The sequence below is a fragment of the Xiphophorus maculatus genome, chromosome 18, assembly GCF_002775205.1.
Source record: "Xiphophorus maculatus strain JP 163 A chromosome 18, X_maculatus-5.0-male, whole genome shotgun sequence".
Classification (NCBI taxonomy): Eukaryota; Metazoa; Chordata; class Actinopteri; order Cyprinodontiformes; family Poeciliidae; genus Xiphophorus; species Xiphophorus maculatus.
The window spans coordinates 4,505,756-4,649,934 of record NC_036460.1 but is presented as its reverse complement, the minus strand read 5'-3'; the positions used below and the strand labels follow the sequence as shown (position 1 = coordinate 4,649,934).

At 38.2% G+C, this 144,179-nt stretch overlaps 5 protein-coding genes and 1 pseudogene across 10 annotated transcripts; 4 read left to right on the top strand and 2 right to left on the bottom strand.

Annotated features, from left to right (window-relative positions):
• The first annotated feature begins 27,804 nt into the window (after positions 1-27,804).
• LOC111612023 lies at positions 27,805-34,668 on the top strand (annotated as a pseudogene).
• Positions 34,669-36,191: 1,523 nt separating this feature from the next.
• sae1 (SUMO1 activating enzyme subunit 1) lies at positions 36,192-53,263 on the bottom strand. The gene is made up of 9 exons (XM_005814200.3): positions 53,047-53,263; positions 52,154-52,265; positions 51,636-51,809; positions 46,553-46,698; positions 45,603-45,702; positions 44,760-44,865; positions 38,105-38,249; positions 37,746-37,815; positions 36,192-36,470 (listed from the first exon to the last, which is right to left on the bottom strand). Exons 1-9 carry the CDS (start codon positions 53,136-53,138, stop codon positions 36,378-36,380), a joined length of 1,038 nt encoding a protein of 345 aa, XP_005814257.1. The 5' UTR covers positions 53,139-53,263; the 3' UTR covers positions 36,192-36,377.
• A 1,577-nt stretch (positions 53,264-54,840) lies between these two features.
• On the top strand, positions 54,841-73,435 carry zc3h4 (zinc finger CCCH-type containing 4). 3 transcript variants are annotated; one of them, XM_023351490.1, is made up of 14 exons: positions 54,841-55,148; positions 59,448-59,751; positions 59,832-59,939; positions 60,656-60,854; positions 62,072-62,217; positions 63,541-63,637; positions 63,728-63,864; positions 63,945-64,052; positions 64,693-64,804; positions 66,137-66,246; positions 67,713-68,176; positions 69,231-69,487; positions 69,571-69,798; positions 70,735-73,435. In XM_023351490.1, exons 1-14 carry the CDS (start codon positions 55,069-55,071, stop codon positions 72,285-72,287), a joined length of 3,903 nt encoding a protein of 1,300 aa, XP_023207258.1. In that variant the 5' UTR covers positions 54,841-55,068; the 3' UTR covers positions 72,288-73,435. The 3 variants fall into 3 exon arrangements, with proteins under 3 accessions (XP_023207258.1, XP_023207257.1, XP_023207259.1); XM_023351489.1 differs by having other exon boundaries at positions 69,228-69,487; XM_023351491.1 differs by lacking the exon at positions 54,841-55,148 and adding an exon at positions 55,312-55,960 and having other exon boundaries at positions 69,228-69,487.
• A 17,007-nt stretch (positions 73,436-90,442) lies between these two features.
• On the top strand, positions 90,443-100,406 carry cdc42ep2 (CDC42 effector protein 2). Of its 2 annotated transcripts, XM_023352022.1 has the most exons (3): positions 90,443-90,603; positions 97,031-97,126; positions 99,047-100,406. In XM_023352022.1, the coding sequence occupies exon 3, from the start codon at positions 99,207-99,209 to the stop codon at positions 99,942-99,944; it is 738 nt and encodes a 245-aa protein (XP_023207790.1). In that variant the 5' UTR covers positions 90,443-90,603; positions 97,031-97,126; positions 99,047-99,206; the 3' UTR covers positions 99,945-100,406. The 2 variants fall into 2 exon arrangements, with proteins under 2 accessions (XP_023207790.1, XP_005814258.1); XM_005814201.2 differs by lacking the exon at positions 97,031-97,126.
• A 2,255-nt stretch (positions 100,407-102,661) lies between these two features.
• Positions 102,662-117,593, top strand: ercc2 (ERCC excision repair 2, TFIIH core complex helicase subunit). Of its 2 annotated transcripts, XM_023350845.1 has the most exons (23): positions 102,662-102,801; positions 102,930-103,029; positions 103,959-104,036; positions 104,121-104,183; positions 104,310-104,423; positions 105,157-105,273; positions 106,274-106,390; positions 107,533-107,656; positions 107,729-107,825; positions 108,597-108,730; positions 109,674-109,842; positions 111,133-111,251; positions 111,355-111,424; positions 111,545-111,614; positions 112,749-112,850; positions 112,927-112,990; positions 114,054-114,175; positions 114,251-114,343; positions 114,434-114,506; positions 114,590-114,660; positions 115,094-115,237; positions 115,854-115,997; positions 117,159-117,593. In XM_023350845.1, exons 1-23 carry the CDS (start codon positions 102,797-102,799, stop codon positions 117,249-117,251), a joined length of 2,283 nt encoding a protein of 760 aa, XP_023206613.1. In that variant the 5' UTR covers positions 102,662-102,796; the 3' UTR covers positions 117,252-117,593. The 2 variants fall into 2 exon arrangements, 1 of the variants encoding a protein (XP_023206613.1); XR_002754301.1 differs by lacking the exons at positions 114,590-114,660; positions 115,094-115,237; positions 115,854-115,997; positions 117,159-117,593 and having other exon boundaries at positions 114,054-114,165.
• A 5,285-nt stretch (positions 117,594-122,878) lies between these two features.
• LOC111611929 (scavenger receptor cysteine-rich type 1 protein M130-like) lies at positions 122,879-129,850 on the bottom strand. Of its 2 annotated transcripts, none has more exons than XM_023350939.1 (7): positions 129,333-129,850; positions 127,233-127,442; positions 125,642-125,950; positions 125,266-125,559; positions 124,632-124,961; positions 124,344-124,429; positions 122,879-124,267 (listed from the first exon to the last, which is right to left on the bottom strand). In XM_023350939.1, the coding sequence occupies exons 1-7, from the start codon at positions 129,376-129,378 to the stop codon at positions 124,175-124,177; spliced, it is 1,368 nt and encodes a 455-aa protein (XP_023206707.1). In that variant the 5' UTR covers positions 129,379-129,850; the 3' UTR covers positions 122,879-124,174. The 2 variants fall into 2 exon arrangements, with proteins under 2 accessions (XP_023206707.1, XP_023206709.1); XM_023350941.1 differs by having other exon boundaries at positions 124,344-124,423.
• Positions 129,851-144,179: the final 14,329 nt, after the last annotated feature.

Sequence of the window (144,179 nt, the reverse complement as noted above, 5' to 3'; positions counted from 1 at the left end):
GTATGTGTGGGCGTGTGTGTATGTGTGTGTGTGTGGGGGGGGGAATTAAAAGTCATATTTTCACCAAGTTTTTCATTCATTTAAAAATGTCACAATTTAAACTAAGTATTTACTTAGCCAGCTAAATATTTAGTTTATTAACTAAATAATTAATTAGAGTGCTCCAATACTTAACTTGCAACTCGATTTTTAGTTTACAACCTAAACATTTAGAAAGAAGCTAAATCTATAGCTAGGAGACTAACTACGTACTTAAAAGCTTAATGTTTAGTTAATAAATTAAATAATTGGTTCTCTACCTAAATATAAGTTTGAAGCTTATATTTAGCTTCTAAGCTAAATAATTTGATGGGAGCTAAATATTTATCTCACTAACTAAATATTAAACATTTAGCTCGCTAACTAAATATTTTATTTGAATTTGTGTTATAATATTTAAAATAATTTCTAAATGAACCCGGAGCTAACAAACTAATGTACTAAAATGAAATCTTGGATCTGGGTTATCACGCTTGGTCGTGGCTGATGTGGAGATATTTCATTCTACTGAGCACAGCGGTTCATATCCAGTTAAATGTGTCATTTGGTTGAATTGGGGATTAAATATCTTGTGGTTTGAAGGTTTAAAACAAGCAATGCCATCCTGTCTGCGACATGCATCCGGCTGCGGCTTAAGAAGAAAACATCCGAGTGGCTTAAATTAGCTGAAAAGCAGCTTGTTTTGTTTTTTTATGAAACAGTTGATGAAGATCCAGCATTTTGCTGACACATAGGTGGAGAAAATAAAGCCCGAGAAAACCCAGAGCTGGTGCCACTGCAGAAACGAGACCCACGGTAACAGATCTCATTTACATCCTTATCACAACCACGCAGGTATGGATTACCTGTCGGAGGGTGTGTGTGTGTATAAACCTTATCTGGTGCTGTCATACTGTCTCTCTGCAGCATGGCTGCACTCAGGTTACATTGAATACCCTCTAAAACCAATCACACACTTTGGAGGACAATAAACAATACTGGTGATGCAGTTTGGAACCCAAACCCTGGCAGCTGACTTCATCCCAGGTGGCATCGGTCCAGGGGCGGCCCCGGCAGGCGTTCGGGCCGCAACGGGTCCGCCTCCTGCAGGAAGGGCATCAGAAAAGATTCGGAAAGTACGAAAAGTATTCATGCACCTCTGGAGCTCTGAAGCGTTAAAAAAGTTTATTAGAAAAAACAAAAAAACCACACAAACAAAAATTTTTTTTTTAATGGCGATTTTGACGAAATATAGAATTAAAAAATATTGAAGTACATCAAAACAAATAGATTTGGCCTCAATAATTAGAACTAAATTGTGAAAGTCCATCTCATTTTGCGTTTCCATTACAAAATTTGACGATATTCCTCTAATGTCAAGCAAACACCAAATTTGTAATGTCAGCAGCCCGTTACCTAGCAACCCCAGCAGAACCCAGACTGTTACCTAGCAACCTAAGCTGAGCTCCAGCGGGTTTAGTCAGCTAGTTTTAAAATCTTATGTGCAGTACAATTGCTGCTGGAAAAGGCAAGAGCTGTCACTGCAAAATAATCCCTTAATATTGATTTTAAAAAGTTCCTCTGACAGATAATTTGACTTAAAACCAGATATTTTTCCCATTTTATAAGTGAAATAATCTGCCAGTGGAACTATAACTTTTCGTCAGTATTAAGGAATTATTGACTTAAAAAAACTTATTTGTCTTGCTGTAGAGTTAGTTTAGTCTTGTTTCATTTGCACTGGAAACTAGACCAGAAACACTTTGAAAATGTTGGTTTTTTGCAGTGCTGCTGTTGACTTACCGTCCAGAAACCACTTGCTGCATTCCTGTTGGTTGTGCAGGAGGCTCCACTTCTGCTTTTCAAAGATGTATAGTTGTATAATTACACATCTGTTTGCAGCCATTTTCATGTGCGAGTGTGAACGTTGAGTGCGTGACCAGCAGCAGCTGATTTGGACTTAAAGTGACAGAGACCCTAAAACAGATCATTCTGAAAGGAGCTGGACCTGATCAGAATAAAATCTCAGGGAGCATAACAGGTCATCTTTAATGTTATTTTCCTTTTGTGTTTGATTTTAAAGCACATCTGGTTCCTTACGTAGGATTTTTCCATAATATAAGCAAGCTTACATTGCGCTTTTTCTTTCTTTCTAGATATTATTAAAACTAAATCTATGCTGTTCACAACAACCCAGCATCTACGTTTTTTAAAATAATGTGCAACAAAGCAGTGTTAGTGTATAATTTCTGCCTCAGAGACATAAATATTCATTATCCGGTCGTTGCAACATATCTTCTAGCTTGCAGAAGTGAAAGCTGCAGCAGGATATTTGCCTGGGCATGTACCTGAGAGAGGCTCCGCCCCCTGACACCCAAACAAACCCGGGGGGTTCTGTCTCATGCCCCGCAGCTGAGAGGCGCTACCACAGGACAATAAAGGTCAAAGGTCGGGATGGAAGGGGGGGTTCCAGGTCTGTTTAGGATGCTAATAATATGCAGGGTTCTCGTTGCAATAATTAAGACTGCTGTGACCTGCTGCTCCTTTATTTACACCGAGTTTCACAGCTAAGAGTCTGAGCATCGGCCTCTGCTGGTTTTATGGAGCTGCTCTCCTTAAAACTATGAGTGTTTGATCTCTGACTCCTTTTCATCATTATTACGTAACAGTAAACCTCAGTCATAACCTATAAATATGTGGTGTTTAAATGTATTTTGAGCATCAGTTACTGCGTTAATCATTACACATTTCCAAGAGTTTTTCATGGTTCGGCCATTCCTGGTCCCTGAAAGGTCAATAACCAATATCAGGTCTCAAGGCCATTTCACTGAATGCTATTAGAGGAGATTTTAATAAAATAATAATTATGAGGGAGGAATAACACAAAATTTTTGTTTGACTTTTTAATGTTTTATTTATTTAGTGATCAATTTTTAATTTTATTTATTATTTACTTCTATAACAAAGCTATTTTTTATTGACTTACACATTAGATGCTATAAGTACTCTGTCTTTTTATCTATTTATTTTTTATTTCATTTTGTCTTCAGTAATTAATTTTTAATTTTATTTTTAGTTACTTATTGATTTTTTTTATTATGTACCAAAACAATTTTTAAATGATAACTTAGGCACTAAATGCTACAAACTCTTATCTTACTTTACCTAACAGTTGCGTAACCGTGGCAACGCGGTGTAGTTTTTACACCTTGGGGCAGCTGATTAGCATGGCTAAAGCTCAAATAACACCTGAACTATGACTCCAAATCCAGGAGAAATTGAAAAGGTTTTCTAACCAAACGGCCAGACAGAGATTTAAAGAGGAGCAGCAAAAGCAAAGGAGGTGGATAAGCAGTGCTAGCAACAACCTGACATACTGTGAAATACCGTCTCTGTTGACAATCATGAGATTGTAACATATAAACATCAGTCTTCAGTCAGAGGCTTCTTCAGGTTTGTTGCGAGACTGACTGCTACTGGAGATCCTTGTATATGATGTGAGTTATGACATTTATTTTCCCTTTGGGGAATTTAAATTTAAAACCTCTCAGAATCAGTTTCAAATATTAACTTGTAAAGACAGAATATAGTAATTTAAGGATAAACACGTTTGCAAAGCTGCATCTAAATGATGAAGCACAAGACTTATCGATTAATCTGTATTTATTCTGTGCAAATAATAATGTAAAATCCACATTCATAAATGAAAATGACCAAAACATAGATTAATTTGCCTCTTACTGTCAAAAAAGTGTTGGAATATCTTTGCATAAATCATTAACCAATACAAATCAACACAAGAAGAGCTGATAAACACTTTCAGTGAAGTATTTACTGAAGGCTGACTCATCCTCTCCTCACACACAAACTTTACAGCTGCTGAAAATGTGTGTAAAACTGAGAGGAAATTAGGTTGGTGGAAGAAAGGAGGGGTTTGTTTTCACTGGGGTGTGGGTGGTGTGTGTGCAGGGCTGTGATGAGGAAATACCCCACAACTTTACTCTGGTGGAGAAAAGGAGGAGGGGAAGATTCATAATCAGATTCATAAAGGATCAATTTATTGGCTGCTGACGTACAAGATGAGCAAAAATTTTGAAAATTAAACATTTTCTCCCAGTTTTTTGTTAAAATTGTCTGAGAGAGTGAGAGAAAGAAAAAGAGAGACAGCAGCATCCTGCGTGGGAGCATGTCAGCACTTGTTATGAAGGAGAACCGGAAGTTAGATCACATCACTTCACAATAAAAGTGAAGTGATGTGATAAAACTTTGCTGCTGAGCAATAAATAAATTGGCTTAATTTTGTCTTCAGTCTATAGTTTTTCTCCTTGAATACGGATTAAATTTTGCTTTTATGAGACTTTTTGCCGTTTTTTAACGTTTGAATCCATACCTTTTTGGTTTACAAAATTTTGCTTCAGCATAGCAAAAGTTAAAAAATGTATGTTTAAAAACAGGAACGGAGTTTTCATTCATTTTCTGTTATTTTTATTCAGTCTTTAATAACTGAAACTTACAGTGTGCTATTAGTACATGCTTTAAAAAGTGTTTTATGGCAATTAATTTAAACTTAAATGTCTTTACAGGTTTACAATTTACAGGTTAAACATATAATTAATTACTTATGATGCCAAACTCTACATGTTTAGAAGTAATCAAACAGCAATAAATTGATTAATGAATAAAAACGATTTTTTTTTAGTAGGGGGAAAATACATATTTGAAAGCAACAACATAAACAAATAAATAAATATCCTCATTATAGAATTGCAACTGGTCTTGGTCATAAGTAGACGTAAAAAACAGAAAACAAATAAATTACATTCTATTCAAATCAATTTAATTTCAATTTAGATTCAAACACATAAAGAACAAAAATGAGAGAAAAAAAATCCCCAGTAGAAATTACAGTGAAACATAAAAACAAAAAAAGAAAGGGGGAGGGAAAGAAATCTATACTGTAATTTACATATTTGGAATTGAGTGATAAATAGATAGATAAATAAATAATCAACAATAAATACATGGATTGATAATAAGTAAATAATTAAATAAGCAATTAAACAAACTTATTCAACCATAAAAATTCATTTAGGATTAAAACATTTTATTTAAGACCAGTTTAATCTATTTTTAAAATAAATGATTAGCATTACCTACGTAAAATAAATTTAGAATAAGCAGATAAATCAATAAATAAGTAAATTGGGGTAATTAGTTATTTTATGTGGCCTGATTCCTCTTCGCGCTTCAGTTAGCCTCTGCTAGCTAGCAGTAACTCCTACCTAATAGGCGGAAGTATTTTATTTTGATAGGGTAAAAGTGGAAGCAGCTCGCGGCACCGCCGTTGTTTTCTACTTTGACAGCAGCCTTAAAGCGGTGGAGCGGCAGACCCAAACATCAGACCGACCTCAACGCTGAAAGCGCCGGTTTCTCTCCGCGTCTGGATGGGTCAGCCGACATCCCGGAGCTCCTGACACGGAATGACGACTCGGTTTCCCGCCAGCAGCCTGGACTCTGCTTCCACGTTCTGATCCGAATCCTGGACTGGATCTTTTGGAACATTCAATTCTCTCGAATGCCCACCTTTTCCCCACCGCAACATCCGCAGACCACATCAACACGGATCCCGTTCAGCAAGTAAGTGGCCGGCGGCTGAAGTTGAGACTCTGACAGCGCAACGTTGCGTCATCTCTGCAGCCGCTCGAAGAAAACGCGCCGTCAGCTTAATCTGGTTTAATATTAATCTAATTCTTCTTCTGAATAATCAATCTGGAGATGCAGATATTAAAATCAGGTTCGCTGCTGGTCAGTGCGCTGATGATGCCGTCGCTTTGTCAGACATGCCCAGACATGTCGGGTCAGAAAAGGGACAAAAACTTCTAAATATGCGCCGTTCAAAATAAATATTTACAATTAAACTGCACGTGAAAGTAGTAAATATAAGTATAAGAATAAATATATTCTTCAATAATAAAATAAATGTCATTTTTTTTTTTTTTTAATAAACTGTTTTAGTAAACAAAACATTAATTTTACATTTCATTGCAGTTTTTTCGGCTTCAGAAATAATAAAAATAATTTATGAGTTTTACCCATTTAATCAACCTGTGCGTGCACCCTCGTGCACGTATTTGTTTACAAACACGAGTCTCGTGCTCAGGCAGACGGCGCATCTGCTGCCACCTGGCGGTGAACTGTTGAATTGAGGTTAGCAGGTGACGCTGAACGGAAAATGGGTCTAGAAATAGATAAGTGAATTTTACTCACTTCTAACATATTTATGATACAGTTTTGTTTTTAATCATAATATTAACTTATTTTACAATTTTAACTAACAATTAGGTTGTTTGATGATTTTCTTTTTACTTCTAATTAATGCTCAGCTTTATTTTCATTTCAGTTTGTCCGCTTAATATTTCTCTACTTATATTTAAGCTCTGTATTTTGTTGATTTTTCTCAATTAAATTAATTAATTACATTTTTTAAAGACCATGGACATTGTCGGCTAAATTAGCCTTTGGCTAAATGCCCCGTTGAATTTGGGTTTCATTATTTGTGCATTTTACATGTAATATACCAGATATATGCTATTTATTAACTGCAGATGTGTTTAATACTTTATTCATAGAGAAAAAGTCAAGTAAGTTATTTGTGTAAAATTAAAAAATCAGTTGGTCTGATAAGCTATCCTAAAAAAAACTGTCTGATTCTAATGATAATTGATAGGCTTTGAAAGGAAATTTTGTTTGGCTGAGACTTCATAATCCATTATAGTTATTGTTTTGTTTATTTATTTAAAATGTCATCCAGTTACCAGTATTAAGTGTACTTTAGAAATTAAATTTTTATTGCTTTTTGAGGGGATATACTCGCACTATTATGACTTATCATTATATTAGGTTAAAATGGTCTCAAAACGATAATATTTTCATGCATCAAAATAATTTCTGTGACTATTTATGAGTCAGCAAAATTTGTTATGGTGACAGGCCAATTCTACACAACCAGAGTAGACCAGATAAATATCAACCTGAGTCATCAGTTAGTGTTAGCAGCTGGAGTAAAATGTGCATTTATGTCTTTTCTGGACCATTTAGGCTCCCGTTGAGATGGCCCGAGCAGAAACCATCGAGTCTGCCGGAGAGAATGGAGGCGGACGAAACGGCCCGCTGTCTCTGCACAATACCTGCCGCATGGAGCTACCCCAACCAATCCACAGCCGGCCAGGCCCGCGGACTGAACCCAGCGTCCACAACATCCCCCCCCACAGGGAACCACTACCGGGCCTCTACCTGCCAAACCAGCTGCCTAACCCCCACCCAGAGGGCCACCAGCAGCCGCAGGCTTTATCGCAGACGCCTTCCTGTCGTCTGGAAACCAGCCGGAGAACAGCTAGTAGTGATTCATTGCAAGAAGAACCAGGTAAGAAACTGGTAATTACTCCAAATCACAAAAACCAGGTCTGTCAGGTTTGTTCAGGCTAGAAAAGTGTTTAAAAAAGAGTTGGACGGAACTCAATAAATCAATAACTACTTATATCGCCATAGAAAAGTGATCAATATCAATTGCTAATACGTCTGATAGAACAGGTCTAGGCAGAGGAAAGACATTAGCCGCTCAACTTCTCACAGCTAGCTAAGCTAGGTTGGTGGAATCAACTAAGTCACTGGTTACCTAGCAACAACATGCTGGGTAAGAAGCAGTTTCAAGTTCCCCCGGGCCCCTCCCAACGTTCGTTGCCTAGCAACAACCTGCTGAGTTACTTACAGCAGCAGTTTAAGGTTTGGTGTCATAAAATAAAAACCGACGACATGAAGTGAAAACTAGATAAAATAGGAAACATCACACCACCAGTTATGCTGTATTTCAAATATTTAAAGCAAAAAAAACCTAATCAATAATGATCAATCAACTGAAACAAACACTTGTATTGTGTTACGATTTTCAGCCATATTGTCCAGCCCTAAACAGAACCTAAACCAATAATAGTAATTACATTTGTAACAAGCTGTTGTCATATCTGAAGTATGTGGATTAGTTTTGACTAACAGGAAATCCAGGAAAGCGAAACTGGTTTGAGAGCATGCTGTTTATGCTCGACAGTGGGGATGTGTAGAGTAGTTATGAGCAGTCAGTAGCAGGTATGTTGATATGACTTAAAGTTTTATGATGATATTTTGTAGTTCTATTATAATTAGGCTTGTCGCAATAAATCAATCGCATGATAAATTAAAACAAACTCAATAATTTCCATTTGCATGATTTGTTGTTTTCTCTTTGTTCTCTTTCTACCAAAAAGTGGACGATAAAAGTCTTCAGTCTGCTGTTTTTGTCTTAACTAGCTCTTGTTTTGAAGAACAATCGTTTATAATTCATTTTACTGGTTGTTTCTGTTGTTTTATTTATTTGAGATATTTAAAATGTCTTCCATTTAAATGTGTTAAATGTTCATTAGAATGTGCTCTTGCTTTGTTATTATCCCATTATTACAAATATATTACTTGGAAAGGGTCTCAAAACAACAATATTATCGTTTGTCGCAATAACTCCGGGGGCAATTTATTGTCCAGGAAAATTTGTTATTGTGACAGCCCTAATTATGATAACTATAAAAGTGATGATAAGAACTAATTATTACTTTTTATTTAGATAACTGTATGGCTGTGACTGCATGACACAGCATTCATAATCCGATAAACACAAATAATGGTCTTGAAAAACATTCCCAGTGGTAATACGTTTCACATAAATGTATGACACACATGTTTTCAAATTAGTATTTATTGATACTTTCATTGAACAAACAGTGGAGGAAAATAGTAACGCTGTCAATCTCGTCAATATGGATAGTTTTGGGGTTTTTTAAACGTCCCCAGTAAAATGTATTATAATTATGTCTGATTATGTCTGACTTCTAATGATAGTAGCTGCATTTCATTACAAATGTGCACAAAACTTTGACGATATACGACTAATGGTACAAAAACTAAATTTCTCAACTGCGGTGTTTCTATTGAATAAGAAATGCAATTATAATCACTTGTGAATGAGATTTTTCACGCGATAAATAATTAAAAAGATGCTGCACCATCATTCTCATACCACTTCCTGTCGCCTTCTTCTTTGTGGTTTCCGCCAGTAGTAACATCCTGTTGTTGATCATCTGACTCGTGTTTCCATTGCAGTTTTGCAGAGTAAACCGCTTCAAAACCACCTCATCCTAACGCCAAAACTTTTTCGCTACAAATTATTTTTTTCTAAATTATTTTTCATTAAGCGAATTTATTTTCAAAATGTGAAACTGCACAAATATATGGTCAATGTAAGCGCAGCTATTCTAACATATCTCAGATTAATAGCTTTACTCCCTCCAGAAAGGTTAGTCTCTGAAGTAAAAACGCTGCAAATATTAACTACTCCAAAGAAACCCAAACAACTCTCCCTTTAAGTGTAACCTTTGACCTCACAGCCAAAACTAAATGGTAATAAAAGGTGAACACTGTTATGAAACAGTAGGAAACATCAGGCGTGACTGAAGCAGAGAGGACAGTTTGACTTTTGGACCTCCACCCTAAAGTAAATACGAGCGTTATCAGTTAGCAGGACCGTATCGGTTATGTGGGAGTCGCACTTGAGGCTTAATTTTTGCAGCCAGGGTTTGTTTGGGTTGAAGATGATGATGATGATGAAGTGCAGTTAGTTATCAGAGAACAAACACTGCAAAAACACAAAATCTTACCAAGTATAATTTTTTTGTCTGGTTTCCAGTGAAAATAAAACTTAAAAGTAACTTTTCACCAAATAGGAGCTTGTTCTGAGTCAAAAATTAAAATTAAAAAGTGCAACTTTCACTGGCAGATTATTTCACTTAGAAAATGGGAAAAATGTGAAATAATCTACAAGTGTAGTAAGTACTTTTTCATTAATAATAAGGATTTATTGACTTAAAACCACATCTCCCACATCTTCCTGGAGTTAGTTGTGTTTTATTTTAAGTGTAATATGTATCTGCACTAGAAATTACACTAAAATACTTGGTAAGATTTTGTGTTTTTGCAGTGCACTGAAGTTATTTGTAGCATAAAAGACCCAAAGTTTTGGAGTAAGCATTCATTTTATTACCAAAAGCTAAAATCTCAGAATCACTTCATTGAAACCTTTTTCCATTTTTAGGAACAAAATCTACTCGCAAAATGTCTTTGGGCACAAAAACAAGCACACATTGAAACACTGCAAAAACACAAAATCTAACCAAGTGGTTTTGATTTTCGGTCTAGTTTCTATTGGAAATATCTTAGCACACTTGAAATAAGACTAAACTAATTTATCAGTTACTTTTCAGCAAATAGGAGCTTTTTTTTTTTACTGAGAAAGTACTGGTTAAACTGGCAGATTATTTCACTTAGGACAAGACATTTTTCTCATGTTATAAGTGAAATAATCTGCCAGTGCAATTAGAACGGAGTTGCTAGGTGACGGCCTGGACTTAGACGTGGTTGCCGGGCGACGGCTCAGTGCTCATTGATTATGAAATAAGTGGAATAATCTTCCATGGGAACTAGAACTCTTTCTATCAATGTAAAGGGATTATTTACCTAAAACAAGCTCCTCTGTTGCTGAAAACTTAAGTTTTGTCTTAATTCAAGTGAGCTAAGATATTTGCACTAGAAAGTAGATAAAAATACTTGGTAAGATTTTATGTTTTTGCAGTGCATATTCAGAATGGACAACCGTTACGAAGCTACAGACCAGTTTGGTTTGCATGACAGCATGCGGACTGACGTGTGCAGTTGGTAATTAAAATGTCAATAATGTGAAGGGAGACTCTTATTTGGTTGTGATGGCGAAAGGACGGTTGGTGTTTGGTTGGCTCAGGGCCAGGGTGCAGGGAGAGATTTTTAACAACGTAAACAGAGAGTGAGCACCGCCTCCCTCAGCTGTGGGTCAGCTGTGCAGAGAGGCATGTTCAGACTTGTCCTATGCAACCTGACAGGAATAAAGAAATCTGCTACACTTCCTTGAGCTTCAGCAAGTCAACTAGTCAGACTGCATTTCTCCAAGCAATCAGGCTCAGAAAAGTTGTCAAAGAATACAATAATGGAAGGTATTTTATAATTTGTGTTCAAATGTGTGAGTAAATCTAGTTTACTTTTAAAAAAATAATAATAAAAAAGAAATGTCAAGGATTTTGTTTAAAGAAAGAACAGTATTCTGTTTTTGCTGTTTAGGTAAAGGGAAAATATTTCTACCAATACTTGAATTTGCGTCGCCACACTGCAAAAACACAAAATGTTTCCAAATATTCTTGGTCTAGTTTCTAGTGTAAATATCTTAAAAATAAGACAAAATGTACAAGTAACTTTTCTTAATTCCTCAATGTTGATGAAAAAGTTGCAGTTCCACTGGGAGATTATTTCCTTTACCACATGGGAAAAATGTCTTTAAAAATATACATTTTCATTACTACTTAATCAGCTTAGAGTGATAATGAAACAAAGTTGTCTACCAAAACAGTCTAACAACACTAACAGCTTTAATGCAAATCAATCAGCTGCTAAAGTTAGCATGCTAACACTAATGTTCTCCAATTATTTTTTCAAGTCAAGGCTACGACTGTGCAACATCTGTTTGGTAGCTTAAATCTTCTAAAGTGGCTAACGCTATTAGTCTTCAGATATGTTGATATAAGTTTATGAAGTTTATGTAACTGAATAAAGTGTAACAAGGAATTTAAGGGATTAATCCACATTTATGCGTTAAAATCTGCCGTCAGTTTGATGAAGATGAAATATTATATCAGAAAGTTTTCAACCGGAAACAGGAAAATTATTCTGTTTGTTGCTTCTGATTGGTTCCACATTCTGTTGGTGTTTGATTTATTAGATTAATAGATTTTTAACTGTGTCCACATAATAAAACAAGCAGTCACCCATATATTTTCTTCTCTATTTTTTTTGCATCATTTCGTTTTTTGTCAATGAGCCCCACCCAGCAGACATCCCACCCCTCAAGTGTCTCTTATCTGACTGGTCCGGGGGTCTCTGAGTTCCCTTGTTGCTCCATCAAGCAGTCAGGTTCTTCCTAATCCCCGCCTCTTTTTCTCTAATTCATCCTATCACAGCTCAGCCCCCCTGCGCTCTCCTCCAATCACACGCAGACATCTCCGCGAGTCAGAGTTACCTTGGCAACAAGCCAGGGTTTTCCTGTTTATTTTGGGGTTTTATTTGCCTCTGCTTTCTTTTTTGCTCCTTCTTCGTCTCCCTGGATCGTTCGTAATCTTCCCAACAAAGCAGATGACGTCTTTAAAACAAAAAAACAGGAAGCAAAGGTTGGACAAAGTAAAAAAAAATATGCTGGGGATGGAAATGTGCAGAGAGTATTTAGTTTGGAGCGACTGCTGATCAAAAACAAAAATCTTAAAGAAGCTGGATATGAAAAATACAAATTTTGGAAAATTAAACCTCTAAAGTTGAAACAAGAAGTAAAATTGTATGTTTGGGGTAGGCCTGTCACAATACCAAATTTTAATGACGATTTTTCTGACGATTAATCGGATAAAAAATATTCTGCATATTTTTAATTCAACCACTGAAGCCTTTTTATACAATGTTAGAAATGCATTAGAAGATGCAAATAAACTAGTCAAGTACTTTTCAAAAAAAGAAAATGAACATGTTATTGCCTGAAATGCAGTAACAAAACATTCCTTTAGTGAATTTGAAGCAGGTGAAGCTGAAACACTACTGCTCTGATTGTGTTCTTTAATCAATTGACCTTCTTTTGTCTGTTTTCTCCAGTTAATGATTAATTAGTCACTAAATTCCTTGACAATTATTCCAATAATTGATTAATCACGATTAATCAGATTAGTAATTTCAGCTCTGGATAAATTGTCCAAGAAATTCCTGCAATAAACAATAACATTGTCATTTTGACACCATTTGCGACTCATATAATAAAGATAATGACATAAATGCAGGTGCAGCCTCTCAGAGATAAAACATTTCACACTGGAACTGGAAAACATTTTAAACGCGAAACAAACAAACAAAACAATCAAAACAACAATGATTTAAAAAAAAATGGATTATGAAGTTTCGGTAAACAAAATTGCATTTAAAGAAAATAATAATCATTCAGCTTCGACAGGGAAAACAGGCAAAAGTGGCAGGCAGTGCAAACTCACTACGAAATTATTGTGTTCATTTCATTTTATCCTGTGATTAATTGATTTATTGCTTACGGAAACAGGTTTAGTTTGGGGTCAATAAAAATGCTTAAAATAATAAAACATGGAAAATTTAAAAGAGAAAACATAAGTAAACACTGTTTCATGTGACAGTAAAACCCCCATTATGGTCGTGTTGCTTAAAAATGGTTATCCCTGTAGCATAAAAAACATATGTCCTCTCACAAAACTACATTTCTTCCAACAGGTTTGTTTATGTGACCAGACAAAAGGTTGAGAAACCTGTTAAACACACAAAACAAATGCAACCAAAACACAAAAATACCAGAAGTTAACAAACCAGACTTATTAAGCAGATTAAAAGATTACGCTCCCAAATTCCATGAAGAGGAAAATAAGTCACAGCCAGGCTCCTTAAGAACCGTTTGTGGACATGAATCAGCTGGCGAGCCCCAACAGTCGCACTGTTTTATATCTGCCTCATATTTCAATCCCATTTGCATATACAGTATAATGCAAATCACTAGAAATGTTTTCTTGTAACGATTAATCGGATAAATTGTGATTAATTGATTCTTGAAATCGATTCGTCGTCACAATAATTGATAGAATAAAGTTGTTACTAAAATTGCAGAGCTACTAATACTTCAACTTTGTTTTTTTTAATGAAAAAAGATGACTGACTTATATTTTGTTGTAAAGTTGACTTGAATTCAAAGTCGCAATAAATAGAAGCTGCAAAATATGTCAATCAAGATGGCCACCCTGACATCACCACGGAAACCAAAGGAGTCCTCAGATTTCCAAAAAAAGAAATCTTCATAAAACCAATAATTTGATAAAAGTGATTAATCCCCCAGCTGCATTGTTTCAGTTTATCGCCTACACTTCATGAAGAGTCTTTCCAAATACGGCTGATTGTTCACAGATTCGAACAAAGAAGAGCACCAGGACGCCTCCAGGAGAGGATCCAGGCAGGGTCCTCTCCCCGACCTGCTTCCCCAGAACGAGCACTCATCCTGGGACTCGCCGCCCCAGCAGCTGGACGTCATCAGGGTGGCCAGCCAGCTCCGGATGATTGGGGACCAATTCAACGCCATGATCCTCCACAGAGCGGTAGGTCAACCAAATCCATTTGAACCCAGAATATGAGCGTAAAGTTTCCTTATTGCTCTTGAACGCACCACGGTTCCTTTCATGCAAACAGACATCTAGTTTGTCTCTGCTTGGGTAATAAATAGTGAGTTTGTGTTCTTGTTTCTGTGGAAACTGATTTGTGAGAGTTAATCAATTTATTTTGCTCAGTGTTTTATCTTTTATTCCTTGTTTTGTTCCACAAAGATCCGTGAAAATGCTTGAATTTCAAAAAGGTGTTGTCAAAGTTTAGAAAGTGCTGTGTATTCAAACCACACAGTTTTCTAATGAAAGGAAAATATTACTTACTTACTTACGCCTAATAAAAAAATATCAAATACATTTTTCTCCCATTGTCTGACGTTAAATTAAACTAACCTTTTTTGTTTTAGGTTAGTTAGAATAACCAGTATTATTCTATTTGCTAAGCGTCAGAAAACTTAACAGCATTAGGGATTTTTTTGTAACTTTTTATATTTTGTGTTTAAGCATTTAATTTGAGCAGGAAAGTAATTTACCTTAACATGATTTATTTGAATTGTTTCAATTTTATGAATATTTATTATAAGTAATGACTTATTAATTACCTTCTATTTTAGGACGATACAACTGAAAACTTATCACGATACAAGTGTTTCATATCAGTCGATATCAATAATTATTGATAAATCTTTTGTTTTAAATATCTAAAATATTGTCAAACTGGTGGCGTGATCTTTCCTCTTTTATCCAGTTTTTACTCCACGTTGTTTTTTTTAAACAGTTAGGAGGCGCATGGTTGTCAGTCATTGTCAAACATTAAACTACATATTTTTCTTACTTTTTTCTGGAAAAAAAATATTACAGTATGATGTCCACTCTGCTATAGCTTTTCCTCTGCATTCATACTGATTATTGAATGTTCTACCAGATGTGTTATCCATTGATATCGATTAAGTCTCTATTGTAATATATATTTGTATTGATTTGTTGTTATTTTAAACATCATTATGGTAATTGGTGGATTTCCTTTTGTTAAATTAGTGTTTTGTTTTGGTCTGTAGCAAAACATAAAACTCTGCTATATTTTAGTTTCCTAGAATTCTATCAAAAGACTATTAACAACAGTAATAAATTATAGCACATAATAGCGATTTGAAACTGTCTTTTCGTGGTTATTTTGTATTGTTTTAGTCTCTAAAGTCTTGCTGGAAAAGTTTGACACCTTACAGTGAAAATGCTTGAATAGTTCTGTGGTAAAAGAGTTCAAAACCTGGAAAATCTTCACATTTGCCTTCCTGTTCTACCTGCTTTGCATTCCCTCTTTTTGTCTTCTTTATTTGCATCATTCTCGGTAACTTAATTCTCCTCACAAAACAACAAACAATTAACTTTTGTCACAACAGAAAGCAATTTTAAACAGGTTTTACGGTAAAACTAGAGGCAGTACTGTAGCACTCAGTCACTGCTTTGCCTCCGGCTGCCTGTCTGTTGTTATTTCCTTATCGCTCTCCTCCCTCCCTCCCTTTACTTGCTGTTTTCGATCGCGTGCGGAGTTGCCGCTCGCCCTCCTCCTCCCGCCTTGTGCACATAAACAAAGCTGACGTCACCCTCGCTCGGCTCTCGCTTCACCCGCCGCGCCCGGCTCGTCTCTCTCACTCTGTCTGCTGGGGGAAATAATGAAAACCTGTGTGCAGCTTCTTTTCTTTTTCTTTTTTCTAAATGAGCGGCTTGAAAGAAAAGAAAGGAATCTGTTAGCGGAGCGGTCAAACCTGCTCTGCTCCCATCTCCGAACCCAGGATCAAACTTACCAGTTCATACCCAAACTGGTAAGTTTCATGTCAGTTTGGGTATGAGACTTATTCATTGTTGCTGCAAAGTGCACAGAAACATGTAAACAAACAAAACCATCAGAAGTCCTGCAGTTGTTTTACTGCCCTGTCCCAGATCCCCAACATAAAGTTTCTCAAGAAAAGTCTTGTTGGTTTTCTCAGTAAAGAATTGGAAGCAAATTTTACTTTTTGTGACAAAATGAGCCTAAAGATTAAATTTCAAACTTCGACATAGAGATAAAACTGGTTTCCCTTTCATTTTAGAGTCAATTTCATAAAAGATTTGACTGACTGAATGGAAACTTTAAAGAACTTTTTCAGTGCACTATGTTTAATTGGGTTGTTTTAATCAGTTTAGTAAAGATTTTCTGGTCTATTTTCACTGATTCGAAGTTCAACAACATAAAATGATCAGATATGACCAGCCCTCCACACCAAAGAAATGCAAAAACAGCTGGAGGTCAATTTAAAAACCTGCTGCACAGTCTTTCTTTTTAGGTGACAGCAGTTTTAAAATGGTGGGCACACTTCTGCTAATGCGCCAATAGCGCAGTTAATTTTTCATTTAGCACTAAAAGTAAGAAGTTTGATGATATTTCAGACTTAAATCAAAAGTGTGGGTATTGGTGAAACTCGCCCTGTATTTACTGGGTATCAGGTATATAGCAAGTAAAACGCTGCTTGCGATTATCTCCATGTAACTGCATAAATTTGTATCGGCGTTCTATTTTTCTGCAGTCTAACTTTGCATCTCTCTGTCTCGCAGCACATCGCCCCCCAGTGGCAGGACTGGAGAGAGGTCTGCTGGGGATTAATGAACTTTATCGTCCAATCACTCAGCACTCTCTACCGGCTGACGTAGAGCTGCGATCCGGATCTTTTCCTGCGTTCTGGGCCGAGACGTTCTGTTGTTAATGGGTCGCCAGTTTGTCAATCGCCTCATGGATCAGATCGGCCTGTTAGAACCGGACCTTTCTAGTCAGTCAGCACCGCTGGACTGGACGGATGGACTTCCTGTTTATTTTGTTAAATATATATATATATATATTTGTTTTTGTTCTGTCTCGGGGGGCCAGGTCTTGACGTGGGTCAGACTTTGGTTTTTGTGGTGCTGAGAACATTCACACTGAACAAACACAAAATTCTACTGAGTATTTTCATGTAAATATCTTAGCATACTAACTTAAGCCAAGACTAACTTACAAGTAACTTTTCTACAACATATAGGGACTTATTTTAAGTCAGTAATTCCTCAATATTGATTTTAAAAAGTATTAGTTCCTCTCAGATTATTGATTTGTATCAAGACCAGTGAAACTAGAGCTGGGTTGCTAGGTAACGGAGTAGGCCTGCCTAGGGTTGCTAGGTAACAGCACAGTGCCTGTTGATTGTGAAATAATCTGCCTGTGGAACAAGTACTTTTTCATCAATATTAAGGAATTACTGACTTAAAGCAGGTTTATTAGGTGTGCTAATCTCAATCTCGTAATCTGTTGATGACAATGACAGTAAATCTTATCTTATTTTAGTTAGTTTTGTCTTATTTCAATTTTACTACGATATTTGCAGTAGAAGCTAGACTAAAATACTTGGCAAAATTTTGTGTTTTTGCAGTGTGTTGGAGTAATTTGTAGCACGAAGGATCCAAAAACTTGAAGTATTCATTTACTAAGTTATTCTTAAACAAAGGTTGAAATCTCAGAATAAACCACTATATAGAGACATTTTTCCATTTTTACTAGCAAAATCTACATTCAAAATGTCCTTGATTATAAAAAGATATTCTTCAACCACATGTTTAAAACACAAAATCTTATCAAGTATTTTTGATTATTGTTCTACTTTCTTGTGGAAATATCTTAGCACACAAAACTAACTTACAAGTAATTTTTAGCCAGATGTAGGAGCTTGTTTTAAGTTAATAATTCTTTAGTATTAATTTAAAAAAAATACAAGCTCCATCGGCAGATTTTCATTAATAACATGGGAAAAATATTTTGTCATAAGTAAAACTAGAACTTTTCATATATATTAATATTAAAGAGTCATTGACTTAAAACAAGCTCCTATATCTTGCTGAAAAGTTACTGGTAGGTTTATTTTTGTCCTAACCTGCAAAGAATCCTAACAGTTACTTGTAAGTTAGTTTTGTCTTACTATATTTGCACTAGAAACTTGGTAATATTTTGTGTTTTTGCAGTGCAGCTGTGAAATCAGCCTTCACAAGCATTAAATTTCCCTTTAACTACACTGTTTTTCACTCTGCAACCCATGTTCCCATTCTAAAAATCAAAGAAACTGTGAAAGTGGACGCTGAGGTTGCATTTGCAGGGGATTTTTGGGTGCAAATCCACTTTTGGGCGAAGCACGGACCTGCTTCTCTTCGCCACTTCGACGTGCCTTCCTGCCTCCAGGTTCACCTCCAACACGACAATCAGCGTTGTTTTGAGTCACAGAACCTGAGAGCGATTTGCATTAAATTAAACTGTCCCTCAGTCCTGACTGGCAGGTTGTTTACAGTGTTCGCAGTCCCTCCATTTACTGTAAATAGTTTATTTTGAAGATGAATTTAAGTTATCCAAGAAGCAGATGGAATTTAAGATGACTTGTTCTGGGGTTTTTTTTATTCCCAAGTGGATTTGAGAAGGTATTTAATGAGCAGCAGGAAGAAAATTTGAATTCTTGTAAACATGACCCCACTTTTTTTCTTTTTTCTACTGTGTTATTTTGATTGAAGCAGAAGAGAAAAACATGTAATTTATTTTGGAAAAATCTGTAGCATTTTTATTTGTTTTCTATGATGATGTATTTATTTTTCTACCAACTGAGACTCAAAATGTTTGAGTTGCTGTCGCACACACTGGCGATGGAGAAATCACTTTGATTTGGAAAATTAGTTGCACAAAAACAAAACAATGGGGGGAAAAAAGCTTTGACATTGGGACGTTCTGTGCTTTGAAAGGTACTGAAAAAGAAAAAGAGGTAGAAATCAGGTGTCGCAGCTTTAAAAATGACTGAAAAATAAATCAGGTTTTGCTGTAAATTGGACTTTCCGGTTCTGAACGGGTTAAAAAGTTTCATGTATGTACTGTAGCATACTCCACGTAGCAGATTCACGTTTACTGGAATATTTAAACTTTTAATTCAGGAATAGCCATCGTTTCTCACTCATTTGTTGGGTTTTTTTAGATATGGACCAAGCCTGCTCTTTTCCTGAAATCAGATTTCATCACTAGAGAGAAAAAAAACAGAAAATGAGCACTTCTTGATTTAATACCGTTTATCCAACAGTGGAACAAAGTTGTATTTTGCCGTTTTTCAGCTTTTTTCTATTGTAAAATTTCTACATGGATTTTGTACTTTTTCTTTTTTATACAATAAAGATAAGAGTTTTAAAAAAAATCTTGTTTGGTGTTTTACTTTTAATCAGTTAGGGGGAAGTTTTATATCAAGTTTATTTGTAAAGCACATTTCAGCAAAAATGCAGCTCAAAATGCTTTATATCAAAAAACATAAAACAGTAACCAGTTATGTAAATATTATATTTTGTCAAACGCTGTCATCAAAAATAATCAAATACGTTGCTCAATGTCCCAGTTATTATGAATCAAATCAGCTCTAAATAGGTGGCGTGTTTTAAAGGAACTCTGTGTTTTGGCTGTTTTGCAGTTTTCTGGAAGTTTGTTCCAGATTTGTGGTGCATAGATGCTGAATGCTGCTTCTCCATGTTTGGGTTTTTAGACAGACGTGTTAAGATACTGTATGACTAAAGATAAATGCATAAATGAGTTTCTCTAGATCTTTCTGGGACATTAGTTGTAATCCTGGAAATGTTGTTCAGGTAACAGAAGGCCGACTTTGTAACCATTTTTATATGGCTTTGAATGTTCATGGTTCTTTATAATGTTCTTCATGTTATGTACAATCATCTCAGAGAGTCCAGAGTTGTCCCTAGAGCAGAACCCGCCTTCTGTATCAGGTTTTTGAGCCTTTTTAGTTCCCGGGTCTGATGCTGCTACACCAACAGTTACTGGAAGAAGAGATGACGCTCTGAACAACAGATTTATAGAAGATCTGCAGCATCTTGAGCATCAGTGGTTGGGTGGACGCTTACAGTCTGCGTTGTAGTCCACTTCCTGCTTTTGGAGCAGTCTCTGGTCCGCTTGGCATTCACATATACATTCAATTGAACCAGAGTTCACTTCAACTCAACCAACATCAAGGTTTGTAGGCAGACCAGAGTTAGCTTTTTTGGTCCGATTACACATGCACACCTGCCCAAATGAGCCGGACATTTTGCATCAATGGACTGGAGTTTGATTAGGCTGGTTTAGGGCATTTTAATCCAACTCCAGTCCATTTGTCTAGAAAGTCCAGTAAGTTTGGGGAGGTGTGAATGCGCAATCAAACTCTGATCTGGACCAAACAAGCAAACTCTGCTAGACTAAAAGTCTCTGTCTCGGTTCGGCTGAAGTAAACTCTGGTGTGAACACCAAACGGATTTGAGGCCACTCCAAAAGCAGGACGTGGACTACAGCGCAGGGCATTCTGGGTGAATACAAGCAAAACAAATATGCTAGCCTAGCACATGGGAGTAATGGCTCATGTTCTTCAGCCAAAGACAAAAAAGAAATCCTATAAACGCTAAAATCTGACGCTACTCCATTTTTGTTTACATTTTGTGAAGTTGCGCAGAGTTTTTGTGTTGTTTTCTTCAGTGGTTCTTGGTGCAGCGCCCCCACAGGTGAGGAGGGGAACATGTTGCTCAATTAGTCTGAATTGCTTGTGAGAAAGCGAACCGTAGCAGTTGGAAATTTAACAAATTTTGGTTTTGGTTATTTTTTTGCCAACAGGTGGAAAAACCCCTTTAAAAAATGTATGTAGGGTGCGCCGTGGTGGCGTAGGGGTTAGCGCGACCTGTAGTTGGAGGCCTTCAGTCCTCGACGGGTTCGACTCCCGGACCCGACAACATTTGCCGCATGTCTTCCCCCCTGTCCTTCCCTGTTTCCTGTCAGCCTACTGTCATATAAGGGACACTAGAGCCCACAAAAGAGCCCCTGGAGGGGTAAAAAAAAAAAATGTATGTAGATTTATTGGTGCTCGGTTAGAAAACACACAATCTGGCTCCATGTTTACTGCTCAGAACCAAAACAAGACCTGAAATAAAACTGGAGGAGCGATTAGTCAGTTCGAAGCACCGCTGCTCTTTTCCTGGGATTAGGAAAGGAGATTAATTACAAAATGCCTCTTTAAGCTCATCCTGCCTGCTTAATTACACCCAAACTCTTTTCTGCTAGGAGACAAACTCATTCAGACAACATTAAACTTCAGGTTGCTTTAATTCAACCCAAGTCTCTCTCAGAATAGCTCTCATTCTCTGTTGTTTTTCCAGTTTTTATTTCTTCTGCTGTGAGTTTAATCCAATCAGATGCCCCTGCTGCGTGGTCACTCTCTCTCCCCGCTGCACCCAATCAGGTCGTTGGCTCTGCCTGGGGGAGACGTGTGATTGGCTCATTCTGAAATTTAACTGGGGATTCTGGTTCCCAGAGCTGCCTGTTGACTCAGTAACAGGACCAGTGGATGAATCACAGAGAAGATATAAAAACTGGAGTACACTGTTTACAACCTGAAACAATTACTTTTTTCTAAAAATATTACATCAAGAATTCGTACTTTACTGCGTTTTATAGCCTCAACTGATGAGTGAACACTGTTTGTTTTTAGAGATATATTAAGCTAGTTTTATTAGACAGGAATTGAACTGAACAGGAGCAGAGGTCAACTCTGTCCTCATGTTAACACAGATAACATTAAAAAGCCCCTTTTGTGTGTTTTATCAACCACAGACAAACCTCTGAGATGGAAAGTAAATAACAAAACTTTCCTAAGAGCAAAGCTCTGAGCCAATCAGATGAGCATGAGTAATGGAAAAAACTATCTTAGCTTTTAACCATAAACCTTTATTCTTCTTTCTCAGGTTTAAAATACACGCTGCTTTGTACTGTTTTTGCAATAAAATCAAAAAGGAACAAGTCAAAAGTGTTACAAGTACAGTTAAAAAAAATACATTTTGTGTAAAAGTGTAATATTCCTTACCAGTCATATCAGAAGGTTAAACAGCCATTTTATAAAGATTTACACTGCAAAAACACATTTTACCAAGTGATTTTGATCTAGTTTCTAATGCAAATCTCTTAGTTCACTTGAAATAAGACAAAACTAACAACTGAAGTTGCTGAAAGTAACCTTTCAGCTAGATAAACGTGTATGTTTTATGTAAATAAAAAGTTCTAGCTATGAGTGAAAAAATCTCCAAGTGGAACACAGACATTTTAACTTATAATACGGGTATAATGTAATTTAACGCTTTAATGAGGCAAGTCTCAGCACTGTGGTAACCATGGAAACCGGACTGAATGACATCAAAGCGTCTGGTTAACGGCTTTTTCTACATAGTTCTCATGTGATGTCAAACTGTAACTGACAGTCATTTTGGCAGGCAGTTGCTATGGAATTGCTATGACAACAAGCAAGCCACAAGCTCAGAAAGTGGCTTTCGCCTTGTTCCTATGTAACTAATAAAAAACATACATTACAGCTGTTCCTAAATTACGATTTTTGAGTGATCTACACACCTCTGTGTAATACTAAATTATTAGTACTCAGATTAGCTAATGTAGCTTTTATGTACTAGCTAAGACCGACATGTAGCCTATTTGTTTGTTACTACAAAATATTTTACAATTTTACAACTTGTACTTACTCAAAAAAACAAACAAAAAAAACCCCTTGTACTTACTCTGAACCTTATTATTCACACAAAGAGTTTGTACGTCCTTTACAAATCCGCTTAAACTGTGATTGCATGTATTTCAGGCCGTGTAGCTCCTCCATTTTGTTCAGACTCTGCGTGTTCACTAAGTAGTGAACTATGTCATAGTATGAGATCGGCAGCAGACCACATTGTCTGACATGTTTTCATTATCCGTCTCATACGGTTTGATCCCAACAGCAGCGCTCAATAAACTTTATTTTTTGTTGGCCTGGAAGCCATGGTTCATTATGCTTTGTGCTGCGCTGGCCTACTAAGATGGCGAGGATCACTTCCGGGTCAGACTTGTGGGAACTATGTAATATTTTTGTTGATAGAATGGCCTAAAATTATGAAGTAGCGATTTGTCCAGATTGTTCTTTTTTAATCAATAGTTTGATAACTGCTGGCGGGAAAACACCTGATGAGAGGGACAAGTTTACTATTTGAATCAGATCAGATGCAATGACGAGGCCCGTCACCATTACACCCTTCAAACTATATTAATAATGAGGCTCAGAGGGGGAAAATAGAGAAAACCAGCAGCTTGGACTTTGGTATCAAAAAAAGGTCATGAGATCTACTTTATCCACCTTATTCCGAGCCCCCATGAGGCTTTGCGTGATTTATGGGCGCGACTTCCGCCGCTAACCGGAACCGCCATTTGTTTACATGTTAGCAACTCGCTAACCGGCTTTCCACAGAAGTTTTAGGCTATAAAATATGTGGGAACTCCAGCTATCACAGTTTACATGTAGCAATATTGTTTTACCGCAACCTACAGTTAATGCGGGGAGGGATGGCGACTTGAAGAAATGGCCGCAAATAACCCGCACTAGCATATTTAGCTACTTCACTGACTCAGTCGCTTCTGATGCAGATGCGGGTTTTCTTCCCTTGGCTTTCTATCCACACAATGAAATGAGCACACACGAATCATTTTGGGTTCTCTGTTCAAGTCCAGAATTTCTAGCCAATTTCCTTATCTGTCGGTAGGCGATGCAAATGACAGCAGCTGCGGTCATTTCTCCGCTGATTTGCAGCGACACTCAGCAACAGAGAACCTCGAGGTTCTGGTTGTGACGGACTAAATAAACCCAGATATTTTATTTTGTCTTATAAAAAAAATGTTCCTGGCCCAAACATAATGATAAAGACTCAGATCGTGAACTTTATTATTTTTAAACACAAGTGAAAAATAAAATTCACATTAAGCTAATATAGTAATATAACTAGCTGATATTATGTAGTTCTGGTGTTTTACACTGTCGGCGCTAACGGCAGCTCAGATCTCTGACCAGCTTCTCTTCTCTTTTCTTTATTACTGTCAGTTCTTCAGAGAAACGAGCTGCTAGCAGCGCTGCTAATTGTTACAAAATGTAAGATCTGATCTTGTCGCTCCCCGTGATTAAACTCACAATTACAATCCTCTGTACTGAGCAGCTCTCTGATAGCAGACGGTGTGCAACAAGTTTAACTAAATATTGTATAATAACCGAAAAGAGATGTAACTTCTATCATGAATATAGATAAGCAAAAAATCCCCTACAAATTACAGTGAAATACTGCTACTTCCGGTGGGCGCCGGAAGTAAGACCCATTATCGTTTCCCCAGTAATAAGGTGGACACTGTGTGAAATATTTGTAGATTTTTTCAAAATGGCGGCTTTTCAATAATTTTAAAGCGCAGCATCACTTAGAAAGTTAAGCAATCAACACAATTCTCAAGCAAATGGAAATTATTGCGCTCATTTTCATTTATTATGCGATTAGTTGATTTATTGCGACAGGCAGAACTTTCTTAATGAAGATTGTGGGAAGAATTTCAGTACAGCAGGAAGAGGAGCTTCACCGATTTATATTTTCTTCTAAGCTTTTGTAGATAAATACTTGAAGTTGAGTCATTTTCTCTGTTTCTTATGTTTGGGTATATTGGACCTTCAATTTTTTTTTTGTTTTTAGTCAATGCAACTTTGCATTTTTTTAGTAAATAATGACACTTTAATGCAAAGATGGCACTTTTAATTGACTTTTAGTGTAACTATTAAAGCAACTTTGTATTAAAAGTGTCATTATTTACCGACACTTCATGACAACAGTCATAAACATTGATAAAGACATCTTCGTGTTCATAACAGGCATTATGTCACGTTTATGACGGTGTAATGTCAGTCTTATGCACAACCCTTTAAAAAGTGTTACCGACAAAACTAACTCACAAGTAACTTCTGCAAGATATAGGTCCATTCTTTGAGTCAACGATTTCTTATTGAAAAAGTTCTAGTTCCACTGGTAGATTATTTCACTTATGGGAAAAATGTTTTGTTATAAGTGAAATAATTACTTATAACAAAGTGAACTAGCAGTTTTTCACCAATATTAAGAAATTATTTACTTAAAACATCCTGCTGAAAAGTTTCTAATTAGTTTTGTCTTATTTCAAGTACACTAAATCATTTGTGCTACAAACTAGCACCAGGCTAGCAGCTGGTAAGATACCATGTTTTTGCAGTGTAGTCTTAAAGGTCGAGACAGTGTCCACCTCACTGACTTAAATTGGGAGGGAGCTCCCATTCTGCTTTTAGAATTTCTACTGACCAACCCTTTATTAGATTTAGCTAAGTACTAAGCATTTAAATGCTTAGAGAATATCTGCACAGTGTGATATTGTTGAGGCGCTTATCAAGCTCAAATACATTCACACAATACACTCTCATATTCTCACACAAAGGGCCTTTGTAATTGTAACATCTATAGAAACTCCTCAGACTCCCGTCTCCCAGGAAATAGAAACTTAGTTGATAAAATGACGTAAGACATCAGATGACCACCAGGTGCATCCGTAGTATAGTAAACGAATCTTCCCGTTTTTGATCAGATGCTGTATAGACTCGGTCACAGAAACATCTAGTCTGTAAGGGTAAGCGTCTCCTTTTTTAGCGCTAAAAAAGAATAAAATAAGTAAAGTCTGATTACTTGTACTGGCTGATTTTCTGCTCTGTGTGCGGTACATTTTTGATCCATTTTCAACAATTGGTAGCAGAGGATGGTTTTGTGCTGAGACACGAGCAGAGATTGAACAGGCCGTTCCGGCGCAGCCTGACGGAGGCAGTGTTCTGGTGTTGGGCCCACATAAAAGGTGAGGAAAATTTTCCTTAATAAACACCATAGCATTGTTTCTGTTGGACTGTCTAAATTCCAGAAATCAGCAGTGGATGGTGTTGCATTCTTCTTAAACCTCTGAATTCCAGCTATCGATTGCTGTTATATTGTGTGTTGAGTTGTCTGAACTGGTCAACCATTGTTCGATTGTCAGCTGTTGTTCGTACTGCTTTTGATTTGTTTGTCTAAAGGCTTTCGAGTTATTCATAGGAGTAAAGAAATAAAGATTGATTGATTGATTGATAAGGTTAAAGTTACTTAAAAAACAGTTAATAGTCAAAGTAAAAGGTCGATTGGCTCTGTAGTGAGAACTGGTCGTCTCCGACTTTTCCTGGACGCGGGAAAAGGAAAGACTAGGTTTTGTCGGTTCTATCCTTGGGGAGTGCTGCCCCCTAAAAGAACGCGTTAGCCAATCTGTGACTTGCTCAAAAAACACAAAGGTGTTGAGAGGGGTCCACCATAGGAAAAAAGATAAGAGAATAAGATAAAGGATGATCGCGATCTGTTCCTCTACAGAGAAATAAGTGAAGAAAATAAGTGAAAATAAAAAGAGGACATCATAGGAGCTGAAAAGCGTGGATCCATTTCTGTGTATGTGTCAGCTGTGTGTATGTAAACGTCTGCCGCTGAGCAGACTTTGCGTGTTTAAATGTACTCTCCTTCGTTTATGGCAATGTCTTTTAAAACCATGGTAAACATTCGGGAATTATAATCTGTGGGAAGTTTCTTTATTTCATCTGTGGTCTTTGATTTTCTCGCCGCCGCGCGAGAAAAATCTTTCTGCTGTGTGTAATTTCCTCGCCGCTGTGCGAGCAAAAAAAAAAAAAAAAGGGAGACAGAGGCTCGCCGCAGTGCGAGGCAGTAAAAAAAAGGCAGAAAAGAGGAGAGGTGATCTCTGGGTTTGAATATGGCGCAGGAGGTCGACAGGGAGAAATATGATCCAAAGTGGGGCATCGGGTCATGAATTGCGCTCAGTGAGCAAATAGATGAAGTAATAACTTATCTGGGGGAACATGACGAATTCCAAACGGACGGGGACGGATAAAAAATACAAAATAAATTAAAAGGTCTGGTTGAAATGGGTGGAGGCGATTTGCTAAGCAGACAGCCCCTGGGGAAACATTTGTTGCAGGGAATTAACAATTCTAAAAAACATTTGATAGACACTATGCAAAAAGAAGGAGAAGCAGGAGTTTTCACTAAAAGAAGCTGTAAAACAAACGAGCAGAATGCTGAGAGAGAACTCAGGCAGAGGGAAGAACTTTTGGTTTTCTGGCAGGGACTTTCACATGCATTTGAACACAAAAAACAAAAAGTTGCCACTAGCTCTGAACACACAAACATAAGTACAGACAATTCACTTCCTCCACCATATAGTGGAGACGAAACTCGGCCTTCCCAGGGCATTTATCCCATAGTTAACATTACACAGGGAATCTTAGCAGTCGAGGGGGAGACAGCTACCCCACAAAACGCTCCCGAAGTCCACACTGGGACTGATACCCCGAACTGGACTATATTAGATCAGACCCCGTCCACACCAAATCCCATGGCTTGGTCTCAGTTAAATGACACCTTTGTCAGATCTGCTCAGAGGTTGCAGAACCTGTGTGACAGAGCAGAACAGATGGAGAGAGGAGAGATAAAATCTAACTCAGCCAAAAACGTTCAAATTAAAATGGATGCAAATGGAACGTGGGTTTCAGAGGAGAACCTTACAGATAAAACTGATGAACTGAGAGAGGTCTATCACATCTCGTGCCCTCTAGAGAGCATGCGTGGCTTAGGCCTTCACACAGCAGAAGGACAGCACGCCCTGGTTGGGAGCAACACAGGGGCTTATCCTCTTTTGAAAAACAGTACTGGGGGTCAGAAATATGTTCCTTTTCCTCTAGGTGACAGAGAGGCCATAGTAGATAAACTGCCCAGTATTACAGCTGGTGGGAGTCTTTGGTTGGCAGAGTTAGACCAGCTGACCTCTGGAATGACTCTAGCGCTGGGAGATTTCAGAGCAATAATGAGCAGAGCTATGTCTGGCATGGTTATGAGAGACATAGAGCACGCAGCAGGGACCCAAAAATGTAAGTAATTCTACTCCAGCACATCAATTCATCACACCTTTGGCACGGGAAATAAAAAGGCAGTTTCCACTGGCCACAATCACTCCCATCACCAGGTTTGAATGGGATTACAGCATGGATCCTAAAGAATACATAAATAAAGCTGCAGAAACCTGGCTCGGACAAACTACAATTAATCCAAAAGGCCCACACTCAAACTTAACTGAAATGTTTAGAGAGGCAATCTTGAAAGGTGTTCCTGAACAGGTTGTACAATCTATGAGAAATAATCCAGATTTAACAAGGTGCGAGTACGTTAGATGGGAGAGGCATCTGCTTCATCACTTATTAAAGGCACAAGATGAGTTGAAGAAAAAGCAGTCTGACACTAAGGATTTAGAAATTCAGCTGTTGAAGCTCCAATTGCAGGAAGCAAAACAAAAATTGAATAAGAAGACAGATAAAAAAGAACATGTGATGGTTGTGGCTGTAGGTGCTGCAACCCACACACAAAATGCAACTTCCTGGCAAAACACTAATCAGATTGGGGGAGGACTGGTTCCTCTTTCTGTTTTTTCTGTTTCATATCCTCAAAACAGGTACAGAGTGTTTCCTCGTGGACGGGGAAGGCGTTTGGCCGGTCACGAGGGCGGTGCTCCGTGGAGGGGTCGTGGGGCGCGAACCAGGGGACCACAGGAGGACATATGCTACCGATGTGGATGTGTTGGACACTGGGCAAAACATTGCTGGGCCATACCAAATCACGGGGAACCAGGTATGATCCCCCACAATCCCAATGTTATACCTGGACAGTCTTTTCAGGGGAATAACGAGCCCACACAGAACATCTAGTGACACGCCCCTGGAGACCCACAGCCCAGCATGGGAACTGCAGACCCCATGCTGTCAGCAACACTGGAGGGGAGAGAAACACACTTCCTGGTGGACACAGGTGCTACACACAGCACATTGAACTTTGTTTCTCCCCTCAGTTTGACGTCACAAACTGTATCTTTAACTGGGTTCTCAAGGACAGAACAAAGTCTGCCTTTCACTAAGCCTCTGACCTTCACACTGGGCAATCAGCACCTGCAACATTCTTTTGTCAGCTCGAGCTCTCCCACAACTCCCGTCAATTTGCTAGGAAGAGACTTACTGATAAAACTGGGAGCAACAATTATGTGCTCTGTGAATGGATTAATTGTTTCATTTCCCGATGGCACGTCCCTCCCTTGTGCAAACTTTCACACGGATGGACAATTTCTCATGCAGCCAGTTGTTTCTGAGTATGCAGACATATATTGGGGCCTTTTAACGAACTTACCCTCCAGCCGTCTAATGTCAACGTTTGTGGACTGGAAACCTTGGCTCCTGTGTCTGCGCTCCTACGTCTCTCCTCCGGATCCCCCCCCCCCACGTGACCCTGTTCTACGACAGAGACGTCTCTGAATGGTACCAGGAACCTTTCCTTTCCACTTTGGAGGAAACAACCTGGGAGGTAAAAATCTCAGATATTCATGTAGCTCCAGTTGGTGTAGCTGCTGCTGTCTCTTTCACAGAAACACAGTCAGAATGTTATCAAATATCTGATGAAGCTGTGCCTCACATCTCTCTCTGTTTGCACCCTGAGCACCAAGCAAAAGAATTGGGCCCAATGATGAAACGCTCCCTGGCAGCCACAGATTGGATTGCGACAGCAGTGCCAGGTTTGTCTTTCTCCCCTTCTCTTGACACATATAAGATCAGCTTTTCAGGGTCTGAAACAGTAGAGCTACATCATGAACAGGTGTCCAGACATCACGGTAGGGAAAAATCAGACCACCCTTCAGCAGAACATATGATAACATCTATGCCTGCATCTCTCTGGGCGGAAACGCCTACAGATGTGGGGCTTGTTTGCTGTTCTCCTAATTCATTTCAGGTGGACTCTGAGAGACCCCTCTGGATTCCTCAGTATCCACACAAACCCGCAGCTGAACAGGGCATCGCAGAGACAATAACAGGACTGATTGAGGCTGGAGTGCTTTAACCCTCAAAGTCTGACTGGAACACACCCATTTTGCCAGTGGAGAAAAAGGGTACTGGCAAATACAGAATGGCTCATGACCTGAGAGCAGTAAATGCAGTTCTGAAAACAAAAACTGTGCCAGTTCCTAATCCATGGAGACATATTGCTGCTTTGACTCCTAGCCAGCAGTGGTATAGCTGTATTGATTTGGCAAATGCATTTTTCTGTGTCCCACTAGCTGAAAGCTGCAGGGACTACTTTTCATTCACTTTCAGGGGAGAACAGTGGCATTACACCAGGCTGCCACAAGGTTTTGCCCTGTCTCCAGGGCTGTTTAACCAGGTTTTGAAAGATGTTTTGCAGGATTGCCCCCTTCCACGACACACGACCCTAATTCAGTATGTAGATGACCTTTTGCTGGCCGCACCAACCGCGGAGCTTTGCGTTAAAGCCACCTCCCTGGTTCTGGCTCACCTCCATCAAAAGGTTTTAAGGTCAGTAAACATAAATTGCAGATTGCAAGAAAACAGGTTTCTTTTCTGGGCAGGATAATTTCTGCAGGCACAACTAGCATGTCTCCTTCCCGCAAGCAGTCCATTCTGCAACATCCTAAACCCTCCAGAGTTAAAGACATGCTCTCTTTTCTGGGGTTAACTGGCTACAGCAGGAGCTACATTCCCTCCTACACTGACCTGACCCAGCCGCTTCGAGCCTTGGTTAAAGAACAAGGCATGCGAAATCTGAACAATCCCCTCATTTGGACAACTGAGGCGGAACAAGCTTTTATCTCATTAAAGCAAAACATGGCATTGGCAGCGGAACTCTCCCTCCCAGATTACACCTTGCCGTTTTTTCTTGATGTTTCTGTAACAAAAATGGCTGTTAACGGAGTTTTGTTCCAGAAAAAAGGGGGAGAGAGAAAAGTACTGATGTACTTATCTGTAATGATGGACAATATGGAAAAAAGGCATCCCCCATGTACGCAACATGCAGCTGGGATAGCCAAACTCATACAAAAAACCGCACATATTGTCATGGGACATACACTGCAAGTGTTAACTACACACAGCGTGGTGGCATATGTAAACTCACAGAGTTTCACCATGACGGCGTTGAGACAACAAAGGCTTTCCAAAGTTCTGGAAGCTCCAAACATTTCATTCACTCATGAAGGCATAAATATGGCAGACTGTTTTGCAGACGGAGAACCACACGAGTGTGCAGAGTTGGTGGCAAAGTCAGAAAAGGTAAGACCAGACCTGGAAGCAACTCCCTTGATTGGACCAGAGGTGAGACAGTTCTTCACAGATGGGTGTTGTTACAGACACCAAACACAAGAACTAAGAGCTGGTTTTGCAGTAGTAGAAAGCACAAAAGCAGGCTTTCTCACAAGAAAAGCAGAAAGACTGGAAGGAACAGCATCTGCACAGAGGGCAGAAATAAAAGCAGTGGCGGAAGCGTTAAAGCTCGCACAAGGGTTACAGGCAAACATATACACAGATTCAGCCTATGTGGCGGGAACAGTCCATGTGGAACTTTGCCAATGGATGAGAGGAGGATTTTTGACTGCAAGTGGGCAGCCCATAAAACATGAGCGTGAGATAAAAGAATTGGCAGAAGCACTACTGTTACCAGCAAGAGTAGCAGTCATAAAATGTAAAGGTCATGACCTATCAGACACATTGGTCGCTAAAGGGAACCAGGCAGCCGACAGAGCAGCAAAAGTGGCTGCAGGATACAAAGACTTCATGATGGTGTGTTCCTCGGAGGAGGAATTAAGAGACAAGCTGACTCTGGAAGAGGTGAAAAGATGTCAAAAGGGGGCGTCTCCAGAGGAGAAAAACATGTGGAAACACAGAGGGGCCTCTGAAACAAATGGATGCTGGAGGGGCCCAGACGGCAGGTTAATTCTGCCTCCTGGGAGGAAACAGGAGCTGTTTGAGGAAGCTCATGGGGTTGGACATGTGGGAACTAAACAGATGATGTATAATCTTAAAGACTGGTGGCAACCCCAAATGATCAACATGGTGAAACAGTTTGTAAATAATTGTGAAATGTGTGGACAGGTTAACCCTAAGAAAACTTTGAAGCCACATCAGGGACAGTTTCTTCCACTCACAGGTCCAGGGAAAGAGGTTGTGTTGGATTTCACTGACATGATAAACACGGTGCAAGGCACAAGATATTTGCTGGTTTGTGTTGATGCTTTCACAGGATGGCCTGAAGCGTGGCCAGCAGCGAGAGAAGACAGTAAAACGGTCATAAAATGTCTGATCAACCATTACATCCCCAGGCATGGTTTTCCAGAAAAAATCAGATCAGACAATGGAACACATTTCAGAAACAAGGACCTGCAAACAGTGGAAGCTCATCTTGGTTTGAAACACAAGTTCGGTACGGTTTATCACCCGGAATCCTAAGGCAAAGCAGAACGAATGAATCAAAATTTAAAAACAAAATTGGCTAAAGTTTGTGCACAAACTAAATTAACAGTGACCAAGGCGCTAGAAGGACTTAATGCCCTTAGTAAAACGATGCATGAGCACTCTGGAGTTTCAAACCCCTTGGATAAGTGATTCACTGATCTGTTTGGAAAATATAAAGAAATCATCATCTCTTTGCTCCTTTCTGTGACAACTTTCCTTGCACTCCTGATCACCTGTGGTTGCTGCTGTGTCCCCTGTCTGAGGTCATTGGCGGTGTGGTGCATCACCTCAACCATAGAGAAAGGCAGCAGTAGTGATGGAAATCCACCTGCCTATCAGATGTTATCCCGGAGACGTGAAAGAACCGTGAAATTCCAGATTGCCAGAGTTTAAGGGCAGTACTAGTATCCAGTGACAAAAGAAAATTTTCCTTTACTTTAATGTTCTTTATATAATCCATTGATTTCGCTTTTGTTGTGTTTTTTCTTGCAGAATGAAGTCCAATCCTTTCTGGGTGTGCCTTGGTGTGAGACTGTGGGCGCCTTCCACGATTGTTGGACCGAGTTACAGCCGAAATCCCACACTGAAGCCTTCCAGGCAATGTCGGGGTTTCCCAGCGACCGCGCCGGCTCTACATCTGGACACACGCAGAAACTGATTTGACGTTGATAGGTCTCGCTATAGAGAGGCTGCAGTGATTTGATTTCATTACAATGATTAAAGTTTGATCAGAAAACATTTTTACTTACTTTTAATCCTAGTTTAATCATGCCAGTGTATTTTGAGTGTACTGCCTTTAATCCTGATTTACTTTATTGATTTGATGTTTTACGAATGTGTTCATTGTTCTGTGCCTTTCAATACTCAGAATTCTAAGCTTTTCTTACCATTTCATTAACTTTGCATCCTTTTCGTAGTTCATTAACTTTTACATATTACATAGAAATCTCACCTTTTAGTCTTCTAACAATGTGTTCATTTTTGCATACTACCTAACATTTCACTGCCTTTACAAATAATTTTAACCTAACACTTCACTATAAGTTCCACACACTATCCTAACATTTTGTTCACTTAGCACTTTTGTAGAACTTAACAACTTCGTAACTGTGACTTTTCACCTTGTTTTTAAATACTAACAATAAAACAAACAAAAAAAATATACAAAACCTAACACAAAATTTTAGACTTTACTCTTTTGAGCTCATTACCCTCCTGTGGCATGGCGTTGAACTGAGGTCACTACAGAATGAATATAATGAAAAATCAGACATATGAAGTAATAATGACAACAAAAATGATTAAGACAAAACTCACAAGACTACGGATAACATTTTATTGAAAATAAATATAATAAATAAAACAACAGAAACAGCTGACATAGTCATGCCATGGGTGGTTGACTAACATTTCCCTAAACCCCAACACCCTTCAAAATTTTGTTTCTATTTGTGCATTTCTCCAGATTGTAAGGGGGACATTGTGATTTTTTCCACCGCCTGCTGAGGCCAGGGGTGCCCTGTCCGTTTTTACCCCCAAAATATGTGATGAAATGAAATGAAAAACATTGGTGGAGGATGCGGGAGGACGAAGCCTCAGGGGGAAGTTTTCCGGAAGGGACAGTGTCTACTCGAGGATGTACAGCCCCCCTCTTTTATTCTTTTCGTTATTTTCCATTTTTCTTGTTTTGTGTGGTCTCGTTGAGACCAAAAGGGGGAGCTGTTGAGGCGCTTATCAAGCTCAAATACATTCACACAATACACTCTCATATTCTCACACAAAGGGCCTTTGTAATTGTAACATCTATAGAAACTCCTCAGACTCCCGTCTCCCAGGAAATAGAAACTTAGTTGATAAAATGACGTAAGACATCAGATGACCACCAGGTGCATCCGTAGTATAGTAAACGAATCTTCCCGTTTTTGATCAGATGCTGTATAGACTCGGTCACAGAAACATCTAGTCTGTAAGGGTAAGCGTCTCCTTTTTTAGCGCTAAAAAAGAATAAAATAAGTAAAGTCTGATTACTTGTACTGGCTGATTTTCTGCTCTGTGTGCGGTACATTTTTGATCCATTTTCAACAATATGAATCTAAGTGGTGATCTTCAATTTGTTTTGGAGTAATTTACTCATCTGGTAAACGGCATCCGAGCTATGTCAACATGGCAACACTCAGCGTCCTGGAGTTCATCTGCGACAACATGAGTGTCATTTTTTCCATTCAGGCTCACGTTGTCGGGTCAAAACAGGTTGAACTACCCAGGGGCCAAGGTGGGACCGTGGAGTTGCTTCAGCTCAGACGTCGCCCCACCCTGCAGAACCACGACCATCCACACTCTGCACTGCAAAAACACAAAATCTTAAAGTAATTTTTCTCTAGTTTCTATTGCAAATATCTCAGTACACTTAAAAATAAGACAAAACTGACTGACAAGGACCTTTTCAGCAAGAAATATGAGCTTATTTTAAGTAAATAATTCCTTAATATTTATGGAAAACTGCTAGTTCTTCTGGCAGATTATTTCACTTATAACAGAATATTTTTCCCATAAGTGAAATAATCTGCCAGTGGAACTAGAGTTGAGTTGCTAGGTTACGGGCTGGGCTTGCTAGGTAACGGCGCAGTGGAATATTCTACCAGTTGAACCAGCACTTTTTTTTATCAGTATTAAGGAATTATTTACTGAACACAAACTCCTATATCTTGCTGAAAAATTACTTGTAAGTTAGTTTTGTTTTTTTATCAAGTACACTAAGACATTTGCACAAGAAACTCAACCAAAAATACATGGCAAGATTTTGTTTTTGCAGTGTACCCCCAGTAATTTTGTAAAGTTTCTAGTACAAATATCTTAATACATTTGAAATAAGACAAAGCTAACAAGTAATCTTTCAGCAAGATATAGGATCTTGTCAATAATTCCTTAATATGGATGAAAAATTATGTTCTACTGCAGATTATGTCACTTGAAGACATTTTTCTCATGTTTCATATAAAATAGTCTGCCAATAATACTTTACTTATTTACTTAAAACAAGTTCCTATGTCTTCCTAAAAGTTACTTATGAGTTAGTTTTGCCTTATTTCAAGTGAATTAAGATATTTTCCCTAGAGACTAGATAAAAATATGCAGTAAGAGTTTGTGTTTCTACAGTACTACCAGATTCATTACTGATCAAAAGTGAGACAAAATCTAATGACATAAAAACAAATGCAATCAGAGATTGATTAGCAGTATAACCGCCTTTATCGGTCACTCTGTTTGTTAGTTTCTGCAGCACTTCAACAAAGCTGAGGTCTGAACTTTGACTAGGCCATTGCAATAACATGGCTACTGTGTATCCTCTCAGTCATTCTGGTGTGTCGGTACGAACATGATCCGTTTGGCTTTCTCTAAGAAATGCCGTTGCAATTTATGGTAAAATTGCTCTCCTTTGGTACCGTCCAGAAGTCTTGTGATCAAATTGCAAAAAAAACTTGTTTTATAGAGGTTCTCACAACTACTAACGGTAAAAGTCCAGATTGTATTAAATTAAACAAAAACAACAACAACAACAAAAGGCAAACAGATTTGTTTACATCGTTTTATTAGCAAATGTAAAAAACACAACACCTGTGACAAGAAAAGAAAACTGCTAAACTTATTTTGTGTTTATGGTGTAGCTGACGGTGTCCCAGGTGGGAAAACAGAACCTGGTATGTGGAGCTTGGGTTTGCGTTAACACCATTCCGAGGTCAAAGGTCGACCCGCGTCTTCAGTTCGGTCCAAAGTAGTCGACCATGCCGTTGCCTTTACGACCGTCAAAGAAGAAGAAGTTACGATGAGGAGCGTCTCTTTGGGAAAGAGCCTACAGAGAAAGACGACAGCATAGATTTATTTCTTATTGTTTCGGTTAACTTTTATGAATAGATTGAGAATAAATCTGGATAAAAATCACAAAATGTTCCATGTTTTCCTTTCAAACAAACAGAATGTGAACATGTGGAAAAAGGCAGCTAAACTTCACAGAATTGATGAAGAACATTTCAATAAAAGTCTGATTTATTGGAAGGAAAATATTCAGGGTTGTTTTCTTGATTCTCCGGCTCAGAAGTATTCAATTAGTGAGTGAGAGCAAGAAGCTGAAATTATATGTTTCTGATCCACAAACAACATTCCTGGAGTTATTTATATCGTCTATTAGCCCAATGTTTGATTCCTGATGTGAAGATCAGGATCTAAAGATCTCGGTTTCTGAAATTTTAACAGTTTAAATCATTAAATATTTAATGATTTGGTTAAATTGGTGACAGTTATTCCCTCTGCTTCTGGATGCTGTGCGGCTAGGAGGAATTTTACTTTATTCTCTTAACGCTACAACTTTCTCATAATATGATTATTCTCAAAATTTTTAAAGCTTACAGGAAAATATTACTTGATAATTATGTGTTATTGGAAGATTAATATCTGAACACCAGCTATAAAATCTTCAAAAAATGCAAACATTAAAAAAACAAATAAATAAGCGATGCTAAGCCTGGTGGGGGCACAAGAAAAGTCTGGTGGCCCGCCAGGCTTACAATTCACAGGGGGAAACGCTGTATCATGACTCCTGTAAATTAATTCTTATAATACAATTTCTCATAATATTAAGACTTTATTCTCGTAATATTACAAATAGTTTCTTACAACTATTCTCAAAATATTTAGACTTTCTTATAATTTTCGTGCAACTTTATTTTTGAAATATTCCAACTTTATTCTTGAAATATTCCGGCTTTTTCTCGTAATGTTACGACTTTATTCTTGAATTATTTCGACTAAAAACATACGACTTTATTCTTGAAATATTCCGGCTTTTTCTTGTAATGTTATGACTTTATTCTTGAATTATTTAGACTAAAAACGTATGACTTTATTCTTGCACTATGACTCTGGGCCTAACACTCCATCGTAAAAACAAAAAACTGCAAAGGAACATTAAATCTAATTAACGAAAACACGAGAAATCAACCAAAACATGGAAGATTATAGAAAACTTTACTAGATGTTGCCTGTTTTGGTTTGTGCAGGGCGTTGGTGAGCGTTATTATTATCTTGTGAGGTAAGTACTGAGTGCTTCACCCGAAACATTGTTTCTCACCTTGACCACCTCCTGCCCCAGAACTCCTCCCACGACGGCGCAAACCGGAGACATTTCTGAGAAACAGTAGCTGAGGACAAACAGAGCAGCAATGAGTTCAGGTTGAAGTTCAGGCAGAAAACTGAATTTCCAAATATCCTGTTTTTTCGATTATTTATGTACAACTTTATTCTTGCAATACAACTTTATTCCTGTAATATGTTATAATTTTCTCTTAGTATGGCCCTAACACTCCGCAGTAAAAACAAAAAACAGCAAATGAACATTAATCTGATTCTAACGACGACGTGAGAAATCAACCAGAACATGTCAGACTGTAGAAAACTTTCCTAGATGTTATCCCTGTGAAATGGAACCACCTGATGAAGTCGTCGGCGAGCAGGTCGCCGCTCAGCCCCATGGCCTCCAGAACGTCATCTCTGATCTGCTTCAGCAGCCGGCTGTCCTCTGCACACGCCTTGGGGTCGGGGTCGCGACCTTTGTCTGTGCGAAACTTCAGCAGAACTGTGGATGGACAGAATACATGAAAAGGAAACAAGCAGCGGCTCAGAAACTGGAAACTCAAGTTCCAACCATCTGACTGACTAAAGCAGGGGTGTCCAAGGTAGGGACCCGGGGGCCATTTGTGGCCCTTGCTCTGATTTTATGCGGCCCCCAACTGCAATTAAAAAAATGATACAAATCTGGCCTGTAGATGCAGATGGAGACTTTTAATCTGTAACCAGGGTGGAAATTATTCATGCTATTAGCTTTTGGTATCCCTGCCAATTTTATAATTGTTTTATTAGTTTAACTAAACTTAATTTTTTGGTTTCTTTTTATTTATCTGCTTGTGATGTTGTTTGTTGTGAAGCACTTTGGTCAGCTGAAGCTGTTGTAAATGTTCTATATAAATAAACTTTGACTTGACTTGAATTATTATCAACTGAATTTTCCTACACAGGAAAATGTGACGTACAACACCAAATTGCAAAATTGCAGAATTTGAATTAATGAGTAACAACAGCAATTTAATTTTCCTTTGGGATCGATAAAGTAGTTTTGAATTTGAATTGAACTGAAAGTTTTTGTTTTCTTACAACCGAGTTTTAACGAAAGGTAAAACCAAGTTTATCCAGACTCTTTTACTGGAAGCCAACTTTTGCTGCATCTCAATCAGCTTTTAGTTTTTCTTAAACGTGGCTAAATAAAGCAAACATTTTCAAACAAAGTGACCCAAATCATGTTCTTATTACTGAAAATAAATTTATTCAATCGAGCAAAAGAACTGAAAACTAGACGCTTTTCTTTTAATACAGCAAACCTGCAAAATCTGCTACAGTGTATTAGGGACATTGAAAGAAAGAAAGAAAACCTTTTTTTTTTTCAATTTTCAGATTAATATCAGAAGTTTTCTACAAATAGACTTGGAAATTTCCGAATTTCAAATGTCAAAACTTTTCTTTTGAAAAGGTCCCAGTTTTGTAGAAAATTTCTCCTTTTTTTTTTTTACAACTACAATGGCCCTAAAAATTTCTTTCACGTTTTGGATCCATAATAGACATCGGGCTACTTTATTTACTTGATTTTAGATTTGTTTGTTTTTTGGTTTGGTTTGCCACTACATTCGAGTCTACGAATTTGACCCATGTGACAAAAAATTTGGACAAAGGTAATGTTTTCCAAATAATCTGTTGCTTCGTTGCCATTTGTAATTTCATCGTGCCGTTGAATTATCATTGCGTGGAAATTCGCTGCTGCTCCCTTTGAGAGAGGATAAGAATCTGAATGCGGTTGCACCATCGACCATTTCATCCGATTTGGCCTACGTTTCCCCCACATCAAATTAAAAGCATGCTCCTGCTGAGACAAAGACCCCTGCTGCACAAATTCAGGAAGGAAGTGTTAGTTCATCTTCTGACGGATTAAAAAAAAAAAGAGAAAGAAATCTGAATTGTGCGCTTTATGAGCAATATTTCAGACGGCTCGGTGTGCGCAGACATCAGCACCTCGCCCACATGTTTCCGGCTCGTCCATTAAGTTCAACCACATGAGGATGTGGAGTCCTCCCACGGCCATTTCCACCACACACACACTCACACTCACACACACACACACACACGAGTGGCAATGAATCATTTTCACACCTCTGTTCTGCCCTTTTATGAGAAACTCTACAAGAAGAAAGTTAAAAGTCTGGCACAAATGGCATCATTTTCAGCTTTGACAGGAAATCAAATACAATTTCATAACACAATATAATATCAGCATAAGTGGAAATATGATTGTATCTCTCAGCCCACACGAGCAGTAGTGACACAGATAAAACCGGATCTGAGGACGAAACCTACAACAAAAACAATGGACACCATTTTTTCATCCCGCTGGTTTAATTTACAGCTCAGATCAAATTATTTCAAATTCAAATGAAAGATACTTTATTGATCCCAAAGGGAAATTAAATGTTGTTCTTACTCATTAATTCAAAATTTTCAGAGTTATTGTAGAATTTTAATTTCTACACTGTTTAAAAAAGGAAACTTTCAACATTTGGTCAACTTGGATTAAAGTGGCTGAATACCAGAAAAAAAAAAGATTTTATTTCTTATTCTACGGCTTTGTAAGCTTCTGATGTGACATTATTTGAGTTAAATGGAGCCGAACCACAGGGAAAAGTCAAAACAAAGCAGATAAGATATAACCTAGGACTGGACAATGTGACTATCACAATAAAAGCATTTCATATCAGTCAATGTTGATAATTATTAATACGCTTTTGGTTGTAAATATCTGAAATTGTGTCAAACTGGCAGTGAGACCTTTCCAGGTTTAACTTGACTCCGTTGTTTTTTCTTTTTAAGCAGTTATGAAGTGTAACTGCTGGCGCGGCAGTTACTCTTCAGGCTGTTGCTAGGTAACCGAAAGTGTGTGTGTGTGTGTGTGTGTGGTGGGGGGGCAGAGACTTGAAACTGCTTCTAAAGGCCCCAACATACTCTGGCGCACTTCAGGCCGCGCGGACTGGAAGCGGATGTCCGCCAGACGTTACCGTATACTACTGTAGGTGTCGCACATTAAACTACCTGGTGGAAACAGTGTTCACAACGAACCGGTTTTCATGTGACACCGGGCTGATAAGTTTGAGAATAAGGGTTTCATGAGTTCATGTTGTTTCAAAGTTGACATCAACATCATAACAGTCAACATAAAGCTGTCACGGGGACATGATAGACACGCGAGCGAAAATGCTTAACAGGCTTTAAATATTCATATTGACATGAATGGTGAATTATGCAGAATTATGAGAACAAAAAACAAGACATCATCCCAGACTTCTTTGTCAGCAGCGGAGCAGAGAGGTGGTCCCATAAGTTTTGTTTTTTTTCCTTGAACAACAGCAAGGAAATGATGATCTGGTTTTCTCATTTTCGATTGCTGCACAAATTATTACACTGATCATAATTGTGCTTTTGGAACATAATAAACAGAGCTTATTGAATGGATCCTGATTACAGCTAAAGCCGGCGCAGCCTCCTGCTGCTCCTCTGCCCGCAGTAGGAGGCTGCGCCGGCTCCGGCCAGCGGCTCACTGTCCCTCCCGGATGAACCGACATGTGACTGCCATTCCCTGTCCCGCACTGAGAGGTGAGTTAAGGCTTCCCAGATGGAGAAGAAACAGAGCTAGGCGCCCAAACAGTTCATCAAACTCTCATTAGCATTGTGTGAAATAAAGGAATTTGTCACGAGAGAATTTTAGGTAATCAGTACGCTCGAGTACAAAGACCCAACCGTCTGCGGACAGTACGCCCGAGTATGTGGGGCCTTAACTCAGCAGGGTGTTGCTAAGCAACTAAAGAATAAGTTAGTTGATTTTGCCAACCTAGCTTAGCTAGCTATGAGAGTTTAAGCTGCTAAAGCCTTTGCTCTGCCTACGTCTCCCAGAAATCTGTGCGGTTTTGGATCAAAGTTCTGTGAAATTATAGAATATTCTATCAGATGTAATATCTATTGATATTGATCGCATGTCTATTGCGATTGATAGTGTGATTGACTTGTTGTCCAGCCCCATGTGAACCTCCACAAAACTGGCTAAGTGTTTGGAAATTAAAGTTTATTGATTTCTGATAGAATGCTCTTGTATTAATATGTTATTTTCATTATATTAGTTAAAAATGGTCTCAAAACAATGTTACTGTTTATCGCAATAATGTCTGGGAAAATTTATCGTCCAGCAGAAATTTGTTGTTGTGACAGGCCTACAAGAATGTACCCAAATGAAGTTATTTAACAAAAAAAAATTATAAACAGTAAAAATATTTCTGCAATATAAATACAAATTCTGAACTTTATATCAATAATTTGTTATAAAAAAAGGATTGGAAAAATAGGTTGTGGGTCATTTTATGTTGGTATTAGGATTGGATTGAAATCAAACAACTTCTTTTTTTATTTCTGGTTTAAAAGGAATTTGAATTTTCTCCTCCTGGTCAGCCGATCAGAGACTCTTTAAGCTGCAGGATAGGAAATGAAAATAAACAAAAAAATGTATAAAAAAAGAAAAGAAATCAGACTAATTAAAAAAACAATAAAAAAAGCCAAAAACGCACGCACACACCCAGCCTGCGGTTCAGATCAGCCGACTGTTCCTAGTGAGACAGGAAACAGTTACAACAGAGGAAGAGCCACTTCCTCATTGGTCGCCCAAAACAACAACTGCTTGCTCTAATTATAGAAACAGAGAAGGAATAATAACAGCGCTTCCTGTCTCCCCTCCACTAAATAACAACAACAACTCATGTTTCCACTGCTGAAAACTCTTCTGAGGTGCAGTGATGTGAAAACAGGGCGAGGCGGCAAATGTAGGTGGATTTCATCAAACTTTAGGTGTTAAAACTTTCAATTTAATCCAAAGTGATCCAGACAAAATAATTACCTGAGAGCATAACCCTGGTTTGGATAAGTTAATCTTTTAGTTTAAATCAGTTTTTACATTTAAGACAGAATTTATGGTTAGGCCTGTCACAATAAATTTTGCTGGATGATAAATTGTCCCAGAAATTATCGCAATAAACGATAATATTGTCATTTTGAGACCATTTTCAAGCATCATTAAACTTTTAAATTCTAATCAACATTTAACACTGGAACTGGAAGACATTTTAAATATCCAAAATAAATAAACAAAACAACAGAAATAATAAATAATATGAATTATGACGTCTCTGGAATTTTTAAGTGCAGAATTGAAAAAGGTCAAAGTATTGTGATTATGTAAACATCAGTTAGGTAATGAATATTCAACAGAAGATAACATTTTCATAAAACTTATTAAATTACTGTTTAACAACCAAGTGACTCTGGTTTTCTCCCCCAAACTTTGGCTGTCAACTTTTTTCGTACTAGTAATTATCTGCTGGACGGCAAAAAGCTGCTCGCCAATAATGACTACCATAGCTTTTAGCTGTCACGTTAACATAATGCGTTAAATCCTAAACAAACGCCTAATGTGCCACTAATTGTCAACACTACAACAACTAGATAACAAGGTCAAGAAAAAGTTTAAATTAAGAAAGAAAATAGCAAGGAAGAGGGAAGTAGGTCAGTTATGCTAGCTTGACTATGACAACTTAACATGTAGATGTGCTGTGGAATTCAATGTGTTTCAGATCAGTTACAAAAATTAAATAAACACGATCCACAAACATGAGATTTTGGTTAAAAATGTTTTCTCAGATTAAATTTTTTTATTTTGTGAGTTTTAGTCAACTAAAACTAGGGGTTCGCTAAATTAATATTTTTGATTAGGAAAAAAAAAATAAGAACAAGCATTACGGGGAAAAATGGACCCGAAAGCCTGAGATTATTTCTAAAATGACCATTTCTGGTGAATTATTCTGAGAAGATAGTTTAAATCCAGCTCCAGTTGAGGTTTGCAGTGTTGCAGCGTGGGAGTCAAGCTGCGCTACGCTCCGTGCACATGACTGGCCATGGACGGCCTGAGGTGGAAACTAGCGCGTTGTGCGCAGGGACGCCGCGAGCACCAGGTGACGAGGGGGACAAGAACGAGAAAAACAGGAAGATGAAAGATACAACTCTGTCAAAAACATCCAGAAACTACAAACATGTGGTTATTTATCAGAGCAAACAGTTTTTCTTCTGAGAAACACTGATTCAAATGTGACGGTTTTTTTTTAACAAAGCTGATGATAATCAACAAACTGTCTGGATAAGTCGGAGTGGAACAAAGATTTTGGCATCATGGCTGCTGGAGAGTCACCCACATTTTCAGTTTCAATTTTCGGTACTTTATTAAGACCCTCCTGTTGTCCTTGGTGACATTTAAACTCTTCCTCCTTTACGTATGGATGAATATCAGTTAAGAAAACCCCCATTAATTTCATATTTCACAATGGAAATTGCATTCCTCCATGCATCATATTTTCCACAATATGGGGTCAAGGGGCTGCACAGTGGCGCAGTTGGTAGCACTGTTGCCTTGCAGCAAGAAGGTCCTGGGTTCGATTCCCGGCCGGGGTCTTTCTGCATGGAGTTTGCATGTTCTCCCTGTGCATGTGTGGGTTCTCTCCGGGTACTCCGGCTTCCTCCCACAGTCCAAAAACATGTCAGGTCAATTGGTTTCTCTAAATTCTCCCTAGGTGTGAGTGTGTGTGTGCATGGTTGTTTGTCCTGTATGTCTCTGTGTTGCCCTGCGACAGACTGGCGACCTGTCCAGGGTGTACCCCGCCTCTCGCCCGGAACGTAGCTGGAGATGGGCACCAGCAACCCTCCCGACCCCATTAGGGACAAGGGTGAACAGAAAATGGATGGATGGATGGATGGGGTCAAGGTTCAGGAAAAGAGGAGCTTCACTTAGGTTTTGGGTAAAGAAATTAACCCTGTGCATAGCTGTAATCACTTTACAGTGATTACACTGTAAAGTGTAATCACTGTAATCACTTTAAGCAGCAATAAGGCAAATTACAGGATGTGATTTTAATCTAAAATGTCATAAATATAAGAAATTATATTATATACGTACCGTGAAGCAGGAAGTAGTCAACCGGCGTTCGCTTCAGGCTGGCCTTGGCCTTCTCACTGGTCCAGTCAACCTCCAGTGCCGCCTTCAGCGTGCAGAAACTGGCCGTCTGATTGACGAGCAATAATAAAAAATTATTTTAATGGAATTTTTTTTTAAAAAGTAAGAAAGGTACAAAAATGCCTGAAAAAATCCTAATCAGAGCAGTTTTAGCAAGAAGCACATTGATTACAAGAAGCAATCTCTGGGTAAACCGATGACTGCAAATAAAAACTAAATAAATCAATATTTTACCAAAGAATCCTTTGGCAACTAAAAAATAAAAGTTTAATCTCTTAGCCATGTAAGACTACAGATTTAAATCTGATAACAAGTCTGATATTTTACTCATTGGGATTTTTGTTGACAAACCAGAGAGATGTGTATATAGCTCCCATATTTATATTTATACACAATATCTATATCTCTTGCTATAACCCCTTATAGTCCATACATACATACATAGTCTTGTACATCTGTAAATAAATATTTATATCTCGTAGAGCACTTCTGGATAGATGCAAACTACATCTCGTTGCTTGTACTTGTGACAGTGCAATGACAATAAAGTTCAATTCTATTCTATTTTATTTTCTTTTAGAATTATTGCAATGCATTTGCTTTACCTCAAATAAAAACATCTACATGTAGCAAACAAATCAGATTAAAGCTTTCGTTATTGTCATAAACAGAAAAAACATTGTTTTTGACATAAAAATGTAATTTTTCTAACCAATAAAACATTAAACATGACCACTGTTGAGATGTGATTTGGAAATCAAACATGAATCTGAAGACGTATTGTACCTTTTTCACCATGGTGGTCTCATTCGGGTCGACTTTAGCTTTCTTTGCTTCTGGACCGTCGCTGGAGTCGGAGGACGGCTTCACCACTTTGGGTTTCTCCCTGAAACAAAAACAGTTTCTTCATTTTCAACAGGAAATGGAAGACGACAGCGTTTTAAAAATAAAAGCTTAAAGTTTTTTTGTGTTTGGAAAAAAACAAAAAAGCAGAGAGAAATAAAAACCAACTCTTCACCTGAACTGCTGGACGACAAAATATACAAATACATGTAGCTTAGTGAGGATAAAAAATTTTTTATTGTGAAATATAAAAAGATTCTGAATATTTTTTTAGAAAATAAACATTTTAATCATCGTTAATAATAATAATTATTAGTAATAATAAATACAATCAGTAATTACAGAACATTAATATTAGTATTATTGTTAAAATAATGAAAATAAAATATTAAATCTAGTTAGTATTATTGTTAACAAAAGCAGTAAATATAGTAAATAATATAGAATATAAGTAATATCATTAGTATTGCTGTTAAATATAAAAAAAAGAATGAGTAATATTATTTATATCAGTACTATTAATAATAAAACTTTAGCAATAAATAATGACAAATAATAAGAATAAATAGGAAATATTAAAACTGCCATTTTAGAAAAAGGTAAATTTAGGAAAAATCTAATTATTTTTAAATGAGTAATCAATAAATGTTAGCAAATTTTCCCCATTGGATAAATATTCTGAAAATAAAAAGTTGATTTTTCTAAATTTTGCAGTGTGAGAAAATTCTCCTGAAATGAACTTTTATTTCCAGTGTTTTTAACGCATCGTTACCATCCAGCCAGAATCACCATGTTGTCATAAAATCTTTAACATTTTTCTACAGTCGTACAAGCAGAACCTGTGATTGATGCCGCAGAGCAATCATCACCCAGGTGAGTGCAGGTGAACTCACTCCACATAGTTGTGCTCCTGCCCCAGATTACAGAACGTGTAACCATAGTAACCGTAGACGTCGCCACAGAACACCTTGATGTTGTGCTGAGAGCAGAGCTGGTCGACGCGCACCATCAGGTCTCTGGAGCAACCTGTGAGGCACACCTGGGGAGAAAGGCAGCTGATTGGTCCAGGAAAAATATGAGATTAAAATCCTGAAAACTTCTAGATTATTTTATTTATTATGTATTTTATCCTAATAGTAGGTGTTCAGAATAAAATGTCAATCAGTCCATAAAAAATGTATAAAACTAAATAAATGAATTTATATATATATATATATATATATATATATATATATATATATATATATATATATATATATATATATATATGAAAAGTTTAAAATAAAAAATTTGAGTAAAACATTAAAATAAACATTAAAATTCATAAAAATATACTCAAACAGTTGACAATTAAAATTAAACTAATTTTGACATGTTAGAGTTAAAAGTGAAAACAAAATTTAAACAAGTAAAGCAAAAGCAGGAAATAAATAAAATTTAAAAGTCAAAAAATATAAACGCACAAAAACATATTTGAATAAAGAGTTGATAATTATATAAAAAAATAAATGTAAACATTTTAATAAAAGAAAAACTGTATGAAATAAATCAGAAGCTGAAAATAAAAAATTTAAAAGTAAAAAATAAAAATTCTACCGTTAACATAACTTTATTGGTTTATTGGACTAAACGAAAATGTGTAGTACGCATTAAAACAAAATTTGACAGGTGCAAAAATATGGGCACTTCAACAGAAACATTAATTAATTGACATTAATATTTAGTAGATCCTCCTTTAGCAAAAATAACAGCCTCTAGTCGCTTCCTGTAGCTTTTAATGAGTTCCTGGATTCTGGATGAAGGTATTTTTGACCATTCTTCTTCTTTGCATGCAGGCCCAAAGCATGATGGAACCTCCACCAAATTTTACAGTGGGCAGCAAGTGTTTTTCTTGGAACGCTGCGTTTTTTTGCCATAATGACTTTTTTATGACCAAACAACTCAAGTCTTTGCTTTATCAGTCCACAGGGTCTTATTCCAAAATGTAGCTGGTTTGTCCAAATGTGCTTTTGCAAACCTCAAGCGACTCTGTTTGTGGCGTGCTTGCAGAAAAGGCTTCTGTCGCATCTTGAGCAAAGTGCGCTGAATTGTTGAACGATGCACAGTGACACCATCTGCAGCAAGACGATGCTGCAGCTCTTTGGAGGTGATCTGTGGGTTGTCCTTGACTGCTCTCACCATTCTTCTTCTCTGCCTCTCTGATACTTTTCTTGGCCTGCCACTTCTGGGCTTAACAAGAACTGTCCCTGCGGTCTTCCATTTCCTTACTATGTTCCTCACAGTGGAAACTGACAGTTTAAATCTCTAAGACAACTTTTTGCATCCTTCCCCTAAACAACTATGTTGAACAATCTTTGTTATCAGATCATTTGAGAGATGTTTTGAGGTGCCCATGATGCCACTCTTCAGAGGAGATTCAAACAGGAGAACAACTTGCACCTTAAATACCTTTTCTCATGATTGGATATACCTGGCTATGAAGTTCAAAGCTCAATGAGGTTACCAAACCAATTTTGTGTTTCAGTAAGTCAGTGAAAAGTAGTTAGGAGTACTGTATTCAAATCAATAAAATGACAAGGGCACCCAAATTTTTGCACCTGTCAAATTTCGCTTTAATGCATATTGCACATTTTCTGTTAGTTCAATAAACCTCATTTCAATACTGAAGCATCACTGTGTCCATCAGTTATTAGATATCAAACTGAAATAGCTGTTGCAAAACCCAAATATTTAGAAATGAAAATAGATTAATAGGGGTGCCCAAACTTTTTCATATGACTGTAACTGTTGATAATTAAACAGTTAATTGTCAACTGTTCAGCTGTAAACATTTGATTATTTTTTTTGTATTTTTTATTTAATTAGCAAAATTAATTAACATTAAAATAAACAAAAAATAAAAAAATACAATTAAAGCTGAAAATTACAATTGATAAAAATAAAATGTAAAGGAATACATAAAAACAATGTATGTATACATAAATAAAATGACTTAAAGCAACTTAAATTCTTAAAATGCAACAAATTTATCGTTCCTATGGTCTTGATTTATTCTGGAAACTTCAGGGTTGTGTTTGAAAACTGGATATAATCCGTTTATAGACAAAAAGCAACAGCAAAACACAACTGGTGGCTAAAGGAGGCAGAGCTGGAAACAACTCCTGCAGCAGATTACGATAAATCTAACACAGTTTCACCGCGTGCTGTTGTACATCAAGGCTGGGCTGCTGCGGACTGTAAACAGCTGATAAGAACCATGCTGGTTCTGCAGAACCTGTCGGGTCCAGATAGTCTCTGGTTTAGGAGGTCGGAGGCTTTTCCACTTCAGTCTCGGCAAAAATGGTCTAAAATTATTTGCATTTAACATTAAGTTTATAAAAAAAAAAACAACCACATAGTTATTGTTTATACAACACAAATGAGGCCAGAATTAAAGAAATCTTTGTTCTGACTGCTGACTTCTATACATGTGCAAAACTTGGAATATTTGTGGTCAAAATTAAACTTTTTACTCTTTTGTGCTCAGATTTAATCCCAGTTCTCATTGCTTATGATGTTACGTTACTGTTTTAAAGTAACTAAACATCTAAAGTTACATATGTCACACGGTTTGACATGCTAAGTCAGGGGTGTCCAAAGTGTGGTCCGGGGGCCACTTGTGGCCCTTGGAATAAGTTTGTGTGGCCCCTCACTGCAGTTTGAAAACGGTGCTGGAGCCGATGGAGATGAGATGGACACTTTTTACAATTATTTTAGGGTGATATTTCTATGTTTATATCTTAAATGGAAAATGTACAACACAAATAATTTTTCTTTCATTAACAGATCATAGCATGACGTCATGACACAAACACCCAGCAATTCTTTACTCTAAAGCACACTTTGGCTACACCCAGCAAATGATTTAAAGAAAATTCTTGTTTTTACTGCTGGAAATAAACCAAAACCAATTTATAGACCAAGAAAATTGAAAATAATTGACTCAGATTTAAATAAATGTAAACATTATGGCAACTTTCTGTTGGTTTCGGTAAGCTTGTTTAATTTTTTGTGGTGCGGGTAAAGGATAAAGAATTTACAATAATATAATTTTTGCGTTTCTTAATGGAGAGAAAAAGCTACTTTTGGCATGTAAGGACTTCCATCTTGGGGATTTTGGCCCTCAGTGCAAAAACGTTTGGACACCGCTGTGCTAAGTGAAGGTCAGGAGGAGGAGGCGAGCTTTGGGGAAAAACTGAGGGAGGATGGAAAGAACCTTTCTGATGTTTCATCTGCTTTGTAAAAATAGAAATGAAATAAAAATCAGAGTGGGAGTTCTGTTGATCCCGAAGCAAAGACGGGTGCTGCTGTGGATGATAAAACTGAAACAAACTGTGGCGATGTTCTCTTCAAACCCTAAACTCGTATAAATAAGTTTATTTTTCTGTCTGAATTTTTACCTGTTTGTGAATATTTGTCAACATCCTTCATAGATGTAGAGCAGGGAGAGAAAGAGTAAGTTCTAACATCTATTCTGGTGCTTGAATGTCAAATTCAATCCCAAACACTTTATTGATCCCAAAGGGAAAAGAAATGTTGCTGTCACGCATTAATTCAGTATCTAAACTCTTTGTTCAGAGACAACCGGCCAAGAAAAGAGCAGTGAAAAAGAGGTCACAGAAATCTGAAGAAAAAGCCTCACAGGGTCGTTTTGAGGCTACAGATCGGATTGCTCTTTGCCAGCCACATGGAGACTGAGTGTGTGACCGACTATACAAACTGCTGTGTGTATCATGTTAGCATGTCATACAGCAACAGTCTTATGTCAGAGGCCTCTTCAGATTTGTTGCAACACTGACTGCTACAGGAAATTTTTGCGATAATATTAGTCGTGATATGTGTATTTTCTTGTATCTTTTTTTCATCTATGCTTAGTCCTGTCACAGAAATCAGTTTTGTTGGGGGATAAATTGTCCCAGAAGTTCTTGCGATAAATAATAAAACTGTTGTTTTTAGACCATTTTCAAGTAACATAATGATAATAATGGCTTAATAATCCAAGAAAACATTCTCAAAGTTTAATAAATTTTTAATTATACTGAACATTTAAGACTGGAACTGGAAGACATTTTAAATATCCAAAATAAATAAATAAAACGACAGAAAGAGCAAATAAAATTATTCATCAAGTTTCTGTAAATAAAATTGTCCTCCAATAAAAAAAAAAGACCAAAGCACCAGACTGAAGACTTTTATCATCCAGAGAGAAAAGAGAAAAACGATAAATCATACAAATGGAAAATATTGAGCACATTTTAGTTTATCATTCAATTAATTTATGTTTAGCTCAACTGACTAAATATCACATTAGCATGAGGAACGCAGGTTCTTAACACCTGGAATATGTTGATGAACAATTATTACACTTTAAACAATTCTGTGTAATATGAATACTGCACAAAGGCAATGATGACATATGCATACTATGTATATTGTGCAGTTACATCATTTAATTTCCCTTTTGGAATAAATAAAGTATTTGTGAATTGTTTCACATAAGGCAAAAATGTTTTATGCAGCCAAGTAGAATAAAAATAAACACCAATGATTGATAATTTTGTTGCAACAAAGAAGAGAAAAATACAAGGAATAATTTGATAGTTCTCTGCCTCGTGAGATTTGATAACAATTAAATACAAATGAAATAAAATTGTTACTTGACGTGTTTTCTTTATTTACTGTTTATTTGTGACTTTCTTGCCTGTATTTTAAGTTTAAAATAGAAGAGCTGCACCAGCCTCTGGAGAAAATTATTGCAGGTTCAGGTTTTAATTCACAATATAGACGAACACCAACATCTAGTGGTCAACCTGAGTGCTGCAAGACAAAATCAATCCTCTGGTTGAATTCAGTGTTACCTGTTTTTTGTATTGAAATAACTTTCCACCTTCCCGGTTCATGTCAGACCGACTCCATCCACCTTCTGTTCTCACTCACCGCGTCAAACTGTAGGAAGAAGTCGTCTGGCTTGTCTTCGACTCTGTCCGGGTCGGCGTGCACCTCTACCATCGGGTTGAGGTTCTGGGCTCGCTCCAGGGATGCCTGAGCCCGATTCTGACCCTGAGCCGACACCGGAATCAGAAACTGGGCTCGACACGACTCCTCCGAAACCTGGGAAGATTTGCACACAGACTGCACTTACAGTGGCTTGTTCCGCCAACTTTACAGCTCAATTCAAACTAGAGATTAATTACTTTCCTGAATGACAAAACCAACAGAGGCACTCTGTTCTTTCAAATTTGCATGAAAATTATATTATTTAGTCACTTTTGCTAAGAATTATTTTGCAATCTGCCATCTGGTGGAGGAAAGTAGTACTGCAAATCTAAAGTTATAAACCATAAGAAATGCATTGTACAAAACATTAATAATTGCTAAGAAAAACTTCCAGATTTGCATCATTTTTCTTCTAATGACTCACTGAGAGACTGACTTCAGGGTTAGCGTGTTCGTACCTGTTCGTGATCCAGCAAAGTGAGTCCTTTTACTCCAGCAAGGATGAGGTTTTTAGCCAGTTCAGCTCCAAGACCTCCTACCCCTGCCAGCAGCACCCGGGACCCTCGCAGCCTGTTTCAATAACAAAGAATAAATAAAAACACAATGAATGTCAGGTTACTATAGAACAGAATAGAATAGAACAGAAGTTCTTTATTCATCCCAGCAGGGAAATTACTTCGCAGTTACAGCATAGAGACAAGACACAATAACAACTACCACTGAGTAATAGTTGTAGATAAAATAAAAAATAAAAAAAAATTATAAAATGCTATGAATTGTAAAAATATAAAATGTAATATAAAATTACTGGAAAATATGTTTAATCACTGAATAGAGTGGACAGTTTTAATTTAACAAAATTGTATTATTCACTATAACAAACCTAACAAGCTCAATCAAATAATTGAAAAAAATACAATAAAAAAGTTGAACTTCATTTTAAATAAACTACAACAAAAAATTATTTTGAAAATTAAACAAAATAAATGTGTAAAGAAGTAAAGTCCACTTTGAATCAAGACTCCACTGTTTTTGGGATTATAACATCATTCATAGTAGTATTCAAAAGGGGAGCATACGAAACAGGAAAAAAAATTATGTAAAAAAATTAAATAAGAATTGTTTATCAGATTATATTCATTAAAAACGTTAAAAAAATACAAATTTTCATTAAAAAAAACAGAACTAGAACAGACTCCTAAGTTATTTATTAAACTTACATTAATAAATAATATACCTCTTCTGATAAATTCCTACACAAACAGGCAAGAATCAGTAGCAATAGAAGAAAAGATCAAGAGGAACCTTCCGCTGCTTTGATTAGCCTGCAGAGCTAACTGTGCTAGCTCACCTCTTCTGGGCATCCAGCCCCCACAACCGAATCTGGCGGTCATACTGTGCCGCTTCCTCCTCGCTGATTACCGGGTCCTCTTTCTCGATCATATCAACCGCTCTGGGTCACCGAAAAAGCTAAAATTAAGTTACAAAATCAACTTTTCTGCAGCAATACAAGCGAACGGTTCAAAAGGCTGCGAGTGTCCCGCTGAATGGACGCTCAATTGTGACGTCAGCAGACAGAAACAATGATGTTCTTCTTCCTTTTTTTTCGTAACTGGAAAACCACCTCGGGGTTCGTTGCTGCCACCTTCTGGCTTGAAACAATAACTTCGTTATGTGGCAGCGCTACCTTATTTTTTCTTCCTTTTCTTTCCGCTTACTTCCTTTCTGGAGACGATTTTAGCTCCTAGATTTTACAAACGGCGTATTTAAAGGATTTATTTTAAATTGTATTCTGCTCTAAGTTTTATTTTAGTGATTTTAACCTGTATTTGTTCTAATTTGGCAAGCTCCTTCAATCTGTTCTCGATATTGTTAAAGAAAAGGAATACATCGACAATTACATAATTTATCCCGGTATGCACATTAGTTTAAATTGTTATTTAATACGTATGTCTTTGTTTCTTCTTCGGAATTGAAAGGGATATTTGTCCCTCGGTGTTGTCTTTCAGGAAAAGTCGAAAGACCGTACAGAGTCGAATGACGTATCTTTCTTGCTTTCCTAATGACCCATAAATGTAGTTGCAAACAATAGCATAATGTGAAATAATCGTCGCTTTTTTCTGTTGTCTTTTTATGATTGGGCATCTTATTTCTGTTGTCTTTTTATGATTGGGCATCTTTTTTCATAGACTCTAATGGGCAAGGATCATATCGGTTTTGTGTATTTATACAGACATATACTTAACATAATTTCAGATTTTTATTTGTAATCAGTTGCTTTATTTTAGTGTGGAAGCTGTATGAATAAACGCATCAGAATTGTGGACAGGAACTGGATTTTTGTGTGACTATGTCAGTCAACCAGTTAATCAGTCAATGAATTTAGGAAGAACAACAGTCATGACAAAGAAATTCGTTTAAATATCAATAAAAATTTTAAAATAACTTTAACAATATTATAACCCCCCACAAATTACAAAAGTAACCAAACACTTGAAATAAAATACTTTTTTTATTTGTAACAAATTGTTCAATTTTAATGGGGAATAATAGTGTTCGACTAAAAATAACATAATAAACAGAAACATCGCTTGATTTGTACAAGTGCTCAAATATTGTAATTTTGCATGTTAGATTGTCTTTTTAATTTGTTGCAAATAAAAATAAAGATATCTAGTATCTCATCTTTAATTAGTGTACACGGGCAAATCCAAAATAAATTAATTTAAAATAAAATTATACATACAAAAAGAGTATATACCATATTTTAAAAAATGATTTGAAATATTTTCTTTTCAATATTTTTTATCTGTTTTGAAGAAAACATAATGTGGTTAAGAATATAACCAACTAACATAGAAAATAGACCAAAACGATCCGTGGCCTAGTACTTTTATGTTTATGTTCAATGAAGAATGTTTTTTTTATTTTTGAAACATTTCTGTATCTAAAGACGAAAGTGGCAACAACAATCATTTCAATTTTGGACAAAGAAAACCTCATGTTCTGATAACAATTACAATGCCTGCCTGCGAGTCAAACTCGGGGGTTACTTCACACGCTAAGTTTGTCTTTCGGTAACATCCGTGAATGTGCGTACGTCATTCTCGGAAAACTCCGCCCCTTTCTCTTTGGAGAAGACGGTCGTCCATTTTAAGTGTATCAGTCGTCATTTTACACCGCTACAGTAGGACGGAGAACGTCAGGATTCAATTTCAGCATATTTCTCTTACAACTGTAGTGGAGAATTGCCTACTATGAACTGAATCTCTTCCTAAAACAAAAACAAGTAGATCCTAGTGAAGTGACGCATAAGCCAGTAGAGTCCAGCGTCGAGTTGTAATTTTTTTGCTCCTCAATGTAGCTAGAGGAAATGGCTGTGGAAAGCATGACTGTCCATCCAAACTCCCCAACTACCAACCACGAACACAACAGTCTTCTGACTGACGAAAGGTCGAGTAATTCTACAGTCATATTTAAATGAATTAATTTATTTGTCCTGTGCTTTTACACAAAAGCCCGGGGGTTCTTTTTGTTGTTTTTTTCTGTCAAAGGGATTAAACTCGTCTTTTCTGGAAAACGAGTACAGAGGTAAAGAGAACGGCCATGTTGACACGGCATCGCCTACTGGGAGGCCTAATAGCAACTGGAACAGCGTTATTCCCTCTATTTTATTACAGTATTACAATCAGCGACCAGTCGATTCAAGCGAGCTTGTCAAAAAGGAAAAGACAAGGTCGAAACAGCTGATCATTTATAGTTTTTCACCGTCAAGGTAGTTTTAATTACCTTACAAGTTCGGAAATTGAGCGCTCTCCCATTATTTGGAAAATTTCTCAACGGTTTTTAATTTGTATGCGGAGTTAAAGTCGCCATCGCAGGTAAACAGAGTTGAAAATCTAAAAACTAAAGAACCGACCGTTAGTTTCTCCAGCTGTCGGCCTGGCATTAGCTTAGCAACTGGTGCTAATTGCTAAGCTAACGGCTAATCGGGTTAGACATTTGCAAATTTGCTCAAGTTGCGTTCTCGGCATTATTCATTTGTTGTATCGATAGCAAACACTTTTTTTGACATTTTTTTTTACTTTTATTCGATTAAAATAGGACTATCAAATTATTTATGAAATTCCACACTATACGACATTTTGAAAAGCAACCGCCTCTACAAAAACTGCGCAGTTTCATCCGGGCGTTTTGGTATCTCCGTTTTGGGACGAACGAAAGCCTTTTTAAATTCTTCCAATCGTGCTTCTAAAACCTTAAAGGTAATTTTATTTTTAAAGCTACTTAATTTTTTCACAAATATCGATTGAATGTTATTACAGTCACTAAGGAAATTTGTTACGACTGTGAAGTTAGCTTCTGACTTGGAACTTGGAAAACAAAGGGTTCTTATTTTCATTGTCTTTAGGGTTTGGTACACTAATCAAAAATGTTAAATACCAAAACTGGTTAAGCCTTCTCTGAGCTATTCTATATTTGTATTAAGAACACTTTTTTGTGTTAAAAACTTGCTGGAGGTGGCCTAACCACCAAAGTATAACTCTAACCCCCCTTTTTGTTAACAAACTACGTATTAAATAGTGTCTGTAATTGATGTGTAATATATAAGCCCACATATGATTTGTATAAGTAATTTAGGTTTTACTTTGGAGGTGATTAAAAGTTGTTTATACCCCCTAACAGCAGTGAACCAACCCTTTAATAAAGTTTCTAATCAGAAGCTAACTTCAGTATAGTGTGTTAGCCTAACATGTCCCTTTTATTCACCCATACATCCCCATAAATCTCCCCCAAAAATGTCTGCAAAGCATCCCGGAGTGTTTGAAGTCAAACACTAATGTTCCCTTCTCTAAAAGTGCCCACTTACAATCCCTACCCACCAACCCCACTAGACTAGAGTCCTTAGAAAAGTAGGGAAAACTTATTTTTCTCTGGTTTTTGTGAAGAAAACCCATCACTGTAAGTATCTCCCCATTTTAATCAAGGCTTACATGATTATTACAGGAGCTTTTGAAGTAGCAGGAAAGTGGAGCAAAGCAAAAAGACGTATAAGGAGAATTTAGAGGTTGGTGCAGTGTTTGTTAAAACTTGAAAATCTCTTTCTTCTTGTGCATAGAGTCTAATAAATGACCCATTGAGTAAATATCAGCTTTTTAGTTCTGGATTGGATCGGTTATTGTGAGCTGTTTTTATTATAAGAACATCCAGCAATCTAACATGTTAGATTTCTGAGCTTTGGGAGTTTGGTTGGCATCAGGTGATGTGTGCATAGCACCAGAACTTGCTACTGGTTTGCCCATAGTTGATCCCAGCCATCCCCTTCCTATTCATAAAAACTAGCTCACGTAATGCTACTAAGCCCCTCTGCTGTGACAGGAGACATTACTTTGTGTCTTGTCTTTGTGCCATTAGTGAAACAGTTGAGATCTACTGGTGGAGAAAAAGTTAGCTGGCATTGCTGAAGTAGGAAAGGCTCAGATTTGTAATTATTGAATCAAAATTTACAGAATACACTTTGCATTTTTTTATGTTTTGTGGTTTTAGATGTGCATTATTTTTGGTTTTGAACTGTGTTGAGAAGGCTGAAAACTTGGATTAGTGTAATTTTTAAACCACAACTTTGAATATAACTATTTAGAAGCATAAATTTGCGGTAATGTGTCGGCAGATGAGTGTTTCTGTTTGTTTTGATGGAGAGAATACCCTCTGAATATTAGGGATGTGGTGTGTTTTGCAGAAATGATTGACATTTTGTTCCAAAGTAGATCAACTGAACCACCTGCTGTTTCAGATCTCTGAATTTTACAGCCCTGCTTTGGCTCTTTGTGTGTGTGAAATGTTTAAAATGTATTAATACTCTGTTGCGGAGCTCCAGAAAGGCTTTAATGTGCTTTGTGTTTCTGATCAATAGCTGGTTGAATTCCAGGCTAAACTGAGTTAAAAGGTCAACATTAACGCCACATCAGAAAACCTCAACTGCACCTTAGATGCTGTTTTTTTTTTTTTTTTTTTTACTAGATCGTCCATCTTCCACCATATTTTATTTTTTGTTAATTGTGTAGAGAATTAATACAGAAAATCTTGTCCCAATTTTGAAATTAGGAACAAGAAAATTTTTATTCAGCATTTTGTGGATGTTTGTGACATTTTGAGACCTTTAACATGTCTTTAGTGTTTCTGGCTTCTGTGACGATAAACAATAATACTGTTTTTAGATCATTTTGAAGTAATATAATAATAATGGAATAATAATGCAAGAACATATTCTCAAAGGTCAATAAACTTTTAATTTCTAAAGAACATTTAAAACTAGGACTGGAAGACATTTTAAATATCCACAATAAATAAACAAACCAAACAACCAATAACAATAAAATGTTTTAAATAAAAACCAAACAAAACCTAAATCGTAAATATAATTCTTTATAAAGTCTTTGTAAACATAATTGCCCCTCAAAAAATATTAATCATTCGGCTCCAATAGGAAAAGCATTCAAGATTGCAATTAGGATTTGCTATTATTAAATTCCTTTTAACTCATCATCTGATTAATTGATTTTTTGTGACAGTCAGTAAATCAATTAACCAATAAATTACCTGCACAATACATTTCTTCCGATTTCTTTAACTTTGGAAGATTGGCAATCGGCCAATACTTGCGTGAGAAATCGACTCAGTGACTTTGTCTCTATATTTAGTGAATTTTCAGACAACAAAAGCTGATATCCAACAAAATCAGAATCACTAGGTCAGGTTTCTTAAAGATCAGTGATCGGCCAGAAAACTGCTATCGGTGCACCGTTAGTATGGAACGACCAAAACAAAAACGACCAGAACCTCAGAGAAAAATAGATTGGTTATTGTCAAGGTCAGAGTTACTGATATTTGTGTGAAGTGTGCAAAAGTTTTGAGCCATAGTTTAATAAGATGCTGCTTTAAACCACTGAGTTAGAGCTTATGGCTTGAAAATAAGATCTCCAGTTTATTTCCTAATCTTATTTTTTTCCCCTTTTTTACTTTTCTAAAAAAAGAAATTACAAATGACAAAAAAAGTTCTAAAAGTGTTTTATTTCAGTCCTCCCTTCTGTGAGTTGACAAAGTATTACGAGGCTATGGGAATGTTTAAGAGAATAAATTCATAATATTTGCAGAATGAAGATGTAATTTTACTGGAAGAATGCCTTAAAATTACGAGAAAAAAGTTGTTTTAATGAGAACAAAGCTTGAAAAATTACTACTTTGTTCTCCAAATATTACAACTTTATTCTCATATTACCACAACTATTACTAAAATTGCGACTTTATTTTAATTAAAAAAAAGAATCTTAGCCTGACCTTTATATCTCATCATAGAGTAGACATGAATTCAAAGAACAAATAAATAGAAGATGTAAAAAAAAAACACTCGTCAAACAAGATGGCCACCCTTTGCTCTTTACTATGGAAACCAAAGACGTGCATTGGTAAAAGAAAATCCAGATTTTCCATAAATTAAATCTACAAAAAACAAAAATTAGATTAAAAATTGATTTATCGTCCAGCTATCAGTGTTTGTTGTTTTCTCTTTTTATAAAACAGAGTTTAAACCTTCTACCTAATAAATATCTGGTATTGATTATTAATAATGAATACAAGCCTCTGTACTTGTTTTCCGTCTAATATTTGGGCTCTAAATTTGAAACTTAAGATGGCAGAATAATGAGGTCAGAATGAACAGCAGGAATAAAAGTGATTAATTTTCATGCCCAGGCCTGAAGATGGAGAGCTGGAGGAGGGCGAGTTGGAAGACGATGCAGGGGACATGGAGGAGGAGGAGGCGGGCCAGGACTTGTCTGCAGTGGCGGGACCGGGCGGAGACCGGGGCGAGGACGCCGGCGGCGGCGAAGGAGGAGGAGACGTGGCGGTGGACAGGCCTCGCCGAAGCCGAGATCGCCACCCGAGCAGCGCCTCAGACGACGAGCGCTCCCACCGCCACAAGAGGAAACGGAAGAAGGAGAAGGAACGGGAAAAAGAAAAGAGGAGGTCCAAGAAGAAACGCAAAGCCAAGCATAAAGTGAGTTGACATTCAGCTGCGGAGCTGAATCACCTTCCTTCCTCTCTATTCCTCTAATAACCACTTTCTGCTCCTCACAGCGGCACGCTTCTTCTGATGACGATCACTCAGACTTCAGCGATGACTCTGACTACAGTCCAAGCGAGAAGAGGAAGTACAGAGATTACAGTCCGCAGTACACCTCCTCTGTGAGTTTTAATGTCATTTTAGAGGGGACACATTATGCAAACATCACATTATGCACATTTTGTTCTTCCATTAATGTTTCTGATGCTTATAAAAACACCCAGCCAGTTTTCTGGTAAAAATGTCATGTTTTTGGTGTCTGGACAATGAGCTGTTTCAAAAACATCCGAAATGTAACATTACAAATTAGCGAGCACTGCCTGTTTCCTAGCAACCCCAGTAGAGCTACAGCACGTTACCTAGCAACGCAAACTGAGGTCCAGTACGTATGGTCTTAATTCAAGTATACTAATGTATTTGAACTAGAAATTAGGCAAAAATACTTGGTATTATTATGTGTTTTTGCAGTGTATGCTGTATTCTTGTTGGTTGTGCAGAAGGTTCCACTTTTGCTTGTCCAGAATGTACGGTTGTATAATTGCGCGTCTGTTTGCAGCCATTTTAACTTGTGACTGCAACCGATGAGTTAGGGGGCGTGGTCAGCAGCAACTGATTCGGATTTAAAGTGACAGGACGCCCTAAAACAGCTCAAAATAATTAGAACTGAGCAGACTAAAATCTCACTATCTAAGAATAATTTTGAAAAAATGTAATGAACATGATTTGTATAGACCATATCTTAACCTGTCCAATGAAGTATAATAGTCACCTTTAAAGTTTCTCTGACAGGAGAAAAATGTTTTTGATCCGTGAATTCTTTGTTGTTTTCTGTCCGCAGTCTCATGGCGGCTACGGTGGGCCGAAGAAGGGCGGCTACATGAAGATGGACAAACAGGGCTACAGTGGCTATGATGACTATGAAGACGACATCTACGAGGGAGAGGAGGATGAAGACATGGGCGAGGAAGAGTATGACGACTTCGCAAAGGAGCTCAACCAGTACCGCAAGGCCAAAGAGGGCGGCCGGGGCGGAAGAGGTTCTTTTCCTTATTTCTGATCAAACTTAATGGATAAAATTAGTTAAAAACAATGTGAAATTTATGCTTTTACATTATTAAAGGCAAAGTTTGGATTAGATTAGGGATTAATCAGTTACTGAAATAATTTATTAATTGTTTAATCGTTCGCTGGAGTATACAAACTTTAAAAAAAGGTAGTTTCCTAAAAGAACAACACACTCAGAGCACTAATTACGGCAAAACTATACAAACATATTTCCATCCATTTTCTAACACCCTTGTCCCTAGTGGGGTTAGGAGGGTTGCTGCTGCCTCTCCAGCTACGTTCCGGGCGAAAGGCGGGGTCACCCTGGATGGGTCACCAGTCTGTCGCAGGGCAGCACAGAGACAGACAGGACAAACACCCATGCACACACACACTCACACCTAGGGAGAATTTAGAAAGACCAATTTACCTGGCAGTCATGTTTTTGGACTGTGGGAGTAAGCCGGAGCACCCAGAGAAAACCCACCATGCACAGGGAGAACATGCTAACTGTGCAGAAAGACCCCGGGCCGGGAATCGAGGACCTTCTTGCTGCAAGGCAACAGTGCTACCAACTGCACCACTGTGCAGCCCCACAAACATATATCTAGTTTTTAAATAATGTTTTCCATCTAAGGTAAAGAAAAAACAACCTTTGTCTTCAAATATGTTCAACCAAGAAATCCTTCAGTTTTAACTTCTCCTGGTTCAAATTTTGTTAACCCCGTCTTCCCCCATAAAAAAACAACAACTCCTATTTAGCATCTTTTGCTATCAGTTTTTAATCAGATCATCCCTACATTGTATAAGTCCAGCAGAAAGGGCTGAGCTTTTCATGTAAGCTAAGCTATTTTTTGCTCAGAGGGAGCAAAAAATAGAAGTGTTTTTTCCTCCCTCGCTACAAATGATCAAGTTTTCACTAAAAGAATGCTAAGTTATCGCATTTTAGTCAATACAATGTGTATTTGCATGTTTGATGTATTTTTAATATTGTTTAGAATAAGCTAGAGTGGTTAAGTGAAAAATCTGCCAAATTTTTCAGCAGATTTGAATGTGTCAATTTAAAAAAATTGACACATTAAATTTTTAAAAATTTAATGTGTCAATTTAAAAAAAACAACTGATTACTACATTAATCATCAGAATAATCGATAAATATAAGAAAATCCAAAGAAATTAAACCCTGACTGCTTTTATTTGTCTCCTGCAGGGGGCAGAGGTCGCATGAAGAGCCTGAGAGGACGCGGGGGAATGAGGGGAGGGAGGAGGGGGAGAGGAGGAAGCCGAGGACGGGGCGGACGAGTTGGAAGGATGGGCGGAGACGACGACGGGGACGGATATGGAGAGGACATGGAGGTCAGGGGTCACTGAGCGTCTCTCTCCTACAAGTCCAGCTTATCTTCGCTGTTTATCATTAGTTATGTGACAGAAAAACACAAAGCAGTGGAAGGAAAATAAGAAACGTTTTCAAAATATTAGTCAAAACAAAATCTGAAAAGTGTGGCGTGCATTTGTAATCAATCTAGTTCAGCTCTAGAACTTCACAGAGACTATGCTACAAACCTTTCAGGTTTCCCAGGTATCATCAGGTGGGTGTGGCTCTGGAAGGCCTGACTCTCCCACCTGACCTGTGGATCTCTGCACAGTCCAATAGGCCTCTTTGCTGCTTCTCTGATTAGTCATGAAACGATTAATCATGCTTAATCAGTTATTGAAATAACCGTCAACTAATTTAGCAATCAATTAATCGCTAACTGGAGACTATAGACTCTAAATTGTGTCATTTGTTGAAAGAACAAAACCCTCATAGCCATAATTAAGCACAAATTACATAAAAATTATGTTCATTTTGCATTAAATATTAAAAAAGATCTTCTTTATCTGTAAATATTTTCTACCCAGAACTCCTCATGCTGCAGTTTTAGCTTCACCTGGTGAAAATTCTAGTATCCGATTAGCACGTTTTGCCATCCAGTTATTAATTGGTAAAAACAAACAGACTTTCCCTACACTGTCTGGATGCTAGAAGAATTTTTCAGCTGCAGATTCATCCTTTGCTACAGATGATGAAGCGTTCACTAAAGGAACGCTTTTCTTGCATTTTAGACAGTAAAATGGGTATTTTCTTTCTAAAAAAAAGGAATTAAATTAGTTTTTGCCATTGTCATGCATTTCTAATATTGTATAAATAAAAAACTTAAGTAGTTAAATGAAAAATCTGCAGAATGTGCCAATTTGATCGGCCAGAAAACTAAAATCGGTGCAGCCCATGTTAAAGATTTCAATGATGCAGAATTAGACCTGCCACTATAAAAAGAAAAATTCAGGACGATAAATTGTCCCAGAAGTTAGTATGATAAACGACAATATTGTGATTTGAGGCCATTTTCAATGTAATATAATGGTAATAACATAATGATGCAGGATCAATAAACTTTAAATCTAATGAACATTTAACACTGGACCTGGAAGACAGTTTATTTTAATCCTTCAGTTAACTGGTTATTGCGACAAGCCTTTGCATAATTTTCCTTCTACTTTGTGTTGATTTATCACATACAAATCGGATGAAACACTGGAGTTTGGTGTTGTATTGTGTAAAAGTTTAAGGGTGTGAATACGTTTTTGTGAAGACTGTCGTTGTTGAGATCCAACTTTTAAGTAACTCTTTGTCTTCAGTACGGAGAGGAAGACTATGACAACATGGGGGACGATGATTATGACGACTATTCCAAAGAACTCTGCCACTACAAACGCTCTAAAGACAGAGGCAGAGGTTGGCAGTGTTTTCTTTTCCACCTCATTACTTTGCTGCCTTGGATCTTAGACTGGAAGAATAAATTTTGTTCTGATGTTTCTTGTCCAGGAATGAAAGGAGGCCGCGGTCGAGGCAGAGGGAAAGGAGGAAGAGGAATGATCCGAGGAGCGAAGGGCCGAAGCAGAGGGCGAGGACGAGGTGATATGGGCAACGATGGCGACAACAACTGCGACATGGACAACGGGGTACGTTCACTGATTATTACCAGATCCCACCTTTCAAAGTCTGATGCGGCTAACGAGTTTCTGCTGCTTCCGTGACTCAGGATGGAGGCGACGGTCCAGGACCGGGGAGGAGGCATCACCACGAAAAGCACCAGGATAAGAAAGGAAAAGCCATCTGCAAGTACTACATCGAGGGCAGATGCACCTGGGTACGAGTGTCCTCCGCTTTAAACTATTTATGTAAAACTTCTGGTAAAAACTTCTTAAATCACTGGTTTAAAAATGTTCCAATATTTCAGATTAGATCTGCAGAATGCAACTTTAATAAATAATATTTTTTTTAGGTATTTGTTAAAAATGTCACCATATCACGATAGTATGAGACAGATAATCTGTGAGAAGGTTGATGTCCTCCATCTCCTTCTTGAACTAGTATCGCCATCTGAAGAAAAGCACCAGAAACAACCATTCAGAACCAGGAGGCGGGTCTTAGTGCTGTCAATCAATATACTGCTGCAAAATGTGCAAATAGTGGAGAAACAACTCACGTTACAGGAAAATCTGCTGTTATCAGTGGCCATGCTAACTACCATTAGCATTCACAACAGTGGGCCTGATTGACAACACTAAGTCCCGCCTCCTGGCTCTGATTGGTTGTTTCTAATTACCACTGGGAGAAGGCAGAGGAGTTAGATTTTTTTTCCACAGGTTATCTGTCTCATACCAAACTGTCACAGCATGCTGACAGTTTCAACAGATATGTAAAGAAATATATTTGACATACCTTATATACTTGCAGCTTTAACAGTATTTGTGATGTAACAATACTTACCATTTTCTAACCACCAGGGGGACCACTGCAACTTCAGCCATGACATTGAACTGCCGAAGAAGAAGGAGCTGTGTAAATTCTACATCACTGGATTCTGCGCCCGCGCCGACCACTGTCCCTACATGCATGATATCCTTCACTGGGAACGTTTGAATCTCTTTCTGCTGCTGCAGCCAATCGTGTCTGCTTGTTTGGTTAAGGCTCGACTCGCAGCACTGCTTTTTATTTAAGGGCGTTGCACCTGAGGGGCCTGTGGGTGGTTAAACATCCCACTTTTCCCACAGTTTACCTCAAATAATGTGAGACGTTACATTTTTGCCACCAATCTGAGTTAGCAGTGAGACTGATGTCAGCACAAAATGTATATCTATGTGAACAAACAATAATTAGTATGGAGAGCGTTTAAATCTCACATGCGCTCGCTAATTTTGTTCTGACTTGCTTCACAGTGATTCCTCCAAATGACGCTGTCGCTATGGAAAGCCAAAAGTGACACAAATCGCCACATTTACCACATCTGGGCCTACAGTGTCAGGAGAACGACGGTTTATGAAGTAGGGCACTGCAAAAGCGTTGAAAGTCCCTTCAAAACGTTGCTTTTCACATCGTTGTAAGACTAGCTTCTGAACAGTGAAAGTCTATTCCAGTCATTGAATACTGGAATATTACGCATGGCGCCTTGTAGTGACGTATGGCAGCGTTCAAAACCCTCTTCAATGCCATGAATAACTGCAGTAAATTTCACTATTCAGACAGTAGTCATACAATAATGTAAAAAGCTGAACTTTAAAAGGATTTTTGCAGTATTTTGCTGCATCCTAAGTCATAAGCCAGCGGTTTTAACCTGATCTGATAACCAGATGTGTTATCGAAGCAGAAATTTGTGACACTTTTGGCTTTCCAAAACAACAGAGCCAAGTCATCGTCCAGAGCAATTAGCGAGGAGCTCGTATTTACCATTTGTGTGTGAGAGTTAAACTCTCACACAACTAGTTATGCTTCTAACATAAATATAGTGTAAGGTTAATTATCTTTTTGATTATGAATAATTTGATGCAAAAGTGCTTAATAAGAAAGTAGAATAGGACAGAATTTGGACCAGTTGAAGCTAAAACTGCTGCTTAAGGAATTCTGGGTAGAACAATAAAAAAAAAAATCTTAAATACAGATGTATATTTTTTTGTCTAGTTTCAGCTGAATTACTGCTCTGAACGTGTTCTTTTTGTCAGCAAATGTCCGTTTTTGTGTGTGCTTCCTCCAGTTAACGATTAATCAATGACTAAATTAGTTGACAATAATCTAAATAGTGAATTAATTACAATTTCTCCGACTGATCTACTATGTGACCTGATTACAAGCTGTAATCCCGTCGCTCCCGTCCTCCACGCTTTAAAAAGCCTGGAGTGGTTACGCTGCTCACTTTGTCTTCATGCAGTCGTTTCTCCTTGACTCCAGCTTCACGTGAGTTTCCATGTAAGCTGTTCCACACCACAGGAAACTGTGTGAACGGAGATGAGTGCATGTTCTCCCATGAAGACCTCAACGACGACACCCAGGAGCTGCTCAACAAGGTGGGAACATCCATACCTACATAATACCATAAAACGCCCTACATACCTGCAGGGTTTATTAAGATGTTTTAAGATTCATTTGTTTTACTACGGCTGTCCATCCATTAACAAAACTAATCAGATTAATCGCTATGCCTTCCTTTATAAGTTTGTTTGTAGCAGAAAGCAGGTAATGTCGTCTCCTACTACTCAACAGCAACTAATGGAAATTTACTCCACAACTCAGTAGGGGTTGAACGACTTTATATTTTTTAAGGTCGACTACATCATGATAATAGTCGAGTCGACGTCGACTAGTCGCGGTGACGTCATAGTGACGTCATAGTGACGTAAGCGCAAAACGCTTCACAACTACTTGGAGGCTTTATCAGCTATATTCATGGCAAATATTGAACACCCCTGCCCTCTTCTCCCGCTTTTACTAAGTCTATTAAAAGAGCAATAAACAGATCATTCTTCGTGAGCAGTGGAGAAAAGTCCGTTGCACACAGCCGGTGTTCTGATAATTTTTCTTTTTTTTTCAAACACCGGCTGATGCTGGTGATCTCTGGGCAGCTGCACGTATAAGAGTCAGATTATTACACTGACCACAATGGTGCTTTTGGAACATCACAAACCAAACATACTATGAACGGATCCCGTTTGGTTAATTCAACGAAGCCACCTGCTGCTCCTCCGCCCTATGCGCAGCAGGACGCTCCGCTGACTCGGCAGCGGCTCTCTGCGGGATGAGCCGACATGCAGACGGCGGCAGAGATCGCCTCTATCAGATCCTCAGGGTGAAGCTTGGACTTAGTTTCCAGATGTTGTCAAATAGTATTTTTATAAGAGCGTAAAGCTGCCAGGTTAGAAGCTTCAATGCGCAGGGTGACATTGATCAGTTGGAGGGATATAAAAGCCCGACATCATGCCGCGTTGTCGCACATTACTCCGGTAATCTTTTATTTAGGATTTTTTCGGCACTAGTTTATTTGACAGCAACCTGACTGTAAGGGGGCAGAGAGAGCGGAGCGAGGGAGAGAGGCCTGGGCCCAGCGACGGGAGTCGGACTACCCCGGTCTAAAGTCTCTATATGCAGGGCGCTGCGCTAACCACTGTGCCACACAACGGCCCTATTGCGGTAGCCTATGCTGAAATTGTCAGTTTGTCTTTGGTAAATTATTTACATTTTTATACAATTTGAGCTTTCTGCCGAACTCACCTTTCATTTCCTTGGAAAAATCAGTTTTGTCACGTGATTGTGACAAGTCAACTGGCCCAGAAAAAAGTCATTACAGAGAAAAGAATCGACTAGTCGACTAATTGGTGCAACCCCTACTACACAGGCATACAAGTAGTAGCAAATGTCCTCGTCCAGCTGAGCGACCGGGTTAATTCATGTAAACCTTATATGTGAAGACATATATGTGAAGACGCAGGCATCAGAGTTACTGAGCTGTGGATTTATTTTTGGTGTTTCTGTCCAGATGCTGGCAGAAGATGCTGAGGCTGGAGCCGAGGATGAAAAGGAGGTGGAGGAGCTGAAGAAGCAGGGCATCAACCCTCTTCCCAAACCCCCTCCTGGAGTCGGCCTGCTCCCCACTCCTCCCCGCCCTGTTTCCATGGACGCCAACATGGGGGTTGGTGACTTTGGCGGGCCTCTGGTTGATACCTTTGGGGGTCCTCCTGGATCCAGCCAGGTTCCTCTTGCAGGCAAAGGTCCACCGGTTCCACCGCCCGTCCCCGGACCCAACGTCCCTGTTGGTCCAGTCCACAGTCCTGATGGAAGCCCCTTCCCAGGAGGACCCCCCACCAATCCTGGCTGCCCCTCCCCGCACATGGTGCCCCCGCCCGCTGGTGGGTCAGGGGCCTCGGCCGGGAAGAAGATCCCTTCGCTGTTTGAGATTAAAGTCCAGCCAACTGGACAACTGGCTCAGAAACTGGCTGTCAGGTACGAGACCAGAGACGCTTCAGGAAAAAAACTCTGGCCTGCTTGTTTAAAGGGGCAGTAACATGTAACATCAACTTTTTTAAGCTTTACACCATGTTACAAAGTTTTTCCCTCAACAAAAGCACACCTGGAGAGTTGCTTTGATTCTTTCATGAATGTTTGAGAAATCCAGTAATTACCATGACAACCATTCAGTTGTGTAAAACGCCTGGATGGGCGTAGCCCCGCCTTCGAGAAAAAGGTCCTCCCCCACTCAGCTCCTTCAGACTAGCCAGCAGCAATTAGCAAACACCTGGTGGAACTGCTGAGCTTCTGCTCAGAGCAACACTGGTAAAAATGCTAAAGGGTTAATAGAGGAGCCATGTTGGAATCACTTCCTGAACTAGGATTACGTTCTTAAAGTAACAAGAGGCCCAATTTCAAGTTTTTAAATTACGATGTCATATTTAATATACACAGCATTTTTATAATAACAGATATTAGCATAGTTACTTGATTGTGCTATAAAATGGCATTACCATACATGCGTGAAAAACACAATACTGCCTCTTTAAATGGATATTTACAAGGAATTTAGTCTATGGATTTAATAAGCAAACTCTTTTGATCTATTTGTGTCAGACAATTTTGAAAAAAATGCTTTAGAAACTTGTTATGTCCTGCTATTGGTAGCATTTTTTCCTCATGGCTTTAAAACCGCTCAAAATGGTTTTATTAGTCGTGATGGAAACAATCAGGACTTTACTAGAACTTAACTATTTCAGTGAAGTTCTAGTAAAATCATATTTACAATTTATAATTTTGATAACTTGTATTCAATTATTTATTATAGTTTTTCTAATTTATAAATTATAAGTATATAATTTTGTGCAAAAGGAAATCATAGTTTAATTATTGTACATTGGACATATTTCAACGTGACAAAAACGACCAGATCAGACCCAACTGTTGCTTTTGTTTTATTTTTATCTTTTAATAATACAAAAAATTCTTATTTTTGTCATGAATCCTGGTCTGTACTTGTTGAATCACAATTTCCTGTTTGCATCAGAAGCCAGGCTCCCAGTAGCGGCCCGGCTCAGTCCGCACCCCCAGGACCGCCAGGCGCCCCGGGAGCCGCTCCGCCCCGCTTCCCCGGACCCGCCGGCATGATGTCCCCCGACTCGCAGAACATGGGGCCCGGCGGAGCCCCCATGATGGGAGGGTTCGGCTGCAGTGACGGAGGGGCGGGACCGCCGCCGGGAGGAGGAAACTTCTTCAACGAGTTCTACAATCAGCAGGACGGGATGAAGATGGAGGGAGTGCAGGAGGGTGAGGACGGATTATAGATAAAACCGGGAAGTTATGATTAAAATGCGTTTATAAGCAACGACTTCCTCCTCTTTGCCTCTCAGGCGACAGGTTTCAGAGTTTTCCTGCCATGGACGACAGAGGGGCGCCCGGACCCAGAGACGGTTCTGCTAACGGGGCGCCGGCCGGCCAGGGAGGCATCTCCGTGCCGGACTTCCTGCCTCCTGCCCAGCGGGTTCTGTTCATGAGGATCCAGCAGAAACAGCAGGAGGAGGAGGAGCGCGCTCGCAGGATGGCCGAGGGCGGAGCAGAAAAGTCCAAAGATGTCGAAGGTATTTTAAAATCCATCAGCTCCCCTCAAGGAAATTGTGATCATACGTCAGGTTGTTCTGGGATAGATTGGTAATGCCTCCATTCTCCACCAGGGGGCGTTTGCACTCTGCTCTCATGGCATTAAACTGCAGCATGACAGAAACACAGAAAATTTTTCAAATTTTTCTGTCTCTCCTGTTTTCAAAGGTGTAATAATGACACTTTTTCCAGCACAGAGGGAACCATAAATCTTAATTTCATTGTCTTTAGCAACACAAACAAAATATAACTTTTATTTCCAGCTAGAAAACGTGGATCTCTTTCCTTCCTCCATTGTTTGTTTGTGTTGCTGCTGGTATTACGAGAGGCTCCTCTCCCACAAGAGGAAAGCAACAATTGATCTGTTTACTAAGTAAAAGTCGAAAAGTCAAATTACAATAATAGTAACTCAGTGACTTTAATGCAAAAACACAAAATCTTACTAAGTGTGTTTGATCTCGTTTATAGTGCAAATATGTTATTAAACTTGAAAAAATACAAAATTTACTTACAAGTAACTTTTCAGCCAGATATAGGATCTTGTTTTAAGTCAGTATTTTGTTAATATTGATGAAAAGGTTCGAGCAGGACAACGCCTCGCTGAAAGACGTGTTCAAAGGCTTCGACGCCACGGCGTCGCCTTTCTGCCAGTGAAACCATCTGCCAGGAACTAGTACTTTTATCGATATTATTAATTATTGACCTGTAGCTGTAAAGTTACTTGTAGGTTAGTTTCATGTTAATTGAAGTGTGCTAAGAAATTTGCACTAGAAATTAGACAAAAATTACATGTTTAAATTTTGTTTTTACAGTGTTTGAGGAGTAACTTTAAAGCTGCAGTATGTAATTTGTATAAATTGTTTAAAATAAAAATAAAATGTAATTTTAATGAGTTTAATGTTTTTTTCCTCTTCCAGGCGACTCGGGGAACTGGTACTCCAGTGAGGATGAGGATGGCGGCAGCAGCGTGACCTCCATCTTGAAGACGCTGCGCCAGCAGACTCAGCCGACCCAGAAACCCGACGGCCATCCTGGCGACTCCCGCCTCCAGAAGGCGGCCGCGGCTCGCCCGGCAGACCCCCGTTTGGCCCGGGACCCCCGCCTGGCGCGCGCCGCCGAGTCGGCCCACGCAGCGGATGGCGCCCAGCCGGCGGCGCCGTCATCCCTGGGCCCGCCCACCGACCCGCGGTTAGCCAGGCTGGCAGCCGCCAAGGTGGAACCGGCGCTGGTCTACAAGCCGCCGCCGCTCACCGCCCCGGCGGCCGAGGAGGAGGAGACGGAACGGGTCCTGCGGGACAAGCCGGTGCCGATCCCGTTGGACCCGCTGATGGGCATGGCGCTGAGGGACCCGCGCTCGCAGCTGCAGCAGTTCAGCCACATCAAGAAGGACATCGTCCTGCACATGCCCGCCTTCGCCAAGACCGTCACCTGGTCGCCTGAAGACCTGCTCCCCCTGCCGCCGCCCAAACAGGACCTGCTGCCGCTGCCGCCCGGCATCCCACCCGCCCCCCCGGCGGACCCGCGCCTCACCAGAACCCAGGCCCCCGCCTCCACGCAGCCGCAGGACCCGCCCGCCTCTTCCTCCTCCTCCTCTTCTTCCTCGTCCCTTCCAGACTTTGAGCTGCTGTCTCGCATCCTGAAGACGGTGAACTCCCAGACTTCCTCCCCACCACACGCGCCAACCCCCCCCTTGGCGCTGCTCGCTCAGCCGCCCCCTGCAGACAAACCCGTCGACCCCCGCGTACGCAAGCCTCCGTCCGACCCGCGCCTGCAGCCGCAGAAATCAGCGCTAAAGCAGCCGGAACCGGCTCCATCCGCTCCGACTCCACCTCCAGCCGCTCCGTCCACTTCCTCCCCGCCGGGCATCGCGCCCTATGACCCCCGCCTGCTGTCTGCTGGGGGGTCCGGCCGCAGCGGGGCCGCCGGGGCTCAAGGGGGCGCCAGCGTGCTCAGCAGCATCAGCCTGTATGACCCACGGACTAACAAACCGGCCAGCCCCGGTACCAGCAGCGGCTCCCCCAACTCGGCCGGCACCGAGCCCAAACCCAGCGACCTGACGGCGGGGAAACCCAAACCCAAAGAGCCGTTGTTTGTTCGGAAGTCCGCTCTGGACCAGCCGGAACCGGAAAAGAGCTCAGAGCAAGGCACCGACCGCTACAACAGCTACAACCGGCCGCGACCCAAACCCGCTCCGTCGCCGAACTCTGCCTCCCAAACGGGTCTGGCCGCCGCTGGGTCGCCAGGCGCTCCTGTGGGAGCTGGTGACCCGGCGCCGGCGGGAGTCCACATCCTGCCGGTGCCGTCGCTGTTTGGTGTGGTGAAACAGGCGTCCAAAGCGGGCGGCGCCGGCAGCCCGTTCGGAGGAAGCAGCCCGGCGCAGTCGGATCCGGCCGCCGCTGAGCAGGACAACGCCTCGCTGAAAGACGTGTTCAAAGGCTTCGACCCCACGGCGTCGCCTTTCTGCCAGTAACCATGGAAACGGGGAGCCAATCAGGCGCCTCGCAGGTTTTACGGTTACTTTACGGTGAAGCGGAGAGGCGGCTGTGGAAACCGCCTGAAAGACCCAAAGGTCCGGCTTCGGGCCGCTGCACTGAGAGAAAAAGAGTTTCTATTTTAAACGTATGGATGTGTAAAATCCTCCCGACCCGAATATCAACGTTTCTACAGAACATTTTAGCTTTCTCTGCGCCGCTTCAGCTCCAACTTCTGGGAACAATCAGATCCTGTCAACGCGCGTCTCATTCTGAGTTGAATATTTAAACTCTTTTTTTATGTTTTCTGGAGAAAGATATGAAAGCATCTAAATATAAATCTATAACCTGCCTGATTTATTTTTTAGTATTTATTTTTATACTTCTTGGCACTGTCAGCTCTTGTTGTCTGAGGGTTAGATTGATTTATTTTTACTGTGCAAAACTTTTGCTTTCAACTTATTTTTATTTGAGTTCACACATTTTAGTATTTTAGTTCACCCTAACTTCAGTCTGCTTGGTCAGTGCTTCACAGTTACATTACAATCCTCTTTTTTCCTTCTTTTATGCCAATTTATTACTTTTTCGTCGCTTTCTTGTTCAGGAACAGAAATAAATCTTCATTGTCTCGATTGTAGTACTCATTTTCAGGTTTTGATTCACATTATGGATCTTTTGTGTGCAGATTCAGAGTGAAAACAGCTCCCAGAATTGCTAACGATGCGTTTTCTGTACAAATGTTACTTATTCTAATTTATTTCTTTTTTATACCTATTCTGGTTCTGAATCAACACGTAAATCAACTCACCTCAGCGGATGCAGGCAGTCGTTTGTTTAACCTCTTAGAATCTCGCCAGGAAAGTGGATTTATTGTTTGTTTGTTTTGTACATTTTTATTGTTTTTTTTTTCTTCTCTTTGTAAATTTGAGCAGAATCTTTAACATCATTGGAGGGAGTTTTCTAACTGTACACATTTAGGTGAGGATGTAAGTATTTAAATAAAGTCCAGACATGATCAGAAGGTTAAAAAAAACTCTATTTTCTGTATTTTTAATACCTCAGCTGATTCATCTGACGTGTTTATGTAAGAATGCCTAAATCACAATAAAACTGTTTTCTCTAATGATGTCATTGGAAGAAAAACAAACTCCTTATTCTCCTCTTTTTTTCTTCTTCTTCCTTGGTTTGGTGTCCAAACTTTTTGCCCCGTCTGACCAAAAAAATTAAAAACTGAACTCATGCAGAATGTTTTTATTACCTACACAGCAATAAAATAAACACGAACCATTTTAATTGGACTAATAAAGTAACTTCAAATAGTTTTTCACATTTACAAGTTAGCTTATTATTTTGGGTTCAAAGAAAACTGTCTGTTCTCAGCAATAAAAACAGAATCTAGGTCAATCTTTATTTTTAAATATTTCCTGGAGATTAAAACGATAATTAAAGGCAAGTTTGGGTGCAACACGCCGTAATTCATGAGGTGCCCAAACTTTTCCAGGCATGACCTCCAAACAGCGATAGCATAAAATTAACATAAAAGTTTATGAAGTTTTATTCACAATTCAATAATTACATTCGTTTAGCATAAATTCTGCCTACGCAGCTTTTTGGGGCGGATAATATTTACATTTTATATTTTATTACAAAGCTTTAAAAACAGATAATGTTTTATAATTTGAAAAATTAATTTAAAAAGTTTATTTGTTTAATTTCTTTTCTTCCATTTTCTTAGGCGCCCTGTGGGGGGCTCCCAGTTTGAAAAAGTAAAAGCCGATGAGTAGATGTGGACGAGAATAAAGTAATTTTACACGAATAAATACGAAATAACATGAAAGTAAAGTCGTAGTATTCTGAGATAAAAGTCAATATGTGAGGATAAAATCATACGAGAGTAAAGTTGAAATAACACCAGAATAAAGCTGCAATATTTTAACTTTATTCTTGTTTGACTTTATTCTAAAAACACTCATTATTTTCTCAGAATGGCCCTAATACTCTGAACTTTAATCTCAGAATTCAGACTTTAATCTTCTGAGATCAAAAGTCAAATTTTTGTTTCTTCAGTGGCCCTAAAGCTCTTCTGTAATATCGACTGTTGATTGATGTTTAGTTTCTTATGGTAAAGTAAAAATAATAATAATAATATATAAGATTTTTACCCATTTTCATTCGAACCTTTTGTTTATATCAACATGTAACATTTTCATTTTAAGCTGTAAATTAAGTTAAAGAAACTATTTATTCTTGAATTGTGGTCTAGGTGGCCACATAAAGTCAGTTCAGGCCCCCGGACCTCACTTTGAAACCCCTTGCCCTTTGGGGTTTTTGTTTCAGTAAGTTTTGATTTGAACATTTGTGAAGCAGCAGATCTGCTTTGTGTCTTGTGGATTCGGATCAGCAGCCCGTTTCCCCGGTTCGGCGCGATCCCTCTGACGACTCGCTTCCTGCTCCCCTCCCATCCTGCAGCGCCGGCTCCAGGAAGGCACAGCATTCATCCCTACCTCAAAGGCTTCCTATCACGCACACAAACACGCCCGGCCACAAATGTGATGTTTGGCACCTCTGCACTGCAAAAAACACTAAATCTTACCAGCTTTTCCTGTTTAGTTTCCATTGCAAATGTCTCAGCACATTTGCAATAAGACTAAAGTAACATATAAGTAACTTTTCAGAAAGATATTGGAGCTGGATTTAAGTCAATAATTCTTTAATATTGTTGAAAAATTACGAGTCTCACTGGCAAATTATTTCACTTGTAACAGGGAAACTATATTGTTTTAGTGAAATAATCTGCCAGTAAGTTATTTACTTAAAACAAGCTCCTATTTGCTGAAAATTACTTTTAAATTAGTTTTGTCTTATTTCAAGTGCAATGCAATATTTACACTAGAAACTAGACCAAAAGTACTTGGTAAGATTTTGTGTTTTTGCAGCGTACAGCGATGAAGCCAGCTCACCAAAAGTGCTGGAGTTGGGTTGCTAGGTAACGGGTTGGGCTTTACTGGGGTTGCTAGGTAACGGGTTGGGCTTCACTGGGGTTGCTAGCTTTAGGTCAATAATTCAATAATATTGATGAAAAACTTCCAGTTCTTCTGGTTGATTATTTCACTTGTAAGACGGGGAAAATGTCTTGGAAATAATCTGCCAAACTTTTTTTTATCAATATTAGGGAATTATTGAGCTAAAACAAGCTTCTTTCTTGATAAAAAAAAAGTTAATGGAAAGTTAGATACTTGCACAATAAATTCAATAAAAAAATACTCGGTAAGATTTTGTGTTTTTGCTGTAAATTTGATTAAATGAAAACTAAACTTTACGTTTAATTACTGGTTTCAAGTTCAAGTGTTTAAAATGTGAAATTTGTGCAAATGAAACAATGAAATCTGGTAATTTGTATCCTACAGTTACAGATGGTGGTTTCCCTGCAACATTCTCCTGTAATCTGCCTTAAAGGTGCGGACTCACCTGTGCTTGGTGTATATATAGCCGTGATCCTCTTAGAGGATGACTGCAGCAGGGATTGGAGGAGCGACGTGCTGCAGCTTTCTGCCGGGTGTGTGAACAGAGATGTTGATGCCTCGGCTCAACCTTCAGACTCTCAGTGTGTGTTGTGTCTCTCCCTGCTTGTTTGTTTCTGCTGGATTTGTTATCGTGGGGATTTCAGCTTAATAAATGCGAGAAAATGTTCCCACACTCAACAGGACTGAAATGAATGAAGGTTCGCTCACAAACACGGAGCTGATTATTTTCTTTGTTAAAAGACCAAAAGAGGGAATTTTAATACAGAAATGTTCTGGTAAGGTGAGCAAGAAAAGGTCGTTGCTAACTGAGCTAACTGTTGAAATAGTAAATATACCAAGTTTAGTGGAAGGAAAAACTAATTAACACAGAGAAAACCAAATCCTCATACACAGTGTCATTTTTTAGCATAAGCAAGTAACTATGTTAGCTTCCGTTATTATAAAAAAGATATATTAAGTGTGACTTGAAATTGGGCCTCTGTCTCTTTAAAAACTCCTGCTCTTTCTGAAGCTCCGCCTTCAGGAAGTCTTCACAACGTGGCTCGTCTATTAACCCTTTAATAACGTTTTTACCAGCGTTTCGCTGAGAAGTAGCTCCTATAATGAGCTTAGCAGATGTTGCACCAGGTGTTTGCTAATTGCTGCTGGCTGGTCTGAAGGAGCTGAGTGGGGGAGGAGCTTCGTCTCGAAGGCGGAGCTTGGTCCACCCAGCCATTTATAACAGCTGAATGTTTGTTATGAAGATTAAAGAATCATGGGAACGCTCCATGAGGGAATAGCATAACATGATGTAGAGCTCAAAAAGATTTTACGACACTGCCCCTTTAAATAAGATCTTTAAGCAATTTCCTCACATTTTTCACAATTTTACACACGATCAGACACATAAACTGGACAGAGGAGAGATAAATAGAAAATATCGAGAATGTTGAGAATTCCTGTGATATTATCTTTATATTTTTGTCAACATTAAATCATTACAAAAAGAACAGCAGAGCAGGTTTACGCCAGGCTTGCATTTTGTGCTCCGTGTGTGACCGGTTCGACTCATCACCTCCTCCTGACGCCAGAAGATCCAGAAAACAAATGATTTTGAAGAAGAAAAGGCTCGCCTGTGCTCCGCTGTGGCCTTCAGCTGCAGCGTTTCTGATGAATAGACGAACAAACTGACATCAGTGTGCTGGTATGTATCTGCTCCACATGTGACAGAGCCCTTTCTGTGGTAGCCACATGCTTGTGGCGTATGCGATCTGCAACAGAGGGTTCTGTATCTGTGTCTCAGTGCTACATTTGAGTGAATATATGGCTGACGTCATGAGATTCATGAGTTTATAACAAAGCCTGGAGTTTACAATGATTAAATCAATGCTGTTCCCACTTACACCAACTGTTTCTGATAGTGTCACCATTTTAAAATCTCAGATTTATTTGATTCTTGCACTTAAATTAACTTGCCATTCAGTGATTTATACACTAACAGCAGCACTGAACAGGTTAGCATCTATGGGCTATGAAACATGTTCATTTCATTTTTGGGACCTTCTGCCACTTTGAATCCAAATAAGCTGCTGCAGGCCACGCCCCCCTATCTCAACATTTACGCTCACACCTGGAAATGGAAAACAGATGCGCAATAACACAACCGTACGTCTTTGAAAAGCAGAAGCGGAGCCTCCCGCACAACCAAGAAGAATGCACCAAGCAAATAGTTTCATCTGGATGGTAAGTCAACAACCAAACATTTGTCTTTTCCAGCAGCCATTGTACAGCGCATACAGCAGTAACAGTAAAACCAAACATGCAGGAGCTCAGCTTGGGTTGCTAGGTGATGAGCGGAGCGTTTCGCTGGGGTTACCTAGCAACCCCAGTGGAAGGGCCTCCTGATTTGTGACATTACATTCTGGAAGTTTTGGAAATGGTTCATTTTCCAGACACCAAAAAACATTAAATCATTGACAAAAACCAGCTGAGTAGTTTTTAGAAGCAGTTGAAACCCATAATAATACATAATACGCCCATTTTAAAGCCCATTCTCCAGTGTAAGGACTTCAGAACCGCGGTGCTCCATCTTCCTGGTTTTAGTCAGAACCCAAGTGGCAGCGTTGTGGGTCTGAATTATTTTTTTAGTCAGACCTGTGAAGACACTGTTGCAGTTATCAATGCGACTAAAGACAAACATAAGTTTCTTTGGATCTTGCTGGAACGTTAGTCAGTCAGCCCTGGAAATGTTCTTCAGGTGATAGAAGGCCGACTTTGTAGCTGTCTTTACGTGGCTCTGAAGGTTCAGTTCTGAGTCCATCACTACACCCAGATTTCAGCCTGATTTCTAGTTTCTCGCTGTAATAACTGAAGCTTTGCTGACTCCAGATTGTTCCTCCTTAGGTGCAAAGATGGGCACAAAAGACTCTAGGTAAATTACTTGAGCAAAATAGGAAATTTTAGAGGTTAGAGTCTGAAATACCCCGAGGATCTGGGGCATTCCAGCATTGCGTCTTGGTCTGACTCAACCTTACGTTCACTGGCAGGTGATTCTCAGGCATGACCAGTCAGAGCTCACCAGCCAATCAGGAACGGAGTAGAAAAAACAAGTCACAACCAATATAAACCACCTGAAACCCAACACAAAGACGACCCAAATAAATACAAAATTTCCATTACTGTAACCTGAAATGAGTCACTTATATTCACAGCCAAGTTTTCATTGTAGATAGAAAAATAAAAACGGAGGAGGACATTTCTGCCAAAAGTAATGGAAGCAGAAAAATGGGAATTTCCCAGTTTGAAAAGACAAAAATTTGCAAGAATTCTTTCTCAACTTTTAGAAATTTTCTGAGTTTAAATGGTCAAAGATTTCTGTGATTAATGCGAAAATGTTTCATATTTTTTTCAAAGTGAGAAAGTTTTTTTTGTTTCTTAGAAAATTTCTGGGAATTATCTGAAAAGTTTTTTCTAGAAAATATTCAAAAGTTCAAAATTACAAATGTCCAGGTTTTTCCTTGAGACTTTTCTTAAACATTTCAAGTTTTTTTTTTTTTTTGGTACATATTCAACTTCTCAAAAGCTGATCATTTTCTAGAAAATTTTCTCCAAAATTTCTGAGATTAATCAAAAAATTTCTATGTGTTTTGGCAGAAATGTACTCATATTTTTTTTATTTATTTACAGTGGCCATAATACGCCACCGCTATCAATTCTTTGGATAATTGTTTAATTCAGCCACTTATTTTTCTCTTCTGATGTTTTGGCTTTTTCCAGTGAGCCAAATCTTTCACAAACGGTTCTTAATTTTTTTCATCTTTAACCTCATATTTAGCTTTACTTGGCAAAAGTGAAGTAAAACAGATCAATTAGTGTGTTCTAATTAATTAATTAAAACAAAATTTACTTTTAGGGTGTCCTAGTCAAAGTCTGGACTTAAATCTAAGTGAGATGCTGTGGTTTGACCTTAAATGAGCTCTAAGGGTCAATTTATTGTAGTGAATCAGAAAAGCTGCTCGGCTCTCACTCTCAGTGGCGCCGGCTTGCTCACAGCAGAACTTTGTTTTGATTGGTGAAGAGGCCGTCTTATGGCCAATCACATGTGAGGATATGATCGTATCATTCTATTTATTCTTATGCTCAAATCAGAAAAAGAAAACCAGAGTAAATTTGAAGTGCAGTGTTTAGTTTTATTTAGAGGTAAAAGAACTCATTTTAAACTCTATTTAAAACCCTAACTTACAATTAGCATCAACTAATTGCTTAAATAGATCCTGCCTGACAACAGGAAACGGTCTAAAAGTTCTCAAAAAGCAAAGCATCAAACAGAACCGGCTTGAAAAATGCAAACATCAACAGTTTTTAAATTTTTAAAGGAGCAATTCATTAAATTTCCACAACAGAATGCCATCAATGTTATTGATCTAATTATCTTAACATCAGATTGGAAACTGTGAGGTTTTTTTCCCCACATTACTCAATCACTACCTTACAGTCCTAAAAACACATTCTTTCCATTTCTCCTCCAGTTTTCCTCTTCCACCCCCCACCTCCATACTGGTCCCATACTGGTCCCATTCCTTGTCCTTGATGGATCGTTTGTAAACCGACGAAGGCGGCACTTTTCCTGTCGGGGGAAAACAGTGGCTCTCTTTCTGCTGTGAAGTAATTATCCTGTTTATCTGGTTCTGGAGACGAGCATTGTAGCATTTTATAATGTGTGTGTCTGTTTTGTTTATTTGAGTTTTGATATTCCACCAAACAACCTCTGAGGAAAAGCAGAGGGATGTTTCTTGTAGGATTTGAAATTTACTCTTGTTTTACCTTGAACTGTGAACCTTAAGGGTGACCTACTGTATGTCTAACAGGTTAGGACTTTACAAAACATGTTCAATACATTTTGATACATTACGTATGGGGTTGCTAGGTAACGGTGCAGTGCCTGTTTAACGTGACTCAAAATTTGGGAGGTTTTTGAAACTGCTCATTTTCCAGACACAAAAAGATATGAACTTATTACAACAAAAACAACTTGGTGGTTTTCTTAAGTGCTTGGGCTGTAAAAGATGCATGGAAGTGCAACAATGTGCAAAAAGTGAATTTTCTGTAATAAATTTCCTTTAATAAAAAAAACCAACCTAAATATGAAGCAGATAGTCTATAAATATTTTGCCAACGTTAATGCTAAAGGGCTCTACCAAAACAATATTTAGCAACAGCTAATGCTAACGTGCTCTACCAACAAAACGGTTAGCAAAAGCTAATCCTAAGGAGCTATACCAACACAATAGCATTGGTATAGTGTTATAGGAGCTACTTCTGAGCGTTTCACTGAGAAGAATCTCCTATAATAAGCTCAGCAGTTCCACCAGGTGTTTGCTAATTGTTGCTGGCTAGTCTGAAGGAGCTGAGTGCTGCTTCGTGACACGGAAGCTTGGAAACTGCAGCTCCAAGGAGGAGCTTTGTCTTGAAGGCGGGGCTAGGTCCACCCGGGCATTTTGCACATGCTAAATGGTTGCCATGGAGATTGAAGGATTTCTCAAACATGCATGAAAGAATCAAGGCAACACTCCAGGTTTGTTTTTGATTTGAGGAAAACATTACAACAAGATGAAAAGCTCCAAAAAGTTGATTTTACATAATGCTGACCTTTAAGTGCTTCCCAGCAAAATTTTAATTTGTACACTATGAGTCCTAAATATCAGCGTCCATTCAACAGGTCAATCAGCAAAACAGCTTCAATAAACATTAAACTGCTTCCCTCCACACTGAGCGTTTGTTTTAAATGACGAATGACGTCCTTCTTCATTCCCAGAGACTCCAGCATCAACAAGCTAACTTCCCGCCGCTGAGAGGCCCAAGCCAGCCCTCGGTTAAATTTAAACCGGGACGGGGTTGGCCTCCTCCCAAACTTATGGTCACTTCGACAGAAAGACACACAAACACACTCTGCAGCGCTGCAGTAAACAAGGCCACCGGATTTTGGTCCCAAATCTCCTGGGTTCTTCCTTCAGAATGGAAACAGACACAAGCACAGAAAGATCGTCCTGTCCTGATGTTTTCTCCTGGTAGTCAAACCTGACAACCTCTGTCCTATTGGGTATAACACACACACACACACACACACACACACACACACACACACACACACACACACACACACACACACACACACACACACACACACACACACACACACACACACACACACACGCACACACACCCCTACATATATATACCTAAATCCATCTGGAAGCTTTCCAGAACCAACAGGGCATGAGATGGATGTTTGTTTGTCTTGTATTTGATCCTCTAACGTTCCCAGGTCTTTTCTGTCTCTCAGTAACTTACATGTAAACATGTTTGCACAATAAACTGAACTGCGCTCCTCATATCCCCTAATCCCTAAATTACCATGAAGGTAATTGGCTTCAACTCTCAAGCAGTGTGAGAAAGGAAGCGGCTGACATTTTTAAAAACACACCTATTTTCTTTCCTGCAGTGAGTCAGATGAGAACACTGATACCGTTCCCGGTTCCGAAGGGGAAGATTTAGCACTTTTTCCACACTGTAAGTTACAGTATATGCAGGATATAAAGTGACGTGGAAGTCGTCGTTACTTAACAAGGAACCACAGAGATGGAGCAACAACAAAATTGTCCCACTGAATCCAAAACTGTGATTTATGTTCAAAGCAGAATTGGATTTTGTGTTTTTTCAAGTGTCTACTAAAAGAACAAAAGTCAATAATAGGTTATTGGACAGTGAATTCATTTTTGTTGCTGCAATATTCTTGAATATTTGAGTGAAATTTACTACCAACCAGTTTTGAGGCTAAATAATCACAGCTGCAATTAATTAACTTTGGACACTACAGAATAGACGGTTGAGATTAAAATAAAAATGCAATAGATACTTCTATTAGTACTTTATTGCCTTCGAATTGACCATTTGAAGAAAAGAAACAAGCACACATAAAAAGAAAAAAAGAAAAATCAAAGTATGTGCTGTCTAAAATAGTAAAGAAAAGCCACTAGTCGTACAAAAACCTTTAATTAAAAAGTATAGTAGTTTGATCTGAAATAGGCTGCAGTTTTAGTTTGGGCACCTCAAAACAAAAAGTTAGTTGCACTAACCCAAAGCAGCCTTAAGTATTTGGTTCTGCTAAAGCTAAATATCTATACTAGCATGATATTTAGCAAAAGCTAATGCTGAATCACTATACCAGCACGGTATTTAGTACAAGTTAACCTTAAAGCGCTACACCAACACAGCAATTAGCAAAAGCTAATGCTAAAGCTATGTATCAAAAAGATATTTAGCAAAAGTTAACGCTAATGCGAAATACCAGCACAGTATTTAACAAATGTTAATGCTAAATGTTAAAACAATGCGGTATTTAGCAACTGTGACAAACTGGCAACCTGTCCAGGTGACCCCGCCTCTCGCCCAGAACGTCAGCTGGAGATAGGGACAAGGGTCCCTGTGGGGTCAGGAGTGTTAGAAAATGGATGGATGGATGGATGGATGGTATTTAGCAAAACGTAAAGCTAATACGCTACACCAGAAATGCTGTTTGGTTTGATATTTTTGTGGTTAAATGAATTAAAGTTGGACATCTCTGATTGCATCATTTCCAGATTATTCCAGTTGTTAGTTATGCATTCAGTCAGAAAATAAACATATCAAGACATAAATGTTGCACAGAACTGTATTTTATTTTGTACAAAGAAACAGAGCTGTGAAAAAGAAAAGAACAAGGTCATTGCAACAGCAGCCATATTGGATTTTGACTCATTTGTTGATTTTAAGCATGTTATTAATAAACAATGATACATAACAAGTATACAAAAAAGGATTTATAGTTTATTGCTTGTCCACTGTAATTTCTAAGTAAAAAAATTTTTTATGCCTTTTATTTAACTGTTAGCTTTATATTTCCATCCACTGACAGCGATCCCACCCTCAAAACACCAGTTTCTCTTTAAATATATTGTTTTGAGATGACTGTACACAATGTCCTCACTCTCAGGGTTCAAGAAAAATTAATTACGACACATATTCTGTGTCCTTGCTTCATTCACAGTCAACGTAGAAAAGCCGCCATCCGGCCCCGTCCCTTCCTGTCTTTCTCTGCTGCTGTCTATTTCTGTTCGCTGGTTCCAGGCGGGCGACGACTTTGACCTCTGCGACGACCTCCGAGCCTTACAAGGGAGGCAGAGGGGAGGAGAGGACAGTGGGAAAAGGAAGGAGGCCGGTGAGAAGTGAGGATCAGCCCAGAATGAGGAGAAAGGGGACAGACAGAGTTTGTTATGATGAAGCAAATTTCTCATTTTCAGGTTCTCTTCACTTTTATTCCCTCATCGTTCTTCAGAGATACGTTAAAACGTGACATCCCACCAACAAACTGCTCAATTACTAGAGCAAAAAGAGAATATGTAGGTTGTTTCAAGAAGTTACCGTTCATCAGTAAGAAAGCTCTCATAATCCGTCTCCGTTGCTTTACTTGAAATAAGACAAAACTAACGTACAAGTAACGCGTAACGAGTAACGAGTAACTTTTCAGCAAAATATAGGATCTTGTTTTAAGTAAATACTTCTTAAATATTAATTTTAAGAAAAGTTCTAGTTCCACTGGCAGATTATTTTGCATACAAGACATTTTTCCCATGTTATCAGTGAAATAATCTGCCAGTGGAACTAGAATTTGGTTGCTAGGTGACAGGCTGGGCTTAGCTGGGGTTGCTAGGTAACAGCGCAGTAAAGATTGACTATGAAATAAATGGGTAACTAGTACATTTTCATCAATATCATGGAATTATTGACCTAAAACAAGATCCTATATGTGGCTAAAAATTAGTTAATTACGTTTTGACTTATTTCATGTGTAATAAGATATTTGATATTAAAATTTTTGATATTTGAAGACAAAAATACTCGATAAGGTTTTGTGTTTTTGTAGTTTTCTCGCTGCTCTGAGCTAATCAGCTCCTCCCAGTTATAAAAACACAAAAATCTTGTTGCCACAGTTACAGATTCCAACATTTTACCTGATTACAAATTGTTTTTTCTTTTATTGCATGACACAATCTCTCATTGAAACTCAAAATATTTAAAAAATACCAGCTAATGTATTCTTATCAAGAGGAATTAAAGATTCTTTTAGCGTTTCCCTTCCTAGCCTTTCCGAGTATTTTCTGTTCCTCCTGCATCATCCCCAAAGCTCAGCGGTTTTGCTCCAATCCCGGAAAACTGAGTGGAAACACATGGAGCCTCATTTACGAAGAGATTCCCAGAATTCCTGTCTGTGAGGTCACTGTGTGTCTCCCCTGTGAGTCATTCGTGACTTTCTCTACTCGGAAATGGAAAGAAAACATGTCGGAATCAGAGTGAGGATAAAAGTCAGCGTGCAGAGCCCAACAGAGTTTCAAGGATTTAAAAAAAATGACTATTTAAATAGGGAAAAAAAAGGTAGGAACTGCCAAAAGGAATAATATCGATCAATGTTCGTGACTACGGGAGTAAATTTAAGTCAGAAATTTTGTAGGAAAAAATTTGACATTTCTGAGTTTGAGAAGTTGAAAATTTGCTGGAAAAACAGAAATTTTGAGAAATGTTTGTTCTAGAAATTTTCTAGAACAAAAATTGGACATTTCTGAGCTTCACAACTTGAAAATTTTTGAAACTCCGAAATTTCAACAAAATTTCGACGATTAATCTGAAAACGTCTGAGTTTTTTCACAATTCTTCAAAACTGATGTCTCCATTAAAGCTGCAGTATGTAACTTTTATCAAAAATATGTTTTTTATATATATTTATTAAAACTCTCGCCATATTGTGACAGTTTAATATGAGGCAGATAATCTGTGAAAAGATCAATCTCCTCCACCTCCAACCAATCAGAGCCGGGAGGCGGGTCTTAACGCTGTCAATCAATCTGTTGATGGCGAAGAAACAACTTACCGTTGCAGGATAACTGTTTATCAGTGGCCATGCTAACTAGCCTTAGCATTCATGACAAGCTATGCTAAATGGCGGAGTGATTGACAGCGCTAAGACCCGCCTGCTGGCTCTGATTGGTTGTTTAGTGGTAGCATTGGGTGAACACAGAGGAGCTTGATTGTTACATAGATTATCTGCCTCATTGTGAGGATTTGGGTTTTTCTCTGTGTTAATTTAGGTTTCTGCGTCGTTTTCAGTTAACTTAGTTTCCGTGTCGTCCTGTCTACCCTTGATTGTTCCCAGCTGTGTCTCGTTTCCCTGATTACCCTCTGTGTATTTAATCCCACCTATGTTCCTTGTTCCTTGTCTAATCTGTCGTGTCAAGGAGCCTAGTCTTGTCTAGCCGTCTTGTCTTTTGTCAGATCTTATGTCTTGTCTGCTGTCAAGTCAGTTGTCGGATGTTTATTGAGCTACCAGTTGCTACCAGTTTTTAATGAGCTTTTAGCCTTCCACTCATTCTGGACTTTGGACTTTGTATCTCTGACTTTATCATTAAATTCATCATTCATTCTTCATTCCAACCTGGGTCCTCAGCGTCTTCCTCACCTCTTAACTGCTCTTCATGACACTCATAGCAAACTGTCACAACATGGTGACAGCTTCAACAAACATGTAAAAATATGTGTAGTTTATAAGAGTTACACTCTGCAGCTTTCAGTGAATTATTTCGTAATTTAAATTTGTGCAGTTTTATGCTCAGTGGAAATGCAGCTGCTGGAAGATTGGTTTTTAAATGTCACAAAGGTGGAACGCGATGATTGCCACGAGGCATGACGCAGGGAATATTCCCAGAAATAACAAAGACAATAAGTGTGTAGCTCTTCCCTCTTGATTTGAAGCCATAAATCAGAACCAAACTATGCTAAACAACTGCAGCAAAATGAGTTACTTAGGTGCGACGTCACCCTTTTGAAGGTTTCAGCTCTATTATCCTGCATGTGTCAGTGGCAGATATGTAAACTTACAGGGAGGCAGACTGAATCTGATTCAAGCGTGGGAATTTTTTCTCCCCAGTCTCATAATCTTTAATTGTGAAATTGTCTGTTTCATGGTGACGGATTTGCTCCACCTGTCCTGAATGGGCCTGTTTCACAACATGGAAACGTCAGCGGAGGGATTGACTCATGTGCTGACATATTTTCCAAGCAGCAGGAAAAGTTAAATCCCGTTTCTCCTCTTTGATCAGCAGATTTTAGACGAATAACTGGAGCAAAATTAGAAGTTTGTTGTAAAGAAAAAACAACAATGTTTCTGTTTTATATGTTTTCCATTATTGTTATTATTGTCCAAAAACACCCGATGGGTCACTTCCAGAGTTTTGCAGTTTAATCACAATCAGACCCAAACATTCACTGCAAAACATAATTTAACCAAGTATAACGGGTCTACTTTCTATTGCAAACGTCTTAGTACATTTAAATTAAGACAGAACTAACTTATAGGCAACTTTACAGCAAAATATATGGGCTTGTTTTAAGTACATTTTTTCATATTGAGTTTAAAAGGTAATAGCTCCACTGGTTGATTATTTCACTTATACAGTAACAAGACAGTTTTAAAATTTTATTAGCAAAATAACCTGCCACTGGAACTAAAACTTTTTCCATCAATATTTCAAGTGTACTAAGATATTTGCACTAGAAACTAGATCAAAAATACATGGGGTTCACTGTAAAAACACAAAGTCTTACCAAGTATGTTTGTCTAGTTTCCAGTGCAAATATCTTAGTAACCTTGACAAAAGTAACCGACAAAAACTTTCCAGCAAGAAATATAAACTTGTTTTAAGTCAATAGTTCCTTAATATTGATGATCAAGTTCTAGTTCCACTTATAACAAGGCAGTTTTCCAATGTTATAACTGAAACAATTTGTCCCTGGAACTAGAACTGTGTTGCTAGGTAACGGGCTGGGCTTGGCTGGGGTTGCTAGGTAACGGCTATAAGTGGAATAATCTGCCAGTGGAACATAAACTTTTTCACCAATATTAAGGAATTATTGGCCTAAAGCCATCTCCTCTTTGCTGAAAAGCTGCTTGTAAGTTAGCTTCAGATATTTGCATTGGAAACCAGACAGGAATACTTGGTCAGAGTTTGTGTTTTTGCAGTGCTGCACTCCGTTTCCCCTCCAGGGGTCTTGGCATGGGGTTCCTCCAGAGCAGGGGGAGCTGGAGGCCTTCTGCAGGACTTTGCTTGTGCTCTTCATATGGACCCACCTCATCTTGATTTGATTAACTGAGGTCATTTCTGTGTGTAATTCCTGCTGTGTGATATAACCACATCTGTCAGAGGAGTTGTGTAACTTTCCTCTTATCTGGTTTACACATTCCACCCTGTGCAGAGAGTGAGAGCAAGAGAGATAATTCAGCTTTGTCTGAAGTAATGTCTAAGCTGAAGACACATCAGAAACCCCAGATCCTGCAGGAACGGGACGCACCACAACCCAGAACAAGGACACAAGCAACAACGCTAAACTCCCACACTGCAAAACACTAAACAGTATTTCTGTCTAGTTCTAGTGGAAATGACATATTAAACTTGAAATAAAACTTAGAAAGAACTTTTCAGCAAGATGTATGAGCTTGTTTCAGTCAAAAATTCATTAATATTGATAAAATTCCACTGGCAGATTATTTCACTTATAATAAAACATTTTCCCATGTTACAAACAAAATAAGCTGATAAAGGAACTTTTTTCATCAATTTTAAGGAATCATTGACTTAAAACAAGGTCCTATATATTAATAAAAAGTTACTTGTAAGTTATTTTTGTCTTATTTCAAGTGTACTAAGACATTTCCACAAGAAACTAGACCAAAACTAAGATGTTGTGTTTTTGCAGTGAACTGGAGTAATTTGTGGCATGAAAGACCCAAAATCTTAAAGTAAGTTTTCATTTTAGTTAAAAATTTGTCTCAAACAAAAGAGAAAATCTGAGAATCAAACATTTTATAGAAACTTTTTTCCACTTTAAGGAACAAAATCTATATATGTAAAATGTCTTTTTTTTTACCGAAAGTGTTTGATTCTCAGATTTTCTCTTTTGTTGGAGACTAACTTGTTATTAAAATGAAAACTTACTTCAAGATTTTTGGGTCTTTCATGCCACAAATTACTCCAGTGCACTGCAAAAACACAAAATCTTACTTTTGGTCTAGTTTCAGGTGCAAATATTTAAATACACTTGAAACAAGAGAAAACTAACTTATAAGCAACTTTTCAAAAACTGCAACTGAAAAAACTTATTTTCATTTTCAAAAAAAATCTGCTAACTTCAAATCTCTTTCAGTTTCTTTAAGTATTTTTTTTAATTTCAGAACTTTTATTTCCGTTTCAATTTTTGTCAGTTTCAAAATAATTTTTGAGTTTCAAATTGTTTTTTAGTTTCATTTTTTTTTTCTTTTAAGCTAAACTTTATGGCTCCAATTTAGCTCCGTATAGTTCCACGCGCAGATTATTCCACTTAAAACATTTTTAGCATGTAAGAAGTGAAATAATCAGCCACTCCAACGTTTTCATCAATATTAACAAATTATTGATTTATAACTATGTTGCTGAAATGTTACTTCTAAGTTAGTTTTGTCTTATTTCAGCTAATACAATATTTGCATTCTGAAAATGACTTGGTCTTGTGTTTTTGCAGTGCAGGACCATTTTTTGCTTTCCATGCAACCTTGTAAGAAGTTAATCGGTTATTCCACCAACCAACGCATCTTTTTTGCCGGAGGGAACCGGGTTTAATTTGGCTTGAAGGCTCCTTCAGGGGCCGTAAACACGATGCGCCTGCAGCGTGACCTGCAAACAGCGTGCATCTGCATTCTCCATTTGTTAAATCCTCATTACCTCACTGTAATTACGCAGCAGCAGCAGCAATCCTGTAGGGTAAGCGTCGCCTGCACCAGCAAATAAAGATTTTAGGGCACATTTAAGAGCAGAAAAACTCCCAGTGACGGGCAGACTGCCTGGCTCTGTGGGGAAAATGTTGTGTTTGACTGACCCACATTCAGGGAAATCTGTAAGAAAACAACGGAATGAGTTCAGCTTTCAAAGCCTTTCTGGCTCTGAGAGGTTATTTCTGGAGGGATTTTTTTTTTTCTCCGAGTCCATCCTGGCTCGGTTCCGGTTCTGGTTTGGATCCTGAACAGTGGCTCTGTGTGTTTGCTCCTGCTGCTAATCAAATTAAAGCTCATGGCTCTCCTCACCTCCACGCAGGCAGTAAAAAGCCTCCATAATTACCCCGAGGGAAGTGGACCAGGTTACTTCTGTTAGAAATAATAAAAACAAAGCATTTACCTTCTTCTCACCACTAAAAAAAGATAAAACTCGTTTCATTTGGCAGTTTAACTGACTTTAATTTCCCAACCTTTGACCTTTATTTAAGTGAAACGTATTTGATAAAGAAAAGTCTTTGCTTCTGATCAGTTTTGATTAGTTTCTATCGATAACTTTGGGATTTGATTGGTTGTCTGAGGATTTTCAGGTCTGAATAGTCAAGTAGGTGAATGTTGATGAGGCCTAAACCGGAGACAGCGACGGTGGCCCTTCAAAATAAAACATACCCCTATGTTGATTGCTGTTTTATAATACATGTATTAGGTGCATGATGGGAAAGTTGTTGCCTAGCAACAAGAAGGTTCAGGGTTTAAATCCCAGCCTGGGCAGATGGATGGATGGATGGATGGATGGACTGACATATGACAATTTAAATCTAAGTTGTCATCCGTCCGTCGACGGACGGAAGGACGGACGGACGGATGATGGATGGATGGATGGATGGATGGAAGAATGGATAAAATTCAGTGTCAGAAAACATAGATAGATAGATAGATAGATAGATAGATAGATAGATAGATAGATAGATAGATAGATAGATAGATAGATAGATAGATAGATAGATAGATAGATAGATAGATAGATAGATAGATAGATAGATAGATAGATAGATAGATAGAAAGATTTAAAATAGTTTACAAACTTCAATTTGTTTTTGATCAGGTTACATTTGCTTGACATAAAAAAATTATCACCTATAAATTCTGTGACCAACCAGTCTTTTAGATTCTGATCTTATTTTGAAATCCTAAACCGGAAGTCCCCCTCTTTCCCTCCGGCTGACGTGATTTAACGCCTCTCCTTCAGCTGGGAAGCTGATCCACTTTAACTTTCTCAGACAATAATAACGACCCGTCAGTAAGAGGTTTATTCCCCGCAGGAAACTCGCCATCGTGTCCGTGGATTGTTGGACTTAAAAAAAAAAAAAAAAAAAACCCCGCTGTGATTTCCCAGGAGAAAAGACAGATTTTATTCTTGAGGTAAATATCGGCTTTAAATGACTATTTTCTGTATTTTGGAGGTGTTTCAATGCGTTAAAATGTGAGGTTGGTCACCGCTGCTCAGCGTCTGAATGGGGTTTTTGTGTCTCTATTATATGGAAACAAAAAGAGTAAAAAGTGACCTTTGTTACGTTTTATTTGTTGACATAAAAGCTTCTGGCAGGCTGCTGGTCTCACTCCCTTTGTGCGCGTCCATATGGACACCAGGCAGGAAAAGTCTCAGCTTTACGCTTTTCAATGCGTTTTTGCAAGAAAAACGTCATTTTATTCATATTTTTATAAGATTTCTCCCACTAGCTGTTCAGTGGACTATAACTGGTTACTGTAATCTAATCTATAAGACAGGTTGAAATAGTTTACATGCGTCAAAGTTGGTGAAATGAGCTAAAAGGTCATTTTAAAAAGAGGAAACCATGTGAAGAATGAAACTGCGTGGATTTTTCCCGGTGGGGGAATGAAATCAGTCAGCTGGGGAAACTTCAGGAGAACCTGAAGATGATCTCAGCGGCTGCAGTTACATAACACGCACGGTATGAGAGCCGAGGAAGTTAATTAAACCTTCACTTTGTTCTTCTGACCACAGCCTTTTTTTTTTTTTTTTAACTGGACACACTCCAGCAGCTGCTGGAACCACTTAAACTGCTCCCAGTTGGGGGAAAGGCAACAAAGCGAGGCGAAGGAAAACCGAAAATCTGCTCCTGCGACGGATTTTGCAACACGTAAAGGAGACCTGAATCACAGTCTGAGCTGATTCAACGTGTAGGCAGCGCATGTAGTCATCACTGTTAGGGAGAAGGATGTCACTTTCTGGAGGATGGCCGAGTTGGACAACAGCTGCGTTTCCCTTATAAATGTGCGCAAAATCTTACAATATTCCGCAAATGTTGAAAACACATAATTTCGCCATTGCTTAAATAAGAAACGCAAATAAAATCACACGTGAATAAGTTTGTTTGCAATAAATCATTGAAAACAAAAACATGCTGAGCCATCATCCTTCTACTACTTCCTGTCGTCGTGTTCTTCATTGTTTCCGTCAGTAGTAACATCTGGTTGTTGTGATGTCACTCCTCTGAAGCAAAAGAAGTGTTGGAATTGCAGTTTTGAGAAATAAACCAATTTTGTCGCTGAAAAAGCCACGTAATCCTAGTGCCAAAACTTTTTATTGAGAAAAAGAGGTTTTTCAAAATGGCAGTTTTTTCCATTAAGCAAATTCAAGTTGCCCAATTCTATAGTTCATAGAAACGCTGATAGTATTCTGCTAATGTTGAAAAAACACAATTTTGCAATTGCTGTGTTTCTATTAAATTAAAAACAGTTAAAATCACAACTGAATAAGTTTGTGATAAGTCATGAAAGAAACATGCCGCACCATCATCCTTCAGCTACTTCCTCTCATCTTCTTTTTTGTGGTTTCTACCAGTAGTAACATCCTATTGTGGGTCGCATGACTCATGTGATGTGAAAAAAGTGTTTGTTTATGTGGAGATTTGTTGACTATACTGCCCTACTGAACTGTTCAGAGAAAATAATGAGTTTTGTTTGTTTTTATATTTGGTCATGTGACTATCACTGTGACTTGTATTTTTGTGCTGAGCCATTCGGTGATTTATAAACTAACAACAGTATTTTAAAGCCAGTGGAAGGACTTTAGAACTGGTGTGAGGTGCTCCATCTTCCTGGGTTTAGTCAGAACACCAGCAGCAGCGTTCTGGATCTGATTGAGTTTTTAGTCAGACTCTGTTGACACTGTCTGTGAAGACACTGTTACGGCAATCAGTGCGACTAAAGATAAATGTATGGACGAGTTTCTCTAGATTGTGTTGAGATATTGTTCTTTTAATCCCTGAAATGTTATTCATGTTATAGAAGGCCGACTTTGTAGCCATCTTTATGTGGCTCTGAAGCCAAAGTGTGATATCTTGCTATTAATTAGACCAAATACATGGAAAAGCCTTGATATAAACAGATTTAACGGTATAACTCGATTTGTAGATTAAAACATGGACTTCTTGCTAAAACTATATAGAAAGGCATAAACTGCAAAAACACAAAATCTTACCAACTATTTTCGGTCGATTTTCTATGTAAATATTTTAGCACAATTAAATTAAACAAAAACTAACAAGTAACTTTTCAGCAGCGTATGAGCTTGTTCCAAGTACACAATTCCTTAATATTGAAGAAAACCTGGGGAAAAATGGCTGATGTTGCTAGGTAACAGGCTGGGCTTGGCTGATGTTGCTAGGTAACGGTGGAGCGCCCATTGAAGCGAGTGAAATAATCTGCCAGCGGAACTAGAATTTTTTCTTCGATATTAAGTATTGACTTAAAATAAGCTATTTATTGCTGAAAAGATTCCTGAAAGTTAGCTTTGCCTTATTTTAAGTGTGATAAGATGTTAGAAACGAGACAAAAACACTTAAAACTTTGTGTTTTTGCAGGGAGCGAGGGTCGAACAGCCACTCAAGAAGATGTCATTTCTTGCTGACCTGTTTACAAGCAGATTGTTTATTCAGTGTGCATGAGCAGTTTCCCAATCTCAGAAATTAGGACATAATTTTCACATTATGAAGGCTTTCCTCTGTGTTTTTTTTTTCTCTGAAGAGTTTTAGCTAGTGGCTCGTATTTTTTTGCGACAGTAGGCAGACAGGAAAGCGGGGGGAAGACATGCGGCAAAGGTCGCCGGGACTGGGAGTCGAACCAGCGACGTCCGCGTCGAGGACTATGGCCTCCAAACGTGGGGCGTGCTAAACCCCCTGCACCACCACAGCACGGCCCTCCTCTGTGTTTTTTAATTTTTCTGTGTCAATACAAGTTATCAGTCGCAAGTTTGGAAGTTTTTTTTTTTTTTAAATTAAACGCATCAAAAAACCCACTGTTGGCAAAAACAACCATATTAACCAAACAACAAATCAAATCAGCTTTCCTTTACTGTAAAAAAAACAAACGGATTACCAGACAGGCAGAGCACGTTTTGCCCAACTGTCGCCTGCTGTGCAGCTTTGCTCCGAGGAACAACAACAACAATGCTGTTTGTCCCAGATGATGATGATGATGATGATGATGATGAGCTCACGGGTGGCTCAACGGTGCCGTTTAAGCAGAGTCAGGAAACAAATGGAGCCTGAGAGCAGAAACAGATGTTGGATCAGCCTCCTCCTCCTCCTCTTCTTCTTCCTCCTCCTCCTCCTCCTCCTCCTCCTCCTCCTCCGTGGTTGATTGCATCATCAGCGCGTGTGCCAGATTGCTGCTTCCAGGAAAGGTGATGCACGAAGCGAAGAGACGCCAGCTAAACTTCCTTCATGAGGAGTTAAGCTGGTGTCGTAATTTAGCTCTAAACTAAACAGAAAAGTACCGTAAACATCTGGATTTCTCAAAGTTATTTATTTTTTTGTAATCAGTCATGATACAATCATGTAGGGTTGGACAATAAGTCAATAACAATAATATATTGCGATAAGATAAGATAAGATAAGATAAGACTTTATTGATCCCTGAGGAGGGAAAATTTGTTTGTCCCAGCATAGCACACAATAAAAATTAAAAATAAATAAATAATAAACATACAAGAATAAGACACACGCTCAGTATATTATTAAAAATACAGTATATTCAACATTTAAAATGCACAGCTCTAGAGACCATGTGTGTATTATAAAATCAGACAGTTTCAGGGAGAAAGGATGGAGACATGAATCAATATCAATAAATATTAGATGGCATATTCAATATTCAATGTATGGAATATTCAATGAACTCTGATCTGGAACCGCACAGCATTCTGGGAGATGCAGAGGAAAGACTTTAGCCTCTCTCGGCTAGCTAAGCCAGTTTGGTGGAATCAACTAGCTCGTTCGCTCTTCGGTTGCCTAGCAACAACCTGCTGAGTAACTTGTGCAGCAGCAGTTCAATGTTTCTGCACCACGTCTCAGAACTGCTTCAAAATAAAAAATGACAGCGTGAAGTGAAAACTGGATGAAGCAGGAAAGGCCACGCCACCAGTTGGCTGAATTTAAGATACTTACAACAAAAAAACTAATCAAGGATTATCAATATCGACTGACATTAAACGCTTATATCGTGATACAGTTTTCAGCCCTACAATCATGTTTTTATTGATACCAAAAATATATATTTGTATGTCTTTAAATAAATGCACATGGCACATTTGAAAAGAGTTTACTTCGAGCTTTGTTGTATTTTTTGAAGCAAAAGAGCAAAAATACTAGCTTTGCTGATGACTTTGTGATTTTTTAAAAATGTGTATCAGAAATCATGTTTGATCTTTTTGTTAAAGCTCAATGTTAAGATGCAGGTAAGGGTTTAAAATCTTGAAAAATAAACACCCAGCAAAAAATACACCCAACAAAAGCAATTTATTTATTTCAAAGGATCTCTGGAATTTATTAATGCCTTTTAAAACACAATTTTCTAACGTAAGTTAAGTTTTTATTTATTTTATTTTTAGTACAAGTGTGTTTTAGGACGTACTCACATCTGTTTTAATGAAATAACACGAGTAATAGTGGCGTAGGCAGAGAGGACAGACTGAAAAACCAATAAAATGGTTTTATAGAGGACAGAAAATTAGCAAATAAGATTTAGTTTGGTCATGAAATCGCCGCCAGTTGCAAAGGATGTCGGTTTTTAGGAATCAAACAGACATTGGATGGGATAAATGATCATATCTGAAAGCGTGTCGCCAGTTATTTGTGAGTTAGAATCCAGTTTATTTCTGCATGCACTGCAAAAACAGAAAATGTTACCAAGTAAATTTGGTTTAGTTTCAAGTGCAAATATCTTGAAATAAAACTAAACTAACATACACGTAACTTTTCAGTAAGACATGTTAGCTTGTTTTAAGTCAATAATTCCTTAATATTGATAATAAACTAATAGCTACACTGGCAGATTATTTTACTTATAACAAGGGAAAAATGTAGTGTTATAAATGAAGTAATCTGGAATAAAAACTCATACTTTGTCGTCATTATTACGCAATTATTGACTTAAAACAAATTTTCTATACCTCACTGAAAAGTTACTTGTATGTTAGTTTTGCCTTATTTCTGGTATAGTAAGATGTTTAGAAACAAGACCAAAAATACTTGGTAAGATTTTGTTTTTGCAGTGTAGCATCCAGTTGATTAAATTTCCTCTAAATTAAATCACATTTAAGATTCTTCTCTCGAGTTATGCTTTATTTTTTTATCCCTTTTATTTACAAAAACATGATGAAACAAACGGCCTTTTCTGTGTCATTGTTTGGCTGGAGAGCTGAAATCTTTGCAGCTTTGCAGCAAAACGTCCAAGTTTACGACGAAAGTGTTGCTTCACCGGTTCGTCTGGACCGGTTCTGACTGGTTCGTTTCTCCCTTGTTGTGGTCAAACTTGTTCCAGATTTAGGCCTGGGTGTGTTTATGAGCTCAGCATCAACGTCTTTAGTAATCCACATGATTCATTTGTTCCATAATTTGGTTCGGACTTGAGGAGTTTATTGCTCTTTGTGTTGAGAGGAGGACTGACCTCTGATTGTTTTTGTTCTTCTCTCCAATCGGACTCGGCTGCCGTTTGCTGCTCACTGCAGAGGCGCCTGTGGAAATCGGTTTTTGTGTTTTTTATTGTTGCAGTAATTAGATTAATCCAGTTTTACAGGCATGGACCGGTCCAGGTTGCGGTTTTCTTCTATGGAATTTGTAACAGTCGTGTTTGCAACATCAACCAGTCGCTCAAACGAATCCTGTCTTGTTCTATTCAAAGCTGAAAAGTTGCTCCATGCTTGATGCAACTTTTTCATTCCTTCTGTTTGCTGCTGGCTGGAGATGGATAGTAACTGGTTACATCAACTCATTTGCGTTTACTTGAGTGACTTTTTGGAAAAATGTACTTTGTACAAGTATTTTTACTACGCTGCACTTTGAGTAATTTTATTATGAAGTATTTCTACTCTTACTTGAGTGAAATTTCTGGATTCTCTACTCTCTGAATGAAAAACAAACATGTTTTAACCAGAAATTCACCAGACACACACCTGCAGTTTCTGTTAAAGTCTCATCAGTTGTTTGTTGAAAGAGACGTACAGAGTACTTTTTACTAAATACTTTTTTACTCTTACTAAAGTACATTTTTTGGGTGCTCTGCTCACCTCTGGTTCTGGCTTCTTCTCTGTAAATAATTAACACATTTTTCTAGTTATTATTGATGTTATGGTCCAATAGTTTGCTAAAAATCATTAACTAAAAAGAATTTCTCATCCAACCACCTAATGCAAAACCAAAAGCAACAAATCAATTAACTACCTGACGAATTAATAATTTCCATTTGCATTATTTATCGATTTTCTCTTTTTTTACTAAAAACTGAATGATAAATGTCTTCAGTCTGGTGTTTTGTTCTCCACTAGGTCGTCTGTGGGCAGAGAGGCCAAACAAAATCATTCAGAGGGCCGCAAATGGTCCCTGTGCCACACTTTGGACATCCCTGATATTTTTCCCATGTTGTAAGTGAAATAATCTACTAGTAGTACTTTCAATCAATATTAGGGAATTATTGACTTAAAACAAGCTCTATTAGCGTAAAAAGTTACTTGTAAATTAGTTTTCTCTTATTTCAAGTGTAATAAAATATTTGCACTAGATATTAGACCGGAATGCTTGGTAATAGTTTGTTTTTGCGGAGAAAATCAATTAAAATGAACCTTTTTAAAGTATTTTCCGTACCTCTGGAGCTCTGCGAACATTTGCAGCAGTTTTTCAGATGATGCTGACAAGTGATGGATCCCAGAATTTCATCACATGCGGCTGTTGGTGCTTCATTTCTGCACAGGGATGCATAAAATGTGAAAAATGCAAACTCGTTTTGTTGTTTGCAACATTTCTGCGAAAATCACTGAGAAGTTTTTGGTTTTTGCATAAACGAATTTAAATTGTTATGGATCATTTAAGATATTAGGGGTCAGAAAAAGGTCAGTCCTGTTGTTTCTTGAACATTGCTAGGAGACGACCCGGCCGTGAACCCGTCACATGCTCCGCTGTCTCTGGAGGCGATAAGAGAAAGAAAGCAGAAACTTTGAACCTGCTGTTTGACTCTGCACTGCAAAAACACAAAATCCACAAAATCTTACCAAGTATTTTTGATTTATGTTCTAGTTTCTAGTGCAAATATCTAAGTAGGCTTGAATTAAGAGGAAACTAACTTGCAAGTAACTTTTCAGCAAGAAAATAGTTTGTTTTGAGTCAATAATTCCTCAAATTATTATTATTAAAGAATAATTTGAGGAATTATTCCTTAAATAAAAGTTTTTCATCAACTTTTTTTTTTGATGAAAAAGTTCTAGTTATAACATGGGAAAAATGTCTTGTAAATTAAAGTATCTGCCAGTGGAACCCGAACATTTTCATCAGTATTAAGGGTTTACTTATTATTTTGTCTTAATTCAAGCACATTAAGCTTTTTCCACATCAAACTAGACTAAAATACTTGGCAGCGTTTTGTGTTTTGGAGGTGAACTCCAAATAGTTTTGATCTAGTTCCTAGTGGAAATATCTTAGTGCGCTTGAAATAAGTTAAAGCTTACAAGATGAAATAGTTGCTTGTTTGAAGTCAATAATTCCTTAATATTGATGAAAAAATTCTAATTCGACTGGCAAATTATTTCACCTCTAACAAGAATCGACAATAATCTCAACCTGAGTAACGTTGCTCTCACCTTCTCCAAATTTAACAAAATCGGTCCCAAACGTTTCTTCCAGATATATTTTTTAATGCTGCTATTTATCAGTTTAAAGATGCCAATAAATGTTTCCAGAGGTCATGAAAGGTCAACCAGACCCCCCCACTCTCTTCAAATCAGACAAAATTGTGCCAATCAACTCGACTACGTTTGTGCAGCATTTTTTTGTTGTTGTTTGTGCTGCTTTTGCTTTGCAGATATTGATGATGACCTCTGAGGAAATGTTTTTAATAATATATTTAAATTGATTATATCTTTAAGTAGCAGCACAAGCAAATATTTTAACTGCACAAACGTTTGACAGCAATTTTGTTTGATTTGAAGAACCGTGTGTGGTGGGGGTAATTCTAGTCAGGTTAGTCTAACTGTGGCATAATTACGTTTTCATGAATATTAAGGAATTATTTACTAAAAACAACCTCCTGTTTTAAGTAAATAATCTTGCTGAAAAGTTACTTTTAAGTTAGTTTTGTTTTCTTTCAAATGTACTAACATATTTGCACTAGAAACTAGACTAAAATACTTGGTAATATTTTGCTTTTGCAGTTTTCAAACCTCGGGGTGAATCACATGTCCTCTTTCTCTGGAGGGAAGCTTATAAATCTCCCTCCATCTTGTTTATCACATTGTGATTTTTTTACTCTCCATCTCTTTTTGATTAATTTTTCTTTTTTTTCCCTCTCTCAGATCTCCGGTGTTTTCTTGCCACATTCCTGAAGTTTCTGCAGACAAGATCACGTTTTTCACTCCGGATATGGCTTTTCTGTGCAGGAGAGGAAGCTGATTTGATTTAAAAAATATACTTCAGTCTTTCTGCTTTTACTCAAACACTTTTTAAAAAGCAAAAATGCCAGCAAAGACACCAATCTACCTAAAAACTACAACCCCAAAGAAAGGGAAGAGGCTGCGGCTGCGTGACGTCCTGTCGGGGGACATGATCAGCCCCCCGCTGGGCGACGTGCGCCACAGCGCGCACGTGGGACCGGAAGGCAAGGGGGACATGTTTGGAGACGTGGGTTTCCTCCAGGGGAAGATGGACATGCTTCCGGGCCACGGCCACGCCCGCTCGCACAGCGTGGACCAGGCCGCCACGCAGGAGCCGCGCAGCTTCGCCTACAACGGCTGCCACTACCAGCAGGCCTCCAACGGGCTGCTGAAGAGCACCGTGTCCATGCCGGTGTGCGTCGCCCACGAGCAGGCCCCGCCCAAGCCGCCGCGGCTCCACCTGGACCAGCAACCAGGTGAGCCGGGTGACGCTCAGCCGGAAGTTTGTGAAGCGTCCGCCGTGCGCGGGCTCGTCCCATCATCCGGGTCCTTCTCGGAGGCGTCGTCGGAGGACTCCGTGTCGGAGACGTGTGGACCCCCGGATGTCCGCCGCGGCCTCAGCCTGGACTCGGACGCCGGGTTGAGCAACGAGGATCTGAGCAGCGAGCGCAGTGACTCGCCATGCCCGGTGCCGGGCCTCCAGCCGGCCGACTCCCTGGCCAGGCTGGACCTGGACCTGGACCTGGGCCCGTCCATCCTGGAGGACGTGCTGAGCATCATGGACCGCTATAAGGCCAAGGACGACCGCTGCGAGCTGTGAGGACAGGACTCTGTGAGGACATGCTGAGAAAAACGGGGAGACTTTACCTGAGTGCAGTGGCGTCCCCAAGAGGGGGGATCGAGGGGGCCAGGGCCCGGTCTGGAAAAATGTTAGCTCCCCAGTAAATCATGTTCAGGTCAGACAAAGGCATACAATCATCTACTTTAATCAACGCATACACATAAAACCCAATAAATACATACATACACATAAAATAATACAAAAAAAGATATTATTATATGATATAAAAAAGTGTGATATAAATCACACTTGTTTAAGAAAGTTACATCTGGAAGGAGCCAATTTCAATTGGAAATGTTTTTCTGAAAGCAGTATTTGTGTTTGTGGTGCCATGAATGCTGATCCATGCATTCATAGCCATATAGTTACCTAAAAAAAACAAGTAATAAATAGTTTTTTGTCATTATTTTTTATCATTTTCACAATAGTACCACAAAATATTGTGATAAAATTAGAACTCCGTATCTCCCACTCCATCCATCCATCCATTTTCTTCACACCCTTGTCCCTAGTGGGGTCGGGAGGTGCTGGTTCCTATCTCCAGCTAACGTTCCAGGTGAGAGGCAGCGTCATCCTGGACAGGTCCGTATCTCCCACTCCTAAAATATGCATAATTTTTCCTTGCCTGGTCTGGCCTTTGGGGGGCGCCACTGATGAAATGCAAAACTGTTGCTGCTTTAGACGCTTCTCCAGAACCTGAATCCTGACACAAACCTGCCGCCATCGAAGCACAGAGCACTTCCTGTTCCCTTTTCTGCTCCTTCAACGGTTCACCACGTGATGAATATTCCCAGACGGACCTGGGAAACCAAACAGCTGCACATTTATTATTAGAAACTTCGCTGGATCTTCTGTCCGATTATTCTTCCTTGGATTTTTTTTTTTTAGATTTCAGTCACCAGCTACTGTTGATAAACGGTTTGTTTGTTTTTGTTGTTGTTGTTTTATTAGAAAGAAACTCAGGATGTTTCCGTTTTTATTTTTGGATGGTTTGGAAGCTGTAAGTGTCAGAACAATGTTCCTTTTCTTTTGCAGATCTCCTGTTTAAAATCTGTCAGCATGAACTTCCTCCAGCATCACAGTAGCCTACCATTGAAATGTTATTTTATTCTGTAAATATCTCTGTAAATCTAAAATAAAGATATTTCTTATAAATAAATTCTGCTCTCCTGGACAGTTGTTCACACACATATCTAGATAATAAATGTTTTTATGTAATGATTGGTCTAAAAAAAAAAAGTGAATTTCAGTTGAATATTTCAGGCTTTAATTTCTTGTAATTTTGATGATTATGACTCACAGGGAATGAAAAACCTAGAAAATAATAATATAAACAACTGTTATACATTATTTTTTTATGTATATTATCATCAAATATTTTAAAATATTATCTTGATATTAATATTAATTGACACATTAAAGTAGTATTAAATATGAACAATAATTTATCTTTAGCACATTATTTTTTTGACATCTATATTACTTTTCATGTTATTAAAATATCAAATATTATTTATTTTTATTTTATTTTTAATACATTGTTTTAAAATGTATATTATAATTTTTTATATTTCATTAAAATTATTATTTTATTACTGTTAATGTAAAATATTAGCGTATTTATTTTTTATTTAATTATTTTTAATATATCATTTTTTAGATGTGTATTAAAACTTTTTATATTTTTATAAAATATTATTTTATTCCTAATATTAAATATTATTAATTGATTTGTTTTATTATTTTTAATGCATCTTTTAGATGTACTGTACCTATAAATATGTGAAAATCTGAAGAACTCCACCCAACCAGCTGCAATTTGTAAAATTTAGTTTTTACTGCTCCCTAGCGGTAATATAGAGTTACTACACCTACTTTTCAGTAAACATTCCTGACTTTAATTTCGTAATTTTATAATTCTTTTCTGCATTAAACGGTAACTGTAGTGATCATAGATCATATTTCATTTTCAAATTTCAAGGCCTGGGTAGACTGTAAAGCATCAACAGCTAATATATTAGCCAATATGTCGGTTTTGTTTTGAGTTTTCCATAATAAAATGTTAGATTTTGCAACTTTTTAAAAATACACATGCTTTCTCATTGTAATTTTTGGTATTAAGGCAGATGTCTGAAGACGACATTAAACTCTACCCAATGTGACTAACGTCACTGAATGAAGAACAAGCTTGTTTTAATCAAAAAAAAGCATCAGACACAAACACAAGCCTACAGTTTATGTTGAAGTGAGACCTCTGTTCAGACACGAGCTTTGTTATCCTCTGCTGAGACGTTTCTGCCATTTGGAGATCAAGATGACACATTACCTACGCTAAGTATTAATTTCATACGTTTTATACTGAAAAACTTAAATTAGAAAAAGTTTTTTTTGTCTTTATTAATGTGTTCATTTGCAATTATACTATTTATGTGTGTTAATTTTGTTATGATAGTCTGTAAAGTACCAGAGTTTTACATAAAATTGCAGTTTTTCCTCTATCTGATGACATCATCAGTTGCTCAGTAACACAATACTTTTATACTCTTACTTAAGTAATTTCTTGAATGACCAATTAAAGTAATGGACGTAAATATACCGACATAATGAAGTTTTTGGATTTATCGTGCAGTTTCCAGTCTGTCCTTAAGGGGGCAGTAGAGCGCGCACAACGTAAATAATCATAAAAGAAGCAGCAGCAGCAACAGCAGCAGTTTGTGTCTTTGCTAACCTCTGCGTTATCATCTCTTTCTCGTTAGTTTCAGGTTAACATGAACATTTAAACGCAGGAAAAATAGCAAAATCGAAGAGTCGCTGTTAAACAGTCCGCTAAAATGAAGTGAGTGTTTTTCAGTGGAATAATTATTAAAATAGGAGAAAACGAGCTGGCGGGGTGCTAGTTTTAGCTTCAATGTATGAAGTTTTAGCTAAATTGAATTAACTTAAACTCTCGTTTTGACATTTCAGGCTGAACATCGAGGGTCTGCTGGTCTATTTTCCGTATGATTACATCTATCCGGAGCAGTACTCTTACATGCTGGAGCTTAAGAGGACTTTGGATGCAAAAGTAGGGCTTTTTTTTCCAGTCAAAATCTCCTTGATAAAAAAGTAAAATTTGGGCCTTTTTACGTAAATGTGTCCAACAAACTCACGCAGACAAAAAAAAACTCCCTATTGTATAATTTCGGATTGAATAATTGGATAATTATTAACTATTGACATCAAGTATTCATTAAAAAGAGAAAGAAATATGCATCTTGTTCGGTGTTTTTTCTTATTGTACGGAGTTTGTTTACCGGAGTGTCCCCCTTAAACTGACTCAGTAGTTTTGTATTTGTGGAAAATCAAATTAGCTTGGAAATGACTTTATTACTTTATATATAAAATTAGTATTGTAAACCTCATTAATGATTAATTTCTGTATCTGCTTTGTCCGAATAGAAAATTGTGCTCTTTGTGGCGTCACCAAAGTTGATTTGCAGATTATTTCACTAAAATCATGTGGAAAAATTGAATTATTGATTAAAAACAAGTTCCTATATTTCCTTTAAAAGTTACTTGTGAGCTAATTTTATTATTATTTCAATATATCTGCAGTAGAACTAGACAACACACTTGGCAAGATTTTGTATTTTTGCAGAAAAAACAGGCATTTTTTAATCTAGTTCCAGTGGAAATATGGTAGTAGACTTGTTTAAAGTCAGTAATTTCTTAATACTGATGAAAAAATTTCTAGTTCCATTGGTAAATCATTTCACTTATAACATGGAGAAAAATATCTTGGTAAAAGTAATAATCAGCCAGAGGAACTAGAACTTTTTAATTCATATTAAGGAATTATTGACTGAAAACAAGCTGATATTTCTAGCTGAAAAGTTACTTGCAAGTTAGTTTTGTCTTATTTCAAGTGTACTAAGATATTTGAACTAGAAATTAGAATTACTTGGTAAGATTTTGTGTTTTTGCAGTGTATGAACTGATCCTGTGTGTGTTCAGGGTCATGGAGTCCTGGAGATGCCGTCAGGAACAGGGAAGACCATCTCTCTGCTGTCTCTCATCGTCGCCTACCAGAGGGTGAGTTTCATCTCCAACGTTTGGAGCTTCTGAACGTCACGACTCGGTTCTGATCGCTTCATCGCAGCCTGTTGTGTTCCTCAGGCGTTTCCGCTGGACGTGACCAAGTTGATTTATTGCTCCAGAACAGTTCCTGAAATTGAGAAAGTAAGTCAGGATCAGATTAAATTACAATAAGCATATTTTCCTTTGTAATAAACACTTATACAGAGAAGCAACACGTGGTAGATTTATAGGAAGATGATTTAAAACTTTCTGCTTCTGTGTGTTGAGGTTGTGGAGGAACTCAGGAAGCTGATGGAGTTTTATGCCAAAGAAACGGGAGAAGTGAACAACTTCCTGGCTCTGTCTCTGTCCTCCAGGAAGAACCTCTGCATCCACCCAGAGGTACAAACTGCTGGACCTCTAAGAAATAATAATTATCTAAATAATGATTAGGGATGCAACTAATGATTATTCTAGCAGATTGAATTAATTGGCACATTCTGCAGATCTTCATTTACCCACTTAAGCCTGTTTTTTATACGCCACTCGAAATAAAAGATGTAAATAAACTAACAATTGAATAAAATTTTTAAATATGAAAAATGAAAATTTTATTGCCTAAAATGCAATAACATATAATTCATTTAGTAAATGTCAGTTCATTTGTAGTGAAAGATACATCTGCAGCTAAAAAATCCTTCTAAATCAACATGTGGAAAGTTTTCTGCTGGGCTGAACATCAACACAGTGTAGGGCTGATCTGGTGATTATTTCTTTGATTAAACGATTAATAATAACTGGATGAAAAAGGTACTTAAAAGGAGATTGATTTATATATATTTTTTACATAATTTGAACCAGATGAACTTAAAACTGTCACTTGATGAGTTCTGGATAGAACACATTTACAGACATGTTGTTTTTTAATATTTAATGCAAAATGTTTATATTTTTCTACAATAAAATTACGTGTGTTGTTCTGTCAGCAAATGGCCTATTTTAAGAGTCTTCATACTCTAGTTGACTAATCATTTACTACATTAGTTGCCAATTATTTCTAATAACTGATTCATCTGATTAATTGTTTGAGCCTTAATAATAATGATGATGAAAGAGTTTTATTTTTTCGGTGTAGGTCAGCTCTCTGCGTTTTGGGAAGGAGGTGGACGGGAAGTGCCACAGTCTGACGGCGTCCTACATCCGCGCTCAACGCCACAGCAATCCCAACCAGCCTGTCTGTCGCTTCTATGAGGTAAGAAAACGCCTGAACTCAGAGCAGCAGATGATTTCAACTCCAATTTTTACATTAAGCTAGAAAAAAGTAACGAAACAACTTAAATTTTTACTGTATCATCAGTTTTTGTACCTGGTTTTATTGGTTGTTGACCTGTTCCTTCTTTTAGTCTAAAGAATTAAACACAGAAAATAAAAATGAGCTGCAGGTTCTTTAATACATTTAATAATTTTGAACCAAATGAATCAATTGGAAGATTATCATCAAACATAATATTGATGAAAAACATAAATTTCACTAAGTCCACCTCTGATACCTTTATAGACGGAAAATGTAGGAGTTCTCAGTTTGGATGCAATTAATGAACAGAAAGAAAACATTAGAGTCACTGTAGTTGAAATGAAAATATGTAGTGGGGAGGAGTAAATTTCCACCAAAAAACAAAAAATAAATCCTACACTGCAAAAATACCAAATCTCACCAAGTAATTTTGTCTAGTTTCTGTGGCAAATATGTTTATACACTTGAAATAAGACAAAACTAACTTAACATTTCACCAAGATATTGCTGTTTGTTTTAGGTGAATAATTCCCTAATATTGAATTATATTAATTCAATATTAATATATTGAATATTAATTCAATGTATTATAAAAACTTTGATGAAAAAAGTTCTAGTTCAACTGGCAGATTGTTTAGTTTATAACAAGACAGTTTTCTATGTTGTACTTGTTATAAGTACCAGTAAAAGAAGCAATTTTTCCATCAATGTTAAGAAATTATTGACTCAAAACAAGCTCCTATTTCTTGCTGAAAAGTTTCATGTCAGCAAGAAAATTAATTCACACATAACAACCCACTTAATTCAATTGTGCTGAGATATTTGCACAAGAAACTAGACCAAAAATACTTCGTAGGGTTTTGTGTTTTGCAGTGTGGATGAATTTTTCCCCCGTCATTCCTCAGAGCTGTAACCTCCTCACTCTCCGTTTCTTTGACCTCGTTACTCGTCGTTGCAGGAATTTGACGCGGTTGGACGACAGGTTCCTCTTCCTGCCGGCATCTACAACCTGGACGACCTGAAGGACTTTGGCAGGAGGAAAGGCTGGTGTCCGTACTATCTGGCTCGCTACGCGGTATGCTAACAAACACTCTTGAATGGCTCAAACATGGCCACAAAATCTATTAACTGTTTTTAGTTCCTCTATTTGTTTAATGTTTTTTAAGTCTTGCTACAAATTTTGCACAGAAGTCAAATTTAAATTGAGTTCTTCTGTAACTTTTATCTTCAAACTCCCCTTCTTAGCATCAGGAGACATTGACTCGTGCACAATGCATTGTGCAAATTTGGAATTTTAATGATTTTAACAAGTCAAGACTTACAACTGCAATGACTTTTTAACCTCTCAATGGTTGATTTCTTATAGAATTATACAAAAAAGGTTAAATTTTGTATTTGCTGTCAATTTGAGCATTAAACCCACAAGTTTAGCTTTGATACAAATTAGCCACTCCTAGCACAAGTGTTTAAATCTTAATATGTAGACAGTTTTTTTATGCTGTTATTTCTGTAATAAAACTTTAAACGTTCAATGCTCCAGTACTTTTTGCTGTTTTCTGACATGGAATTTTAAACAGGTGTGTGATTCATGAATAAACCAATAAATGTCCTCCTTCAATCAGAATTGGTATTTAAACTGTACTCCTCATCATGCTGTTCACCTTCTGACTTCATGAGACCAAGACGTCGGTAACAACTGATCAGAAGATCCTCGTTAATGCCTGAATTCCCCGTTTCACTATAAGAAAACACGGCATTTCTTTATACATTTAAATATTTATCTGATTTTTAATTAAGAATCTAAAGTAATAATTTTATTCTTTGTTGTGTAAAAAAAATACATCCACCTAATAATAGTTTCTACAGTTGTACCCAAATGATGCATGTCACTAATTAATGTGAATATTACTCCATTTCTTAGTTGCTGGGTGTCGCAAAAAAGCTTCAAACCCAAAATTACATGTAACCTTTTGAATTTTGGTCAGATGTCATCTATTCTGGAATATCTGTTGTAAAAGACATCAAGTGCGCTGGTAAATATTTTTATTTCACCGCCCAGATTACCTCAGATTATAGATAATTTGGATTTCTTGATTCTGTTGTCTCAGTTTGCGTCTGATGTAGTTCATCTTCTGACCACCAGTTGGTGCCAGAAACGCTTCTGATTGGACCGTTAGCATGAGAGGCTTCAGCTGTGCTGGTTGTGTGTGTTTTCAGATTCTTCATGCCAACATCGTTGTGTACAGCTACCACTACCTGCTGGACCCAAAGATAGCCGACCTGGTGTCCAAGGAGCTGGCCAAGAAGTCGGTGGTGGTTTTTGATGAGGCCCATAACATCGGTAGGGGGATGATGACGTTAAGCGATTAAAATGTTTACGATGAAGTCGTCTGAATTTCTTCTTGTTCCTCAGACAACGTGTGCATCGACTCCATGAGTGTGAATATAACTCGGCGAACGCTGGACCGCTGCCAGAACAACGTAGACACGCTGCAAAACACGATACACAAGTAAGTAGCTTCATGTTTTCAAAGTTTAGATAAAAACTGACCTGCCGATGGAGAGAAATATGGCAGATTCTAGTCTCTGGGTGATGGATTGGTGCATCTTTAAGCAAAATAAAAGGAGTAAATAGAAAATATATAGTAAATTCTGCTTTTTGACAAGAGTGATTCCTCAAATTTCCCATAAATCCACTTTTATTAAAGTTAGTTTAATTTTTACTATATTTCAATCAATTTATTTATTATATTGGTATGCATTTAATTTTTTAAATCCTGATTTTAGTGTGTGTATTTAACTGTGTACTTTTATTTTTATTCATTTAGTATGTATATAGACATATTTATATTACTTATCTTTATTTGTTTATGTATATGTTTATTTCTGAGATTTCATTTGACTTTATTCATTTACTTATTGGATATATTTTGTATTTACTCTTTGCTCCTGAAAATATTTGACTTTGTAGTTATTGTTCAGTCAGTCAGATTTTGTATAGCACATTTCAGCAACAAGGCAGTTAAAATTTATTTACATCATAAAAACACAAGAACAAAAACTTATAACTTTTTACAAATTTGAGAAACCAGTAACAAACATTACATTTTGTCAAGTGCCATCAGCAAAATCATCAATAATCATCAAATATATTGATCAATATTCCATTTATTATGGTTCAAAAGCAACCATCATGGTCTAGATTTAAAGGAAGTTTTCTGGAAGTTTGTTCCAGATTTGTGGTACATAGAAGCTGAATGCTTTTTTTCTTTTCTTTGCAGGATAAAGGAGACGGATGCTGCCAAGCTGAGGGAGGAGTACAGACGATTGGTGGAGGGGCTGAAGGAAGCCAACGTTGCCAGGGAAACGGACATCTACCTGGCAAACCCAGTGCTACCTGACGAGGTCCTGCAAGGTCCGTCAATCCACCGCTCTTTATCTTTTCTCTCGCTGCTCTTTTCACATTCGCAGCAGTGCTTGTTTTAATGCAAACACATTTTTAAAAAGTTTTCATACTAAAACTAAAACTGTGGAAATCCTCCTTTTACTTCCTCCTCGCATGGGGAAAGAAGGACGCCTCTCAAGCTGAACATTTCTGTTACCGATAATGGAGTTGAAGTAAGATGAGAATAAAGTCGTAATATTGCCGAAATAAAGTTGGAATACCGCGAGAGTAAAGTCATAATATTATAAGAATAAAGTTGTAATATTACTAGAAAAAAGTTACAAGATTAAAGTCATAATAATGTGAGAACAAAGTTGCAAAATTGTGAAAATAAAGTCAAATATCATGAGAATAGTCACTATAATACAAAAATAAAGTCATAACAATACGGGAATAGTCGCAATAAGTTGTAATAAAACAAGAATAAAGTCGTACCGTACAACTTTATTCTCATACAAGTTTTTTATCATATTTTTACAGACTTTACGTATTTTTTATGCTTGTGTTCTTAATCGTCATCTGTTTTTTTTATGTGTTTTGTAAATACAAAGGTCATTATAAACTTACAGTGGACATTTCTACTGTGGTCTGTTGTACATCTAACTTTCAAATATCATGAAAACCCACTGACAAACAAATACATAGTTAAATAATAAACTAATAAAAGAACAGTTAAATCTGTTTGCATATAGAAACAATAACATTGCAATGCATTAAAAATATTAATTAAAACTTGATGTCCTATTTATTAGACAAGTTTAAGTTCAAATTCTGGTTTTTATCTTCCTGAAAGTCTTTGCAACAAACTCAGAGGAACTCCTGTTACTTTTATGTTTCCAGTTTTCTGCTTTGCGGCGATCAGATTGTTTTATTTAAAGCTAACTGCTTGTTTTCCTCTCTTCCTCTCCTTCAGAGGCCGTTCCCGGTTCGATCCGCACGGCCGAACACTTTGTCGGCTTCCTGCGGCGTTTCCTGGAGTACCTGAAGGCCCGCCTGCGGGTGCAGCACGTCGTCCAGGAGAGCGCCCCGCAGTTCTTAAAAGACATCTTCGACAAAGTCTGCATTGACAGAAAACCTCTCAGGTCAGCCTTGTTTCTCTACACAGGAGAGTTTAGTGTTAATAATAAACCCTGAAAAAATAAACTTAATAACTCAGAGCGATCTGCAGGAATATTAAACAGCTAAGAATAAATGTAAACATTGCTTCATCTTGTCACTCCTCTAGAGTTTAATAGAAATAAAAATTAGGGCTGATATTGATGGCTGATGTTGTTATGGACGATATTTACCAATATTGGGATATTTTGATACCAACTGATGACATTTACATTTAAACTCCAGACAATCCTGCGTGGCATCATTAACACTGACACAAACACAGACAGCAACAAGATAGAAATAAACATCTGTTGTAATATCTTTCCAGTTGTACTTCTAGGAATGATACAGGATCAACATTGTATGATATTGGTGATTTTTCACCTTGGTAAATTTAAAGTAATGATGTTTTTTAAGAAAAAAAACATCAGAAATGTTACTTTTTCTATTTATTCTATTTTTTTTCCACAAGAGGATCAATAAATGTCAGCAATTACAACAATGTATTAGGGCCATCATAGATTAACTAAAAGTACATTTCTCTCAAAATTATCAGAAATGTTGCGATTAATCTCAGGAATTGTCTGAATTTGAAAAGTAAAAAAATGGTCAATTTTGAGATTAAACTGAGAAATTTGCTATAAAAACCAAAAATTTGAGTTTGAAATGGTGAAAATTTGCTAGAAATAAACTCAAAATTTTCTTTTTGAGATTATTAGAAAGTTTCTAGAAAAAAAGCGGAAATGTTCAAGTTTATGTCAAATATTGTCTAGAAAAAACTCTAAAATTGTTCAATTAATCTCAGAAATTTTCTAGAAAAACTCTGAAATTTTTGAGATCCAAAAGTCTAAAATTTTTTATTTTTGAAAAAATTTGTGATAATCTAAAAATTTCTGAGGTTTTCTAGAATATTGAAATTTGGAAAGGTGATATTTCATATTTATTTTTAATCATTTTAAAATATTTTATTCCTCTGAGTAGCTGAAACTGCAAATAATTTTATATTTTGTCCATATGATGACATAATTTTTACAAATTAAATTGGATTAAGCAGTAAAAACCCTTTTACTCGAGTATATTTTTGGAAATAACTTGTAAATATATCAAAGTAGTGATTCGTTTACTTCAGTACAAAACATTCACCTGTTGTTGGTTCTAATATTTACCAACTAGCTTAGCTGAGGACGCGTCAGATTGTAAATAATTCATGATAACTGACATATATTTGTATATCTAACGTCGTTTTCTCCTGCTGCTCCACTGTGTGGCTGCAGGTTCTGTGCGGAGAGGCTGCAGTCGTTGCTGCGAACTCTGGAGATCGCAGACATCGCAGATTTTTCGGCCGTTACGCTCATCTCCAACTTTGCAACTCTTGTCAGCACCTACAGCCAAGGTACTGAAACGCTCCTGACCAAACCTCTTATTCCTTCAGTAAACTTGTTTTAATAAGACCCGCTGCACAAATGTTTAGTTTTAAGAAATTTCTCCTTGTTAAGGTTTTACCATCATCATTGAACCTTTTGAGGACAGAACTCCAACCATCGCCAACCCTGTGCTGCATTTTAGGTGGGTAAGAATGAACAGGAAACATCACTGGGTGGTGCTAATTTTAATTTAATAAACCATTAATCGATTGTCATAAGTCAATTAATTGTTTGCATCCCTGCTTTTCTCCATGTTTTCCAGCTGCATGGACCCGTCTATAGCCATAAAACCTGTTTTTCAGAGGTTCCAGTCGGTCATCATCACCTCAGGGGTGCGTCTCTCTTTTTCCTCCCCAAACTTGTTTATACCATTCCGGGTTCCTATGGGTGCTTGAATTTGAATCAGGTGATTTCAAGGTTTGGAAAGTGCTTGATTTTTGTATAAATCCCTGAAATAGGTTGATATTTAAACTGCAAAATTTTGTAATAAAGTTCAATCTAATTCTTGATCAAAACCTAACTTTGTAATACGTTATTTACGGCAGAAACCGGATATTTTCATACACCTAATAAAAAGACAGACACCTTTAGTTTCTCATTATCTGAAGTTAAATCAGACTAAGGTTTTCGTGGTTTTGGTCAAAGTTGCTTAGCTGGCCAGGGGTTGCTAGGTAACGGGGTTAACGTTGCCTGGTGACAGTGCTGGGGTTGCTAGGTAACGGCGCAGTGCCCTTCGAATGTTTTCCAGAAACCAAAAAACCGTTTTCTTTAACTTATTGGCAAAAAACAGCTGGGTGTTTGTTTTAGTTTTTTTGTTTTTGTTTTTCAAAGCAGTAGAGAACCAAATAGAAATACAAAAATGTGCAACATATGAGTTTTGCATAATAAACAGACTAAACTTTCCCAAAATTACCAAAATTATTTCTATTTGCTAAATGCCAGAAAACTTAGTGAGATTGTTTTTAGACTTTTTGTAACTTTTTGTTTTAACATTTAATTTGAGCAGGAAGCTCATTTACCTGAACACGATTTGTTTGGGTTGTTTAAATGAAATGGATCAATATGTCACTAATGACTCGGTGAATTATTGATCGTCTTATGTTTTATATGTTGAACAAGTTTTGTTAAATTAATGCTTTGTTCTGGGAAGATGTGACATTTCAAAACATAAAAGTTTGTTATATTTTAGTTGTGGTAGAATACCATCACAGGACATTATTATTAATAACTGTATTAAATTATATCACATATTAGTGAATTGAAACTGTCCTTTTTTAGTTCATTTGTATTGTTTTTATCTCAAAGTTTATGTTGAAAATACTTAAAGTGCTTGAATTTTGCTGTATGAATCTTTTTCAAGTTAATTTTAAATCTAAACATGCAGAGTTGTTTTTAAAAAAATTAAAGCTGTATTTAAAGACTTCTGAGTAATTAAACTGTATTTCTTCCTCCGTTCTCTCCGTCAGACTCTCTCTCCGTTGGACATCTACCCCCGCATCCTCGACTTTCGACCTGTTACCATGGCGTCCTTCACTATGACGCTTGCACGAACCTGCCTCTGTCCTCTGGTGCGCAACACTTCATTCACGCTCGGTGGCCATTTTGTCTTTAATCTCCTGATGTTGTTGTTTTGTTTTTGCACAGATTGTCGGCCGAGGGAATGACCAGGTGGCTCTGAGCTCAAAGTTCGAGACGAGAGAGGATTTCGGTGAGCTTCTATATATTCTATTTTATTTTATTTTTAGCATGTAGCTGTCCAAATCTTTGGAACTGGGGCCAAAACTGTGAAATAGAAGTAGTCGTGGGCAACAAAAATTACTTCTCTTTTCCTTTGACAAATGCAAAAACAATTGTGTTGTAAAAACAAACTAAATAGACAATATATTAATGAAATGTATTTGCCTGATTCCTATACAGAAAGTTTCTGTAAATCATTTTAAATGTATTCTAGGCTACGAGAACATGATGCGTTCCTTTTTATTGGTTGTATTTTTAAAAACCTTCTTATTTAGCCTAATTTAATAGATGGGTGTTATCAAATTAATATAAAAGCAGAAAATGTGTTTACTGCAAGATGACTAGTTTGTGCGTTGCCTGGGTTTATTCTGAATTGTCTGCATATATGGAGTTAAATTGGGCCATAAAATTTGCTGAAAAGAAAAAAAGATTTGAAACTGAAAAAAATTCTTTAAAACTGAAATGAAAGATTTGAAACTCAAGAAAGATTTAAACTGAAAACAGAATTTTAAACTGAAAATAAAACTAGACTAAAAAAGGCTATGAAATTTTAAAAAATATATATATTTGAAACTGAAAAACATGTTTTGAAACTCAAAAAAAGGATGTGAAACTGAAAAGAAATTCAAAACAAGATCAGAGTCGATGTTTGTTTTTTGAGTTTCAGATTTCTCTTTCTGTTTCAACTCGGGGACCATGGGAACTGGAAATATTCTGTGTGTGATTTGTTTTGAAAATTATCTGCTTCACTTTTATAACCTGAAAAACTTTTTTTTCAGTCTAAAATTTATTTTTGTTTTGAACGAAATTCTTGTTCCCAATTTAGATTATTTCTCTTTTTTCTTTGATCAGTAAAAATTTCACTTCAACTTATTGTAAGTGTTTCACCATCAACAGTCTGGAGCAATAAATCTGTGCTGTTCTTGAATTGTGAACAAAGGCCACACAGAACCGTTCCGAGGGCTGCAAACGGCCCCCGGGCCGCACTTTGAGCAGCCCTGATCTAGCTGACCTGATCTGTTGTCGTTTTGCAGCCGTGATCCGTAACTATGGCAACCTCCTCCTGGAGATGTCGGCGGTCGTTCCAGACGGGATCGTTGCTTTTTTCACCAGCTACGTCTACATGGAGAACATCGTGGCGTCTTGGTACGAACAGGTCGGTGTCGGCAACGCGTTGCTGCTTCCAGGCAGCCAGACGACTCCGCTAAAGGAATCGACTTTCTGTTTGCAGGGGATCCTGGAGAACATCCAGAAAAACAAGCTGATCTTCATCGAAACGCAGGACGCGGCGGAAACCAGCATGGCTCTGGAAAAGTACCAGGAGGTCAGAGGAATTCTGGGAATTTATTTAATCAGTTTTTGTGTTTACGACAGCTAAGGTGTGATTTATTTTTCTTATTTTGTTTCTCGTTAGGCGTGTGAGAACGGCCGAGGAGCCATCCTCCTCTCTGTGGCCCGAGGGAAGGTTTCTGAAGGAATAGACTTCGGTAAATAATTCAGATCCGTCCGATGAAACTGATTCAACGGACAAATAATTGTGCTTTTATCTTTGTTTTTCTTGTTTATTCAGTTCACCATTTTGGCAGAGCGGTTATCATGTTTGGAGTCCCGTATGTTTACACTCAGAGCCGCATCCTGAAGGTGAGAATCGTTCCATCTTAAAAGAGAAGCTAAACGTCAAATCAGCAAATTTTTATTTTTGACATATAAACTGAGTAGATACAGATTCAGAATAGAACATGAACATAATTTATTGTCTCGCTGAATCAAAACAGTTTAAAACAAACCAAATTCAGAATAACATACTGTACATTAAGGTCAAGATTATAACCAGGAAAATGCAGCTGAATAGTTTTGCAAGATGTTAAAAAGTGTTTCTCACTCATATTTGTTTAGGACTCGAACATTAACAATCTTTTTTTATGCATTAGTTTTCCAAAATGATTTATTTCATACATGTATCTATATTTATCCTGTGTCTTTATTGATATAGAGGAAATCTTCCTTCCCAGACTGACAGGCATCAACAGTTTCCTCCTGCTGATGTTTCCTGCTGCGTGTTTTTGTCCGTCAGGCTCGGCTGGAGTATCTGCGGGATCAGTTTCAGATCAGAGAGAACGACTTCCTGACGTTCGACGCCATGCGTCACGCCGCTCAGTGCGTCGGCAGAGCCATCAGAGGCAAGACGGACTACGGCCTCATGATCTTTGCTGACAAGGTGAGCGGCGAAACTGTAAATATACAAAGAATATGTTTGCGGTACGCAAAGAATTAATCGACTTACGATTAATGGTTTATTAGATTAAAATTAGTTTCAATAGATTAATTTATGGAGTCCTTTCAATCTTTCAGTGTTGCAGTTTTATCATTGTCCAGCAGAGGGCGCCACTGCTCACAATTGAACCGTTGACAAAAGAATTAAAAAATGCTCTTTATGTGGTTCTGCTTAGAAATATAAACACTTGACAAGCTTATTAAAGTTATCATAGTTAATGCTGTTATTTCAGTTGAGCTGCATGACGCAGCAGCACCAATTTCTGATTTAATGATTACCGATCTGATTCAAAGGGAGGACAGAGAAGCAGAGGAGATAACTCCAATAAACAGCTGATTTTGAGATTTTTATGAGCTAATAACGTTTTAATTTTCCATCAAGAACAAATACAGAAAGTACCTCGTATGAACATCTCTCCGTTCATGTTATAGAACGATGGTCGGCCATCTTGATTCAAGAGAAAACTCAGGTTTTTAAGAAAATGGCCGTTTTAGATGAACTCATTAGTAATAACTTGTATCTGTAGTTTTTGGGAGTGATTTGAGCTTTTTGTTTGCAGAGATACGCTCGATCAGACAAACGTGGGAAACTTCCTCGCTGGATTCAGGAGCACATCAACGACGGCAGCCTGAACCTCACCGTGGACGAAGCCGTCCAGCTGTCCAAGCACTTCCTGCGTCAGATGGCTCAGCCGTTCAGACAGGTAACCACGACCCGCAGGAATATTGCTTTCAGAAAATTAGAATAGTGTGATAAAGTTTTCACGAAACCATGCTGTCACACCTTAACATGGATTGTACTGTTTATTGTTTATCATTTATTGTGAAAATCTTAAATGCTAAAAAAAAGTTGACATCCGAAATGTTTTTTTCTCATTTCTCCACAGTTTGTTCCACAAAAATATTAGTAAATTTGAAAATATAACTAAATGCAGTTAAGAAGCTGATTGTTAAGAGTGCTGTATCCAAGTATGTTATCAGAAAGTTAAATGGAAGGAAAAAGTGTGGTAGGAAAAGGGATAAATGTGGCCTGAAGCGGATTGTCAAGCTTCATGAGTGGAAAGGAAAAATATTTATCAGAAGTGGTATCTCTCTTTAAAATTTTGAGATTAACCTCAAAAATTTTCTAGAAAAAAAACAAAAACATTTTTGAGTTTGAGAAGTTGAAAATTTGCTAGAAAATATTTGGAAATTTTCAGATTAATCTGAGAATTGTTTTTTTTTTTTAGAAAAACAAGGAAATTTCAGTTTGAAAAGTTAAAAATTTGCTGGAAAACACTCAGAAATGTTTTTTTTTCTACAAACTTTCTCAGATTAATCTCCAAATTAATGAGTTTGAAAAGTTTAAAATTTGCTAAAACAAAATCTGAAATGTTTTACATTAATCTCAGAAATTTTCTTTAAAAAACTGAGGACATTTCTGAGTTTGAGAAATTTTTACTTTTAAAATATTCTTTGATTATTGGTGTTATGTAATAATTTAAGTTCCCCAAATTCTCTAAATGTTGTGTTTTTATTTTCTGTGACCCAAAATTATCAAATTTACAACAAATAGATACTTACAATGTTTAACTGTTTGAAATAAATTAGAAAAAAAATAAATGTCCATGTTCTAATTATTTGAGATGTAGCAGCAGCACGATAACTTACCAACTAGTTGCATTAATGTTTCTGCCTAAACATCTTTTAAAGTTAGTAATTGACTACAACAGTAGTTTTTCTTTTTTTTGACACTGGAATGCATAATAAGCAAATTTAAAAAAAATTTCAAATGTATGAAAGTATCAGAAATCATTTGATTAGTTTAATAAGTTTTATAAATTTCTGACCAATTGAATCTGACTGGTTTTAAAACGTCTTTGCAGGAGGACCAGCTGGGTCTGTCTCTGCTGACTCTGGAGCAGCTGCAGTCGGAGGAAATGCTGCAGAAAATCTCTCAGATGGCTCATCAGACCTAAAAACCATAATCCAGCGGATTATGTCATCACCATGGCAACATCAGATTTCAGTCAAACGAAAGAAGGAAACCTTATTCCTGCACCAGCCTTCCCACAATCACTTAAAAACAGTTTATCAACGTGTAGATTATGTAAATTGATTCATTTTTTCAACATGGATTTTTTTATACATCTGTTACAAAGAAAATTTTAAAAAACTTGAAGTTCTGTAAAAAAAAGAGATTCTGGTGAAAAGTGAGTTTGTGTATAAAGTGTCTGTCATACAGACTCAAACTCCTGCAGATTTAATGTTCTGACTGTAGACTTTTTAATATCTCTGTCTATAAAAAATGTTTCTACCCAGCTGTTTCTGTTTTTATCTTGACTTTACTATTCAAGTAACTAAATAAAACTAAACAAAAACATAAAATCTTTGCGGTGGATCTGGACCCAGATGGTCAGAGTGGACTTGGTCATTTTAATTTTAGTCAACATTATGAACCTAATGGAAATTATCCCAGAGCAATAAAAACAGAAAATAAGACATTTAAGACTAAAACACAGCAAATAATGACAGGCATGTTTGAAATCACATATTGAACATAAATGAATTTGGTTTGAAATAAATATTTTCCATATAAACATGTTTAAATCGTACAATCTCAATGTTTATTGAGTCTGCCATTTTTTTTCTTGCAGTGATTTTGTAGTCCAAGTTCAGTTATGCTGAAGTTGCGAGTAAACGGTTAGCGTGTATTAAGGTAGAGGATTCAAAGTAACAAAGTCTTGATTGTATCTTTTGTTAGTCTGAGTAAAGGGCCGTTTTCATGTGCAGTTCCATCTCAACCTTACACAGACAGACATTAAAATGCAGTGAATAAATAAATTTTCAATCAGTTTTATGCACCAAAGAGTTAAAAACACGTTTTCACCGACGCTCTTTAAATGTGTATATATATGACATTTTAAATTGACATTTGTGACTGTATACAAAATGGACCAGAGTGTATTTGCTTATTTCGAGGTAACGCAAAAGAATTGTTTTCTCCATGTCCCCTAGGGGGCTCCGTACTTCAGCAAGTGGGATTTTCTGAAAGACTTCGTTTGATTGAGGCGTCAGTTCCTTCTCTCTATTAAAATGAGGTTCACAGCAAAGTGGTAAGATATTAATACTGCTAAAATGACAAAGTTTATTTTGGACATGAATTTTGTATGTTAATGACGTCCTGGCCATTGGTTGGAGTGTAACATTTAGCCTTCTACTTAGCGATGTGTGCTAGCTGTTAGCTGCCTCCTTGAGGCTATCGCTGCTATCAAATTCCAAAATGGCCGATCGGGATGGAGTGGAAGGCTCTGTGGCGTTTGTTTGTTTATTTGGATCACCATGGACCTTACCAAGCTCCGCCCACAACCGACCCACGTGACCGCAATTCTCACAAACAAAGCCTCGCGGCGTGTTGTTCCTATGTAAACATGACTGATTAGTTCATCATTTCTACCGGATTTTCACAATATATCAGCTACTACAATGGACAGAGGAACTAACATTGATAGAAAAGATTTAAGTGTTGTTATTTTATTATTATTATTATTATTTTTTTTTTTAATTTATTTATTTTATTGTTTTGTTTGTTTTGTTTTCTTTTGAGGGGGGTGTATATAGTTAGCGTCCCGATCCACACTCCATTCCAGTAGATGGCGGTAATGCACATCTAAAAGTTGCTTGCCAACCGCCATAAAAAAGGAAAAGAAGAAGAAGAAGAAGAGGAACTAACAAGTTCATCTCATCATCTGGGAGGAGGTTACTGGTTTCTCAGTCACAAGCTGGTTGCAAACCTGAGGCCAGCAGGTGTCAGTCAGTTATGGTAGGTCTGAACTTTGGTTTGGTGACGTCAATATGAGAAGCTACAGACTGATAGGAGGAACCAAAGAGCTCTGTAAAGGTAAAGGCAAATCTTCTGAAGCTGGGATATAATTAATTTAATTTCACATAATTATCGCGGTAGAAGCCATTTGTTTGTTAAAATTTTATGAAATATATTTGTTCTATTTGATGTTTGTTGTGAATGACGTATACTCACAAACGAACGAGATAATTAGTCCAACGTTTAGAAACTACAGCGGCTGTAATGAGCCACAGCAAAGGGAAACAAAGGTAAAATAACCCGAACAGGTGATCAACTCAAAACCACTCCTACCTTTTTACTCTCTCTCTCTTTGTAGTTTAAGCACACCTGTTACCGTGGCAACCGCCTGCGCCCCGCAAGACGAGCAAAGATTACGTTAAAAACATAACATTCAGTCCGTTACGATATCAAGTTTCCAGGCTTGATATTTATTTCTCGATTATTAATCAGCGCTTCCCTGAACACAGCGATGGTTGATTGACTAGCTGTACTTGGTGCTAACGTGGCTAACAGGAGTAACAGTTTAGTCCGAAGCCTTTTCTGCTAAAATAAAATCTTTAGTGTATGTCAGATACAGACACATTGCATATTGATCTGTTTAGCTACGTAAGACTGTGTAGCAGACAGGCTTCAAGGTGTAGAAGTTGTATCAGTTCTGCCTTTATGCTGTACTTAGCTAACGGGAAGCTAAGTGTGTTTGTGAGACGGCAACGCACGTGACCACGTAGAATGGGTGTAGCTGAGTTAATTTTATTTATTTGTTTATTTTTTATTTTATGAACCTTCTCAAAACATTTTTATTTCTATTTTGTCAAATTAACATGTCTGCTGACATGGCTATTTCTGTTTTATACTGCTTTTATTTTTAGTTCCTAATGTAAATATTGTTTATGGGGGGACGTTATTAGTGTTGCACAAAGCAACGTTCAGTGACGTAGCTGCAGCAGCCAGGCAGGCAGAAGCTGCCTAACTGAGCTGCTGGTAAGATGCGCGCTAAAGCTACCTCTCACTTTTAATAATGTTTATATTGTTAAAAAATAGTTCTCACAGCTTTTGTTTTGCATAAAAATACAATGTTAACTGTGTAAGTGTTTTTTAAAAAAAAACTTTCGTGTTGGTTAAAGTTAATTTGGTACGTTTATTAAGTTTGTATAAAGTTTCCCTCCAAATTGTGTTTGTTGGGCCGCAGGACTGTGACGGTGATTGTGTGTATCATACCTGGTGCTGAGTGTGTCCCACTGTTTTATAGGTATGTAATGGATACACAGATTTTTGTTGTAGTTTGATGTTGATTTGGACATGATTTTGCTTTTCTTTATTCCATTTGTTGTTAATATATATATATATAAAAGCAGAAGCTGCCTAACTGAGCTGCTGGACTGTGACGGTGGTTTTATGTATCATACCCGGTGCTGAGTGTGTCCCACACTGTTTTATAGGAATAAATCAACGCAGAGCTTGATTCCTGTGTGATCCTTTCCACAGCTGTTACATGGGCATCAGCCAATGAAAAGCAGCCCCTGTGACAAGGTCCATTAGTCGTTGCCATAACAATGGCTACTCTTCCTGGGGTCCACATCATAAAGAAAAAACTTTTGTAACAAAAATGGTTACACACATTTAACATAATATTAGAAACATAGCATACAAATTCATAAATGCACAATTAGAAGACTATATATAATAAAATAACAAAGCTATTTTAGAAACGGCATGTTTTCATAAGTGCACAATATAACACCATGTAATAAAATAATTAAACTCTTAAACGTTCTAATATTTATAACAGATTAAGGAAGTGAGTTCCATGTTTTTATTTCTCTAAAAATAAACGTAACGTGACTTAATTGTCCTTATTTGGACATGTGCTCTCTTGGTGGGATAAGCAGGTGCTTTGGATAACATGTGGTGCATTGTTTGTGATATTGGAGGGGGATGCTTTTCTATGGATTTGATTTTAGCAATATAGGTAATTGTCAAGTATTTAATCTGAACTTGTGAGAAATTCTGGGCAGGTGTCCCCTTGCAGGTTTTAGCGGCGTTTCCCAACAGGGTTTCACTGGAACGGCGAGTAGAGCTTCCTTCTTCCCCTTTCCCTTCATCAGCTCGGCACCATTCCATGGTTTCGAGGGGGTGACAGCCTGCTGGTCGCCTTTATCGTGCCACTGGTTTTTAAATAGCATAAAAACCCATCGCTACGCCTCCCGAAGATTAGCGTTGAGTTTGTAAGCTTCTTCGCTAGGCAGTTAGCGGGGACACACTGCGGGTGGTCGCTTTTGGAGTTTTTATTGTGCATTAAGTTGTCACTTGTCTGTCGTTATAAACCATGGATCAGGTTGAAGCTTTTAATGCTTAAAACCATCTTGGAGATGTGTGCTAGGAGCAGTTATGAACTTGCTTTGAGTGTCATGAGAAAATGTGATCGGCACTTTTAGAAATTTTAAATTTGTTTGATGTTGGGGTGTGTCTAAGCCTTGTCTAACCTCGTCTCCGTCTTTAATAATGAGTGTCACTAGTTTGTCTGGTGGGCAGCAAACGGATTTGTTTGAGCTTTAAGTTCAGTGTAAGGAAAAAGTGTGATTTGAGCCTGGTTGTGAAATGACTGTTCTGGTGGAGGAGTTAGCCCACGTTTTGTTTGAATCCCTTAAGACTATGGTGCTGGACCATGCTGGGGTTGTTGTGGGTGTGACTCTCCATGTTTTGTTGGTCATTATGTGATGAGGAGAATCCTAGAGAAACTTTGTAAAGCAGTGATGTGACCTTCTGGTGTTGTGGAGATGTCGGCTCACTCTTGGTCGATGTCCTAATGGTGGGAGACCATGCAGTGGATAAAGTGGTTAAAGTGCATAAAAAGGAATATTTATTAACACAAACAACAATGGATTGTGGATGTCAGTATCAGTGGTTAAATGCAAATGCTTGGATGTGTTGTACGAGTGCATATGGAAGTGTTGAAGTGCAAAAACAAAGACAAACGAGGGGAGCTGAGGCCTGGCAACAAAACACCACAAGCGTCAAGCGGCAGATTGGACGCCGAAGGCAACCCAGAAGGTGGAGACAGCCAGGTTCAAATATTCTGCGCTCCAAATCAACGGATCAGAAACACCTGCAAAGGGGAGGAGCACAAAGACAGACAAAAACAACACCTGCAGCCCAGCCCTTAAGGCCCAGGGCCGTAACACTCCCCTACTAGAGTTTTTACATTAATCTTGGTTCAACCACAGCCTGAGCTTGTAAAAAAATAATAAATTTAGCTCATCCCAGTAAAAGTTTGAAACAAATTTTCACCCAATGATGAAAGTTATTAAGGTTCTTATGGATCCTGTTGGTCAGAAGTACTGGGGACGAGACTTCAGACTCCCCTCATTCAACTAGGACAGGGATGAGCAATCCTGGTCCTCGAGGGCCGGTGTCCTGCAACCCTGGTCCAACATACTTGAATCCAATAGGTGAATCACCTCCTAAGTGCAGTCAAGTTCTCCAGAATCCTGCTGATGACCTCATTACTGGACCCAGGTGTGTTGAAGTAGAGATACATCTAAAAGTTGCAGGAGACCGGCCCTCCAGGCCTGGAGTTGCCCACCACTGAACTAGGAGGTGGCCTGAAGTTTATCTCCTTTGGCTGGTCGATGCATCTGATCTCCCGTCGCCCTCGACCTCTCCAACTCGCTGGATCATGTTTGTGGTTGAAATGATCTTTAACAGACTGAGGAAGAACGATCAAAAACCAGAGAGAATATATAAATTCTTTGTCAATATTTATTTGAAGGCTTTACAGCGTTTGGAGTCTCTGCTCACTGAACACAGTCAGGAGAAAGAGCCTCGAGCAAAACACAGCATATTGTTTTATAGGAAAGGTTTCATTAAATTCACACAGTTTAACAATCTACTTAGCTACAAAACTGACTGCAAGCATATGCATTTTCTTTCATAAAGCATATTAAACATTTAAGGATGTCATAAGAATGCAAAGAAGAAAATATTCTACAACTTTATAATAATACAGAGTTCAGAGAAACAGCTTCAGAAGACTTTCCCATGAGCACATGCTTTACACAAGAATCATAACACTGTTATGCATTAATTCACTCATAATCATAGTAACTATAAAATGTTCCATCCCATCTGCAAGCTAAGCAGACATGTAGCCTACATGTTTGTTGCTACATGTACTTGGTCTGCCAGTCACCAGAACCTCATTATTCACACAGAGAGATTTTCTCTCCTTTAAAAAGCTGTTGAAATACTAATTATATGCGTCCATGAATTTCAGGCAGTGAAGCTCGTTTACGGCGTATGCACTCTTTGTGTTGACTACATAGTTAACTTTATTGTAGTAGGAGATCAGAGGCAGTTTGTTCACATCATCTGATAAATTTTCCTTCTCCGTCTCAGACAGGCCGATCTTGACGGCAGCCATTTTGTTCATGTATCTCTCTCTCACACATTGGTCAAGAGGGTCGGCATGTTTTCTTTGTGTTGGTCTCGGAGCCATGGGTCCACTATGCATTGTGCATGCACTTCCCTACTAAGATGGCGCAGATCACATCTGGTTCAGACTTGTGGGAACTGGATGTATTGGATGGGTTATCATGGCAGTGATGACATACACCACCTACAGGCAGGACAAAGTATTACAAGCCAGGATCAACTATATTACATTTGTCACACAATTCAACTAAGACAAGGACACAAGCTGGGTTCAGGGCCTGATGGAATTGGCTACCTGACCTTTGACCCCAAATATCCTATCATATGCTATCCTTGCAAGGTTGATGAAGATCAGATTTTGATGAAGTGGGTTTTCTGTTATATTTTGTTTGTTGAATGTTTTGTTTTGTTTTCCCTTCTTATATAAGTTTAACTTAAGTAGGTTTAGTCCAGATACAAATTTCTGAATGTTGAACTTCCTTCCTGCTGCAGGAGCACAGAGACATTTTATCATAGATACATAGACGGATAGATTTCCAGGAGTCTGAAACATGTCTCTGCTCCTTCCTGCGGATGTGAAATGAAGATCATTTTCTCCTGGTTCCTTCAGACTGCAGTCTCCTCCTCTAAGCTGCCTTCAGCTCTGGATCCTTCATCATGATGGTTGTTTTCTGGTCCAGACTTCTGGTTTCTCCTGGCCTGGAAACAGAGGATGGTTCAGCTTCAATGCAAGAACTTTCCCAACTGAACACATCATGCATGATACATGCAGTACCTTAAAGTAGAGGACCAGGACTGATCCCAGCAAACCCAGCAGGACGACAACCAGTCTGATGATCAAAGCAGTGGGAGAGGCTGAAACTGAATGAAACAGATTCAGGATCAGCTTTCATCAGATGAGTCCAGCTAGAAAATAATCATATAGACCCTTGTTTTCATGCTGCCTGTAGATCTGATCATGAACATTAATATCATCAATCCTCCTCTCTGACCTCATGAATGAGGCAGACAGCTGCTGGTTCACCTGAAGCAGAACCTTTCCTCATGGACTCCATGAGTTTACCTGAGACAGTGAGGTTGAGAGGCTGGCTGATAGAGGAGAAGTTATAGGAGAAAACGTAGACGTGGTAAACGCAGCGATAGGTTCCTTGGTGGGCGTGGCCAGCAGCAGAGAACAGGAAGAGGGCGGAGTGATTAACAGCTGGCAGGGTCTGGTTCTGAGTGTAGTTAGAGGTGCTGAAGATGAGCTGGAAGGAGCCGCCTTCATACTGAGGTCTGATGGAGCAGATGATGCTGAAATTTGAGCCAATGAGGAGCTCAGACCCCTGCTTTCTGCCTGTGGAGACCCCGTCAGTGGAGGAAGAGAGGAAGATGAGCGGCTCAACCAGCAGACCTGGGAACGCAGAGGAAACACAGAGACAACTGGATCTAATCTGAGGTGGAAAACAAGATGGCATGAATGAGAAAGAGACAGGAGCTCATCGCAGACTGGTTGCCATGGTTACTACCATGTTTAAACATGATTACTAGCACCTTTATGATAGATCTATAGTCTGTCAGTAATATTTAAACCAGTTTTAGTTTCCCTCTCCTCCAGGTTTCAGGTTCTTAGTTAAAGGTGACGGTTTCTCTGCAGACATCTGGAACCTGATGGAAGAAACATTTTAAAATAAATAAATATGAGAGTTCAGAGTTACCTGAGCAGATGAACTCATGGCTCTGATAATTGTTTCCATCATAAGGTAAACAGTTCTTTAATTCAGATCCTGACTGGAAACAGTGAGACCAGATCCACCAAACTGGTCTCTCTGAATCTTCCTCTGAATTTCTTACTGAAACAGCAGAACCACAGTCCAGTGCAGCACAAACTGCAGCAGCTGAGTTCATGTCCCAGTAACTATACATAACAGCCACTGGTCTCCACTCTTCTTGATGTAACATCTCCAGTCTCCCGGCACATCGGCTGGCCTCTCCCACCAACCTGAAGTTGTCTTGATGTGAGCAGAGACAGAGAGTTCATTAATGAAGGAAGTGAAGCAGTGAACAGCAGCAGGTCTGCAGATCCTCCTCTACCTGAACAGGTGAGTCCAACAGCTTGACCAGGTGAGCAGCTGTTTCTACCTGAAGTTTTAATCCGGATGCAGTTCAGCAGAGCAGACTCACTGCCTTCACACAGGAACTTTCTGCTCCCCACTGGAGCCTCTGCTTCTCCATAGAACGCCCCCTGGTGGACTGAAGGAGGCCCACAGCCAATCTCCCTGCAGACCACCTTTGCATCCCGTAGGTCAAAGTCTTTTTCACACACTGAGGACCACGACTGGTTGGTCTTCACCTCCAGTCTGCCTGAGCACCGGTTGGTCCCTTGAACCAGCCTGACTGAGTCTGTGGATGCAGAAAGAAAAAAGTTTCTTCAACATTTTCACTGAATTTGGTTCCAGTTTGTTCAGCAAAGCTCCAATACAGAGCAGACTCTGTGTGGAGGAACCAACCAACTAGTGGAGAACGGGTGGAGAGGGGAGCTGGGCAGAGTTTTGTTATTTTTAAATCTACTGTTTAATATTCTTTGCACTTTTAGCATCTGCTTATACTGCAGGCCGGCCCTGGAGATGGGTGGGAAAAAAACTTAAGACAAACAGAGAAAATTACACTACAACATCACAAAGAACCTATGAATTATCAATTATTAATATTTCATCCTTGTCTTCTACAAAGCAAATGTGAGAACAGATTTAATCACAGAATAATAGAAAACTATCATCTTTTTACACTTTAAACTTAATTTGTGGAGGAAGTTCAATATTTGATCAGCTTCTTCTCAATGACATTGAGGTTTTTATAACCCTGAATCTGCTCCACTGGTTCCCCTTTAATCTAATCAAACTTCATTAAATCACTAACCTGGTAAAAACCAGCCACTCTGTAACTACACTTTGATTCATCCAGAGAGTCTGGACTGTGTTGAGCTTTTAAATTTCACCCAGTTGCTAACGTTTGTCCATGACATGCAATGCACCAGATCCACACTAAGAAGTTTACTGGAAGTTTCCTGGGCTGTAAACATGTAGAAAAAATCAATTACCAAGCACTGTTAGATGGAATCACTCAATCAGGTTTACTAGCATATTGTGCACAATACAGAGAACATATAAGAGGATCAATAGTGAAACATTTCCGATTGAAAACTCTTTCAGGCAGAGACAGCAGGAGTTTTATACCAAGGCTGAGGGAGAGACGCTCTGGTTCTCATGCAGCTGCAGGAAAACATCTCCCAACCTTGTGCTTGCAACCCAAACAGCTTCATTTGGTGAGAATCACTAGCATTTAGAATGAAGACAATACAACCAGCAGATATTACCTTACAATAATTTGTCCTCCACAAAACAGAGAAGAGCCGTTAAAGTTAATTCAATATTTGGAAGTGTGGCCACCATGGACTGAACTTCCTCCACTGCATTGCTAAAACTACAGAGACTATGTTTCTAAAATAACAGAAAATAAATCATCGTTCAAACTTCTCCTTCTGTTCGCTGATTGGTCCGGTAGAAAATCTACCAGAGTGAATCCAGGTGAAGTGGAAGAAGCCCAGACTGAGCTGGAAGTGAGAATTTTTTTACAGTGGAGTTGGAAGCAGAACAGGAAGGCAATGGCCAGGATATGAAATCACCTGAACAGACGATCTCCACATTGTAGTTCTCATCTATTTGTAACGACACCACAGATCCACAGTGGAGCTGTCTGCAAGCTCCAGCTGCTGATGTAAAGTTCCAGTCCCAGTTCCAATATTCCACTGGTTTCCAGTCTCCCAGATCCTTCTTCTCCAGTCTGCCAACACAGCGTCTCCTTCCTGCTACCAGTCTGAGTTCATCAGACAGCGCTGGAAGAAACAACATTTACATGTTGGGTTACAAAAAGCAAAGACAGATTCAGGATGTGTTGACAGGATCCTGTTGATCGTGTTTATTTGATCTTCTCTTGTTTCTTCCTCCTGTTAGAGGCAGAGCTATCATGGATGGTTCTGATCAAAGCATCTTTATGTTGGAATGGCCTAGTTAAAGCCCAGACTTTAATGTTATTAACACTCTGTAGTAAGACCTGAAATGTTTCTTATTATTCACCTTTTCTACCCATTTATATTTTATGTCTTTACTGAAACCAACCAAAGTTAAATTCATTGTTTTTGTGTAAAAAGTTGTCAAATCCAACAGATTCTGATTCTGAATGCAGAGCAATCAGAATCAGAGCAGCTCATCTAACCTTGTAGATGAGCTGGTAGATAACTTCCATCGTAAAATTTCAGATGTCATTGATTTCTTTGCCTAAATTAAAGTGAAGGTCGTGTCTGGTAGGAACAAACCTCCATGGAAAAATGTTCAAACATTTAGATCTGCAAGACAATTTAGCCGTAGGGCCGAACGTAAATGGAGTAAAACTCAACTTTGTTTATTATGAAATCTATTAAGAAAGACTGTGAAGCTATCACTCCACACTAAAACATGCAAAGGAAACATTCTTTGCAGAAATCATAAACAAAAACACGAACAATGATTGAGCTTTATTTGCCACAGTTGACAGGCTGACAAACCACCTGACCTGCAATCAAACTCGGCCTGCAATGAATTTGCCAAATACGCTGCAGAGAAAATTAAAAATATTAGAGGGTCAACATTCACTGCCACACAAAATCTAATATGGATGCTATGCCCAAAGATAATAACACCCACAACTTTTTTCAGAAAGTCCTGCCTGTCATTTCATCTGATCTGATTCAAATATTAAACTCTTTGCTCTCATCAGGTTTTTTCCCCCAGCAGTTTTCAAACCACTGATATAAAAAATAAAACGATCTGAACAAATCATTACTGCAGAATTACAGGCCGATCTCCAACCTTTCATCCATCAGCTAAATTATTGAAAAGCTGTTTCAACAATTAACTCTGCAAAACAACCGAAACTCTGAGTTCCTTTAAATCTGGACTAAAAACCCAGCTGGTCAGATTTGCTTTAGAAACATAATAAATGAAACACTGAACAACATTTTGATGTGTAACGACGACACTTTGACAAAATGTACTGTTTACTGGTTTACTGTGTGGTGTCTTTAGGACTTTTTGTGTTTTTATGACGTAAAGCACTTTGAACCGCCTTGGTGCTGAAATGTGCTTTACAAATAAACTGATCGATTGGTTGATTGATTCTAATCTGCAGCAGGCGAGTTCCACATCCTGCCTGAGACACTCCCACGTCAGACGGAGCTCAAACGTTTTCACCAACACAACCAGCGGTACCAGAAGCCGGTCCAATGACCGTGGTGCTACTGGGCTCGGTTGGCCAGCAAACGGGCCTGACCAGAACCTCATAGAGAACCTGTGGAGCCAAGAGGAAGATGAGAGAATTCATGCAGAAGGAGCCATTTTATGTGGCTCCACCTGTTTACTGCGCAGATTCAGCGCTGGTGCAGAGTTTCTGCAGCTTCTCCTTATCAATCAATCAATCAGATTTATTTTATAGCACATTTCAGCAACAAGGCAGTTCAAAGTGCTTTACATCATAAAAACACAAAAACCAACAATTCTTGATTTTATTGGCTCCTTAGCAGCAAGTAGACAATATAAACATCACTAACTGTGTAGCAGCAGCTCTATGATCTGAGACTAGAAACAGTTTCCAGTTTTTTGTTTGTAAAATGTAACATGTTTATCAGTCGATCATTTTTAATTTGAACTCTAGTGAATATTAGTGTTTTTGTTTGAAAGTGGAGTCCTACCTGAGCTGCAGAGACACAGAAGCAGCATCAGAGCTGTTTGGTCCATGTTTCCTCTGGATGTGGAGTGAAGCTTCGTCTCTTGATGTGATCAGGATGTGGCTCCAAACTCTGAACACTTCCTACTTTAAGCTTTTTTATCTGCTACTTCCTGAACGTCACAGTTCAGGTCTTTGGCTGCTTTCAGAGACAACGCCTCCTTCCTAGGAGCTGATCATGAAAATGGGTTCATACTGGGCCTACTGGGATTCAGGGGTTTCACCAGTCTCTGTTGTTCCTGTGTTTAGTTCAGTCTTTGTTCTGCATGTGGCCGGAGTGGATCCAGGTGTGTGATCCACTGAAGGGGAACCTGATGTTGTTGGCAGCAGTAGCTCAGCTTCCCTCCAGGAAGGGGTCACAGCTAAACAGAAATGAGCCCAGGTGTAGCTGCTATGAAGAGAAGAAACAGAGAGAGAACATAAACTTAATGTCAGCAAAAACTGCAGACATTCAAGGATGGAGAGCAGTAGGAGAAAGAAGCAGAGGAAGGAGAAGTTTTCAGTTTGTCCTCCAGGAGGATTGATGGAACATCCATCCATCCATTTTCTGTTCACCCTTGTCCCTAATGGCTTACGGAGGATTGCCGGTGCCTATCTCCAGCTACGTTTCGGGCGAGAGGCGGGGGTCACTCTGGACAGGTCACCAGTCTGTTGCAGGGCAACACAAAGACATACAGGACAAACAACCATGCACACACCTAGGGAGAATTTAGAGAGACCAATTAACATGACAGTCATGTTTTTGGACTGTGGGAGGAAGCCGGAGTACCCGGAGAGAACCCACGCATGCACAGGGAGAACATGCAAACTCCATGCAGCCCGGGAATCGAACCCAGGACCTTCTGGCTGCAAGGCAACAGTGCTACCAACTGCGCCACTGTGCAGCCCCATTTTGTAATTATTTCCAATTGCATGTAGTTCAGCCTCTGTGTGCTGGCGTGAGCATGCTGAGTGATGCTAATCTGGATTGAAGCTTCAGCAACATTATCAGCTTTGTTGCAACATAACCAGGTTTTTCAGGGTAAATCTAAACTTTAGATCTTCAACCGGAAAAAGTTGTTTATTTCAAAGAACTGAGATATTTTAGGCCCATTTAACTCAAAACATTTATTATTTAGAATATTAAACACTACCAGCCCCTTTATGTTGCTGCAGCAACATGCATTTATATCATAAAACAATGAATGAAGAGACATGAAAATCTAAAATATTAGCTGAACCTCTGAGGTTCTGACCCAAAATCTGAGCCCGGTTGGACCAAAGTTACCTGTTTGATAGTCGGGTCGGGCTTCTGTGGTGCATTTTTAATAAGCCAGCAGGTTTTTTGGCATAGAAACCATAACTAATTGCTCCTTTGCACTAAATTCATTTCTACCTTCACAGTTTTTCTTAACACATATTTTTTGCCTGATTATCATCTTGGGATAGTATCACAGTTTCCGTCTGCGTTGGCTGACTCAATGTACTGAATGATGAAATATCCGTCACTAAGCAAAAAGTCACTGACTTCAAAATCCCCCAACAGATTAAACTAGAACTTCTGAGTTAAATTTTTATTCTTTTCTGTCATAATTGGCAGCAATTTCCACTAATCTATTAGTTGAGCTAATTTTTTAGCTTAGCACTAAAGCTAAGTTAAACACAAAAGAAAAGACATTTTTCTCATTTTGGAGGAAGTTTTTCCAATCAGTCAACCTGGAAAACTTCATTGCAGTCAGCTGACTTGCAGCATTAGGTGGGGGAGGGGCATTGATGCTCTGCAGAAGAAACGCAACAGCACAAAGAAAAATATTTGCTTTTGAAGCTGATTTTTAAAAATAACATCATCAGTAAACACAAAAAACACCAAAACACTTCATGTCATGGTTTAAATTCTTTTTAATCCTATTAAACTTTGTACAAATCTGCAGATATAAAACACAAACATTCCTCTAAACCAGAGTAAACTTCTTCAGTTTTAACCCTAAATGTGTTTTATTTTTAAATACGGTTTCTATGGTAACTAACAGTATAACTTCAACTCCCCAAACAAACAGCGGTGATTTAACACAGCAAATATACAATCATTCATATAAAAAGAAATCTGACAATCAGAACATGGAGTGCAGAAACTTCCATCTTTAACAAAAACATATTTGACCTTCAAACTTTAAATACTTCACTAAAACAGACAATAAAGCTACAATTTTATAAACTTTTTCAAATGTTCATTCCTGCTAGAAACGATTAACCAGCTGTGTCCAAACGTTTTAGTGTTTTACAAATAAAACATGCAAAACGTTAATAGAAATGCAGTAAAGTTGTTTTATTTGTGTAGAGAAAGAATCTGTAAATCACTTTTTCTATTTGGTAAAAAGGGCAGGACCAGAGTCAGGGCTCGTCAAATTTAATCTAATTTAATCTATTAAAGCAGAAATTGACTCAACAAAAGAGAAACCATCTTAGTGTTTAACCTAATTAAAAAAATTATCCTTTTGTTAAAAATCCTCCTAATCTGTCAAATTTCTGTTGCCAGTTGAATCTATTATGTAGTTTCAAACTAAGGTCCATTTATGTGGCAGCATACTAAGGCTGTTGTAGATAGAAAGACAAAAAAAATTAAAGCTGCAAGCAGCCTCGGGCGGCCCTCGCAGCAAGCGCCGCTCCGGCCTATTGGCCACCGCGGGGGTTCCAGCCACCGCAGAAGCTCTTGCATGGTTTCCAGAGCCGCAGCCCGCTCCCCACCGCAGAAGCTCTGCCGCAGTTTCCAACACCGCCGCCCGCTAGCCACCGCAGAAGCTGTCACGCATTTTCCCCACCCGTCCACCGGGCGATACGCGTGAATGCGTTCGGCAGCGCTCCCCGACGACTGTCAAAAAATCTGGTGCAGATCGGTCGATGCATCGAGGAGATACAGCCAATGTATTAACTTAGGGGGCGCAGTGGAGTCAAATTACATTTCAAACCCGTTGGGCTCTTTAGAGGTGAACAAAGGTCATACATATCCAGTTTGGCGCCAATCGGATGATCTATTTGTGAATTAGAGCCAAACGTATGCATATGGCGAGGGACTGATTTTCGCCATTTGGCCACACCCACACGGTTCAGCCAGCAGCGAGCATTAACAGAGCTCATCATCCGAATCATCTTGATTAGGTCAAGAGAATACGGAGCTTTCCATGGAAAAAACGGCACTTCCTGTTGTGAGGGGGCGGGGCATAGATAACGTCATAATATGATGACATAGGATCATCGGGCATCCCACCAGGATCACTCATGCCAAGTTTGATACAGCTTGGTCAAAATATGTGGAATCTAGAGGCAAACGTATACCAACGGCGTTGCCGCCATTGAAAAGTTTTGGCACTTTAAAGCAAGTGAGACCAACTTCATATCTGTCATCCAACACAGAATCACCTTGATTAGGTCAAGAGAGCCATAGATGGAACTTTATAAGGAAAAAAATAGCACTTCCTGTTCTGGTGGGGCGGGGCTTAGATGACGCGATACTATGATGACATAGGATCGTCAGGCATCCCACCAGGATCACTCATGCAAAGTTTGGTGCAGAAGCTATCGACCGTTCACAGTAAAATATGAGACTTCCTGTTGTCAGGGGGCGTGGCCTATGTGTTGTCATCATTTGACCATTGGATATTATTGGACACCTGATGATGATCAATAACTGAAAGTTTGGTGTCTCTGTGAGTTTTTGTGTTAGAAATACAAATTTTTAATTTTTTCCTCTTCATTACAAAATCGAACTATTTCATTTGTAGGGCAATGCTGCCCTCTGGTGTCGAATTACTGAAAACGTTTCATTATTTCAGTAATTCGACACCAGAGGGCAGCATTGCCCTACACATGACAGGGATCCCCTTTGTAATTACATATTACACAGTCGATCACAGGGGAACTTTGAGCCCTGCTAACCCCCCTTCAACATGGTCAAAACTCACCATTTTGATAACTTTGAATCGGACATGCCTTATGATCAGACTGACCGAGTTTGAAGCCGATCAATCGAAATCCCTAGGAGGAGTTCGATCAAATGCAAAGGCTGTAAACATCAAAATCAGGGTCAAAATTAGAACTTCAATCCAAAATGGCCGACTTCTTGTTGGGTTTAGAGCATGGCTCCAAGAGACTTTTTTGTACGTCCTGACAAGATACACATGTGTACCAAGTTTCGTAATTCTAAGTTAAAGCATGGCTTGGGGCTGATTTTTTAAAATATTCTAGGGGGCGCTGTAGAGAAATGAGGCCACGCCCTCGAAATTTCGCTATGGATTCCTGTTCGGGGATGCATAAGGATGCATCCTAGTGAGTTTGGAGCAACTCACCCCGAAACTGTGGAATTCAGAGCCAAACAAATTTCGATGGCGTTTGCAACGCCGCCACGCCCACCTGCTACATCGCAGCTGGTCGGGGTTGGAATCCACAACACGCCAACATGTCTTCTGTCTCTGGACACAGTTTCATGTTGATTAGGTCAAAGGGCTAAGATAGCGACCGTTCACAGTAAAACATTACACTTCCTGCTATCAGGGGGCGTGGCCTAGGTAAAAAAAAATTTCACCACAGGGTATTTTAGGACACCCGATGACGATCAATCACTGAAAGTTTGGTCCCTCTATGTGTTTTTATATAGGAAATATAAGAGGTTTTTGTTTCATGGCGAGTAGGTGAACTTTGACCCCTGGTAACCCCCCTTCAACATGCTCAAAAACTCACCATTTTGATAACTTTTAAATGGCCATGCCTTATGATCAAACTGACCGAGTTTGAAGCCGATCAATCGAAATCCCTAGGAGGAGTTCGATCAAATACGAAGGCTGTAAACGGCCAAAATAGGGTCAAAAATGGACCTTCAATCCAACATGGCCGACTTCCTGCGATACTTGCACTATGACATTACTTGTAAATTCTGAGCGTCTTAGTGAGCTCTACAACTGTACCGAATTTCAAGTGTCTACGATGAAGTAAGTGAATAGCAATGGGTCTTTTGAAAATTGCTAGGTGGCGCCGTTGAGCCATTTCTTTTGCGATTTTTGCGTCGACCGTAAAATACGTAAATTTGAAACTCACTGTATGCATCTGCCAAGTTTGGTGAGTTTTTGAATATGATAAAGCCCCCAAAAGGGCAATTCATTTGTAGGGAAGAAAAATAAGAAACAGTACAGATACAATAGGCCTTCGCAGCGCTTTGCTGCTCGGGCCTAATAAATAAATTTAGACCAAAAAAATCCAGAACTTTTAAAAAATTGTGGAAATTTTGGCTTCAAACTTTGAAAATTTTTTCTTTCCAAGATGTTTTCTAGAAAATTTCTGAGATTAATTTCAGAATTTCAGTTTTTCCTTTGCAAATTTTTGACTTTTCAAACTCACAAATTGGCTTTTTCTCCTAGAAAATGTTCATGTTTTTGGCAGAAATTTATTTTTCTTTTTTTAAATCAACAATCAATCAATCAATCAAATTTTATTTGTATAGCACATTTCAGCAGCAAGGCATTTCAAAGTACTTTACATCATTACAAACACAGAAACACAATGCAACATAGAATCAATAATCAAAACAAAGCATTAAGTCAAGTTCCATCAATAAATTTGTAGTTGATTACATTTCAAATACAATCCTAAACAGGTGGGTTTTTAGTTGAGATTTAAAAGAAGTCAGTGTTTCAGCTGTTTTACAGTTTTCTGGAAGTTTGTTCCAAATTTGTGGTGTATAGATGCTGAAAGCTGCTTGTCCTCGTTTGGTTCTGGTTCTGGGGATGCAGAGCAGAACCAGAACCGGAAGACCTGAGAGGTCTGGAAGGTTGATACAACAACAGCAGATCTTTAATGTATTGTGGTGCTAAGCCGTTCAGTGATTTATAAACTAACAACAGTATTTTAAAGTCTATTCTTTGAGCTACAGGGAGCCAGTGGAGGGACTTTAAAACTGGTGTTATGTGCTCTATCTTCCTGGTTTTAGTGAGAACGCCAGCAGCAGCATTCTGGATCAGCTGAAGCTGTTTGATTGATTTGTTGGACAGACCTGTGAAGACGCTGTTGCAATAATCAATACGACTGAAGATGAACGCATGGATGAGTTTCTCTAGATCTGGCTGAGACATTAGTCCTTTAATCCTGGAAATGTTCTTCAGGTGATAGAAGGCCGACTTTGTAACTGTCTTTATGTGGCTCTGGAGGTTCAGGTCAGAGTCCATCACTACTCCCAGGTTTCGGGCTGATCGCTGGTTTTTAGTTGTAATAACTGAAGCTCTATGTTGTCTCTAGATCTATAACTCTAGATCGTTCCTCTTTAGGTCCAAAAATAATAACTTCAGTTTTGTTTCTGTTCAACTGGAGAAAGTTTTGGCACATCCACACATTTATCTGTTCTAAGCATCTGTTCAGTGATTGGATGGGGTCAAAGGTCACCTTGTGACATCTTAATGTAGAGCTGTGTGTTATCTGCATAGTTATGGTAGCTAATATTATTTCCTGTTATAACCTGAGCTAGTGGGAGCATATAAATATTGAATAAAAGGGGTCCTAGGATTGAACCTTGGGGTACCCCACATGTGACCTTTGACCTCTTTTATGAAAAGTTTTCAATTGAAACAAAGAAATCCCTGTTCTTTATGTAGGATTCAAACCAGTTAAGCACTGGACCGGAGAGTCCGACCCAACTCTCCAGTCGATTCAGTAATATGTCATGGTCAACAGTGTCAAAAGCTGCACTGAGGTCCAACAGAACCAGCACTGTGGTTCTGCCACAGTCCGTATTTATATGGATGTCATTGAACACTTTCACAAGGGCGGTCTCTGTGCTGTGGTGACCATGGAAACCAGACTGGCTTTCGTGTTGTCAACATGAATGTTGAAATCACCAACAATTATTAAACAATCATAATCAATACATATAAGAGATAGAAATTCATTCAAGTCAGTAAAGAAATTTTCCACAAAAGTTGGAGTTTTGTATAGAGTTACAGTCAAAGTTCGTTTGCGGCCTTTAACCTCAATTCCAAGATACTCAAAAGAGGTGAAGTGACCCAAAGAGATTTTACTACAATTTATGGTATTCTTAAATATTGAAGCCACGCCTCCTCCTTTTTTGTGTTTTCAAAATACAACAGCCAAAATACAATGTCATACATTGACACCAGTCCTGTTTGGTCCACAATTAATTGAACTCTAGTTTGTTTTCCTAGTAAGTGGACTACAGTGCAGGGCATTCTGGGTAAATAGAAGTAAAACAAACATGCTAGCCTAGCGCTACCAGGAGAAACGGCTTGTGGTCTTTAGCCAAAAACAAGAAAAATCCTCCAACCTCTAAAATCTGACACATTTAAATAGATTTATTTTCATGAGACATTTTTCTGTCATTTCATTTCAGTTTTAGTCTTTGACCATCAGAGCAGAAAGGCTTCATAGAGGCAGAGAGAGAAATCTAAACATTAATCTGGATGTTCAGCCTCTGTGTGCTGGCGTGAGCATGCTGAGTGATGCTAATCTGGATTGAAGCTTCAGCAACATTATCAGCTTTGTTGCAACATAACCAGGTTTTTCAGGGTAAATCTAAACTTTAGATCTTCAACTGGAAAAAGTTGTTTATTTCAAAGAGCTGAAATATTTTAGGCCCATTTAACACAAAACATTTATTATTTAGAATATTAAACACTACCAGCCCCTTTATGTTGCTGCAGCAACATGCATTTATATCATAAAACAATGAATGAAGAGACATGAAAATCTAAAATATTAGCTGAACCTTTGAGGTTCTGATCCAAAATCTGAGCCCGGTTGGACCAAAGTTACCTATTTTAAAAATGATCCTTCTGTTAAAAATGATCCTAATCTGTCAGATTTCTGTTGCCAGTTGAATCTATTATGTAGTTTCAAACTAAGGTCCATTTATGTGGCAGCATACTAAGGCTGTTGTAGACAGAAAGACAAAAAATAATTAAATTTAGACCAAAAAAATCATGAACTTTTAAATAATCGTGGAAATTTTCACTTGAGGTTTTTCAAAGGGTTTGATTCAGTGCAGTTTGAAAATGTAACTCAGCAGCTGGAAATGGAACAAATGTTGCAATTTTGGTCCCAAATTGAAGATAAAAAATAACTTTATAATTGATAGATATGTTAAAGTTAATAAAAACCTACTTTATAAACACAGAAATTTTACATTTTTTCTTTTTGATGAACGTTTATAATGAAACTATTTGAGATTTTTAGATTTTTCCTTGGTTGTGAAAAGAATAAATAGATTATTTTGTTTTGTTTTAAAGATTTAGCGTTTAAAACTGTTAAACTTGATTCTTACAATTAAGAAAACAGGAGCAAGTAAAGGAAATGTTGCAGACAGACTTAAACCTTGTTGCTGCTCAGGATAACTCTCCTGCAGTCAAATTCGACCTTTGACCCCCACTTTGCAGCGACCGTCTTTCGGAGACTCATGATGGGGAATCCTCTTGATGCTGATTCACAGCAGCATTTTTGAGTTCAGTTTTTAAACAATCCATCAGTTTTTCTTGTATTTAAATGATTTGTGTTATGTGTGTGTTAGCTGGTCCCACCGAGCGATCCCCGTCTGTTCAGGCTCTGCGTGCTGCAGCTCAGGCCTCGACTGTCCACCAGGTGGCTGGACTGAGGAGCAGAAAACAGAATAATCATCACAACATTCAGAACAATGCAAACACACACTGCTGATGTACACTGAGTTTCTGTTAAGTACCAATGAGCAGTCAGTATCTTACTTGTAGAGGACAGCGGCCATATTGATCTCAGTTTGGATAATCAGAGAGAAATGCTCACATAAGAGTCTAAGGAAGCAGCCAGAGTTTGGAAATAGCTTCAGGATCTCATTACGATATACAAAAGTCGTTAAAACAAGAAAACTCATTATGACGAGATGAGAAACTTGCTAAATGGGAAAACGTCGTGGGTTCGACTCCCGGTCCCGGCGACCTTTGCCGCATGTCCTCCCCCCTCTTCTCGCCCTCCTTCCTGTCTGCCTACTGTCACAAAAAATACGAGCCACTAGCGCCGCAAAAACTCTTCGGAGAAAAGAAATGAAAATAAAAAAAAACTCACTAAAGTGAGAAAAATTGTACTAATGAGATGAGAAAGTATTAAAATAAGAAAACGTATTATATAAGACAAATAAAACCATTAAAGGAGAAAAAGCGTTACAATAATCAGATGAAAAACTCATTAAATTAGAGCTTTAGCATTAGCTTCCACTAAATACAATGTCAGTGTAGCAGTTAGCGACGTTATGAGCTCTTAGCAGGTTAGCTTCCTCGTTCAGGGAAAAGCGGCTCAGTCGTTTCCGGTTTATTGAAAACGGCATTTTACACTCGGTGCTTGCAGGGCCTGGCAAAGGTAACAATGAATGATGAACATCGATCCGAAGCCCCAACAAGTAGCTGGAGAAAGGTTTAAAGATGTTCGCCTCGTTACACATTCACAGATACAAAGGTGAGTTTAATTTATGAGCTTCTGCTAGTAGGATATATTAATTTTTCTTGTAAAAATGTGCTATTTAAATATCTAGAAAAATTCCTAATCCATTCTAACGGACAACGTTTTTAAATAATTGCGTAATTATTTCCAGGTATATTATGTGTGTTTGTTGTTGTTAGTGTCAGAAACCAGGTAAGGGGTTACGGTTCGGGCTTTTTGCTTCCGAAGGATCAGGAAGGACAACAGGCCCCATAGCTTAACAGTAGAGCAGCTCTGGTGGCAGAGTGAGTTCAGTTAACTGTTCAGGTTCAAAGTTGTGCTACCGTGTTCTTTAAGGTCTCTGTGTTATTTCCTTTTGTTACTTTTGCATGCTTCTTGCGAAAAGCTCAAATAGGACGTGTGTTTACAGCAGTGTGTAAAGGCGGGTCAGTTGCTCGGTTGTCTGGCTCTGGTCTGCTCACTTGTTCCCACACACTCGCTCTTTCAGGCTGAATACAGAAGTGATTCCATGGTAATGGAAGGGTGGCAGGTTCATTCAACCTAAATGCTTTCAAACAGACAAAAAAGAAAAGAGAGAAAAGTGATTACATTTTGTACTAGAGGAGAGAAAAAGAGGAGAGTGTGATTTTTACAATCTCCAAATTCACTCTGACGTTCCTCTCTTGCTACTTCCCTTTTTATTAGGATTATGGAGCCCTGGTTACAGAAGTTAGCAGCTGCTGGAAGAAGGGGCAAACAAAAACCCAGCTGCTAACACACTCAGAAATATTTTCAGTACAATGGAATCTCCTGTCTTAGTGCATGTGAGGTCTCAAGCGCAGTTCCCATGTCTCTGGTCACAAGTGTTGCATTTATTATTATTTAAGTTCATTTAAATAATGAGTTTGTCTGAAAGGTTATGTTTTCATATTATTATTCTTTCATGGTGTTTCTGTTCTTTGGCCCATTTTCTTTTATGGTACATTATTAACTGTTTGGATGTTTGCTTGGAGATTAGAAACGCTACACACTCTTCTTGTGTTAACAAACTGCTTGATTTAAACTGGTCAGCCTTGTGCCGTTGAAAAGGCATGTCCCAGAACATTCTGTGGTAGAAGTCTCTGACGAAACTGCCTGTGTGACTATGTGAAGAGCCCCCCCCCCTTCTCCTTGTTGTGATAATAAAAGTCAGCTGAGGACTGAGAGCCGGCGGAGTTGATCCCAGACAGTTGTTTGACTGCAGTTCTCCATGTCTGGCTTTTCTCCTCTCTTCTGCAGAAAAGTAACTTATTGGGGCCTGCCATGCAAAGCAATGGCAGGAACCTATTACTATTGTCGGAGAGAAGCGTCTCTTTAAGTTTCTTCTTTATTTTTCTTCCGTCACCGTTAATGCGGCTCGTACCGCTGGGTGCACACCTACAAATGAGGTATCAAAACGTGCAGAAAATTCACGCCATTGGAGCTATTACTTCTGGTGGGATTTGGGCTTAACGTGGCGACATAATTCGCAAAAAACTACGAAAAAAACCCCATTATAACTCAATGGGAAAAATCCTAGAAATACCCTATTTTTGAGGATTTGCTGTGTCGTCACAAATTCACCTAGAAATGCCATTCAAATTTCATTTTGTAGATACGTCTGTGATCTCTTCGAAAGTGAAGACGGCTCGTCGATACCAGTTACGGTTTGTCCACAATTTGCCTCTAAGCGACCCAAACTTTCTCATTTTTGCTGAAATTACAGTGACAGCCGATCTCGGTTCAGATCTGGGCACAACATTTCTTTCTCTCATCACTGTAAATGCTCTGAGTGAGGTACAGATATGAATCTCGGGACTATCGCAGAAGACACATTGAACTGTCATACGCTCGAAACGCTTTTCGAATATGTATTACGGTTCCCGAACAAGAAGGATTTGTTTCCAATGCTTTTTTTCAGTAAAATGTGTTTGCTCAAACACACTTGTGTGTTTGAGAGCTCACAGCTCAGAGCTCACACCTGCTGAGACCATTATTTACCATAGCAACGGAACTCAAGAGGCTATTGGCTGCTGATTTGGACTACGAATACGCATCGCTGTAGTTCTATCTATCCTCAGTTGAAACAGATCAGGACTGAGAACTGGCCTTTAGAACTACTGCTGCTATGGGCTGTATATAACTGATTTAACTCAGTAACTGTTACACATGGGATTAGTTTGGAACTTTAAAATTAAGCATACTGAAAATTTCAAAATAAAAGCCTTGAATATTTTACATCAGGTAATTGCTGTTTTTGGCTTTATTTGACGTTTTCATCCAAAGCACTGTTACACATGGGATTACTTTGGAACTTTAAAATGGAGAATAATAATAATTTCAAAATAAAAGCCTTGAATATTTTTACATCAGGTAATTGCTTTTTTTGGCCGTATATGACTTTTTCATCCAAAGCAATGTTACACATGGGATTAGTTTGGAACTTTAAAACGTAGAATAATAATTTCAAAATAAAAGCCTTGAATATTTTTACATCAGGTAATTGCTCTTTTTTGGCTTTATTTGACGTTTTCATCCAAAGCACTGTTACACATGGGATTACTTTGGAACTTTAAAATGGAGAATAATAATAATTTCAAAATAAAAGCCTTGAATATTTTTACATCAGGTAATTGCTGTTTTTGGCTTTATATGACTTTTTCATCCAAAGCACTGTTACACATGGGATTAGTTTGGAACTTTAAAATGGAGCATAATAATAATTTCAAAATAAAAGCCTTGAATATTTTTACATCAGGTAATTGCTCTTTTTGGCTTTATTTGACTTTTTCATCCAAAGCACTGTTACACGTGGTATTAGTTTGGCCCTTTGAAATGAAGCATTCTGAAAATTTCAAAATAAAAGCCTTGAATAATTTTACATGACGTAATTGCTCTTTTTGGCTTTATTTGACTTTTTCATCCAAAGCACTGTTACACGTGGTATTAGTTTGGCCCTTTGAAATGAAGCATACTGAAAATTTCAAAATAAAAGCCTTGAATATTTTTACATCAGCTACTTGTGTTTTGAGCATTATATAACTATTTTAACCCAAGGACTATTACGCATAGGATTAGTTTGGCCCTTTGAAATGAAGTTTAACAAAACTTCCAAAATAAAAGCCTTGACAACATTTTAAATCGTACCGAACGGTGCACGTCCGCCTCGCTTAACGTTCTTGCGGTTCTCCGCGTGCCACTGCTTACGTCGCGGCGTTCTTTGGCGTCGACGCCGATTTGTGGCGCGACGACGCCGGGCCCGAGCCCCACGGCCGCGCCTTGGCAGGCCCCGGCTAAATTTCTTCCGAAATTTTCTAGTTGGGGCCTGCCATGCAAAGCAATGGCAGGAACCTATTACTATTGTCGGAGAGAAGCGTCTCTTTAAGTTGGGGCCTGCCATGCAAAGCAATGGCAGGAACCTATTACTCTACACCCAACAAGCGTCTCTTTATTGGGGCCTGCCATGCAAAGCAATGGCAGGAACCTATTACTATTGTCGGAGAGAAGCGTCTCTTTAATATTATTATTATTATTATAGAACTTTATTTTTCTTCCGTAACCGTTAATGCGGCTCATACCGCTGGGTGCACACCTACAAATGAGGTATCAAAACGTGCAGAAAATTCACGCCATTGGAGCTATTATTTTTGGTGGGATTTGGGCTTAACGTGGCGACATAATTCGCAAAAAACTACGAAAAAAACCCCATTATAACTCAATGGGAAAAATCCTAGAAATACCCTATTTTTGAGGATTTGCTGTGTCGTCACAAATTCACCTAGAAATGCCATTCAAATTTCATTTTGTAGATACGTCTGTGATCTCTTCGAAAGTGAAGACGGCTCGTCGATACCAGTTACGGTTTGTCCACAATTTGCCTCTAAGCGACCCAAACTTTCTCATTTTTGCTGAAATTACAGTGACAGCCCATCTCGGTTCATATCTGGGCACAACATTTCTTTCTCTCATCGCTGTAAATGCTCTGAGTGAGGTACAGATATGAATCTCGGGACTATCGCAGAAGACACATTGAACTGTCATACGCTCGAAACGCTTTTCGAATATGTATTACGGTTCCCGAACAAGAAGGATTTGTTTCCAATGCTTTTTTTCAGTAAAGTGTGTTTGCTCAAACACACTTGTGTGTTTGAGAGCTCACAGCTCAGAGCTCACACCTGCTGAGACCATTATTTGCCATAGCAACGGAACTCAAGAGGCTATTGGCTGCTGATTTGGACTACGAATACGCATCACTGTAGTTCTATCTATCCTCAGTTGAAACAGATCAGGACTGAGAACTGGCCTTTAGAACTACTGCTGCTATGGGCTGTATATAACTGATTTAACTCAGTAACTGTTACACATGGGATTAGTTTGGAACTTTAAAATGGAGCATAATAATAATTTCAAAATAAAAGCCTTGAATATTTTTACATCAGGTAATTGCTGTTTTTGGCTTTATTTGACGTTTTCATCCAAAGCACTGTTACACATGGGATTACTTTGGAACTTTAAAATGGAGAATAATAATTTCAAAATAAAAGCCTTGAATATTTTCACATCAGGTAATTGCTTTTTTTGGCCGTAAATGACTTTTTCATCCAAAGCAATGTTACACATGGGATTAGTTTGGAACTTTAAAATGGAGAATAATAATTTCAAAATAAAAGCCTTGAATATTTTTACATCAGGTAATTGCTGTTTTTGGCTTTATTTGACGTTTTCATCCAAATCACTGTTACACATGGGATTACTTTGGAACTTTAAAATGGAGAATAATAATAATTTCAAAATAAAAGCCTTGAATATTTTTACATCAGGTAATTGCTTTTTTTGGCCGTATATGACTTTTTCATCCAAAGCAATGTTACACATGGGATTAGTTTGGAACTTTAAAATGGAGAATAATAATTTCAAAATAAAAGCCTTGAATATTTTTACATCAGGTAATTGCTGTTTTTGGCTTTATTTGACATTTTCATCCAAAGCACTGTTACACATGGGATTACTTTGGAACTTTAAAATGGAGAATAATAATAATTTCAAAATAAAAGCCTTGAATATTTTTACATCAGGTAATTGCTGTTTTTGGATTTATATGACTTTTTCATCCAAAGCACTGTTACACATGGGATTAGTTTGGCCCTTTGAAATGAAGCATACTGAAAATTTCAAAATAAAAGCCTTGAATATTTTTACATCAGCTACTTGTGTTTTGAGCATTATATAACTATTTTAACCCAAGGACTATTACGCATGGGATTAGTTTGGCCCTTTGAAATGAAGTTTAACAAAACTTCCAAAATAAAAGCCTCGACAACATTTTAAATCGTACCGAACGGTGCACGTCCGCCTCGCTTAACGTTCTTGCGGTTCT

Excerpts from the sequence above, each read along its gene's own strand:
- zc3h4 (XM_023351489.1), top strand. The coding sequence starts at position 55,069 with ATGGCTGTGGAAAGCATGACTGTCCATCCAAACTCCCCAACTACCAAC. Across the intron at positions 55,149-59,447 it reads AGTCTTCTGACTGACGAAAG|GCCTGAAGATGGAGAGCTGG; the intron begins GTCGAGTAATTC and ends TTTCATGCCCAG. Across the intron at positions 69,488-69,570 it reads GATGGAGGGAGTGCAGGAGG|GCGACAGGTTTCAGAGTTTT; the intron begins GTGAGGACGGAT and ends TTTGCCTCTCAG.
- sae1 (XM_005814200.3), bottom strand. The coding sequence starts at position 53,138 with ATGATCGAGAAAGAGGACCCGGTAATCAGCGAGGAGGAAGCGGCACAG. Across the intron at positions 46,699-51,635 it reads TCTTCCTACAGTTTGACGCG|GTGTGCCTCACAGGTTGCTC; the intron begins GTGAGTGAGAAC and ends CTTTCTCCCCAG. Across the intron at positions 36,471-37,745 it reads TGGGGCAGGAGGTGGTCAAG|GCTCTTTCCCAAAGAGACGC; the intron begins GTGAGAAACAAT and ends CTTTCTCTGTAG.
- cdc42ep2 (XM_005814201.2), top strand. The coding sequence starts at position 99,207 with ATGCCAGCAAAGACACCAATCTACCTAAAAACTACAACCCCAAAGAAA.
- LOC111611929 (XM_023350939.1), bottom strand. The coding sequence starts at position 129,378 with ATGGACCAAACAGCTCTGATGCTGCTTCTGTGTCTCTGCAGCTCAG. Across the intron at positions 127,443-129,332 it reads TCTGTGTCTCTGCAGCTCAG|CGCTGTCTGATGAACTCAGA; the intron begins GTAGGACTCCAC and ends TGTTTCTTCCAG. Across the intron at positions 125,951-127,232 it reads TGTGGAGATCGTCTGTTCAG|ACTCAGTCAGGCTGGTTCAA; the intron begins GTGATTTCATAT and ends CTGCATCCACAG.
- ercc2 (XM_023350845.1), top strand. Across the intron at positions 104,037-104,120 it reads TCATCGTCGCCTACCAGAGG|GCGTTTCCGCTGGACGTGAC; the intron begins GTGAGTTTCATC and ends TGTGTTCCTCAG. Across the intron at positions 112,991-114,053 it reads CGAGACGAGAGAGGATTTCG|CCGTGATCCGTAACTATGGC; the intron begins GTGAGCTTCTAT and ends GTCGTTTTGCAG.